General features: G+C 35.2%; 6 protein-coding genes and 1 long non-coding RNA gene across 18 annotated transcripts; 5 read left to right on the top strand and 2 right to left on the bottom strand.

The window, feature by feature from the left end:
• The first annotated feature begins 29,022 nt into the window (after positions 1-29,022).
• Positions 29,023-29,586, top strand: LOC138130287 (chymotrypsin-1-like). Its single transcript, XM_069046722.1, has one exon. It carries the CDS (start codon positions 29,023-29,025, stop codon positions 29,584-29,586), a length of 564 nt encoding a protein of 187 aa, XP_068902823.1.
• Positions 29,587-33,228: 3,642 nt separating this feature from the next.
• Positions 33,229-37,217, top strand: LOC138131717 (chymotrypsin-1-like). Of its 2 annotated transcripts, XM_069048894.1 has the most exons (4): positions 33,232-33,659; positions 33,713-35,008; positions 35,407-35,575; positions 35,632-37,217. In XM_069048894.1, exons 2-4 carry the CDS (start codon positions 34,969-34,971, stop codon positions 36,170-36,172), a joined length of 750 nt encoding a protein of 249 aa, XP_068904995.1. In that variant the 5' UTR covers positions 33,232-33,659; positions 33,713-34,968; the 3' UTR covers positions 36,173-37,217. The 2 variants fall into 2 exon arrangements, with proteins under 2 accessions (XP_068904994.1, XP_068904995.1); XM_069048893.1 differs by lacking the exon at positions 35,632-37,217 and having other exon boundaries at positions 33,229-33,659; positions 33,713-35,519.
• A 2,097-nt stretch (positions 37,218-39,314) lies between these two features.
• Positions 39,315-41,784, top strand: LOC138131538 (chymotrypsin-2-like). Its single transcript, XM_069048600.1, has 3 exons — positions 39,315-39,424; positions 40,888-41,050; positions 41,141-41,784. The coding sequence occupies exons 1-3, from the start codon at positions 39,385-39,387 to the stop codon at positions 41,679-41,681; spliced, it is 744 nt and encodes a 247-aa protein (XP_068904701.1). The 5' UTR covers positions 39,315-39,384; the 3' UTR covers positions 41,682-41,784.
• A 3,841-nt stretch (positions 41,785-45,625) lies between these two features.
• On the bottom strand, positions 45,626-119,174 carry LOC138131299 (trissin receptor-like). Of its 2 annotated transcripts, none has more exons than XM_069048235.1 (8): positions 118,993-119,174; positions 70,818-71,125; positions 65,279-65,423; positions 64,187-64,346; positions 56,100-56,294; positions 55,652-55,789; positions 46,764-47,065; positions 45,626-46,218 (listed from the first exon to the last, which is right to left on the bottom strand). In XM_069048235.1, exons 2-8 carry the CDS (start codon positions 71,014-71,016, stop codon positions 46,035-46,037), a joined length of 1,323 nt encoding a protein of 440 aa, XP_068904336.1. In that variant the 5' UTR covers positions 71,017-71,125; positions 118,993-119,174; the 3' UTR covers positions 45,626-46,034. The 2 variants fall into 2 exon arrangements, with proteins under 2 accessions (XP_068904336.1, XP_068904335.1); XM_069048234.1 differs by lacking the exon at positions 118,993-119,174 and adding an exon at positions 97,930-98,120.
• LOC138131304 (uncharacterized) lies at positions 48,046-50,011 on the top strand. 2 transcript variants are annotated; one of them, XR_011159755.1, is made up of 4 exons: positions 48,046-48,599; positions 48,916-49,243; positions 49,291-49,629; positions 49,686-50,011. It is a non-coding gene; the product is annotated as an uncharacterized lncRNA (long non-coding RNA). The 2 variants fall into 2 exon arrangements; XR_011159754.1 differs by having other exon boundaries at positions 48,052-49,243.
• A 127-nt stretch (positions 119,175-119,301) lies between the features above and the next one.
• On the top strand, positions 119,302-138,632 carry Atg17 (autophagy-related 17). 9 transcript variants are annotated; one of them, XM_069048223.1, is made up of 14 exons: positions 119,304-119,578; positions 119,932-120,050; positions 125,195-125,409; positions 126,737-127,019; positions 127,076-127,286; positions 127,339-127,521; positions 127,572-127,940; positions 127,991-128,445; positions 128,506-128,632; positions 130,010-131,054; positions 131,111-131,403; positions 134,466-134,875; positions 135,375-135,428; positions 135,617-136,452. In XM_069048223.1, the coding sequence occupies exons 2-13, from the start codon at positions 119,983-119,985 to the stop codon at positions 135,397-135,399; spliced, it is 3,684 nt and encodes a 1,227-aa protein (XP_068904324.1). In that variant the 5' UTR covers positions 119,304-119,578; positions 119,932-119,982; the 3' UTR covers positions 135,400-135,428; positions 135,617-136,452. The 9 variants fall into 9 exon arrangements, with proteins under 9 accessions (XP_068904320.1, XP_068904317.1, XP_068904324.1 ...); XM_069048219.1 differs by lacking the exons at positions 135,375-135,428; positions 135,617-136,452 and adding an exon at positions 138,407-138,632 and having other exon boundaries at positions 119,302-119,578; positions 128,506-128,545; XM_069048216.1 differs by lacking the exons at positions 135,375-135,428; positions 135,617-136,452 and adding an exon at positions 138,407-138,632 and having other exon boundaries at positions 119,303-119,578.
• gcm (glial cells missing) lies at positions 136,531-138,349 on the bottom strand. The gene is made up of 4 exons (XM_069046596.1): positions 138,305-138,349; positions 138,121-138,252; positions 137,792-137,817; positions 136,531-137,690 (listed from the first exon to the last, which is right to left on the bottom strand). Exons 1-4 carry the CDS (start codon positions 138,347-138,349, stop codon positions 136,796-136,798), a joined length of 1,098 nt encoding a protein of 365 aa, XP_068902697.1. The 3' UTR covers positions 136,531-136,795.
• Positions 138,633-144,179: the final 5,547 nt, after the last annotated feature.

The raw sequence follows: 144,179 nt of genomic DNA, 5'->3' as shown, positions 1-144,179 counted from the left end.
CGTAGGAAAATGACTTTAAAACTAAATTATATTTATATGAAGGTATTATAGATGCATAAATACTGTTCACCGCCACAAAAATTGGGTATTACTTTTTTGTTAAAATTAATTACCTAGGTACAGCAAGCAAAAAACTATCACTTTAAAAATTAAATTTTGTTCGATGCAGTTCAAATTTAGTATACGTTATGAAATAGTTATAGAGAAATAAAATCCGTAATTAGAATTTAATTAAAATGTTTTGATGTAAAGATATTTGGTTAATTTAATTTGGGTCCTTCTACTTTATAAAAATTTATGGAAGACAAAGTTAAGTTTGTGGGTATTATTCTTGTCCGCAATTTATGGTACGAAGACCATTCAAGAGGGTTCCAGCGGTACCTGCCTGTGTACGGCGTCAAACACACTGCACCCCTCATAAATCTTCGTCTGCAATAAATTTTCATAAAGTAGAACGGCCCAAATTAATTTAACCAAATATCTTTACATCAAAACATTTTAATTAAATTCTAATCACGGATTTTATTGCTCTACCATTTTTTCAAAACGTATACTAAATTTGAACTGCATTGAACAAAATTTAATTTTTAAAGTGATAGTTTTTTGCCTGCTGTACCTAGGTAATTAATTTTAACAAAAAAGTAATACCCAATTTTTGTGGCGGTGAACAGTATTTATGCATCCATAATACCTTCATATAAATATAATTTAGTTTTAAAGTCATTTTCCTACGGGACACAAGTGATGGGACACCCGGTACAGAGTGTCCCCAAAAAAAAAAGACGAGTCCATAACTCCCTTATTTATCGGAGGATTTTAATTATATATACACCAAATTAAATGGTTTTTAATAGGCTACAAAACGGCTTAATAAATTGACGTATAGTTCCAAGGGCTTCAAGACTAAACTGTCAAAATATTTTTTTTCAAATGGGATTACATACTTTTTTTTAGTAATTCTGATAGAGATTTTAATTCTAAAAACAACAATGTATCACAAGTATAACTTGACATAAAAAAAAATAACACTAACTTTTGAAACAAATGACGAGCACCAAGCGAAAAGCTATCAAAATGCATTGCGTTACAATGTAATAACCAAATTAAGGTAGCTAGAAAAACAAATGACAAATAATAATATGTGGGATTGCGCAGATATGCCCCCAATGTTTAGCGCAAAATGGAACATAGACGATAGTAGCGTTTTTTTACATTTTTTTTGTGAATTTTTGGTATTTAAGTGTATACTTGTGATACACTGTTATTTTCAGAATAAAAATCTCTATCAGAATTACTAAAAAAAAATATGTAATCCCATTTGAAATTTTTTTTTTTGACAGTTTACCCTTGAAGTCCATGGGGCTATATTTGAATTTATTAGGCCATTTTGTAGCCTATTAACAATCATTTAATTTGGTGTACAGATAATTAAAATCTTCCGATAAATAACGGAGTTATGGACTCGTCTTCTTTTTTGGGGACACCCTGTATATACAACTATCCATTTTACCCAAGACTGTAAAATCTTGCCTGGCTGAACCGGGGATTTCCGTTAGCGACAAATAATGGTTTTCTTGTTAAAATTACCTGTATTCTGTATTCTAAAAATCTCGATTTTCAAAAATTTAATTTTTTGTTCGACACTGTCAGAATTTGAGAAATTTCTCCTGTGCGAGCGGATTTTGATAAAGGTCACAACTTGTCAAAACGAAATGTCAAGCTAATTTTAAAGATTTTAAGCGATTTTGAGCCTTTAAGGGGCTCGTCGAACAAAAAAACGTTGTATTAAACTACTATTTTACATTATACCGGGTGCCCCAAAATTCACGGAACAGCTTAGCAGTACGTTGTTAAGTAGTCATTAAAATACATATCAGGTAGAAATGTTAAAAAAAAATCAATCTTCTTTTTCCAAGAAGAAATGGACCTATTCGTTACAGTAAATGTGGCAATATTTTTTAATATGTAGTATGTAGTTTATTTAACGAGTTCGTGTGTAAATTGGGCTTTTTTTGGTATGAGTGGGCCCACAATTGAAAAGTTGTGACATTTATCAAAATCCGTTCACACAGGAGAAAATAATTCTCAAACAAAAAAAATATTCTATGTATCCCAATAGTCTGCAAATATTTCATTTATGTTGTATCCATGGCTATGAGAGAGAAAAATCAAAGCCATGTTTCCATACGTTATTTGAGGTAAAACGAACAAAAAATTACTACTTGAAAATGCTGGAAATAATAAAGAAAATAATTGTAAACCTGATTACAGTCGTTCAGAATTATTGCCACTTGCTAGTAAAAGACAAATAGTCGGAATCTTTTTTAATATTTAAAATAAACGATGGGATGTAACATACAGAATAGAAACCGAGAGGACTAATTGATTTCTATTTATTTTATTCGAACAACTTAACAACCACACCTTTCAGCTGAACAAGAAAACAAACAATATCAAAAACAAAACAGCAATAAAACAAACAAAAAAGAATCATCACACAATTAAATCCATGTGATTTCAATTGAATAAATGATTTGTTATCTAACTGCATTTATATTTATTTCATTCATACATAACCAAATTTAGCAATAGCGAAGCATTGCCCGGTGCTAGCAATTTATAAAAAAATACCTAGAGACCAGGCCCGCGCTAAAGGGCAAATCGACGATTTTCGGTAAGGAAAATTTTTCTGCCTGGGAATTCCATTATAAAACAACTTGTCACAGGTAGTTCGGGGAAGGGTTTAGTTACCTACATATTTACAAATTGTTTCTTGTAGTAATTTTAGCTCAGTTCAGTGTGGTTTGCTTTGATGAATAAAATTATGTTTTAAAATCCGCTTTTGGTGCTTTTATTTTCGCTAATAAGAACACAAGTAGTGTAAGATACAAATAAGTTTCATTAAAAAGTAAATGGCACAATTGTTCACTATTTCTGTTGCGTTTCTTTAATATTGATCTTAATCAATTTTCGATCGTTACACATGAATGATCATTACATGGGATAAAATACTCGTAGTTAAAAAATAAATAAGACTTAGATAAAAGCAGACATTCACTATTTTGTAATCGGTATACCAAAATTTACAACTCTGTCATAAAACCCTCGATGGTATGAAAGCTCTCCGTTTACGGCACCTAACAGCTAGAACTTGTTCAAACAGTAAAAGAAACATAAGCCCTGATTAATTTATTATACCTGACGATTATTTCACGATTATTGAGATTCTTATTTACGTCTGAAAATTTTATTTAAAATATGTTTGGCCATTTTAATCTCCCCGCCCCAATGTTGTTTTAGTTTTGTTTAATAAAGATACTTTACCTCTGCAAATTTACCCAGAATTTTCTTAAATATTGTAACGATCTATTTCATTACGTTCATTATTACAATAATTTTGATTTTAGTTACATATTTATTTTTTCTATTAAGCACACCGGTTATTTCGATTGTGTATCATTTTATTGAAGATTCAACTCATCATATTAAAATCAAAAATTTCGTTAACGTCTATCCATCACTGTAACTCTTTCTCTAAAATAAATTGGTGATTATTTTTGAAAGCAAACTCTTTATAGTAACTAATAAATACGTTTCACATTTTTTAAAATCATGCGAATTGTGTCAATTTGTTGTAAAAATGCATAAATCGGGATTGGGAATGGCATCACCTTTGCAAATCAATGCGATGTTCAAGTCAATTGTTATATTACTACTTACTGATAATTATTTTATTTTATTAGCTCTATAATTCAATTTTTTGGAGACATGGTTTCTATTATCTGTTACAAAACTAAAAAAAAAAAACACCAACACTGGATTCTACGTAGAAAATACAACCTACAACGTTGTATGCTTATAGTTGATTTTTGACATAGGGGAAATAGAAATATTTGGTTACAGTGATGTCAATGATACCTTATGAAAACTATAAATAAAAATTCGATTTGTTGTAATCTTGTGTTATTTAAAAGATTTCATTGTTTTTACGGCACTCACTTTTTGACATAATAAACAGATCGATCAAAAGGTCTAGCTGGCATCCTGGTAATATAAAAGTTATCATTTGGACATTTAGGCCCGGTTTATTCACCTTCAAGTAAATTTATCTGGCCAGTAGTTGCTATGATTTAGAATCTGCTATTGGTAGATCCACGGTAATTATCAAATAAAGTTACTTGAAGGTGAATAAACTGGGCCTTAGTGTAATTTTAATTTTACCAACTTAATTCAACAGGTGGTAGTTTTTAAATTTCAGTAGCGCTAATACACATATTTTTATAGTTTTACTAAACGTCGGCCGTTACAAATCACATTTATTGCAATCGAATTAAATCAATAATTTTTAAATATAGAGACAGACAAACTCTAGGGATATCTAAGAAAAGAAACATTTTTAATTCAGAAGCGTCTAAGTAATGACCAAAAATTAATGAAACAACCCTCGTATACCAAACTGTCCGAAATAGTTGCAGGCTAGATTTACGAGTTTATGAGAGGTGATTATTCCCTTGCAGCCGGGTAGGCTCGATTCTTTTGCGGGCGGCTGTACAAAACTACCAAAAATATCAGTGTAATTAGACGTTTATATACATATATTTATATATTTTTACTGTAGTACTTAACAATTACATGAGTTTCATGTAGAAGGTCTTCGCCAAACTTATTAAAAATAAATCATTATAATATTTTTATATTTATTTACTTATTACCGAAATATTAACAAAAGTAAGTCCAATTCATCAAGTTCATGAGTTCCCGTTAATCCAATAAACTAAAGTGACAATTCCACTCAGAAAATTTCAACCAATCAGCTTGTAGTATTTTGAATCATTGGACCAATTAGGAACGAATTACACCGATAATTTAGCATGGTCCTAAAATTATCGAAAAATTATCGCTGTAATCATCTCCACCTTCCAAAAATTATCGCTGTAATTTTCTCCTCCTTCCTCGGATTTTGATAAACTCATTTTTGGTCCACAGTATATTAGGGCATCGTGGATGCTGAGTACTCCAACCTTGCTCTTTTTCGTAAAGGTTCTTTGTTTTCCTGTAAATGATCTCTCTTTTTTGTTTTACTCTGTAAACAAAAAAATCCCATTATAAACCTTAATCTCGTAGTTACTTTCAAAAGTGTGTCCACCAGAAAGAAATGCTCTCGATAGTTACTCTCGAGAGCATTTCTCTCAAGTGGACGCTTAGCTTTATAGAGAAATAAAATCCGTAATTATAATTTAATAAAAATGTTTTATGTAAAGATATTTGGTTAATTTAATTTGGGTCTTTCTACTTTATAAAAATTTATGGAAGACAAAGTTAAGTTTGTGGTTATTATTCTTGTCGGCAATTTATGGTACGAAGACCATTCAAGAGGGTTCCAGCGGTACCTCTCTCTGTACGGCGTCAAACAAACTGCAACCCTTCATAAATCTTCGTCTGCAATAAATTTTCATAAAGTAGAACGGCCCAAATTAATTTAACCAAATATCTTTACATCAAAACATTTTAATTAAATTCTAATCACGGATTTTATGTCTACCATTTTTTCAAAACGTATACTAAATTTGAACTGCATCGAACAAAATTTAATCTTTAAAGTGATAGTTTTTTGCCTGCTGTACCTAGGTAATTAATTTTTTCTACAATCGATGTAGAAAGTAGGTCTTTGCGCTTGCATTTGACAACGCAAAGTTGACGTTTTCCGAGGACTGTCACTTTGTCGCTCACGGGCGACAAAATGTACAAAACGCTCGCTTTCCGAATTTTTTGTTAAAATCAGATGTCCAGTGATTATTGTAACTAGTGACAACGAATAAACAGAAAGAATTGTTGTGTCAGTTGGTGTCGGTGTTTTTTGTGTTTTTACAAAAAATATTGCTCAAAAGCCTGTAGAAGGAAGGGAAACTGTTGAGGAAGCGTTTTCGTGTACACCTCCGGAAATTGTAAGTGCAGCAAAAGACCAGAATGGCAGAATGCACGCTTCCAGAGCATGGATTACTTTTCAAAAGCTGTAATTATTGTAATTTTAATGTCAATATTGGGAATAATTAGTTTCTGATTTTAAGAAGGTATTACATTTATTTGATCCAAATAAATTAATATGTAGTATAGTCCATTTTTTTATTATAGTCCGATGAGCTTAGTCCGAATCAAGAAGTCGACATGACCTGCGTCTGCTTTCGACATTTGACAGCAGTGCATGGTTCTACCAATATTTGAAAATGTATTTAGGCAACAGGAGACAGATATCATTACAAATTTCAATTTTTAAGATTTTGAGGTGTGTTCTTTTGTGCTTTCTTGGTTTTTCTGCAAATTCATTCCGTCGTTTTAATTTTGGCTTTCAAAAAACTGTTCCCTTCAGAAATATTTTGATAACTATTTACCTACATATCAACTAATAGGTCAGATATCTTAAAAATTGTTGAAAACAGCACTAAACAACCACGTTTAGACTGTCTTTCTTTCTTCCTAGATTTTGTTTCGGCAACACCATGAATTAGTTTACTCCCTTACCTGTTAACTTCCAGTCTTGCAAGTTTCCGCGCGATTCCAATATCTGTCCACATGCTTTTCGTTGGCATCATACGGAGAACATTTCAAGCAAAATTATCACAAATAATGTGGTTAAAACGTAATCTAAAAATTTGACGTCGCTAATGTAATAAACGTACAACTCGTGTCTTGCTCGAATCACACATGCTAAAGCGAGATGCATAGTGGGACACGCTTAATACAATACGTACAAGAATTCAATAGTTTGTTTACATTATGTTGAAAAGAGATAGCAATATGGCAGTTGTTCTGCTTTTTAATTGATACATCGGACTATAATTAAAAAATAGACTTTATACAGGGTTATTCACGTAAGATGACGAGCCTGACCAGGTAAAAATGCAACCCAAAAGACTAGTCACAAAGCAATCTCGATCCCTATTACATTATCCGTCATTATCACAATGCGCATAAAACAGACAGCTTTTAATGTCAGCCTAATGAATGTCAAGTTCTGACAGAAAAATACCTCTCTCAGCAAAATATGATTTAATAACAATAATAAGCAATTAAAGTAAGTAAGATCGAAAACCTTTTCAAATCCTAAATATGAACGAAAAATGCAATGACAGACATACCTTTCAAATTAATAGAATACCTACTTGGATTCCTGATTTAATCTTTAAATACCAAAATACAATAAATGCTTTGTAAAGTGCATTTTGGGCTGTATTTATACCTGGTCAGGCTCGTCATCTTACGTGAATCACCCTGTATTTCAGTTATAAGCTAACATTTGTTTTGGAGATATGCTTTACTTGACATAAAAGTCAAGTTATTTCTCAAATAACAATTTTCATTTCCCACAATTTTTTATATCGGGCTTTCAAAATAATGACAATGGAGTTTTCTTTATTATTAAAAAGTGTTTGCTGCAAGTGGGCGTTATCCTTATGCCCGCTTATTATGCCTAAGGCGTAACAAAGTGTTACAGTCGTATATAGTTTGTATCGGAGACATAAATAATAATCAATAATTGACAAGCGAAAAATAAAATATATTATTATTTTCCATATGCTTTTACTTTAAGTGGTTGCTATGCCTATTATGTTAAATATTATTTCTGTTGTGTCAGTTGTTTCGAAATAATGAGGCTGATAGTGTCAAAGTTAACTCCTTTCGTAATAATTACCTGGATCTTATAGACAAAAAGATATATACAGAGTGGCTACGAAAATTGGAGTTACTTTTCTTCACATCGCCAAGAGATGTCGCTGTTTTTACAACAAAAAATTTGAGGATCAAAAAATTATATTTAATTAAATGGCAACATTGAGTCCAATATTTCGTCACTATTTTTAACAATTGTCAATGTCACTGCCAGTTTAAAATTGTGAATTTCAATATTCAGCAGCGAATAAGTGCTTATCATAAAATGGTATGATCCTGCTAAAGCTAAAGAAGGTCGTTTTGGTAGAGCAGCAGCTGTATAAGTGCAGGATCATTAGCGTGCAACATATCCTAATCGGCTACAACCAACATTTAGCTATATTTTTTGAAAGCATAGTTACGTAAAAAAAAAACAATGTTGACAGCAATTCCATTTCATTTCATGGCCAACTGTATCAAAACGCTAGGCGCTTATTACAAAAAATAGCGGGTAATTGGTGCGATTCTGTTTTAAAATTTACCCATATTTAGTTGCTATGATATGAAGCTGTTGATTGGTTTAATCTATGCAAAATCAATATTGTTCAATAACAATATTGCCAAATTTTGAAACAGAATCGCATTAATTGTCTATTACAATACCAATAAAATTAATAAACAATTTGTACAAACATGTCATGTTAAATATTAGATTAAGCTTCTTATATTGTATTGAATTGTATTGTAAGAATCATAGCCTCCAGCTATATTTAACCGGTCGGGCCAGGTAGCCACCCACCCCTACCAGAGACGACTCGCCGGGGTGGCGGGTAGTTCTTAGTCTTGACCAGAAGCTTGTAAACCATAGACAAATTAACCCCTACGTAGGGGTTAATTTGTCTATGTTGTAAACTCTCAGAGAATAAACAGCAGCCCTAACTTGTGTGCTCCACGATCCCTCACGTAGCGCCTATACTAAATACATGGAGTTATTTTTTTCGGAATTTTTCTACAAAATCAACTTTGAAGCAATGCTTGACTTTTTGTTGGTTAGTAGGCACCTAAACGGAGGTCGATAGCATATTATTTTTAAAAAAAGTATAACAATTAATTTGTAATTAAATAAAAACGCGAAATCATTTTTTTCGGATTTTTTTGTCCTGGAACGTTTTTTCGCGGTAAGTAAACACTCATTTGATAGATAATTGAAATACGGAGGTCGATAACATTTTCTTTTTTCGTTTACTGTCGTAGTTTTTTTGTTATTTATAAAAAATAAATCCGAAAATAGGCAACCAAAAGTACTTAATACGACGCGGCCCTTGCCGCTCGGACATGGTTTGTGGCTAGTGAGAGCGACTTACGCAGGTCCTTATAACGCACTAATACTTTTATGACCGAGGGTTCGGTCAGTCCATTGCTTTGGGCCGTCATTTATTACAGGGGGTCTTCAACGCATTTGTGCTCTACAATTTTTGCGATATTATAAAAACAGGTCGCACTGATCAGGATTTTCATTGATTCGCGTGCCATAAATATTATGCGCCATTTTTGATGAAAGAATGAGTGAACATATTTTTGTGCGAGAAATATACAGTGAATTTTTTTATCAATGAACCATAGGGAACAATTTTATTTAATGAAACATTTATAATCTAAATTATAAATTTTAAAGTAAAGAGGTTGACAAATATTTTAGTATTTTAAATGCTCAAACGCCTCAAACTCTTTACCAAAAGCCGCTAAATAGTAACCTAATCGGTCTCCAAATCCGGCGAATAATAATATTTATAAAATTATTACACTGTTTTTCTTTTGATTTTACTATTTTGTCAACTATAGTTGGTTGCAAAAAAAAAACGGAAACTGTCAGAATAAAATTGGCACATTTTTATGGTGCGAAACCTTGCGAGAGAGAGGTTAGAATTATGATCAAAATTCAATGACAATTTTAGAAATTATTTGATAGGTATTGTCAAGTAGACAATTATGTAATTGACAAATGGACAAAACCAAATTGTACCAACTGTATTTCACTATTTCTCAAAACTATTTCCTATCTCTATTAAATGTCAAAGTGAGGTAAATATGAAATAGTTTTGAGAAATAGTGAAATACCATTGACAAAAAAGGAAAACCAAAAGGAAAACACTGTTATATTATAATAAATTAAAATGGTCCAATTATATGAACTCCCAAAATTCATTCAGTTTTATTACTTTCACTTTGAGATAGATAGGAATGTAGGTACTGTTTTTTTTTTTTTTAATTTTAAACCTACCTCTTTTCACCGTTATTACCGTACCGTACAGTTACTTGGGGATGATTAGTGGTCCTAGGTAAGTACCTAGAAGGACCGGGAAAATCCAATAATCCATTTGTTATCGAAAGAGTCAAAATTCCTGGTACACATTATAAAATTTCCAGTACGGACTATCAAGCTGCAAACGTTTGGAACCATCGAAATCAGGTATTATTTACGACATTTGTGTTGGTTCTTGCTGTTATTAAATAAAAACTTTATTAATTATGATTGAATCGTTGTTTGGTCAGAGAATTCAATTTTTTATAGGTAGGTACATAGTTATGACTTATAATAAATTGTTAGGCTTTTTTTAAGATGCTTCTTATAGGTAAATTTCGGCTACTTCTCGAGTCAGTTATTTCGGGCAACATTCCATTCAAATATGTAACATACTCGTATTTCTAAAGTATCTATCATTTTACCGTACCAGTATTTAGAATCATCTTCTTCAATAACACAACACATATTTTAAGTCACATTGTGTAGGTACTATGCCGGCCAAAAAATTTTGGCCGTCATTGTCTGTCAATTCAAAAAAAAAATTGTAATCCGTACTTTATTGTCATCATGATTACCGTCTTGATTATGAACGTTATTTTTTGGGTGGTCAATTTCAAAACTCAAAATTATTTTGTCATTTATACTACACAGAACGTTTACCTCAGGTTATCTATGTACGATTGCTCTAATTTTGTTTTTTCATGTCAGATTTTTGGAATATCTGAGCTTCAAACAGTTTAAATTGATTGTCAAAATGACAAGAATCGAAAGTGGGGTTACGATTCCTAAACGTTTATTTATTTACACTTTACTTGAATGTCAAGAATGTGACGGCCAAAATTTTTTGGCCGCCATAGTACAATAAAATAACATTTTTGGAGATTGCTCATAAGCAGTTGACCTTGAACCTGGTACAGTCGTTGACCAAAATAAAATAGGACAAAGTGTTACCTTAGACAGTTTCACAATTCAAAGATTTGTGTAGTGTAACTGAGACGTATGTGTCTCAGATTACAACTTGATTTGACTTGACAATTGATTTACAAAAAGTTAGGTTGTGTTTTTTCATTTGTCATCTCGTCACTGTCACTATGTTCAATTGAATGATTGTGAGTTTTTAAAATATTGTCGAATGATGACACTTATCAGAATTATTTTTTTATTTTTGACACTTTTGTTTCCTAAGAGATGGATTTCGCAAAAATATCGAATTACACAATCGAAATTTACTTTGTCCTATTTTATTTTGGTCAACGACTGTACATATAATTGTCATTTTCTTTTAATAATATTTTATCATCATCCCTGGGATTCATTTCTAAATATTTAATTTTTTTTCTATTGCCGTTTTGATGTCGGTGTTTCGAGCAGCAAATGGACATTTGATTTCAACAATTGAGTCCAAATCAACCAATCCATCTGGTAATGCCCCCAAAAATGTTTTCTCAATGTCTACAAATAAACCGCACGAACATAGACCCGTTATTTCTTCCAATTTTTGTTTTGCTTTTTCATCGTTGTCAATACCCCATTGCAATGATTCAGGTAATTTTTTAAATTTTGATTTTTCGAGGCGACATAAAATATATTTTATCGTATTTGCAGTGTCCGTGGTAATTTTCATATTTATTATTCTTCCAAAGTTACTAGCAGTTAACCTATTATTTCTTAGCCTCTCTCACTCGTCATTATTGCATTGCCCCATTGTTAAAATTGGAATTGATTCAGAATATAATCTCCAGTGGTTTCTAAGCCAGCCGATTACTGGCAATATCTGGATTCATACGACCATAATGGGCCCTATTAAAATCCTCGAAGATTATCAATATTTTTCTTGTAAATATTCAAGTAACTTCTTAGTGCACAGGACAAAATGCAAAACTTCACGAACAATTGGTAAATGTTTTTTTTTTTACCTACAATATGAAAGATGCAGGTATAATAAGTGAAACGACCCTTCCAAATGTTTACCAAAAATATTGCAGGTAAACAAGAAGGTAGAGAATATCGACATCGACATAGTGTTATTACTTTACTTTACTTACTACAATTTTTTCAGATAACCAACTTATCAACTTTCATGAATTAATTTCTTTTTATTATTTTAATAAAAATAAAAAAATAGATTTTTAACACCTTATCTAAATGAATAAAAATTCGAATTGAGTTAATATTAAAATATTAACAATGCAAAATTATAACTATTTTTTTAGTATTTGGCTGACCTCTTTGATGTCTAGGATCCACTAATTCTGGAAGAAAGTCCCAAAATAAAATGTTTCTAAGTGATTTTCAATTTCCAATTTATCAATTTCATGCCAGAATCTATCGTCCCTTTTAATTATGCAATATCTTAAATCAGAATTGATTTTCTCTTTCGTAGCAGTATATAAACAACGAAGTAACAAATATCACGATTGATGATATTTGTGGTACTCGTACCTAATTATTATAAGGATGTGATGTTTTTAATTTTATACGGTTTTCATGATCCATCGTTAAATAAATCAATTGTTAATTCACGTGTGGAATATGGTCACTTTATTACAAGAATTGCATCCGAATTTATTAATCCATCTCTTTGCTAAAAATGATTTATATTTATCAATAAACATGGTACAACTTTTAACATTCAATCCGATAATATGCTCCAATTTTTCTGTCGCTTTGTTTTGTCACAGAAGTTCGAATGAATGATTTTTCTGAATACAAAATTTCTTTTACCGTATTTGTAGTGTCAGTATTCCGAAATAATGGTTTATGGGGATAACGGGAACGGGTTTATTGGCCGTCGTCTGTGTCGGCATTTCTACCTGACAGAAATGCATGCATTTTGTGACCATAACTTCTGCTCGAAGGCCCCCCGGCAAATTGATTGACACCCGTCAAAATTTACAGAGTATACAACCCACATTCCCCGAAATTGGAATTTTATTTTACTCCACTGGAGCCTTAAATCTAAAACCATCCAGATTAACAGGCATTCTGTAGATCAAACAAGAGATCCTACAGAATCAAATACAATTAAATATTTTAAATATCTTTACTTCCTTGACAAAATTTGGAACTGTAAATATTTATAGTATTGCAATGATTGCAATTATTTAAAAAAAACGAAAGAGAAACAAAATAGTCAGAATAGTGTTGAAATCGCCAGGTATATTCTTATAAAGTAGCTAATTTAAAAAAAAAAAAAAAAAAAAAACATGTAGATAGTGTAGACATTCTATATAAAGAGCCGCACTTTGAAACTTTGTTTAAAGTAGTGCTAATATTGAAGCAATAATGAAGATAGTAGAGTTGCTTTTACCTATGATATTTTTCGGTAAGAATAAATAATTTCTTTTACCTTGTTGTGCAATGGAACTAAACAGTTAAACAGTAATATACAGGGTCGCTAAAAAATATGGATACAGCTAAATATTTTCAGAACGGTTTAGCAGAGCTCGTTGAAATTTGGTACAGAGTTAGAAATACATATATAAATTCTATCATTTGAAATTTTTTCAATTTTTTAACGGCATTTGTTTTCAATATACAAGACTTACTTGATTTTTTTAATGGCACGGGGAGTCAAATTTAACATTTTTAAAAGAGTAATTTTTTGTCATTTGAGTGATGTAACACATGTCTGCATTTATTTTTATTACAAGGTAAAAAAAAAAAAATTATGTATTTTGCGTTGGAACTTTTTATTTTTTTATTAAAATGTATTCTGTTTCGGTTAAATGTCTAATTTTTACACTTATCATTAACTTTTATTTATATTTTGGTCAAAATACAGGCTGCAAAAAACTAACGATAGATAAATACATTTCCGAGACTAACTAAATTTTATATTGTTCAAATTTTATTACTTTGATATTTTTTCATTTTTCAATTAAAATAAGATAGGCATGTGTTACATCACCGAATTCACAAAAAAATATTAAATTTGATCCCCCATGCCATTTAAAAAAATCAAGTAGTCTTGTATTTTCAAAACAAATGACGTTAGAAAATTGAAAAAATCACAGATGATAGAATTTAAATACTTCTAACTGTATGCCAAATTTCAAGAACAGGTTGTTATTAAAAAAGTTAATTACGTTCAATATGGGATAGGCAGCAATAAACATAAAAGTATGAGTTCTAATTTGTTTGTTAGCCATTTGCAATGGTGAGGAGGAAACAAGGATTATTGATGGCGAGGAGCTAGACGATATCAGCGACTATTTGTTTGTGGTAGCTTTGGTAGGTGACCAAGGCATCTATCAATGTGGAGGAACACTGATTGACTCACGGCATGTATTAACGGCAGCTCATTGCATGCCTGGGTTCGTATAATAGTTATTTACATTAGAGTACAGTAGGGGTATTTTACAGCGCGAAAACTAGGTTGTATATTCCCTATTACGATTATAATTATTTATTAGTAAATACAAATTAAAAAAAAACATTAATGGTGAAAATAATAGATGTAAACGTGTTTTCTACACTAAATTAAAGTAAAGTATGAACACATTAATTTTAAAGTAACATTGTAAATTCACCGTAACCGCACTCCCCCAGAAATTTACAATGTCCGTCGGTAAATCGCAACTACCTTAACCTAAATTGAAAGGTAAAGGTGTGTTTTAAGTAGGAAAATCAGTAACATAAAACTGAACATTTTTAGAAACATCCGCAAAGTAGTTGTTGGCAGCAATGACCTGATAAGTAATGGAAAGGATTATTCTGTAAAAAGATCCATATCTCATCCGGATTACTCCCTACGTCCTAAGGTAATCAACGACGTAGCTGTTTTGGTCTTATCGGAAGAGGTGTCAGAGGTAACCAAGTTTCCAAAAAGAGCGAGAGCTCTACTGAACGATTTTGATACGCCTTGCAAATTGCTGGGCAAAGGATACACTGGTTATCCTGAACCTGGTAAACCTTCAAGGAAGCTGAAATTAGCTTACGTCAAACCGGTACCCCGTTCTGAATGTCAAGATGAATGGAGAAAACTACAATCAACTTACGAACTTAAACCGAAGACACTTTGTGCCACCCCCGTCAATGGGAGATCTTGTTTCGGAGACTCGGGAGGTCCATTGTTCTGTAACGAAGAACTAACTGGTGTTGTATCGTTCGGGAGATACTGTGAGAAGAATCCTCCGGTGGTATTCGCAGAAATTTACTATTTCAATGATTGGATTGATTCCGTCATCAACGACAGTTAGGTTTTTCTATTGTTTTTACTTTATTCGTTAAATTCAGATGACAAAGTAATATGTTTTCCTTAAGGTAATTACTTACGTCAAATAAAAAGTAAAAAACGTAATAAAACCGTAATCAATACAACGACTTTTATTATAAGTAATCTTCCCTTTAAGAAACTTCTATAGGTACTCTCAAGTGATAATTTTGTACAAAAACCAAGCAAAAAAAAATATCAAGAAGTTGTTAGAAGTAACAGAACAAGTGTCTTACATTTACTGAGAATTTCATTTTAATTTAATATTAATTTCTATCGAAAAACGTTTAAAGTAAAACGATACACAAGTATTGACAATATCTTGACAGCAGTAGTGTTGTAGACTTGGACTTTATATTTTAAACCTTAAATTAGAACTTTCAACACCAAAGATTTATTTTTCGTTGTTCTTACTCTGTTTTAAAATGTTTGATAATGTATATTATAATGGTCAAAGTTGGCGTTGAAGAGTCGATTGTGAACGCACCACTCGTCAGTCTGCAGAGTAAAAACCAAGGAAGTTAAATCTACCATTTGACCAAATAGAAACGGGACAGAGTTGTACCTTGAATTTTTGAGTGTCTTGGAACAGTCGATTATAGTCCACTACCCATTTTCATATTATGTAATACGTGTTTGGGAAATCAGTTTCTAACGAACAGGCTACGTGAATCAGCCTATGTATTTTAGTTATTAGGTAACATTTGTTTTGGGGACACACTTTATTTGACAAATATGTCTGGTTATTTCTCAAATAAAAATTTTCATTTCCCACATTTTTTAATATCGGGCATTCAAAATTATACCAATAGACTTTTATTTATTGCTAAAAAATGTTTGTTGCAAGCGGGCGTTATCATTATGCCCGCTTATTATGCCTAGGACGTAACAAAATGGTGCAGTCGTAATATGGCGTAGTATGGCGTATGGCAGACATAAATAATCAATAATTGACAAGCGAAAAATAAAATGTATTATTATTTTGCATATGCTTTTACTTTAAGTATTTGCTATGCCATTATGTTAATTATTTCTATTGTGTCAGTTATTTCGAAATAATGAGGATGATAGTGATAAAGTTAACTACTTGGGTAATAATTACCTGGATCTTATAGGTAAAAAGATATTTTCTTCAAACCTTCATAACAAAGATATTTAATGATAAAAAGCTTTATTTTATGCCTTTCTAGAAAATATGTAGTTAAATCAAGCAAAACATTAACTATGTAACTATGTGCAGTGAACGCAAGAAGTTTGGAATAATGTACATTATATGCACATATTATAAGTGCAAACGATTTTAATTATTTTCTACGATGAAGCGTTTAGTTTCTAATTTGCAATTCTCACCCTTTGATTACACATTTAACAAAAATTAATTTGGTGTTTCTCTCAATTTGCTCATATTCCTTACTTCCCTGATTTTAACTGGAATTCCCTAAAATGCCGAACGACTGTTTCATTGCTACGTTTTTCCCCATGAACATTTGTTACCCTTTTGCCTGAGTTTGTCCTATGGACGCGTTCAATTTCAGAGAAGGTCGACAAATTTCATTTGAGTACTAAATCACCACTTAGATTATTGTGCCGACAAACGCATTGAGAAACATAAAATTTTAAACTAACAAAAATTCCGCCCCCAATGAATGGTTGCTAAAGACGTTTTGTTGAAAATACGCTCCCTGGTTTCCGGTAGATCCCTGGAGATGACGGAAAATATTTTGTCATGTCTCCGAATTCTCTACTTGTCGTTGGCGCTTCCTCGAGTTCGAGGGTTGATACTGTCTCTTTTGTTGGGTTGTGGAATGAATCGGACAATGCGTTTGGATAAGAACTGGCAGTGATTTTGATGGGTGGGGTGGGTTTCTTGCGTAAGACAACCCCCTTTGACAATTTGGAGTTCAACAGCTTAGCCCCCTCTTATTGAAGTTGTCTGCGGTTAGTTCGATTTCTCGAATACTCAATAATTGTTTTTTGGAAGTTCTTCAGAACTTCTGTAGGTCGTTTTGACAATATGTCTGGAGTACCGTGTGCGTGGTAAGGCATTTTATTGTAGTTGTCTTTGTGGCTGTCAACTGCGACTTTTCTGATGACGATCACCTCAAGAAATGTTTTCGAAGTTCGCTCGTTCTTTTACTTTTGCCGTTGAAAGGCAGCGTCTTTTGGTTAAATGTAGTTTACTCGCCCCCGTTTTCTTTGTACATTCTTGAGAGCTTTTCGTCCTCTTGGTGGCTTCGCTGTACCGCTGGAATTTCGCTAGTTGAAGGCCCACGTCGTCGACCTCGTGGTTGACTGGCTCGGCTCTTTGAGTTTGAAGTTCTTCTGATGGTAAGCGATCAACCATCCCGTCCTGGTGTTCAATCGTTTCAACTTCCTTTTAAATCCTTCCAACGGTACGGCCTCTCGTAAAACTTAATTAAATAAAACTTAAGTAACAAAACACGACGTAGGATCAATCAATATTTCTTTTCTCCTAATATTTTGTTTCATATCTGAACTTTTACTAAGACATTGTCAAATTGGTAATTTCATCGCATCGACAAGCGCCGTTCACACTAAGTATCAATATCACCTATAATAATAATTTATAATAAATTCTTCCTCTAGGAAACTCAGACATTTTACTTTTGTAGTCAGATACTTTTCATCAGGAGCATTTTGTAGAAATCATACACTTTTCGGTACTTTGTTGGGATTAGATCCTGCATAGAGTTTGTCGCAATCTGCGTCAATTCTGTAGGCGTGCTATGGATTTCGTTTTCAATGACATCGGACATTCTTAAGTTATTCGCTAAATATAACAAAAATTATCAAAACGTGAATAGCAAACAACGATTACATTACAACTCACAACTCTAAACTGTTTATTTCTGAACGGCCATTTTGCTATTTTTGATTTTGACATCTGACATCCATGGACACGCCCAAATGGGCGAACCCTGTTACACCACAGTGAAACCGGTTAAATATTGTGTAATAATTTCGTTATTTTGGTTTTTTAGAGGCTTTTTTTTAATAGGGATAGTTTAATTATTAAATGTTTCATGTAATTGATAATTTTAATTGATAAATAAATCGTGACAACTGCTTCAAATGACCTTACATTTGACTCGATTGAGCCGCCTGTGGAAACTTCTACTCCTTGGACATGATGTAGTTCTGTTCTACTCCGCTTACAAAAAAAGTCACTTCAACCGTTTCAATGGAGATACACAAAGGCGTGATTTTCGACCACTTGAAGATAAAAGATATTATATGCGCCTGAGGAAGTGGTGTTCTTTACCTCTAGAAACTACACTTACGTCACTTTTTGCATAAATAGCTATTTATCCACCTATTAAATAATCCATTCATTATACACATATGTGCGCTAAGTGTTAAATAACGGTATTCATTACTCACGGTCGTGAGTAATGATTTAAATTTACATGGGTTGTGACCAACCACCAGTTGCATTTATAAAACAATCGGTATCCATAAAGTTGCTACCATAGAACTAGTGGAAGTTTATAATTCGCGAGTCTGTTTTTTTTTTTAAATAAGTAGAAAATGAATTCTGACCGTAACAATGATGAAATATCGGGTAACGTCTGTTACAATACCAATTAAATTAATAAACAATAATACCGCAATCTCTATTTAAAAATTTAAAAATTTTGGACTTAGAGAACACATTGGTGATTGAAATTCAAAAAGGTATATTATTATACTCGTGTCATATCGTGAGGAAATTCCTTAACATTGACACAGAACATAAAACACAAAAAAGCCAAAATGTGGAGGCGAGACGCCGGTAATTATGTTGAAAAGCACTGCACTATTACTTGATAGTAGTATTATCCGTACTAGTGTATGTACTCCGGCAAAATTGCCGTGCCGCCGGGTGGAGGTGGGATACGAAAAAAAACAATTAAATATTTTAAATATCTTTACTTCCTTGATAAAATTGGGAACTGTAAATAGTATTCCAATGATAGCAATTATTTAAAAAAAAAACGAAAGAGAAACAAAAAAGTCAGAATAGTGTTAAAATCGCCAGGTAAAGTGGCTAATTTAAATTTAAAAAAAACCGGTAGATAGTAGACCTTCTATATAAAGAGCCGCACTTTGAAACTTTGTTTAAAATAGTGTTAACATTCAAGATTCAAGCAATAATGAAGTAGTAGTGTTGCTTTTATTTATGATATTTTTCGGTAAGAATCACAAATTTCTTTCATCTTGTTGTCCAATGTAACTAAACAGTTAAATAGTAACATATGTAAGTCGTAATCAAAATTGTGCTAGGAGCAGTAACAAAATTGGGGTTTTACCTCCTTTAGTTCTAAATTATTATGTTTAGATTTAGAGTCACTAGTTGTTACGTTGTTAAATTTGTTAATTTAGTCGAAAAGCTCATAGCAAAAATTTGTGGTAAAGTTAACTGAAAAATAGTGTGTATTTATACAACACAGAGATGTTGTGTTAATAACGTTCACTATGGAACAGGCAGCATTGAGTTAGTCAATGGATATGTAATAAACATGATTATTGAGTTAGTTAGTTAGTTAGTGTTAATTTAATAGCAAAGTATGTGTTCTAATTTGTTTGTTAGCCATTTGCAATGGTGAGGAGGAAACAAGGATTGTTGGAGACAAGGAACTAGACAATATCAGTGACTATTTGTTTGTGGTAGCTTTGGTACATACAAGTGGTCAATTTGCATGTGGAGGAACACTGATAAGCCCACGACATGTATTAACGGCAGCTCATTGTTTGCCTGGGTTCGTATAATAGTTATTTATATATTAGAGTACGGTAGGGTTTTTTTACAGCGTGAAAACTAGGTTGTATATTCCCTATGAGGAATATGATTATTTTTATGTATATATACCGGGTGTCCACTCTCAAAGTCGAACATACGCAATTAACACTGTGCATTCAGTTTATAGATATTATGCCATTATTTCGATACATCAATAAAATAAAGAATTAAATTATAATATTATAGTAATTAACAGTTTGAGCAGTTTTTATTATAAATTCTTTGAAAAAATTACAGTGCAGTTCCCACCTTAGTCAATAATAAATCTAAATAATTTTCTGAATTTAAATTTTCCTTTATTTCAAATGTTATTAAAAATCCCAGCCCAGATATGAATTTTTTGAGGATACTGAGTTCTAGTAGGAATATTCACTCGAGGGTTTTTTTGAGCCCAATATCGCATGTTTTGAACATTTGGTTCGTTATTTAGTGTAAAAGTAGATTCGTCTGTGAAGCAAATTGTCGACAGAAAGCGACGATCATTAGCACGCTCCTGTATTTCATAACAGGTTTCACTCTTCCTTTCTTCATCAACAGCAAAAATCTGTTGACTACACTGTGTCTTGTAGGGATGATATTTATACTTCCTGAGGATATTCAGTATCCGCGATTTACATAAACTTACTTCAAGAGAAATTTGTCTTAATCTGTATGGATTAACTATTATTTTTCCGTAAATAATTTTGACAGTAATTTACCCAAATTCGCTGACTTAACCCAACAAATTACTAAATTTTTTGACAAATGCTCTCCAATTTGAAAATCATGGCATGTCATATTTAAAAAAGTTTTAAATTAGAATTTGAAAATAAAAAAAACCTTTAAGCTTATTATTAGTATCATTTCAAGCGTAATAATTTTATCTTGATACCATTACCTTACCAGTAAGTTCAATTGGCGAGCAGGAATTAGCAAAAACGTTCAATACAATGTTAATTGCCTATGTTCGAGTTTAAGAATGCACAGGCTGTATATTAGTCAATAAAAAAAAATATATATGGGAAAAATAATACATAATGTGCCCCAAAATTCGCGGAACTCAATGGAGCAATGTCAACTCATGTTAGAAGATAATGAGAAAAATAATAAAAAAATTCTATAACTCATAGATGTGAAGATATGGGGGCTCAAAAGATGCAGTTTTGATCCCGTTTATTTTAAATATGGCTTTGATTTTTCTCTTTCATTTCCATGGATGCAACAAAAATGAAATATTTGCAGACTATTGGGATGCATACAGGGTCATTATAAATGATTGTCCCATCGCAGTTGGCGTTGAAAACCCACACAAATTTTGGATGTGCCGCAGCCTCACAACGTTAGCCAAACTAGTAAACTTGATTTCCACTACCGCCAGGAGCGCCACCTATCGGCGATACTAGTCTCACTCATTTTATAAGGCTTGCGGCACATTAAACCCTGTCACCAATGCCAACTGCGATGAAACAATCATTTATAATGACCCTGTAGAATGTTTTTAAATGTTGCCGCATTTAGTGTAACGAATAGGTCCATATTTTCTATAAAAAAGAAGATTGATTTTTTTAAACATTTTTATCAGATATTTTAATGATTACTTAACAACATATTGCTAAGTTTGGGGCACTCGGTATACTGCATTCTGAAATTAACATTTTCTGTTAAAATTTGGACTTAATTTTTATGTTATAAATTTTATTACAATTGGTCTTATTTTTTGAAAAACAACTTATTACTGTTTCAAAATGTTGACTTTAGAACAAAGAATTTATTTAATCCAGTGTTAGACTAGATTTTATCACATAATTACAAAATTTAATGAAAAATTTCCCAACACTTGTGAGGTTGAATTATGTATAGAAAACGGTGCAGAGTTAATAGAATAGTTCAATTATAGTTTGATTTTTTCAAAAAACAAGAAAATATTTATTCTGCATTTTCTTTTATTTTAATATTAAGTCTTCCTCTGTGTTGAAAAAGACTTTTTAATAACAGAAATGGGGATTTCAAATAAAGCAAAACATGTTATTCCTCTTGTAACTCAATCCGGGGATATATATATTTACGCGAGCAAGTTATGGAGAGTGTTTTGATTATCAATCTATCACATAAAATTGAACACTTTTAGAATTGTCAAAGTAGTTGTTGGGAGCAATGACCTGATAAGTAACGGAAAGGATTACACTGTAAAACGACTCATATCTCATCCGGATTTCACCCTACGTCCTAAGATAACCAACGACATAGCTGTTATAATCTTATCGTAAGATGTGTCAGAGATAACCGAGTTTCCAAAAAGAGCGACAGCTATACTGGACGATTATGATATTTCTTGTAAAGTGCTGGGGAAAGGATTGACGGCTGGCCATCGTAGACCTTTTAAACCCTCAAAGAAGCTGAAATTAGCTTACGTCAAACCGGGACCCCGTTCTGAATGTCAAGATGAATGGAGAAGAAAAGACCGATCAAGTTTCGTACTTCCACAACACGTACTTTGTGACAGGCCCGTCAATGGGTTGGCTTGTAAGGGAGACTCGGGAGGTCCACTGCTCTGTAACGAAGAACTAACTGGTGTTGTATCGTTCGGGAGATACTGTGATGTTCCTTACGACCCGCCGGAGGTAAACTCAGAAGTCTACTTTTTCAATGATTGGATTGACTCCGTCATCAACAACAATTAGGTTTTTCTGTTGTTTTTATTTTACTCGTTAAATTCAGGTGACAAAGTAATACAGACTGATTCACCTAGCCCGTTCATTAGAAACTTTCTAATTTCCCCAAATCATGTTAATATGAAAATTGGTAGTTGACTATAATCGACTACTCCAGGTTCAAATGAAATATTTTCAAAATGGTGGCACTTCCGGAAATACCGGAAATCGACGCCATCTTTATTTTTTTAAATGGAAAGGCCTCATTTTGACTTTTTGACATTTCGATTCTACGTTAAATTTTGAGTTTAGAACGTCTTTTTTTCAACACTTATCTGTCACCGTTTTTGACCTGTGTCATCTTTTTTGCAAAAAAGCGCGGTTGCAGGGCTTCATTAACAAATTTATAACTCTTGAACCATCGGAAATAAATAATTGATTTTTTTTAGTTGAATTTCTAAAGATCTGGCCTATCTTTTCCGCCATTAGTGAAATTTTTTTTATGTTTCATACGCCTACTGAAATTTTTCAAAATCGATAATTATAAAATGTCATTTTTCATTTTTTTAAATGGCAACCACCATTTGTAACACTAGATGTAAATGTAAAATTTAATTCTAAGCCTACTTTTATTGTGTACCTATGCCTACTCCCAGCCGTTTTACCGTAATTTCAATTTTTTGAGTAAAATATTCTTTTTTTATCAAACAATTGTTTTATTTGAATTTTTATTCAAAAATCACATGCAATAAACAGTAGATAACAACGAAATAATAAAAAATAATCAAATTAACAAAAAAATAGTTTCAATGAAATCATTTACATTAAAATATTTTTTTGTTAATTTGCTTGTTTTTTAGTGTTTTGTTGTTATCTAATATTTATTGCAATACTATTTTTGAATAAAAATTCAAATAAAACAATTGCTTATAAAAAAGAATATTTTATTCAAAAAATTGAAATTACGCCTAAACAGCTGCAAATAGGCATACATAATGTTAATAAAAGTGGCCTTAAAATTTAATTTTACATTTATATCTAGTATCAGAAACGGTCGTTGCCATTTAAAAAAATAAAATTTTTGACATTTTTTGATTATCAATTTTAAAAAATTGCAGTAGGCGTATAAAACATAAAAAAAATGTCGTTCATAGCGCGAAAAAGCGGCTAAATCTTTGGCAGCAAAGTAAAAATAAATTATTTATTTCTGATGGTTCAGGAATTATAAATTTTTTAATGAAGCCCTGCAACCTCACTTTTTTGCAAAAAAGATGACATAGATCAAAAACGATGACAGATAAGTATTGACAAAAAGACGTACTAAATTCAAAAGTTAACTTAGAATCGAAATGTGAAGTCAAAAGGGGGCATTTCTATTTAAAAAAACAAAGATGGCGTCGATTTCCGGTATTTCCGGAAGTGCTGCCATTTTGAAAATATTTCATCTGAACTTGGAGTAGTCGATTATAGTCAACTACCAATTTTCATATTAATATGATTTTGGGAAATCAAGAAGTTTCTAATGAACGGGCTACGTGAATCAGCCTGTATATTTTCCTTAAGGTTAAGGTTAAACGAAATGTAAAAAACCTAATAAAATCGTAATCAATACAACGTCTTTTATTATAAGTGATCTTCCCTTTAAGAAACTTCTATACTTTCAAGTGATAATTTTGTACAAAAACCAAACACAAAAAAATATTATAAAGTTGTTAGAAGTAACACAACAAGTGTCTTACATTTACTGAGAATTTCATTTTAATTTAATATTGATTTATTCTATTTTAGTTAATAATCGTTTTTATACGCCCCCAAATGAGGGTATAAATTGGCCTTTATGGCACAGATCTGTCAAAAATCTGCCAAGCAACGGTTGATTTAATTATTCAAACAATGGTATCAAACATCATTTTATTAAAGAAAATCATACATTATAATTATTATACATATACAGGTCTATCAGAACTGGCGGACTAAAATAATACGGCGAATTCATCAATTTCTGGGAATAATAGAAAAAATGTTCAAAAAATCTATCTTAAACAGTGATTAGGAAAGAACTAATTTAAACTGACCAATCCTGTTGTTGATGTTAACTTACCTATAGATTAGTTTTCCTGCTTTATTTGTAACTACATATGAATGATGCATATGCCTTGTTGGGTATCCGCATTGTTTGTGCAATGACGGACGTTTTTAGGTTATAGTATTTTTCAGGTTATAGTATTTCTGCTAGGACGTTCCCTATTGGGAAAACGAACTGCGTACTCTTGACCAGCAACTGTGGTACTCTCATTACACTGTCCATATAAGACAAGTATATCAAAATATTCTGAAGAATATGGAATGGAGTTTTCTTTATTATTAAAAAGTTTTGCTGCAAGTGGGCGTTATCATTATGCCCGCTTATTATGCCTAGGACGTAACAAAATGGTGCAGTCGTATATGGCTTGTATAGCAGACATAAATAATCAATAATTGACAAGCGAAACATAAAATGTATTATTATTTTGCATATGCTTTTACTTTAAGTATTTGCTATACCATTATGTTAATTATTTCTATTGTGTCAGTTATTTCGAAATAATGAGAATGATGAGAGTGATAAAGTTAACTACTTGGGTAATAATTATCTGGATCTTATAGGTAAAAAGATATCTAATGACAAAAAGCTTTATTTTATGCCTTTCTATAAAATAGTTAAATCAAGCAAAACTTTAACTGTGTTTAATTTAATTATTTTCTACGATGGAGCGTTTAGTTAAATCAAGCAAAACTTTAACTGTGTTTAATTTAATTATTTTCTACCATGGCGCGTTTAGTTTCTAATTTGCAATTCTCGCCCTTTGATTACAATTTTGACAAAAATTAATTTGGTGTTTCTTTTAATTTGATCAAATTCGTTACTTCCCTGATTTTAACTGGAATTCCTTAAAATGTCGAACGAATGTTTTATTGCTACGTTTTTCCCCATGAACACTTGTTACTCTTTTTTATTTTAATTTTTCAGCAGTTACATAAAATTACAATTTTCAAATTTGTGGTTTTCAAATTTTAAGGCACGCACCAGTAATTCGTACAGTGCAGAACAAAATGATCTTCATCTAGTTACACTTGCATTACCGTTGTAAAAATCCCGTTCTACGAAAAAAAGGAATGCAGTACCTCAACCTTAAAATGTACCGGAATATCGAAAATTATCTTGGTCAAAGGTGGTCATGGATTTTCAAATAATTGTCGAAGCTTTGTGTCGAATCATTTTTTGAATGTTAAAATCAATTTTCGAGAGGACTTCCCACACTTTGCAGTAATGCCGAAGGATTTTTGTGCATGCCTTATAAATTGTGTTGGTGTGTTTTACGAAACTGGCTCTGTGACTCATAAAAAAGGTGCTGGTAGACCAATCGTCCGTACGGAAGAAATCGTCACACTAAATACGTTGAGGCAGACGTTTTCCAATCCATGACCACCTTTGACCAAGATAACTTTTGATATTCCGTTATACCGGGACATTTTTTTAACATTGAACATAGCCCATACTGATTCCCTGTGTTCAGTTTTAAAAAACACAGGTCAATGTATGTACATAATCACGTAACCAAGGCTCTGACCAAGGTAACGAAAATAAGTACTTGACAGTTTAACAAAATGGTCAAGTTATTTGAAGAAGAAATACACATAATGCAGTTATTCTATGCCAATCAGAGCATTAGAAATGTGCGTGACATTTCCAATGCAACACATGATAGACCAATTCCATCAATCGGAACAATTTTTAACATTATTTCAAAATCTCTGGTGTTTGGTATAGTTGGTTGCATAGCAACTCACAATGCATTGATCTGTGTTTTTTAAAATTGAACATAGGGAATAAGTATGGACTTTTAGAGACATGCAAGCAACATTTCCTGTATTCTATCCGGAGCGACCAGTTCCAAGTTTGACATGTCAAATATCATACATTGTCATCTTTGGTGTCACCTCGGTTACACTTCCCAGCTATTGCTATTTTGATAAATTCTTTAATTGTTGTTTCCATTATTGTGTACTTCCGGAATATGTTAAAAAACAAAACACATAAGAATTGGGAACCATTTTTAAAACTCTACAACTTTTGTATTTAAAGCTTTGTTCTAAAATAATTAAGGGAGCCAATATCCGAGAATTTTTACTTTTACACGTAAAGTGCCTATGTACCAAAATCCATTCTACACCCGGTATATAATACATATATGTATTTCAAATCCTATTCACAAAGTCAAATTTTGTCCTATTATTTTGCATTTTTACGTAGGTATACAGGGTTATCGCCATCTTTTTTCATATTTAGTGCATTTACGTACTTTGAGGTTTTTATTTGTTGTTTCATACATATGTACTATCTATTTTACATTATCTTGCAATAAAGAAGTACCTAAATATTGAAATGATGATGAATCTATGCTAGAATTTCAAAAAGCGAGTTATTACTATCCTGCCTTCATTTAAATTTATCCTCAAAGTTGACGTTGGAGAGTCGATTGAGAACGCACCACTCGTGTAAAAGCGTAAGATTTAAACAGCTGATCCGTGATACGTTATCCGTATAGTGCGTTCACAATTATTGAGTCTTCAACGCCAATTTTGAGGATTCATTTAAATGAACGCACGATACAAAGGATAACAAATTACATGAATGTTTTATTTCCGACCGAAAAAAAGTGTTCACTTTCCGAATGTGATATAAAAAATGCAACTAAAATTTTTTTAGTAGAAGCAAGCAAGAGATGTACGACAGAAAAATATTTCTATTTGATTTGGAAGGAAATTACGATAAAAATTAGAAACAAATTAGAAAATATACCAAAAAAAAAACCCAAACTTTGGCAATCATCTTAATCTACAGACTTTGAGACTACAGTTTATTTAGCAAAATATTGTGGTCAATTAGTGAAGAGTTGAACAAAGTCGTTTCGAATTGTTGTAATATAATATTCTGATACATGTCACAAAAATATGTATGTTTTATTCAGTTGTTATCATTGCATAATGTCATGCCTTGTTTTAGTACTTTCCTGCATTTAATTTTTTTTAAACGATAAGAAATAAATGGATATTTGCAAAACATTAGAAAAATGTATTTATTTTTACTAAACGTCAATTCAACTAAGAATTTGAGAATGTTTAAATTTGTTTGTTATTTTGACAACCGGTGATAGAAAAAAATATTATGTGCACCTGGGAATGTGGTGTGTTCTTTATCTCTGGAAACTACACTTACGTCCCTTGTTGCATATATAACTATTTCTCCACACCTATTAGATAATCCCTTCATTATACACATATGTGCGCTTACTGTTAAACGGTCGTGAGTAATGACTTATTACTTCATGGGTTGTAGCCAACCGCCAAGCTGCATTTTCAAAATAGTGGAGTGCCCATGAAATTGTAATAAAACAGTACAAAATACGTATGTTATTTTATTAAAAAGAAAGGTTGGTGGAAATTCAGATGATAAAAATAATTAAATTTGCTTCTTTAATACAACTGGAAACTGTAAATACGAATATGTTCGGCAACGTTTGCAATTTCTTTAAAAAACGAAAAGAGACACAAAAAATGATAATACTTTGGAATCGGCGGGAATATGTTCACAAGTATGTAATTTAAATTTAAAATATAAAAACATGTAAATAATATTCATAAATAGTCCTATAAAAGTAATCGTATTTGGAAATGTTGTTCACACTAGTGTAAGCAGTGAAGCAATAATGAAAACAGTGGTGTTGCTTTCAATTCTGTTATTTTTCGGTATGAATCACAATTTTCTTTCATACTGTTGTGCCAAGGAAGTAAACAGTTAAACAATAACATATGTACGATATGTCGCAATCAAAATCGGGCTTTGAGCAATAACATAATTACGAAAAAAGATAGCTCTTTCACTTCTAAGAAATTTCATATAGATTTAGAGGCACTAGTTGTTCAGTTGTTGATTCTTTGTTCATGTCGTCGAAAAGTTTATAGCAAAATCGGATAGCCACCATTTAGAATAGTTAGGCAATGAATGTGTAATAAAAGTATATTATTTAATGAGCGGAATTACTGATTTTGTGTAATTCACCTGTTATCCAACGAAAAACACTTTAATAATTACAGTATTATTTAATATTAGTAGAAAAACATAATTTTTGACTAAGTGTTATTTTAATAGAAAAGTAAGAGTTCTGATTTGTTTATTAGCCATTTGCAATGGTGAGAAGAAAACAAAGATTGTTGGAGGCGAGGAGCTAGACGATATCAGCGACTATTTGTTTGTGGTAGCTTTGGTAAGTGAAAATGACGAGTTTGAATGTGGAGGAACACTGATTGACTCACGACATGTAATAACCGCAGCTCATTGTTCGGTGGGGTTCGTCTAAATTTCAATGCTAAGTTATTGATAATGTTTCAAGGTTGCATTTTTAGAATCAGCAAAGTAGTTGTTGGCAGTAATGACCTGATAAGTGACGGAACGGATTATTCTGTAAAGGATTTCATAAGTCATCCGGATTTCACCGAAACTCCCAGCCCAGCCAACGACATAGCTGTTATGATCTTATCGGAAGATGTGTCAGAGGTGACCGAGTTTCCAAAAAGAGCGTCAGCTGAACTGGACGATTATGACACTTCTTGTAAAGCGCTGGGGAAAGGATTCACTGGTTATCCTGAGCCTGGTAAACCCTCAAAGAAACTGAAATTAGGTTACGTCAAACCGGTACCCCATTCTAAATGTCAAGATGAATGGGAAAAATTTAATTCAAGTTTCAAAGTTGCGGAGAAGACATTTTGTACCTTCAGCGACGATACTGCAACCTGTACGGGAGACTCAGGAGGTCCATTGCTCTGTAACGAAGAATTAACTGGTGTTGTATCCTACGGGAGACCATGTAAAAAAGGAATTCCGGACGTATTCACAGAAGTGTACTTTTTCAATGATTGGATTGATTCCGTCATCAATGACAATTAGGTTTTTCTATTGTTTTTTCTTTACTCGTTAAATTCAGGTGACAAAGTAATATGTTTTCCTTAAGGTTACATTAAATGAAATGTAAAGAACGTAATAAAATCGTAATCAATACAACGACTTTTATTATAAGTGGTCTTCTCTTTAAGGAACTTCTACAGTCTCAAATAATATTTTTGTAGAAAAATCAACGACATTTTTTTTAAATTGCAATAAATAATAGAACAATTGTCTTACAGTTACAGAGAATTTCATTTTAATTTAATATTAACTGAAGATCCCTTTGAACAATTCTTTGACAAGTTGTCACTGATAGCTCAGTCTACTGCGACAGTTGCCTGAGAGATAATTGGGGTTCGTCTTCCATTGGACGGTGGAATGCTTTTGTTTTTCAAAACCTACTTGATCCGAAATTATTTGAAACATACTGTATAAACTGCATCAGCTTAATCAATAAACTGTGGGGTTAGAGTTTACAATATTTAGCAAGATGTGGTGAATTGTCGTGATATAATATTCTGTTATATGTCACAACAATATGTTTTTTCACTTGTTATCACTGCAAAATATTATGCGTTGTTTTAGTACCTACTTTGCTGTATTTTACTTTTTTTAAGTACATATTTACTAAATACACGTCGACACTTTGAAGTTATCTTATTTATTACTCTACACAGTGAACTTTTTTTCTTTTAACCAAACCCGTTTCCCAAGTCAGTAACAACTATTTATGGTACACCCATCTTGTTGTCACCGACGACGGAGAAAATCGTTGCCAAAGCTCCCATGGGAGACAAGTAAAAGAAAAAAGCCATAAGAAATAGAAAAAATAATGTATACACCTGGGGACGTGGTGTATTCAATAATTTCAATACCTCTAGAAACTCGATAATAGTTATTTACGATATGTGTATCGTAATGTGGAATTTTACGATACGCGATGGAGAAATTGTCTAACAAGCCGAAGGCGAGTTGGATAATCCATCAAGTATCGTAACGACACATTACGATACAAATATCGTACAACGTTTTATCTACTTTCATAATTAACACCAATATTTTTGTGTTTAATTAAATTTTTAAAATTGCGTTTATGCAAAAATAATAGGGCGGCTAATCTATCTAATAACCGTGGTTACGAAGTTGTTTACTTTTTTCAAAAGAATTTAGATCAACTTCGGGGTAATGCAGTTCCGATTTTTCATATTTTAAGTGAGTTATCTATTCAGCAGCATAACTCTATTACTAATGATAATGATCGGCTACTCGATTTGGTTCTGTCGAATTTACATTGTAGTGTGACCAGGGGTGAGGAGGGTCTTGTCCCTGAGGATCCTCATCATCCATCTCTTTTGGTATCCATTGACGTTAGAATCAAGATAAGGAAGTTCATTTATGGTGTTGATGATGGTGATAATTTTAATTTTAGGGCAATTGATATGGAGATGGTGCGTAACGAACTTCTTCTTATAGATTGGTCTTTTCTTGAGAGCTATGAGGATGTCGATTTGGCATGTCATGGTTTCTACAATAAGTTATTTGAGCTGTTTGACTTAATTGTTCCAAAGAAAAAAAAACGTAGGCATAATTATCCGCCTTGGTTTTCGTATGAGCTTATTAAGAAAATTAAGTTGAAACACAGAATATTGAAGAAATTTAGGGTATCTGGCAAACTGTGTGATCTGGAGAAATATAGAATGTTACGTCGAGATATTAAAGGTGATATTAAAAGGCAGTATGATCAATACGTTGCTAAAGCTGAGGCTGACATAAAGAGAGATCCTAATAAGTTCTGGCAGTTCGTCAAATTCAAACAGAACGGTACTGGTATTCCTCTTAATATGACTTTTTCTGGAGCGGAAGTTTCTGGCGCTGATGAGATTACGGGAGCTTTTGCTAATTATTTTGAGTCTGCTTATTGCGAAAAAGCTTCAGTCATAGAGTCATCTGTTGAAGAATGGAGTACATCTTGTAATTTCTTCTTAAATGCTGTTAACGAACAAGATGTTTTGAATGCAATATCCAAACTTAAGTTGAAATTCACAGCTGGTCCTGATATGATCCCATCATTTCTAATCCGTGAATGTGTTGAGGTTTTCGTTTCTCCTTTGGTAGTGATTTTCAACTTGTGTTTGAAGACTAATGCGTTTCCTGCAATTTGGAAAACTGCAAGGGTTGTGCCGGTTTTTAAGAAGGGTGATCGCAGTTGCATTGAAAATTATCGGCCTGTTTCGATCTGCAGCAATTTTTCTAAAGTATTTGAATTCATAATATCAGATACCTTGTCTTTTCATTTTAAAAGTTATATCTCAGAGTCACAACATGGCTTTGTGAGAGGTAGGTCAACGATATCCAATTTATGTACTTTCACACAGTATGTAGCTAATTCAATGGATCTGGGCCTCCAAACTGATGTGATATATACTGATTTTTCAAAAGCTTTTGATAGGCTGGACCATGAAATCCTTGTCAGAAAGCTGGAGACATTGGGTTGCTCTTCTAACTTTGTAAATTTTTTGTATTCTTACCTGAGTGGTCGTAAACAGTTTGTTAGTGTTCATGGACACCACTCTAATGTTTTTGATTGCTCCTCTGGTGTGCCTCAAGGATCTATGTTGGGACCGCTACTCTTCAATATTTTTATTAATGACATAATTGAGGATCTTTCAGTATCCTGTTTGCTGTACGCAGATGACATGAAGATTTTTACGTCTATTAAAGAATTTGGTGATTGTGTCAGGTTGCAGGATAATATTGATTTAATCTCCACTTGGTGCATACGAAATAGCCTTCAGTTAAATATAACCAAATGTATTGTAATGACTCTTAGTAATAAAAAACAAAAGATTGAATTTGATTATAATATTGATGGTGCTGTTTTGGAGAGACCTGAATTGGTTTCTGACTTGGGAGTGCTGTTTGATAATAAGCTGTCTTTTACAGGCCACATCAACTCTGTTATAAAAAAATCCTGGAAGACCTATGGCTATATTATTAGGAATACCAGAGATTTCTCTAATATCTCCACATTAATATACTTATTTCAATCATTTGTCAGAAGTAAACTTGAATATGCGTCGATTGTTTGGTTTCCTCATCATGCTGTTCACATTGCTAGTATTGAACATTTGCAGCGTAGATTCTTAAAATACTTGTGTTTCAGAGAGGATGGACGCTATCCTCCTATTGGATATTCACAGACCATTTTATTAGAACGTTTCTCGTTTAAAACCTTATCTGAACGCAATAAATTAATGAATTTATTGTTCTTGTACAAAATCGTTCATAACTTGATTGACTGCTGTTCTCTGCTCAGTCAGATTAATTTTTGTGTTGGTAAGCATTCTATTACTACTCGTAGTAAAAACTTATTCTATTTATCAACTCCGAGAACGGATTTTCTTAAATTTTCTCCTTTGAACAACATGCTCAATATTTCCAACTCTGTCGGTGATCTTGTTGATCTGTTCTCCTGTAGCATTGAAGTGTTAAAATCGTTGGATTTGTCGGATATTTAATTTGTATAGGTCGAATTATACGTGCTCTTTAATTGGGATTTTCCTGTTGAGCATGAAATTAATAATAATAATAATAATAATAATAATAATAATAATAATAATAATAAAAGTGTTCCAATGAAAGCAAGTTGCAGTGTCAGTGCAAAAATGAGTGATTCAGAGGAAAATTTGCCTTCTGACATAGAATTGGCTGCTCAATCTGTTATAGATACATTAATTCCTGCCAAATCCAAAGAGCGGTATGAGATAGTGTACAAATATTTTGAAGAATGGATGGAAATCAAGAAAATTCGTGAAGTCTCTGAAAAGGTGGTCCTTGCCTATTTTGCGGAACAATCAGAGAAGCTAAAACCATCCTCCTTATGGTGCCGGTATTCTATGTTGCGGACGATGGTGTCGATTAAGATAAAGATTGACATTAGTCAATATCATCAGGTTGTGGCTTTCTTGAAGAGGAAATCAGAAGGATACCGACCTAAAAAATCGTGCATTTTTTGCAAAGAGGAGATACACCAATTTCTTAAGGAAATGAATGATAAAGATTTCTTATTTATGAAGGTAAATTGGAGCTGAGATAATAAAAAACAATCTCAAACGTATTATGCTTTCAGGTCGTTTTGATATTTGGAATTTTTGGTGCTTGTCGACGCGAGGAGATCACAAATTTGATGAGACGAGACGTTCAAGATAAAGGAGAATTTATCTGGATCACCTTGCCGAATACAAAAACTAAAATTACACGGGAATTTGCCATAACAGACGGAAATATTCAGGGAATAAGTTGTTTGGATTTATTTCGAAAATATATGGATTTGCGTCCCAGTCAGACCAAGCACGATAGATTTTTTCTTACCTACAGGGGAGGTAAATGTACCCAGCAGCCTGTTGGAGTGAATACAATCGGAGGAATTCCAAAGAAAATCGCTACTGCATTAGGATTATCTGAACCAGCAAACTATACAGGACATTGTTTTCGGAGATCCTCAGCATCATTATTGGCAGATGCAGGGGCAGATATGCATACTCTCAAGCGTCATGGAGGTTGGAAGTCTGACAATGTTGCAGAGGGATATGTTGAAACATCAGTTCAAAATAAGAAAATAATTGCAACGAAAATAATGGGCTCTTCAGATACTCAACAAGTAACGTCATGGTGGAAAAGCCCAGCATTAACTTGGGGACAGCGTCTGGGGACAATATTGAAAATGTCTCAAACTGTGTAATTTATGTTAATAAATAGTTGTAAATTTTGCAAAATTTAGTCTCTTTACTGCACTAGTGCTTTATTACCGCACTAGTGCCGTAAAACTGCCATTACGACACTTAAAAAAATTGTGAAATATGGCACATTACAGTATGAAAGTAGATAATAAAAAATTACACTTACGTTACTTGTTGCATAAATAATTATTTCTCCACACATATTAAATAATCCGTTCATTACGCACATATTTGCTGTTAAATAATTACTCCATGGGTTTATTAAAAAGAAGTAGTAAATGAATTCTGATGATAAGAATGATTAAATTTGAATGTCATAGAAAAAGTACCGTATTCTACTCGCGGTTAATAGCTATTCCAATACCAATTAATAAATTACCAATTAAAAAATTTAATGGTCAATAAATGTCTACATTGTTGATAAATTTGGGAACTGTAATTATCTTCTGTAATGTTTGCAATTTCTTTAAAAAAAAATAATGAGGAACAATAAAATGAGAAGAGTTTTGGAATCGCCGGGTATATTCTTGTAAAGTAAGCAATTTAAATTTAAAATATAGAAACATGCAGATGATAATCTTATCAATAGTACCTATAAAGGGAATCGTATTTTGAAACATTGTTCAAACTAGTGCTTATAGCAATAATGAAGACAGTAGTGTTTCTTTTACCTCTGATATTTTTTGGTAAGGATCACATTTTTTTCATACTGTTGCGTCAAGGAAGTAAATTTATATATGTATTAACATATGTACGATAAGTCGTAAAGAAAATTGTGTTACGAGCAATAACAAAATTGCTACTTTAACTTTTTCACTTTTGAGTTATATCTAGATTTAGAGTCACTAGTTGTTACCTTGTTAAGTTTTTGATGTTGTCGAAATGGTCATAGAAAAAATTTGTAGTTAAGTCAATCGAAAAGATATCGTGTCTTTATAGTACACACAGAAATCAGTTGTTATTGAGAAAGGCTTTCCTATCTAAAATTGCTAATTAGATTTTATATGGGATAGACACCATTCAACATAATTTTGGACTTAGTGTTAATTTAATGGCAAAGTAAAAGTTCTGATTTGTTTATTAGCCATTTGCAATGGTGAGGAGGAAACAAAGATTGTTGGAGGCGAGGAGCTAGACGATATCAGCGATTATTTGTTTGTGGTAGCTTTGGTAGATGAAAATGACGACTTTGCATGTGGAGGAACACTAATTGACTCACGACATGTAATAACCGCAGCTCATTGTTCGGAAGGGTTCGTATAAATTTCAATGCTAAGTTACTGATAGTGTTTCAAGGTTGCATTTTTAGAATCAGCAAAGTAGTTGTTGGCAGTAATGACCTGATAAGTGACGGAACGGATTATTCTGTAAAGGATTTCATAAGTCATCCGGATTTCACCGAAGATCCCAGCCCAGCCAACGACATAGCTGTTATGATCTTATCGGAAGATGTGTCAGAAATAACTGACTTTCCAAAAAGAGCGACTGCTGAACTGGACGATTATGACACTTCTTGTAAAGCGCTGGGGAAAGGATACACAGGTTATCCTGAACCTGGTAAACCTTCAAAGAAGCTGAAATTAGGTTACGTCAAACCGGTACCTCATTCTAAATGTGAAGATGAATGGAAAGAAGCGGAATCAGATTTTGAAGTTGCGGAGAAGACAATTTGTACCTTCAGCAATGATACGGCAGCTTGTTTGGGAGACTCGGGAGGTCCCTTGCTCTGTAACGAAGAACTAACCGGTGTTGTATCGTACGGGAACCCATGTGGAGAAGGAACTCCGGACGTATTCACAGAAGTGTACTTTTTCAATGATTGGATTGATTCCGTAATTAACGACAATTAGGTTTTGCTATTGTTTTTAAATTACTTTCCAACGTCAAGTCTGAAAATGACAATTTTGTAAAATCGTATCAAAATGAAGTCATTTATACAGTAATTTGGCCTGAGGCCTAAAAGAACAACAATTAATTTTAATAGTAATTTTATTTGTTGCGTCATATCGGCAACCAACGACGTAACTCTTGATTTTTGAGAACGAATCGTGTCATTTATTTTTTCAAAGCTTTAAGGTGGATTTAAATTATTTAAAAACAATTATTTTCGGGCGTGAACGGCGATTTTGGTCTTTTGGCGTCTTATAATCCCTCGGCCCTTCGGGCCTCGTGCTTATAATTCCGCCGCGAACCAAAATTGCCTCCTTCACGCCCTTAATATCGAGCGATCAAATTAATTTGTAATCGAGTTATCCATGAATCCGAAATCGTATGTCGTTTCTTGAACAAAAAACACGGCTTAAAACATAGGCTAGATCTGGGCATATCAATAGAAGACATACGGATTCAAATCCATAGATGACTCGATTACAAATTAATTTGATCGCTCTTTACAAAAATATCTATTATTATTAATTTATTGGTACTTCAATGTAAAAAGGGATAATTTATAAACATTTACTTAATGTTGGATAATATGTTTAACTAATTTAAATTTCTTAACCTTCTCAATTAACACAACATAGTAACAACTTGCTTTTCGATAAAATACAATTATATTTTTCATTAAGTGTAAAAGTAATTTCTATTGTTCATTCATTTGAATTTTAAAATGGACGAATTAATTACCTCGTGCTTGACAAAATAGTTCCTTGACACATCCTACATTCAGTAAATTAAGTAAACATAATATTTTTACAAAAAAAGTTCAATAGGTACAGTGGCGGATAAAAAAAAGTAGGACAATGGTTTTTCGCTAATGTAAATTTGCTTGCCCTTTCTATGGTTACTATAAAAATATTTATTTATTTATTATAGTAACCACGATTTACTCAAGTCAATTTTGGCTAAATTTCTTAATAAGACTTGTCCTACTTTTTTTTGTCCGCGACTGTATATTGATAATTTTATGGACATATAAGAATTATGTAATTACATATCAAGTAACATTGACAAAGTGACAAAGAGCATTTTCTTTATCCTCAAATTGTCCCTAAAAACTATAAGAATCCCATTTAATCGGTTTTTTAATGTTTTATTGTCGTCAAAGAATTGGCAAAAGCTGTTTCTTGTTCTAGATATTGCAATAAAGGATGTTCTTTACCAGATATGAACATTTATATTTGGTAATAAAAACATAAAAAAGTAGGTTCTTTGTTGATGCTTTTGCAATGTCTCTGCTTTTATTGCAAAAATTATGCAAGACATGATTTCGCCATTCAATTTTTTGAACGAAGAAATGCTGCCCATGTGTCTTTCCGTGCAAATTTATCTGAAAAATATGTTAACACATGGATGTCCTTACGGAATGCCAACTTGCGTTAACTGTGCACGCACCCGTTGTGCGCCAGTGTAGTAAGGGCTGCATATGTGTTACTGTCATTGGAATCAAAGTGCAATTAAAGATACATATTTGAAATTTCAAACCCAAATCTAGGTCGTTATTACTTGATCTGATGCAAGAAAGTCGCAAAAAATTGTTGCTATTGGCTAAAATTACATCATGAGGTCCTTTTGGAAAGCTCTTTGGTAGTTGAAATAAACGATTTTTTTAACTAACAAGAAAAAAATCAAATTTGTCAATCACTGAGCTAAGTTTCAGTTGCAAATCAAATGATTTGATTTGTTTCTAGCAGCGAGTTTTAATGGCAAGAAGAAACAAGGTTAGATATGTTTATTTTAATATTGGTAATTTTTATAGAAAAAGATTTATCCAATATCCATTTAAAAAATCTTCCTACGGCATAAGTAAATATAATTATTCCCGTAGATACATAATATAGCAAAATTCTCCACAGGAAGTTTGAGATTAAGAGATTCAAGATAAATAGAGAATTTGAGATTCACGGACTAGTAAAATCTGCAAACCCTCACAATTAAAATGTCAATAAAGTAGGTTTAAAAAAAATATTTTTCGATTTTAATCTTCGGCTGTGAAAAAAATTGTATAGGTATGCACCTCAGGAGAGAGTGCTATTATTTTCTCGGTACTTTGTACCTCTGAAATAATCATGCATTTCTCTCCTTCGATGTATAATCTGCTATTAGGTATCTAGGGCATAATGAAGGTGTTTATAGTCGAGGACAATAGTTTACACTTTAAATACGGAAATTGATTGATAACAATTTTGAAAGTAGCTTATATGAAATAAAGTCAAGTCTGCTTTGTTTTGCTTGTAATTAAAAATTGTTTATTGCAAGCGGGCGTTATCAGTATGCTCGCTTATTATGCCCTAGGGCAAAGTGGTGTACTCGCATATAGCTCGTATTACAAACATAAATAATTAATAATTGACAAGCGAAAAATAAAATATATTATTATTTTCCATTATGTTTTTACTTTAAGTATCGGGTGTTTTTTAAATTTCAGCTCGTAGTAGGCGTTGAAGAGTCGATTGTGAACGCACCACTCGTGTAAAACGTAAGATTTAAACATCTGATCCGTGATCCGTAACCTGTATAGTGCGCTCACAATCGACTCTTCAACGCCTACTATGAGGTGAAATTTAAAAAAACACCCGATAGTTGTTATTAAGGCTGGGAATCGTATTCGAATAGCTGATTATGTAAAATTCGAATAATTCGAATATTCGAATATTTTGAATTAGTGTCCATGCAGTTGCAATGAAACAGTACAAAATTCGTACGTATGTTATTTTATTAAAAAGAAAGATTAGTAGAAATTCTGATGGTTAGAATGATTAAATTTGCATGTGTAGTAAAAATATCGGATTCAACATAATTATGCTGGTAAATACCTATCTACATATTACAATACCAAATAAATTAATTGCCCAATTTTAGTTTTTAAATGATCAATAAATATCTTCACTTCTCTTCTACAATTAGTAGCTTTAAGTACGAGTATGTTACGTATTGTTTACAATTTCTTTAAAAAACGAAAGCGAAACAAAAGTTATACTAGTTTTGGAATCGCCGGGTATATACTTGCAAGTAGATAATTTAAATTGAAAGTATAATTACATGTAAATAATAGTCATATAAAAGGAATCGTACTTTGAAACTTTGTTCAAACTAGTGTAGGTACGTTAGTGAACCAATAATGAAGACAGTGGTGGTGCTTTTAACTCTGATATTTTTCGGTAAGAATCACAATTTTCTTTAATATCGTTGTGCCAAGGAAGTAAACAGTTAAATAATAACATACGAGTATGTACGAATATGATATGTGGTAATGAAAATTGTGCTACGAGCAATAACAAAATTTCGAAAAAAAGATAGCTCTTTCAGTTATAAGTTATTTCATCTAGATCTAGAAGCATGCTTATAGCAAAAATTTTTGGTTAAGTAAATAGAAAATATATTGTGTTTTAATAGCACACACGAATTTTGTATCCTTAATAGACAGTTAACATGAGAAAAAGTTGTTATTAAGAAAGACTGTCCAACGAGAAAGAAATGAAAGTTGTGAATCCGGTTGTATATTAGATAGCCACCATTTAGTTAGCCAATGGAAATGTAATAAATATAATTTTTCCACAAAGAATATGTAATTTAGATTGTCACTACAGTTTCAAAATGACATACTTTTAGGCACGAGTTCCTAAAAGTAATGTCATTTTAAACACGAGTGCGTAAAAATAATGTTATGTAATGTAATTTTTCATTCCAAAATAATCCGAATAAACCATGCCACAAAAATTTAAAAGTTTATAGTTTATAATAATCATTATACATATTTAATACGTTTTTTTTTCTGTTTGCACCATATTTGTAATTTGTCGAAAGTTGCTTGATACGCCGATTTTGACATTTCTGGTATAAGGGTATTCATTGGGGCTTCTGCTGAATTTTCAATATCAGAGATCATTTTGGAATCACTCATTTTTCCAAATTATGCGAACAAGCTTTCCGATATTTTTTCGCAAATTATTGTTTATAAACAACAACTCGGGAACAAGATCGATTTTGTTTTACATTTTCATTTATTTTAAAAATTTGGTGAATGTAGAAAGAATCATGTATGAAACAACACGTTGCGAAAAAAGTGTTTTTCTAATTTTGACATATAAAGTGACACTTTTCAAAATTAATTGACGTTGGGAAACGTCACACTTTTCGTAACTGGTTACGAAAAGTAAAATCTTTTCTAACTGGTTAGGAAAAATTTATTGTATCATCAATTTGACACTGTCATATTTTTTGTTTTTAAGCAAAATAACCGTGCCTACTTACCTACTTGATATTTTAACACAATAATAATTTATTATTAATGAAATTCATTACTTCGTTTAACGTTTGAAGAAACTTTTTTTTGTCAAAATTAGAAAAAATCTTGTATGTAACACTTTAGGAAATGCAATTTTGTGTAACTCGTGTGATTTTGCGGGATCTCGCTGCGCTCGTCCCGCAAATATTCCACTCGTTACACAAAATAACGCATTTCCTAACTGGTTACATAAATAGCTATTAGGCGCTTCGGCCTTCGCACTGTTGGTCATTTTCACGTCGCGTGCCTAAAACACTTCCATTTCGCAACTTATTTCACAAATAGCTATTTTAACTAAGACTAATAGAAAAGTAAGAGTTTTGGTTTGTTTATTAGCCAATGGTAAGGAGGAAGCAAGGATTGTTGGAGGCGAGGAGCTAGACGATATCAGCGACTACATGTTTGTGGTAGCTTTGGTATCTAAAAGAGGAGAATTTGCAGGTGGAGGAACACTGATTGACTCACGACATGTAATAACGGCAGCTCATTGTTGGCAGGGGTTGGTATAAATTAATTTACGCGTTAACATTTCACTGTCAGTGCCAAAAATTATGCGACAATTCTGCCATGTAAAATTGAACATTTTTAGAAATGGCAAAGTAGTTGTTGGTAGCAATGACCTGATAAGTAACGGAAAGGAGTATTCTGTGAAACGATTCGTAAGTCATCCGGATTACACCACACATCGTACCATAGCCAACGACATAGCTGTTATTATCTTATCGGAAGACGTGTCAGAAATAACGGAATTCCCAAAAAGACCGACAGCCAAACTGAACGATTATGACACTTCTTGCAAAGTGCTGGGGAAAGGAGTCACTGGTTATCCTGAACCTGGTACACTCTCAAAGAAACTGAAATTGGCGTACGTCAAACCGGTACCCCAATCTGAATGTCGAGATAAATGGAAAGAATGGAGCTCAAGTTTCAAAGTTGACGATAAGACAATTTGTACCTTCAGCGACGATGCGGCAGCTCTTATGGGAGACTCGGGAGGTCCATTACTCTGTGACGATAAACTAACTGGTGTTGTATCGTTCGGGATGCCAAGTGGAGGAGGATATCCGGACGTATTCACAGAAGTGTACTTTTACAATGATTGGATTGATTACGTCATCAAAAACTATTAGATTTTTCTATTGATTTTAGTTTACTCGTTAAATTCAGGCGGCAAATGTTCTGCTTAGGGTAGCGGTAACTAATACGACTTTCACTATAAGTGGTCTTCTATTTGCAGTCTCAAATAACAAATTTGAACAAAAATCTGACCCTAAGGGCCAGTTTACAGAAAGAGAATTACATATTTAATTCGAATTAAATTTTAATGCGCGATTAACCCATGAATCCGAAACTTCCATTGCTTCACTCTGATCACGTGTTCAGTTAATTCGCTTTTGTAAACTGGCCCTTAGAGTATATAAATGTATTCGTGAACCATAATATCTTGACGGTGTCAATAGTGTTGCAGACGTAACTCTTGAAGTTAATTTTTTAGGCACCCGTAATGAAAAAAAAAACTGAAAAAAATACTATAAAAAAGGTCTTAATAAAATTGGATACAAAAGAAATTTGTAATTTTTCCAATAATGTCTTTTGCTTTTTAGTTCGTGTGGTCTATAAAAAAATTATTGTGCACCTTTGCCAAAAAGTACCTTTTGTCCTCGCCTCGACTAAAAAACCCAGATTCAGACGAAAAAATGCACTTTTTAGCCTTGATACACAAATAACTATTCATATATTTCAAATCCTATTCACAAAGTCAATTTTTTTGGGTCTGTAATTATTTTGAATACTTACATACACCTGGTTATCGCCAACTTTTTCCATATTTAGTGTATTTACGTACGTATCATTTGTTGTTTCATGGTATTTATTGTACTATCTATTTTATATTATCTTGCAATAAAAAAGTACATATTTAAATGGAAAAAGTACATATTTAAATGAAAGAAGTAAATATATGTATATTTAAATGAAGATGGACCTATGACGAAATTGCAAAAAACTATTTAGTTTTTACTACAACAGTCTTTGCCAGGTTTCGCAAAATTATTGATTACAACGAATTTCAAATTTGAGAAACGAGTAATACGTCATCGGCCAAAAAAATTAATACATTACTAATGCGGTAGGCAATTTAGATCGTTCGGTTTTTGTTAATTTAAAAACCTGGCGCTATAGAATGTAGTCTACCGCATTTGTAATGTAAATATGTAACTACTTATTTCATGCATTTTCATGCAGTTGTCACTGCATAACATAATGCTTTGTTTTAGTACTTTGCTGTATTTTAATTTTATTTTAATACACTTCTGAAATATTTTTTGTTAATTAAAACGTGCTTCAATAGTGAGTCAGTCTCTTAAATAAAAAAAATACTGTCGATTACTGTCATTTTTTAATTTTTATAATTGAATAACGTTTAAAATTATTCATGTTTTTGGATCAAGTTATGAATGAAACATGTATTACTGGCTGCATTTAAATTTCGTCAGGGTCGGAAAGTTATGTGAATCGGTCTGTATATTGTGTTTTTTAGTAGGTACACACGGATTTGGTGTCATTGATAGAGAGTTAACACAGGAAAAATTTGTTATTAAGAAAGAATTTCCTGTCCAACAAGAGGAAATAAAAATTGTTAAAACGGTTGTACTGTTTTCTCAAAATCGTTGTAGGTCGTAAAATTTTATTGCATATTATGGGCGATTAATGGGCACAATGGTTGGGTTTGAAAAGGTTGGGAAGCGGCGCGCGCCATTTGCCGTACAATGCAAATCTGCAAAATACGAGTACTTAAAATATTGTCTGCTAGCGGTAAACTAGGATTTATAATTCCCTTAGGAATCTCAACAACAATTTCTTCTGCGGCAGGATCCTTGTTCACAATCAACATGCCATATAGCTGGATGTTATGTAACCGAGTATTGTTACTTTATCGCCAGGTTATTATATTTATTTTAAATCTTTAAAAAAATCTGCAAACTGTATCTTTAGGTGTGCCCCGAAGATTGCAGAAATGATTGGAAACACTTGTTTTATTCGTCTTAGAACTGATTTAATAAAACATATTAGTGACTATTTATCGATCGAATTGGGTTTTTATATGTTCAGTAACAATAACATCGTGAAATTGTCTCTTCGGTGAGGGTGACAGAAGCCCTGGATTTATTCGGATTTGAGATGAAGCCGCGATTGAATAAATTCGAAACAAATTTGTGAATGTGAAGCCATTCGATGTATCCGTTACAGATGAAAAGATTGTAACGTATTTCCTGAAGGTTATTAGAGTGGAAATCCTCTTAGACAAAACAGTTCTGATACTGAGACTTTTCTTTTTTAAACATCAAAAAAATTTCATAATTCGATTATTCAGAGAACGATCGGTTCTTGTGCTTTTTACTACATCAATGTGAAAGAATTTAAAAAGAGCAAGTTATACGAAAGAAATAAAAGAGAGTGTTTTGTTTTTAATTGAGCATTTTCAAAACCTTTTATTATTAAAACATATTTAAATATTTTTACGCAGCAAGTACATAAATGTGGTATTCATTATAAAAGATAAGAAAACGTGTAAAAAGTACAAATCATGTGAGATCGTGATAAAGTAAAAAAAAAATACAACTTCCATCGATAATCTTGTTTTGAAATCCAAGCACCTACATAGGTACATACATAAAAAATAAATTGGACCTCTCATTCATACGAATTAGATTCAGCGACAAGTAAATCTTGTTTATAATGTTATGTTTATCAAAAAAAATATGATTCGGTGTTTTTACATTTTTTAATCAAAAATGATGTGAAATGCTATTTCAGCGAGAATGGTAAACGCGTCGGGAATAAAGTAGACTGGATTTATCCGGATTTGAAACAAAGCTCGGCTGCTTTGAAACAGGTAATTTGCCAATGTGAAGCTATTCGTTGTATTCAATACGTTCGAAATTGAAAAGCTGCAAGAATTTTTCGTCGATTCCAGGTCAAGTGGTGTTAAGAAAATATACTATTCTATGTAACGTCACACTCGAGAGCTGCGATCCAGATTTTGTCACGTAATTAAAGAAAAAATGTTGAAACTGTAATGAAAGCTTCCAATTATTTACAGTCAGGGGGATTACATAAAATGTAAAGTTAATTTTGTTAGTTAATCTGGATTAATCTTAAATTAAAATTAATAGTGCTTAAGTAAATTGTAGTTAGTAGAGATTACTTCTAGACATTTATCTGTGAAAATGCAATAACAATCTGTAAGACATTTCGACATTGAGTGGCTGAAAGGAAAGTTGTTTAGAGAAAATTTCGTCAAGTAAATACTAACAACTTTTAGTTTCTAACAGTTAATGGTTATAGGTGTTTAGAGATATATCCGAGAACAGTTTCTTTATTAGTTCAGATGTTAGTTTGAAAACATTTCAAAGTTTATTTTTAAAATTGTCTACACGACAGTTCTTCTGCACGTTTTTAATTAACAAAGAAATTATCTAAAGCTTCTCCTCACTCAGAAACAAACTTGGATCATTAAAGCTTAAATAACTTATAAATAAAAAACTTTAACTTTGGATTTGTAAGGCATGTCTTGGTTTTTTTAAATTTTATTTGAGACGTCATATAAATTTTACACGATTTGTGTTATCAAAGGTAACAGTTTAACGTATTCAGAGCTCTCTCCAATATTTTTGTTCGATACCTCCCTAGAAAGTGAGTCTGTATCCATAGTTACCAGTGGGTGAAGGTTTCTCTTTCGTTCACTTCACTTTCGCTCATCGTTTTTCGCTCACTCTCTTTCACTCACAGGTTTTTTGATTTTTTAGGCAACATTTGGTAACTCGCGGCACTTGCTTCTTCCAAAACATCATCAGGAACATATAACTCTCATCATCGATTTTCACAATTTCCATAACGTGCACGCAACCACTTTATTGACTTTGTTACAGACTTTCTAAGGAGATATCGAACAAAACCAAGTACAGCACTCGAAAGTAAGGCCGCTTTCGGTCACTTGAATTGCATCGCGTGAACGAAAGCTTTGCATTTCTCACTCTTACTGTAAATAACAATTATTTGACAAAAACACGAATTGTTTCTGTATGATTCTTTATTATAAAATACAATTGTTTACAGTCTTTTTGAAACAAGTAGGAAAATACATATTGTTCAGTGTTAAGTATTTACAAATACTAGGCGTTCATTTACGGTTGGACACCGAGTGGTCAAACCTTGCCACTGCGATCGTCAACCGACTTGTGCATCATAACTTGCCACAACAAATCCGCTTGATTGCAAAAATATGCGTTAGTATAAATTCTTAAAGCTCCGTTAACGTATCCAGAGACAAACCGTAACAGATATGGTCTTGACAGCACTATGTTACGTCAAATACGGCGATATTTACACAGTCGTATCTTACATAAGTACAACATAGAAACAATCGTTGTGTGGCTGCCCCTTTAGCTGTATCTAGAACAGTAGAGACAGGAAGCGCAGCCTCATACGTCGTGCGAACATTCCGAACTGTGGTCATTGTTCATAATTGTCACGGTGGTTGCGTTCGCTTTGACCGTGGATCTGGTGGAGGCGTGCCTCTGGATGCCCACGTGCAAGCTGAGGTGGTTTCTGTTGTTCTGCTGTCTCCTTCCCCGGCACGAACACAGCAAGATTTCCCTCATGCCTCTGGAAATAACATCATCAGTGCACGCCCAACATCTGCGCACAGAAATGCGAAAAGGGGGAAAATTATTGCTTAATGTTTGGAGAGAGGGGGCGGGAGAAATTTAATGAGAAATCATCAAGAAATATTACTTAGAGATGTTGCACCTCATTGGGATCGCGATAATGAAATTGAACCAGTTCTTGTCAGTTTTAACACGGAAGAGTTCAGTCAACGACGTGGAAATAAAAACAGATTCGTAGATTGATTCGTACCGACAAAACTGTCAAAATTTTTGAGAGAAATTTCTTGGTAAAATAAATGTTTCTATTGAAAACCCAATTTCAACATCTGCCTCGTTACCAAATAATCTCTGTGTGCAGAGATACTTCCAATATGTGGTCTTAAGCTTTACCTACGCATTGAGCACCCCTTTTTGTTACCCTTTTTGCCAAAGCCTCTCCCGACAAATCCGACCTCCGCCTCTGTATTTTTTATTTTGAACCTTTTCTTCCAATTTCGTTTGTCGCAAGCTCTCGCCCTATTTAAATTGCGGTTTCAATTTTACCTTCTGAAGTTCTTTGAGAGAAACGCGTACAGCAGAGGGTTGACTCCCGAGTTGAAAAACGTCGCCAGGCAGGTCAGCGGGGTGAAGAGGGCGCTGAAGTTGGAATTCCCCTGATAATTGGACGACCAATATTGCCACATTTTTCTCGCATGGAAGGGCAAATTGCACACGGCGAAAGCACAAACGACTATTATAAGCATCTTGATTACGCCCCTTCTTGCCGCCAAGACGTTCTGGCTCGAGTTGGCGTTCGGCATGTTGGTCGAAGAGTTCTGCAGCAGCTTGGCGTCCCCGTTCGTCACCTGAAAAGTGGAGATGAAAGTGGTACTCGATCAATTTTCCCGAGCTTGATTTGTGCGAGGACCGCACGCACCAGGTAACTCGTGACGAGGTCCCCCAAGGGACCAAGGTTACAGCTTTATTTTTAGAGCGAAATAAAGAATTTTATTGTGGCGCACTCTCGTCATCTCGCGACCAGGAAATTTGCAGCAACCGGAAGCCGAGCACGCTCATATTTTCAAAAAATTTAATTCAACTTGAGCGATTAAGTTTGACGTGAGATTTATTAAGGGCATTAACCTCACCTAGCTCCGACCAGAAACAAGAAGAACTTCCAAAGCTCGAAGCTACCGGAAATTGGTTTTCACTGAAGACGTCGACCCCGTCTGTCTTTGCAAGAACTGTGCGTGAAAATTCTGCTTAATTAAACCAGATTCATACAATCAGATCTACCCAATGCTGGCACTAATCTTGGTTTGACTGTGCTTTGAGCTTTTACGATTCAGCAGCGAACCCTTAGATCTGACCCGGAAAGGGTGAATTGAAACCATTTACACATTCCGCAGCATTGATTACTTGTCCAATAACAGTAATAAGATTACGTGTCCACCAAATATGGAGGTTCGGTGTTGGACACGTTCCTGCGATTGGAAGGATATCAGAACATTAAGCTGCACACGTGTAAAAGCCCACCGTGAAAAGTTTTTTATTGCAAGAAAGAATTGAACCGAGGTTGAAAGCAAGAGAGCAATTATCTTTTTTCGTTTGACGTGTGATGTAGCTATGGCAATCTCTAGAATGACTGTTTTGAACAAAGGTGAAAAAAGTTTCAATTTATTATTTGAGAGAAATATAAGATTTCAATAATATCTATCGTACATTCAGCAACATTTTTAACTAAAGTCTGTCTCAATTCTAAATTTCCACCAACACTGCATTCTACGTTGGAAATACAACCAGCAACACTTTGGTGAAAAATGCGTCAGATTGTATTTGTTCCGTTTTTACAACTCAAAATTTTAGAATAAAGCAAAAGAACGAAAACCTTTTTTAAAATGCAGCAAGTAAGTAGGTAGAAAATCAAATTCTAAAAGCAAAATAAATTTATGAACAAATTTTAATGTTTTCGAATCATATTTATAAAATAATTATATTGCCAACTTTGGTTATAAGAATCCCCAATTTAGAAATATTTTTATTTTGCCAACATAATTCAACAGGTAGTGGAAATTTAGAATTGAGACAAACTATAGATACGAAGCTCAAAAATTCAGGCAATTTAGGATGCGTTTTTTCATTGATAGTTAACTTGGTGGTTAGGTAACCATCATTTTGTAATTAACCTTATAGTTAACTATAATCATGTTTTTCATTGCTAAATTAACTTATGGTTGTGTAACCTTTACTTTGTCTATTATTTTCTGCGGTTGGTACACATACGATGACATTTCGCGCTTCCAACGTGGGAAACATAACCTCATAAACAAAAGCCCCGTGGCCGTGTCGTGACTGTCGTGTATAATAAATGTGTTAATAAGTGAGAAAGTGGTGTCCGTGGTGGGTAATCTTGCATTTTACGGTGGCAAATGTGCGCATGCGTAGAAATGTCTACTATATGGCGAAAATGTGTTGCTTCAAATCAAATTGTTGAATCCCAATTAATTTTAAACGCGGCAGTAATTTCTCAATAAAAATTGGGCCCTGTCTAATTTATATTTTGAAAGCAAATTAGCAAATTATACCGTTGACAACAGGGGGTCAGTATATGAAGTTTGCACATGCGCACATTTGCCACCGTAAAATGCAAGATTACCCACAGGGTGTCCTAAAAGGAGGGTCAGGGTGTAGAGATCAAGGGGCTTGTCAATTACAGTTACATAAATAAGGACAACGATAGTGCTTTGCAATGTCTTCTAACAAGAGATCATCAAATTTTGGGTCGGACGAGGTTCAGCTGTTGATAAGTCTAGTAAGATCTTATCAAGACATAATAGAATGTAAAAAAAGTGGCCATATTACTTGGAAAAAGAAAGAAGACACATGGCAAGAAATTGCGAATATTTATAACGCCAGAAGCGGAAGGGAATGCAGATCTGTTGCTGCTCTTAAGCAGAAATACAATAACTTGAAGAAGGGGGCAAAGGAAAGGGCCTCGGCAAGTAAACTAACAAATTCTGAAACAACAACCAGTAAAATTACAGGTAAAATATAACATTATTTATTCTACTGTTATGAATGAATCTTGCAGGAAATGACAATCAGTCTTCAGAAGACAATGGTATTAAATTACTAAATGTTATTTCCGAAAATTCAGACAATGGACAAGACATTAATTGGGAAACTGTTGCAAATGTGTACAATAATCCCCAATCTGATGAAGGAAATGAAAAAAACCCAAGCAATCTGGAGAGGCACTTCAAAGTTTTAAAAAGAGAAACAACAAAAAAACTTGCAAAAAACAAGAAGGAATATGGAATCACAGGGGGAGGAAAGGCTCAACTGGAAGATTTAACAGATTGTGACAAAGTGATCATTGACATGTTGGGGACTCAAATTCATGGATTACCCAGTATATTGGATTGTGATGGTAAAAGTGCATAGTTTAATTGTCATTCTTTAGTATACAGTATATTTGTTTTGTAGAAGAAGCTTTGTCAGATGGTGGCTCAAGGTCAGAGCAAGATGTGTCAACATTTGCACCATCCCAGTTACACAAAAATGTACATGAAGAACCTTCACCAAATTGGTCAACATATGTTCCAGCTCAGTTAAAAACGCCTAAAAATAAGCGTTTGTGCACTCCCAATGAAAATTTGTCAGCTAAACGAACAAGGTTTTCTAGTAAATTGATAAATGAGAAAATTGCATTTGTGCAGCTCCAGAAAGAAAAGTTTCTTGAAGAACATGCGTTAAAAATTGATATTCTTCATTTAAAGAAAAAAATATTATTAAAGCAATTATCTGAATAATGATGTGTATTTATTTTCCAAGTTAATACCTACATATATCTACAGCGTGTTATTGAAATGCGTTAGGAAAATTCAAACGGTGATAGAACTAACTCATCAAAACAAATTACTTTTCTATTTACCATTTTTTCGAAAACTCAAATTTATGCTCGAATTTATTTTCACCGTATTCCGGGTGTCATCGAGTCGTTTATGGATGAGATGGTGAAAGAACGGCTTCGTACGAAAAACGTTAACGCAAAAAAAGTAAATACGGCAAAAACCCAGGCGGATAAGTCTTGCAAAAACGTACTGACACAATTTAGTCACGTCCTTCACCTGCACACGGCCGTGTTTACAATTTATTAGAAAGTGAATTTCCCGTAATTATCGTTAAAAATGGTGCAGTACACTAATCCGGAGTTAACAGACTTGGTGCTCATCTACGGGGAAGCGTTATCAAATGCTGATGCAACCAGGCGTTTGTATGTAGGTACATGAAGAGATTTCCCGGTCGCCAAGTTCCCTGTCCACGTACCTTTGTGAATGCTGTCCAGCATTTAAGGGATTATGGTACTTTTAGTTCTGTCCTGTCGACGAAGAACCAAATGTTAGTTGCCGACGACTTGCATTACGAATTGACGTTTCCAGTTTTACAATTTGGAGAACGCTGCACGAACAAGGATTACATCCTTATCAATATCATCTTCAACGCGTCCAACACTTAAAATCAGAAGATCCACCACGTCGAATTGCATTTTGTCAATGGCTTCTTCAATAGGTCATAATTGACCAGTTTATCGCCAGCTCGTTCACCGGACTTAAGCCCTTGTGACTTTTTTTATGGGGCCATTTAAAACAGATTGTGTATGAGACTCCAGTTGACACCGAGGCAATTCGATAAAATTCTAACATGTTGATGAGAACTCAAGCTTCTGTGGCTCGAAGGGCACACAAGAGCGTGCATAAATTACGGAGGGCGTCATTTCGAATGATTAGTGCCCTTGATCAAGTGTGGTACGTAACTTCAATGTCACTCTCACTTACTACGAATAAAGAATTGGTTTTTGGTTGACTATCTAAGTTTTTATCTTCTTTCGCTTTTAATGCACGCGCGGAGATATTGGCGGGTACTAGAATTTACGATCAAACTAATTAAAATTTTATCTGGGTTTAAAAAGATTTTTCGAAAAAATGGTAAATAGAAAAGTAATTTGTTTTCATGAGTTCTATCACCGTTTAAATTTTCTTAACGCATTTCAATAACATACTGTATAAGTAAGTATAAAAGAATTTTTATTGAAACAATGCTTTACAATCTGGCAAAATAGTTATTAATTAAATTATTTCGTGTGATATGGTTAATACCATTTCGCCGTATATGTATAGGAAAAGGGATTGGAATGTTGTTATTTACTAGTTCTATTGCTCGAGCTTCTTGTCTTGTAACAGGGGGTAATATGTCTCTTTCATCCACAGCCATATTGTGTAATATTGCAGTAGCCACTATTACAGCTTGAATTGTTTCTACTTTCAATTTTAATCCTAAAGCTAATCCTGGAAAACGTTGCTTCCATACCCCATATGAACGTTCAACAACATTTCTTGTCCGAATCAAGGACTCATTGAATAAATTCTCTGCTTGATTATTGACATTTTGTAAAGGAGTAATCAAGTAAGGTTTAATTGGATAACCACTATCACCAACTAAAACTGCGCTGCCGTTATAACCGAATGTACCGGTTTCAAATGATCTGAATACTTTCGAATTTCTAAATATATGGGCATCATGACTGGCACCAGGCCACCTTGCTACAATATTTCGTATTTTCAGATCTGCATCAGCAATGGTTTGCACATTTATTGAAAAAAATTGCTTCCTGTTTCGATATGTTTCAGCATTTGGTCCACCTGGTGATTTTATTCTTACATGACTGCAATCTATAGCCCCTATGCATTTTGGGAATCTCCCAATATTAAAAAATTTTTCTTTGCAAATGCTGATTTCCTCTGCAGTATGTGGCATGTAAATATAATTGGGTCGAAGTGCGGCGATGGCCCAGGACACTCTCTTAATTGTTTTGCTGCAAGTGGACTTATGAACGCCTACAAAATCTCCAGCTGTCCTTAAGAAGCATCCTGTGGCATAGTACCTTAAAGTTAATAGTACTTGATTTTCGGCGCTTAGTGCATCATTCCTGTAAAAATGATGGTGATTATACAGAACTTTAGGTGCCTAATTACCTACTTACAAAAAAAAAAAGAAAAAAAACTGCTAATAGAAAAAAAATAAAAGTTCTTGGATACGTTATTTACCTATCCGTTTGATGTTCAACATCATGCTGTACTTCCTCAACAAGTCTTGTCACAGTTTGTGGAGATAGGCGAAAACGATCTACAAACTCATCGTGGTCCCACATTTCAAAGTGATTTATCCTTTCGCGCACTAGTTTTGGTCTTCTTATTACAAATTCTTCATCACTACTGTACGCGTTTACATCATAATCATCCATTTCTGGTATTTATTAGTGATTAATGTAAAACTAATAATGTTGACGTTTGTCTTAAATTATTAACCATAACTTTAACAAGCACCTATTCCTTTGGTTACAAAAACTTAGAAGTTAACTACAAAGTTGTTGTTAACTATGTATCGAGAAACACTTACAATTTTCTAACCTAAGGTTAACATGTAACCATTAGTTAACTATCGATGAAAAAACGCACCCTTAGTCTTGTTTATTTGCTCTAAAAGTTTATAGCCAGATTTAGACGTTTCTTCTATAGATAGTTCATTTTTCTTCAAACGTCAGTAAAATATGACATTATACTGCTGCTAAAGTGTCACTTCATTGCCATGACATCTGACGAGCTGACGAGCCACAGATAAAGTAATTATCTCCGCTGACGAGCGGCAGATAAAGTAAACTAGCTAAATCATTTGAAATTCCTAACTCAAATTTTAACAAATTCATTTCTGAATCTGACATATTGAAAGTGGTTAAATAAGATTTAATCAAAAAACTTGTACAGTCACGGCCACGGAATTTCGTCAGTTGTTGTCATTCAACTGACATTAGCTGTAAAACAGGTTTTATATATTTCTAACCTCACATTGGAATTTTTGACATAGATGTCAATTTGTCAATAATTTTTATTGTGCGTGACAGAATTTCTGTCACAAAAATTTTGACTGTCAGTCATAATGACAATGAAGCTTAGGTTACACAATTTTTTTCGAATTGACAGTAAAATAACTGACGAATTCCGTGGCCGTAACTGTACTATCAACTAGAAAAAAAAACTGGCACATGGTGTTACTTTAGACACTTCCAAAACTCAATAAAAAATGTGAGTTTTGGAAGTGTCTATAGTAACATACTGTACCAGTTTTTTTGCTAGACGATAGTACATAATTACATCTGAAAAACTAAACCACTCGTTTTCAACTCGTGGTTTACCTGTCTTTTCGCGTGACGTATATGCCTTCTAACGCACTAGTACCATAATGAACTATTATTTATTAATTAATTTTTTTTTTTGTAAATTCCCAAAAGAATTACATTCTATCTTTAAGGAAATGAAATAGATAAACGATTAGACGGTAATTTTTGAATAATTCACAATTTTAAAACCCCCACAAGACCTTTAGATTGTATCTTGCAGTAGTGCTGGAGCAGTAATAGTTTTATCGTTGGTCCAAATGCACGCTTAATCGTTTTACACAAACTTGAAGCACCAGAAGCTTATCTCGTGGTCGGAATAACTTTATTGTTGTGCGGAAAGTTGCCAAATTTCCTTGCAAATTTTTACGAGAAGGATTATCTAGTGGAAGAGATTATGCATGAAATTATTTTCTCAGAGAGGTGTGAAAAATAACAAAGAAACAAAATCAGATCGTATGGAAATTTTAAACAGTTTCGTTTATTTTGTTATCTTAATCCCCGATGGATAAAAATGTATTAACGAGGTAAGTGACCCTTTGAACCGGATTTAACAAAGTTTACACATCAAAAGCTATAGTCTTACCGAAAATACTCAACAAACCGATTAAGCTTTATCTTCCTATATATAGAATAGATTCATCTTCCCATTAAGCTCCAAGCACTCAAGCAGTGTCGAAATACAAGCTTTCTTTGTGTTGTTGAACTTGATTTGCTTGCTCGATCTAGTACACACGATCTAAATTTAGACTTACTTATTAGCTATTAATCGTGATAGAATGGATATAATCGGATTTCCAGTTCTTTGCCACCGGTTTATTAATAATTATTTATTAATAAAGGTATACAGAGCTAATAGTGTAAACTTTCCTTTCAGACGGGTTATTATCCCCTGTACATTCATTATTATTATCCCTCTATTTACCTCATCGATTAATTTCGGTTTTCGATATTACGATAACACAGTTCCGGATTATTTCTCTTTTTATAACCAGCTTATACCAACAACACGCTCTAAAAATAGTTTAACGAATAGTAGCAAAAGCTGTGATTCGCTGTTTGTAACAGAATTTAATTTAGAACATTTTACTTAGCATCAAAAACCTAGTCAAACAACACATAATTGTTGACAAAATAATGACGAAGCTCACCTCTGACCTCACTGGTAAAAAGTCAGAATTTCTTTTGTTCAACGTAACATATTCTGCATTTATTATGTAGTAAATCTTTTATTATAAAACATTTCTTTTGCCGTGGCTTATTTTGATAAAGTAAAAAGCATTTCATTGTCTAAAATTCACAAGAGAATGTTGCATTAGACCTGAACCCGCGAATAAATTGTAAATGAAGGGGTTTGAATCACATTCTCGTATTACTTGGGAGAACCGGTGTCACAGGTCACAAATGTGATCCCCAAAAAGGTATCGAGTATGCCCCAAGCAGTTTTTAATTTTCTTTTTACAATTGCTTCACCATTCCGTTTAGAACTTAGCAAACGAGGTTGATATTGCTGTGTAGGTTATTATCTAAAGTGTCAGTTTAGTAAATCGAGATCATTATTTTTCCGCTTTATTGCCATAGTTTAACGGCGAAACTTGTGCAGTTATCGTGTCCAGTTTCTCACATGTGGTCCAAACTCGAAGCTCTGTCGGGAAAGTAATAAGCAACAATCGAAAATCGTTAAGCTCGAGCTTTCGCTCTTAAATAATGCAGCCTCACTGATTCTGACAGACATTGGGGTTCAATCGACAGTAATAGGCAGACACGTGTATGACACAATGGATCCTAATTTTATTGTACGCTTCGTAAACAAGAGCACAAATCTCGGACACAAATGAAGTTTGGAGAGAAATTGCTTCAGATCTTTTAAAGCGAAAGCTCCGTAATCGAAGAAGTAATTTGCCCTCGGAAAGCTGCACTAATGGAAAAATTGCGAAAATGCGGCCACTTTTTACCAAGAACGACGCTTTTAATTAGACCTAATTGTGCATAACTCTTTGTCCAATTAACGTTGCGTTTAAACTTTTCATAATCCGAGCCTGATTCGCATTCAAGGATAATCGCGTCACGTGCCAAATTATGGAAATTGTTTTTTAATTGGTTTTTATTTACACGGTCCCGGACGTGCGTATAAATCCTGCGTCTTTCGCGTCGCATAAAGCGGAAGTCTCGGGACATGGAAGAATCGCTCGGACAAGAAAAGATTGTCCTGTGTTACCTTTTTATCGATTCGGTAGCGACTGGATTGCCTTTGACACAATCCTTGGTACTGATTGGGGTTTGTGGAGGCATTCAGTTGTTTTTTCAGTTGTTGAGAGCTGTTCCACAGGCAAATCGCGATCCTCGAGTAGAGCAACTGGAAAGACAAAAATCCAATTAAAGCAATCCCGGATATTGGTTTTATGGCAGGGCCGCAGACTGCGATTTATAAAACCAGATCGGGACTAATGAAGAGAGTGAAGCACGTTTTACCACAGTTCCTCCAGCAGGAACAGATCAGTTCTCGAACAAATGTCAGAGCGCGACTGTTAATGGAATCAACAATAGAAGCTCAATTTAGATCAGTCTTGTCTCAAGACGCACAAATTACTACACTGGAGCTTGAAGGAGAGATAATAGATTTCATTTGATTTTTTACAATAACAAAAGGATACAGCAGTACTCACCGACATGATTATTAAGGGGATGTTGTAGAAGAGGACGAAGTGGGTGATGTCGAAGAGCTCCGAGTTGTATTTTCTCCTGTCGAAGGCACAAATCGTCTCGGTGCTGTTCTTCCTCGGCACTGTGATCGCCTTGCCCAAGTAAAACTTCGGCGAGTTGTAAAGGATGCAAGTTACCCAAACTCCGAAAATTATTAGCTGTAACAAAACGTCCCGTCCAGAATACTCATTCGTTTTGCAGGAACACGGTTCGTAATGGGTTAGTTTGCATGAAAAAACCATTTCGACGGAAATGAATGCAAACTTTGGTTAAAATGAATGGCGAAGTGTCGCGTACTCCCAATTTTCAGCTTTAAACAGATGTTTACGTTGCGAAACGAGAAGTGGAGCCAACAGCGTAATAATAAACTAAACTAGAGCTTTGTTTACGGTGAAAATAACAATAGTACTCGTTCGATTTGTTGCGCGGGGGCGGTGTATTAAATTGTAAAGTATCTAAATATCGCGCGTTCAAGCGCAGATTAAATGGAGCATGTTGACAGCTAACCTAAAATTTAGAGCCAAAAATATCTTGCTTTTTTCTTTCTTTGCAATGTTTTAACATTAAAAATAGAATAACGTAACGATTCCTATTCTCGAAGCAAATATCTAAGGGCACCCTTTGCTGAAAACAAACATGTTTAATTATGTCCCGATTAAACATAAACAAATGTCATTCGTGTCAAACGGCGGGAAATTCAAACTTTACACTGTTCTAAACGGTTTAGTTTTTACAGCGCTTACTCAGCCCAGGATTTCATTTGAACGCGCATACCGTTCACGTTGTTTTGGGAGGCCATGATTTATTTTTTTTAACGTTGGACATACTGTACGATTTCCGTCACTAAACTGCCTGACATGCGGAATTTCCCCCGTCGTCTGAGTATTCTTCTATTGCAAACTAGTAAAACTGACAACAATGCACTAGACATTGACGCTATTTATAACCTCAAACTTAGAAAAACATAACCTAATTCAACAGACAGCTTTATTACCAAATTAAATGCACAATTTCCATGATGCCATTGAAATTGGTCGCTGCATTTCAAAGTGGGCCTTTTGCACGAACTGTTTATTTGAATAATGGATGCCACAACGGAATGTGAGGTAATTCATTAATATACCATCTCGACCGATTTACGACGTACAGGAATACATTCCCGGCGACTGTTTTCTCTCGTGTAAACGGAAATCTCACTTTGTGGAAGTGCTGAATTTAAGTTTATTGGTGCACCATCAAAAATAAGCGTCGCCAGTTTTTCACTCCGACATTCATTGATTTCGGCAAAAAAATAAACCGACAATGTTGTTTTAACTCTCAGCAGGAAAAGCTCAAACGTCTTGACGGTGTTAGCGCAAAGTTAAACTTTTTCCCATGCTTGACAAGGCGAAATTTATTCGGCGGTGATTTTTCGTGAGACGCTGAAACTTTGTTCGTTTAATTAAATCTCTGTTTTCAGGTGAGTTGTTGAGAAATGAAACGGATTTATTTGATTCCAGTCAACAAGAAGTGGAAATTAAGAGGATGATTGGTTATTTGACGCTGTGGGTTTATATCGATTTTTCTTCACGTACCTAATTGATGAAACTTGAGTTTACAAGGCTAGTTTACTTCTGGTTAGTTAAGTGACACTGAGATCTTGCAGCTACTGCACAAGTGAGAAATTGAGTGTAAGAATTGGAAAAACGAGCTCGTACAATACGAGAAGGTGAAATATGTTGTCAAACATGAGAAATTTTCTAAAAAACATGACATATTAACAATTAATAATTTGTTAAAAGCTTGAATTATGTCTTCCGTGATTGGTAAATTTTTGACGTAAATTATTATAGGTGTTGGATTTTCTCATGGGCTATGAGAATGCGTAAACGACGAATATTGGTGGCGCTACAAACGAACCGGAAAACATTGTCATTCATTACGTTAGTGTCGTCTCTCTCTCCTCTATTTGCATGTAAAGTAGTCGACGTTTTCAGTTTTCATTTACAGATTTTTCACTGGTTTTTCGCTCCGCCTTCGCGCAGATATTTCCAAGGTCACAGCGCATGAGATAATCCAATATCTCTAAATCTAACTTAACCCCTTCCACGCAACAATTACACCTTCCTAATTTCCAACTTATATCACAATTAGTACACATTTTTTTCTAGAGAAACATGTTTGAACATTAATCTTTGAGCAATATTCTATGAAATTTTTGAATAATAGAACAAAATTAACAATGTTCTATAAAAATATTATTACCCTGTCTGTTACTCTGAATAAACTGCAACGCAACAAAAATAGAATACATTTATAAATTAATAAAACAATTAAATAAGAGGGAAAAATCAAACAAAATTAATGAATGATGAATGTTTAAACCGTAAAAGTATTCAAACAAATATAATTATAATCTGACTGTGTTGGAATTTTATAAAAACACAAAAAATATTATTAATTAGTAGATATTGGCTATAACATTATTTATTCCAGTAAGAATTAAATATCGTCATGACCTGGAAACGGCAATTCACAAGCGTTACTTCTCTTGTAATAAAATTTTGTTAATGAGTCATAATTTATGCTCTTCTAGTTTCAGTAAGATCTTGAGCTCATGAAGCACAACGAAACTCAAAGGATAAGACGGCCCTATTAGTGTGGCGTTAGACTAACTCTTTGACTTCCAGATTTACATATTTTATGTCCGTCTAAGACATCACACATTAATTAACCAACGTGTTAAGCAATTTGTCGCAAGCGAGATGTGTCAATAATGAGCGCACTACACGCTGTTCTCTTAAGCAATGTAGTAATCACGTGTACTCTCGTTGCGAGTCATCTAGAAATCAGACTTCAGTGGCGTAACATTCTGTATTAATAAAAATTTAGGGTTAACGATTTTGACGCTCGTTAAATGATTTTGAAATCACTTTTTTTCACTAATTGTGTAACTTTACTCTCGTGGTTTCTCAACTAGGTATAATTCTACTATAACTGAATCAGGGAAACAAATAATCTACTGAAATACTCGTAAAGATGAGGAACCTTGTTTGCACGGAGAAAATCACGTGATCTTATTACCATAGAGCTTAAGTGAACGAACTGTAGAAACAATTCAACCAAGTCTGTCTAGTTAAAAGCGTCTTGATGCATTATTGTTGCAATTAGTTTAATAGTAGATTATAAAGTCTTGCGTGGTTAAGGCGAAAATACGACCATCTGCTGTTTGCAGCTTAATTGCATATTTAGCAGTTGAGAATGATCTCCGGAGAAGTAATTCGGGCCTTTTAGCTTAGATTTCAAATTCTAACCAAATTTAGTTCCGTCTCTACGACTCGCTTAATATCGCTCGGAGAAATCATGCAATGCCTTCTGAGTTTGTAATTAAAATCTTGCCTGTACAAGTTTCAAGAGTGAATGTTTGCTATTTGTAATTAAACTTGTGTGGAAAATTCGAACGATTCCAGTAGCTGTTGTAGTCAATTGATCTGATAAAAGAAAATTCTTTCTTCCATGAAATGACTCTTGATACAATTTGGCGCTCCTGGATGTGAGCTGAAAAAGTTAAAGCTGATACTGTTTCGGCTGCGAGATATTTAATATCTTGCTGAAACGGAACGCGAGTATTACTTGTCCCAATACAAGTCAAAGATACTCGTATTATTGTTCTTCGTGTACAGTTGCCATTCGTTTTATTTTGTGTATTTGTGCTGATTTACTAAGCAGTAACGCAGAAAGTAATGAGTAGGATGGTTTTTATTTATTAGAGTCTTAATTCCGGAATGACAAAATTTGTTATTTAGAGCGTTATTAAAAATGTAAATTTCGTCACGGAAAGGTTTCGATAAGAAAAAGAGAATTCAACATCGATTACGAAAGGAACGAGTGGTTGGTCGCAGGATTCCTCGAATAGCTCCCCTATTGATTCGAGCATTGTCAAACAGGACATGCTGTTGTCTCAGCATTTATTTAAAGACCGGAGTATTACACGACATTTTTTAGGTACAAATAGAGAAAGAATTCGATGCAAATTTTTATAATGTGAATGTCTGTAGATAGAATGGCTACGTTCGCAATGAGCAGTTTGAGGTTATAACTGGCTAATTATTCAATGAAAGCCGTGATCACACAATGTAATGTCATCAGCCGAAGAGGATCCTTCGACCTGGAACAATCCAAGTCTATTGTAAATATCTTCCGCTCCGATTGACTTCCATGTATAAGCACTATTATGTAAATAACGGATGTATACGTAATACAAATACGATATATCAACAAACATTGTCGAAACTGATCCCAAACAAGCATACAGCTTCTGTTTCCGGATAAAATATTTGGGCTGGATTTAAAGGGGTTCAAGATTTAGAGGATTCAGAAAGATTTTCTTATTTGTAGTTTGAAATGGAAATTGGTAGAAACAAAGTAGGAAAACAATTTTTAAAATTGAAAAGGACGAAGTTATTATTGTAATGAAACAAAGAATGAATGAGAACAAAAAATATTAAAAATAAGAATTCGGAAGAAATAAAAAAGCGTGGTTGGGGCAAAAGAAGAAAAATTAAAGTTGTGGTAAAAATACATACATATAACAGTTTAAAACTTGGAATTTTTGTGAGGAATGAAAAGTAAAGTAAAAACACAACAGATAAAATATGAAGCACAAGACACTGTCACGAAAACTGAGAAAGAAAATATATTGAATGTAAAGAGTTTCAAGAAAACTCATGGTTGGAAGAAAGAAAAAAATGAACTTTAAGGAGTGGGTGGTTGTCAACAAAAAGGACTTTCCAACAAAGAAAACAATTCGGTGAATTTTTAAGATTAAGAATATTGGAAAAGAAAAAATAAACAATAGTAATAATCATTAATCAATCATAATTATAATAAATTATGAATGTATGAAGAAGTTGTAGCCTAATGATTTTATCATAAAAAATCTCGTGCAAAGCATTCAAGAATTCTTCTGAAGTGGATAAAGCAAGTGGCGCTCGTGTAGACAGCTTAACCACAAGAACCCACATCATCACGAGATTTCGGTGTTTCCGACATTGATTTGTTCCTGACCATCAAAACCAGTAGGTACTTTAAAGCACAATAAATCGCTCATTCATCGAGTAGAATGTCTTAAACCCAATTTAAAATTAAGCAAATATTACAATTTGTTAACATTGTTTTGGGGTGTGTGCAAGTAAGTACTCTAGTATGTACTTAGCAAACACAATTTAGCTAATGAACACTTGCCAGGGACGCAGGGCCCTGTATTTCATTGTGTTTACATGTTCTGGATGCTCTAACATTGACATTGAACACTGTATGGTCACCCTGCATGAAAGGAGGAGAGTCGCATTGTTTCACTTAATTATATTCGTCAATACTTTGTAGTAATGTCCGTAATATACAAAGTAAAGTAATTTAAAAAAATAAACACAAAATGGAAACAATTTTTCTCGATTCCAGCGATTATGATAGATCTTTTATTCTTGATTTCATTATTTGATCTAAACTGTTAAACCAAAAATCATCCTAACTGATAATTACAGAGTGTCCTCCCCACTAAAATAGAGGAAAAACTGTTTCTTTCATGTTTTTCCTCTGATTCAATAAAAATTTCGTTAGATTAAATGTATTGTATTCTGCTCCAGCATTCCTCTGTCCCTCTTGGGTTAGAATCCGGCGACTACTATATCTCAAAGAAATTTTACCATCAACGGCACCAAAACGTCACTTATGAACCATATTAATTAACTTCGTAGTAGTTGTTGCTAAATTTTCTATTAGTTATACAGCGTGTCCCAAAACTCCCTCCCCAGAGAAAAAAGGGAGTATTAGGGTAAATGTGATAATCTGAATTTTAAAGAAAAAAAGTCCTATCTCAAGCGATAATCGAGAAAAGACATCCTAAACTTGACCAATCAGAGTTGAGCACCATCAAAATAGGATTTTCCATTGGCGGAATTTTTTGCTGATTGTTGCGATATCAATAATTATTTTTTCTCTCTAGCAACTTGTCCGATTTTTGAGTAATACCTGAGGGCGAGCTTATGGGATTGGTGAAATGGAAAACTTTATAACTCAGTTATGTGAGCTACAGGAAAATGTATTTTAGTCATCTTGGAATCTCTTTTGCTGCTGGCACATGCCTGTTTTTGTGGAGAGACAGTTCTGGGGCAGGCTGCGTATGTACAGTCGCGGACAAAAAAAGTAGGACAAGTCTTATTAAGAAATTTAGCCAGAATTGAGTTGAGTAAATACATATTTTCTTAGTAACCATAGAAAGGGCAAGCAAATTTACATTAGAAAAACATTGTCCTACTTTTTTTTGTCCGCGACTGTATGTTAGCTTCCCAGGCTTGCTTCGCACAATCTGTTACTAAAGATTTAGTTCTTGGAGTGATCCATTTAATGGCATTCGTTTTTACTGGAAGTAATTGTATACTACTGCGAAGCACTATCTTCATTGGATCAGTGAAGTTACGCAACGTTGGATGTGATCAGTGTTTGAATGGGTGGCCATCGGGGACTACACGTTTTATTCTAACACTTGATTTTAGTATTGTCGGAAATCTGAAACTCTCACATAGATGTCGTGTAAAAAGTGGGCGTGTAGCAAAATAAACGTTAAATAAAAAAAAGTGCCCTCAAAGGGATTATTATTACTTGATAGAAATATCCGTAGTGATAAATAAATCCAGCTTCGATGCCGTGCCCCTTTCCAGAATTATGTAAATCAAGTTTTTGATCTTTGCTTTGCCAGATCTTATGCGATTTAAATATACAGGGTGCATCCGAATTCGACCGACAAACTTTCAGGGCAGATTCTACGATCAAAAATAAGCATAAAACTCTTAATACATATGGGGTCAAAAACGCTTAGTCTGCGAGATAATCAACAAAAACGTAAAAACAATTACGATCTGAATTCCTTGGATTTTATGGGGTTATCTGTGCATTGAACAGGGGGGGGGCAAAATTTTGACAATTTTTGTAAATTGTACATAGCTCCTTCTTATTTTTGTAAGTTTCATCAAAAAATTCCACCCGATCCCTTTTGTTGCTGGTAGAACTTTTTAGTCGATTATCTAGCAAACTAAGCATTTTTGACCCCACATGTATTAAGAGTTTTATGCTTATTTTTGATCATAGAATCTGCCCTGAACGTTTGTCGGTCAAATTTGAATACACCCTGTACATATAAATGAGAATAAATGAAGTTGAAGAGCATAAGTAAGTGGCTTAGAGGCCGATTTCAAGTTGACTTGCGACGGTCGCATTTATTGTCATGGTAACGGCGCAAAATTCCAGCTTTGAGAAAGATGACGCATATTGGTAATTAATGTGTAGGACAAAGATAGCTACACATTTGCGCTGCACCACCTACATATTTGCCACCATAACTTGAAATCGGGTCCTTAGAGAGTAGAAAAAAAGAGAAATGCTCTTGCATAACTGTATTTTCACAAACAAAATTTTTCTTTTTGATATTTAGCATATTCATGGCCCTAGATCTGAACTAATCTAAGAAGTATAAAGTAATATAGATTTATGGAGATTACAAAGGTTTGAATTATAGAGATAGGCAATTTTGCCCTTTTTTTGTGGATATAAGTACTTTTGCAACCGCACATTTATAAATGAAAAAAGATATGGATGCTTATTGCTTTTTGTGTTTTAGAATAAATGAAAACGAATGTGCGAACAATACACAATAAGTCTGAAAGCCGTAAAATTTGTGTTTCCATTGTTTCTTTATTAAGCAAACCGGATAAAATACAGGAAGGTTGTATGTTTACAGTAATGAAAATCTTTTACACGTTAACGAATTCCAATAATTAAAATCTCTTTCCCCGCAATCGAGTCATTTCGTGGCAGCATAAACTGCACCAACACATAAAACTACCGTGTTTGTGTAATCTTGTATTTTCATTTTGTTTTCGTTTACATAAAATTACTGGGTTAATGCGGCCGATGCACATCATCTATTTTACGCACTGGCAAATTTAGATGGAGTTTTTCTCGTAGTTAACCCGTTGTGAGCGCCTTCGCACACAACCCGTACAAATTATCTCACCCTCAGCCTCCTGGGGGTCAGAATCTGCTTGCAGGTGATGGGGTAGATAATGGCGAAGTACCTCTCGATGCATATGATGACCAGAATGAAGATGCTCGCCGTGTTGCTCAGCGACTGAATGAACAAGTACATTTTGCAGAGGAATTCGCCCAGCATCCAGCTGGAAAAAATAACGTGACGAAAATAAATCAGAAAGGCGACACCGAATAATAAACGGCGATAAGTGTCACTCGTTAAAGAGGCGGCGCTACACAATCAAAATTTCACCGGGATAATAAGCCCCCCTTCAAAATGGGCCTCGAGAACTCGAGGTGCGAAGTAATTTGTTGATTTGTGATCCCACTCGCTGACGGATCAAAGCGATGTATAAATTTAATGGGATGTTTTAATGCGGCGTTCTCTTCGAGACTCCTTCGAGGAAGCGGAAACGGAAAAATTCATGTTTATGTGACGACGAAAATAATTTTTTTAATAAAACGCCGAGGATTTATAAAATATGATTTACAAAAGACGCCTTCCTCGGTTAATGCTCAAGTCTGTGCCTAATTGGTGCTAAACACTCATCCTTTGATCCTGCAAGGAGCACGCGGATAAAATAAAACGAAACTGCCTGGACGGTATCAGTTTACAAGAGCTAACACCTCAATCTGGGCTGAAATTTTAAATTCGATTATTACGGTCTGCTTTCATTTGATGAGCGAGTCCTGGGAGTCCTTACAACTATCTCAGCGTGATTTACGTTGATAATAAAAAGACACTAACGTGGAGTTATTAACCGAAAGGGTCCTTTAATGTCTGCTCTTCCATTGTTTGCTCGCCAGACAGCCTAATGGGGTATGGGGCCGTGTCAAAAAACTAAAACAACATTTGTACCGATTCTTGTTACAGCTCAAATAAATTTGTCAATGCCGAAGGCACTAGATTCCCGTTCCTGCCCATATTTTGTTGACCCTAATGTCCTTCGATGGTCCCCACTGACGCTTTTTCGCAGCGATTGCGAAAACATTTACAAATCCTTGCCGAGTTCAGCGAAATAAATTTCACTTTTTACGGTCGTCAGGTGAATACATTTCGCAATTGATCGCCCCTTACCTGTCTACTATGTATATCAGCAGATTTTGGTAGACGCAAAAGATTGCGACGCAGAAGTCTGCCACTGCTAAATTGGCCAGAAAGAAGTTGGTGATGGATCGCAGTCGTCGACTCAACGTCACCACCAAAATAACCAGCAGATTTCCTGCAAAAGAATTAACTCAATTAAATTTAAACGAGATGCTGAATGATCGTAACATCTATTGATAAATAAACGAAGATTGTTTGATGTTTTTCTAGATTTCGTGCGCTTGGACTTGGAAAAATGATCAAAGTTCTAAGACGATGACAGCTCTGTTATCCTAATTAGAGTGTAATGCTTCAAACATTGCTCCTTGTGTAACAGGTGGTGACAGGATAATGGATGATTATATTACGATACATCGGGAACTTAACTGATTAAAATGATCAAACACAATGCTCTAACCTCGGGGGTTGTTTATTTTTCATTATTATTTTCTTGCACAAGTTATTATCGACCTTAGAAGTTTGTTTTAGAAGATATTAAGTCTATCAACCTCTCCGACAAGATCCTGTTTATAATGAGATGTTAAATTTCCACAAACTGTTTTGCTACACTTTATGCAGAAATCGTTGTAGCCAACTAAGTTAAGAGGAGAACAGTAACATAAGCCGGTTCATAGCAAGATATAAAATAAATCCTTCAGAGAAACTGTTCGAAAGAGAGTTTTTAAAATCGAGAAAACGGTACTTGTCGGTTGTTCTCTACATGTATTTAATGGACGTTACTGAATTAGAAAGATTAAAATATAAGTATGTACGCAATTCTCGTTGTTTTCTTTAGAAAAATGTTTCGTGACTTGGAAGTATTTTTCAACTTTTAATTTTGCTTCAGCTTTCACCGCGATCATATCATGTCAAGAGTTAAAAAGATATCAATGTACGGGCAGTTATTAAGTAAGGGGTGTCGAAGTTGGCGTTGAAAAGTCGATTGTGAGCGCACCACCGAATTACATATCTGATCAGCTAGTTAAATCTAACCTCACTTTTTGGGTGTTTTTAATCTGCAGTTTGAAAAATCTGTGTTTCTAAGACGAGTGCTGCTTATATAGGGTTATTATAAATGATTGTCCCATCGCAGTTGGCCTTGGTGGCGTAGTTGAATGTGCCGCAAGCCTCATAACATGAGTCAGACTAGTATAGGTGGCGATACTGGCGGTAGTTTTTACCACCGGAAATCTGTCTACTAGTCTGTCATATGTTGCGAGGCTGCGGCACATCCAAAATTTGTGTAGTGTTCAACGCCAACTGCGATGGGACAGTCATTTATAATAAATAACACTGTATATAGCTATATTGTCATATAATAAAAATATCTATACAAAAGACAAAACATAAGGAAGTTTAATTTTTATTTAAATTTGGATAATTGATATTTTCTTTCGGAGAATTCTTCAGCACACTTCTTTTATTCCTTCAATAAAATCCATAATGCTCAATTTTAAATCTACGAGTACTTTGCCGGAACTGATGGAAATCTGAATTTTATTTATGTCCTGCCATCTTTTCTCCATTTTCAATTATTTTTTTTATTACGGAATTATTTTTAGAGGGAGCAATAAAATTCCAATTACAAATATTGAACCAAACTGCCACCTCAAACAATTCTTTTCAGCGAAGAATGAGTGATTTGCCGCCACGCTCGTTTTTCATCTGAAGCCCGGTTTACGCTGTACTGTTGACCACTAACAAGATTTATACCTTTAATATGTCTTACTTTTACTGCTTTAAACATCTGTTCGCAACACTGTTTTGACTTCTTCGAATGAAGGAATGTGGAATTCCACAACATGTGACGCAATAAGACATCTGCAATTAGCCGCAGCAGCCAACCGGAAAATCGATGCAGTTCAATATTTAAACCCATTAATTATTTGAACGCATTAAAGAGCAAACGAACGGCTGTTAAATTGAAGTGAAGTTTATTTGGTATTTTGCTCGACGAGAATCTTGTCTAGAGCTTTTTACGGGCCATCAAGCTCATGTTTTATGAGTTTTAGAACTTGTGCAATAGTTTTCAACACCGTCGTCGCTCGCAGCTGCACGCTTTTTTCTTCTTTCTGTTGTTTATCCGGCAGGAACGTGAGGATTTTTCGCAACACGATATGGAAGTGAGACGCCGTTTCCGCCTGTCGCGGAATAAATCCGGGTCGAAGTTGCGAATTGATATTTTTATAGATCCAAGTCTATAATCTCCTTTTGCCAGAAATATGTGTTTGTGCCGGCAAAGTTTTATTTGTGCACAATTTCAACAATAAAGGAACGGGGTCTGTTCGCTAAATAAATATTAGTCTGGTTTTCGTCCGGATTGCGAACTTTATTCCGGGTCGGGGCAGAATGGATCTCGTCTCATCTGTGAATTTTAACGTTACGTAAAAGTAACGAAATATTCCGTGTTTGCGCATTAGCTAATTCCACACAACGATTCAACAAACGTAAGCTGATAACTCTAATATATATGTTGTCTGACTTGTCCATTTATTATTTTTTGACAGTTATTATTAATATACTAATCTTCTAATAATAGAACTCCGAAGCAATTTTCGCTCGAAGCGAATTTATCATCGTTTTGCCAAATTACATAAGGCACGGATACACTTCTAATACTTTCGAAAATATTCTTGTGTCATTTAGAACGTAATCTCATGGCGATCATTAATAGTTATTTGCGTATCAAGGCCAAAAAGTGCCGAGGCGCAGCCGAGGCTTGAAAACAGGCGTAGACAAAAGGCACTTTTTGACAGAGGTGCACATTAAACTTTTTTGCGACCGCACAAACTACAAAGCAAAAGACGTCATTGGAAAAATTACAAATTTATTTTGTATCCCCCTTTTTCAAACAGATACATTTATTAACATATACATATTAACGATTTTTTTATAGTATTTTTTATCAGCTTGCCAACAAAACTAGAAATTTACTTATCGGTTTTATCGGTCTCGTTGTTAACTTACCAGACCAACAGATGGCCCCACGGTCAGCGTCCGAAAAAGTGCGTCCGAAAAATAGTAACTTTTCGTCCGCTTGTGAGTACGTAAAATTACCGTTTTCATTAAGGACGCCTAAAAATACTTTTCAATTTGTGGTGATATATTGTGACAGTTTTAGTGTGCCGATTTCCGATTCAAATGTATTCGTGTCGTTCAATCTCATTGCAGCAATGGCATCTTTAAATTCATTGTCTACTTTGTTTGCAGAAGTGCCAGGGCCATGTGTCCAATGTATATTTGAATATAAATTTATTGTTCTGCAGTCTTCGTACATTATTAGTTTCACAATGGAATCAACCCTCAATGTTAATATCCAGTGCGGAGGTGTGCAGAATTAATGTCTTCCATTTATTATTTATTGGGAAAAAGAGAGTAGGCGGCAGTCAGTTGATTCCTAATTGATTTTTGGGTCAAATGATGTTTTGCATTCATAAACATGAGATCTATTTAAAGAATGTTCGCTAAGGTGAATCCGATGACGACTGTCTGTTTCTGGCTTTTATTGGATTCTAATCATTATCTACCTACATATATTATAATGGGAATATGATAGCAGTTAGTAGCTTTAATCGTCAGACATGACGTAATTGTTTATTGATTCGTCATTATTGTAAAAATAGATTTGTGACGTCGGATCTTAATGACCACTATTTACCGATGAATTTTTAATTTTGTACTTAACGTCCAGCTCAGTTTTACACCTACTCATGTATCGATCCACACTAAATGTTTCTAAAATATTCTGAAAATGTAATTTTTACACCACCATTAAAAAAATGGTTGTTTTTTAATCAACATCATGTATCTAAAGTGGCCTCAGTTATTTTTCCCCATATAATAATTTTTTCTCTCAAAAAATGTTTTGGCGTCGAGTAGCATCAGAATGCTATGATTATAAATGTCAAAATCGTTAATAATCTATCACTTTATGGCACACGTGCCGTAATGTGCCATAATATGGCCTTGACAACAAAATAAATAAATAAAAATTAATTAACACTGATTCAAATAATAATTTTTTTAATGGAACGAACTTGATAATTTTTAAAATTGAATTCTTTAATGCTTCGTAAATATTCTTTACTTCATGCGATAATAGATTTTTTCAATTGTATGTATAAATGCCAATCGTTTGATTTTCAGAGTATTGTCAAAGTACTTTATTCTTCATATAACAATTATTTTTATATTTCAGTTTTTACCCATCTTGAAGCTAATTCAGTTTTCTTTTGATCTAAATTAATGCATTAAACATTTTGATGAAAGATGTTTTACAGAACGAAAAATCTTTGAAGATCTCATTTATGTTCATGTGGTGTAATTTGAGGTCCAGAATATTTTTCATCACGATTTCAATTTATATTAAAACTTCATTCTTTGCCGTTGATATTTTTCCTGCTTGATAAGAATCTTTTTTTCACTAAAGTAATTATTAAACGTTTCATTTTCAAATAGTTATTTGCATTAGAGTACGGTAGGGATATTTCACAGGTTTCAGGCACGAGGCGAAGCCGAGTCCATGATAGTTTGGAGCACTGTAAAATACCTACCGTATTTGTATTAGACTTTTTTTTTCTTTTGGGCTAAATTAATGTTTCCATTACACATTTTAAGAACAGATGTTTTCTTAGTTTACTTTCCATAATTTGAACGGTATTGAGTTTTTCAGTAACGCTCTGTTGTTTGCTCCCTTACATTTTCCTTCCAACAATTTTAGTAATTGTCAATCATTTAATACTCAAAGCTCGGGTAGATTACGTTTCACAATTTGTAAAGCTCCTATAACTAAATATAAATTCAATTCCATTATGATTTCGTCGTTTCTCCTCCAAAACAATTTCTCCTCGATAAAGCAACATTTCATAAAATAATTTCCTTTTGGTGATTATAAGCAGCACTAATTCTTTACTACAATTGTGGTTGTTAGAACTTGTAATATCAGTTAGGCAGAGTTTGTTATAATTGCCACATTAAAACATGCTCTAGTGCTCATTATTCAATGTCTTAATAAACTGAAGCGGCTATAATGTCACACTCGGCCTAATTATTTTACAGAACTTCTTTGAGACACAATTTGGTGGATGCGCCGGGAGAAACCTTGCGGAAGTAAAGAAAATTACATTTGTATTCATTTCTCTAACAAACTGGAAAATTGTCTCCAATAAAAGTACATGTAACAACTTTGTGCACCACAAGTTGTTTACATTCTAATTTTGACACGATGTGGTAACAGAAAAACAAATTGACGTCCACGCCGCTGTATTAATTAAGCGATATTAAAATAGATGTGATCCTGCTTGACACAAATTAGATTATGCTTTAGTCGGTATCAAAATGCAAACAACACGGTGAAGTTTTCATTATTTATCAGAACGTACCGGAAACGGTTTTATCTCTAATTAAAAATCTGGCAAACACATAACTCCCAATAACCAGAGGAGTTGGATTTTGACTTATCTGATCGCAGTTAATCAGTCGCTTTCATCGAGCTCGTTGAACGCAAAGATATAAGTGTCGACGCACTCACCGAAGAAACATAGACAGAAGACGATGGTGTAGACGGACATGAAGATCACTCTTATGTAAATTTTGTCGTAGATGTAATCCTCTTCGGGATAGAAGTCCGTCTCGTTTTGCAAATTTGTGGCGTTTGTTGTGAGAAAGATGTCGGTCGACATTAAGTCCTCCATGGTGAAGTTAGCACCGTTCTCGTCGAATTCAGTCATGATTGGTTGCAACTTCTTGTCCTTTGAAATTAACTCGGGAAATGCAGACAATGGAAGCGCTTCATGTTGTCGATCTCGACACTCGATCTATTTCGGTTTGCATTTCATTCTGGAAAGCAAATCGAATTACTAGGGGTCGGGTTACACGTGTTAATCAAGCAGAGCAAAAATGGCTTATGCAAAAGGGAGTGTTTAAGGGCTATTTGGCCTAAATAGCCCCAACATGGACTTAAGGTCAATTTTTCATGCGACCAGATCATTTCCAAGATATTTTTACACTACTTTGTAATGAACAATATAATAATAAGAAGAATTAAGATACATAACCTCACTTTCAACATCACTTTAATGGATGTCAAATCACTAACCGCAGTATAGTCAGCGTGTTGCACTAAGAAAATCAGAAAAACCATGGGTGATTACTTCTGAGAAGAACTGTTTTGCGCTGGATAAATAACGCTTGACATCTGTGATTTGCCAGATGATGAAGCTAGGCCATACGTCAACTGAAACAAAAGCCAGCACCAGGTCGCTCGACTACAAAGAATTTTAAACATATTCCAAAAACGAATTCATAGGGCGCTTTGTGCATTGGGCTATGACGTCAAAACAAAATTAAAATTAATTTTATTTTACGAATTGTCCATTCCCGATTATTTTCTGTTTGCATTTTATTCGTACATTTACTCGAAAATTTACTTGCATTTTTTTAATTAAAACCTACAAAAAAACGATAACAAAAATAAAATACGCATCTATCGAGCGTTCAAAAAATTGCTTAATTCTCGAGTCGGAATTATTTTCATCAGATACACCTGATTTGTCAATATTTCCGAAAACAAGACGTTACACTCCATCTCGACCTGTGTATTGCGTTTTGCATATAGATTAAATGCAAATTCCGCGTTACTAAGCCAATACAGACACTTCAATTACAATAAATTTTAGGGGCACTTTATCAGCTACATTAATCGATGAAATAATTAATTTCAAATGAAGTCGGCGGAGTCTTAATTAACTAGAAATTTGCCACCAGCAATTGCAAATAATTTATACAACCGCTGTAACGCTGATGACCGCGTGTTTACATTTAAAAGCTCGTACTCGACCGGAGCTAATCCTGTTAGTTTATCCACTTGCGGATTTTTTATGAAAAAATAATCGAACGCTACAAAAATAGACAGATAATGGCATTCTTTGAAATCTCTAAAGCACACACGCCGTTCTAAATTTAACTCTCCACCCTCGAATACTCATCGCGCAAACTTATTTATCGATGTTTAACTCAAACGGTCTTGTGCAAACACATTTGTTAAATATGAACTCATATTCGCGTAAAACAAAACCAACAACTGATATAATCGCGAAATGAGCTCGTCTGCACATTCGATTTAACCGGAAGCTCAACTTTGAAATTTAGTATTAGCGAGTTTGTTCCAAATTAGAAAATCGGGTCACAACACAGTGTGTCACTATTTCTGAGGCGCTTGGATTTATTGAAAGCTCGCTTTTCCGCAGATAATTTCCTTGAGCCTGCAGTAATTTGATTCGGAAGCGATTGACTGTTGAGGTCAAGTTTTCCAGTAATTGAGCTCTAATTTCCAACTCAATACTCTTTTGTTTATTTAATAATGTTCTTAACAAAACAAACAGTTTTGTTTATGCATCGACCGATTTAGAGCTTTCGGTTTTTTTTTCGGGAGAAGCTCCGGTCGCGTCGGTAAAATAAACCGTCAGCAAACTTCGGAAGAGGAAAAGTTAGTGGACCATCAGCTGTTACCCACCTTTGGGAGAGCTTTATTAGAATGGATAATAGATCCCACTAACGACTTCGAAAGGCATCCGTTCTCATTAGCTTGATGGATGAAAAAATCGGCAATTTGGTCGTTGCGGTGTTGCAACATTTGCGCAATAATGACAAAAAAAATTATCGAGTTTTAATTATTGAAAATAATTCAATCAAATCCGTCTAATGAAATTAACACAGGACATATCTTTCGACGAGTAATCCTCGATGATTGATTGCTGCAAAAATACATAGTCTGACGTCACCATGCAGGCAATTTTTGTGCGTAGGCTTGACACGTTCACATGTTATTGTGTCGTCATAAAGAAGCTTTTCCTGAAGTGTGTCGTTGATGCATTCGTGTGTTTTACAAATATGGTCGTCGGCTCATATTTTCACTCTAGTGAATCAGGAGTGCTGAATAAAGGTATTTTACATGTTTTAGATGAGCGACGTTGACAAATATATCCTTCTATTACGGCGTAACCTCTTTTAAAATGTATAAGCGTTGCCGACTTATGCCGAGCCTGGTCGAGAATAGATAAAGAAGATATTAAAGCGGAAGTCGCGTTATTTTTACAGTGAAAATATTACGAGAACAAATCATACAAAATCCTTACTTTTTTCTCTGTCAAAATTGAAAAAATCTCATTAACTGACTGTAGTCTCGGTTTTATCTTCATGCCGGCCCTGTCTCGAACATTCCAGGTAGGCCTCGGCGCTTCACGGGGTATCTGGTGTTCTCCATTTCTTTATTTAATTGTTTTCTAGTTTTCCATAAAAATCATTAACACAATAAAAATAATCCTCAAGTTTCGTTTTCTTGTTTAAATTATTAATTTCTGATCCTGACCTGTGTTTAAGACTACTCTTTTGCTAAACATAATAATATTTAATATCGTCCTTACATGAAAAATAAAGAACACATTTTCCTTACCTTTCAAACTTTGACCCTGTTAGTTTGTAATTTATTTCCAAGAGCCATTCTCAGAAATTAATTGTGCAATTTTCAGATAATTGAAATTTTAAATAAGCAGCTCACTTTAATTAATTTAATTTCCTCAAGCCTTAAGGTCATTATATTGCGACAATCTGTCGATTCCTATTCTCAATAATTAAATTTGAGCACCACAATGAAATTGAGAACCACAACAGCCGCAAATGTGTACAAGTCGGGGTGCAACTAATCAGAATCAACGTGATTCAGAACAATTTAATGAGAATATGGATATCTTCAACGTTGTTAATTCGCCTCGAGCCTAAACAGAGAAGTTTAGAATTTCCAAGACCGCTAATATTTTACAACAAATAAGTCCTAATGGATCTCAAGAACAACACCAAAAACTTTGATGCCATGTTCTCCAATTAAAAGTTTCTGGAGTCGGCCGATTGGCAATTGGGTAAAACACTTTTTTCCAACAGATGTCCAAATCCATCACGTTAATAATGAAACCTGACAGGGGGCGACACAAGAATTTGCAAAGGCAGTTCAGATTCATTTCCACAATTAAATTGTTGATTTAAATAGGGATGAAAGGTAGAATGCTAAAACGTTAGGCTCCATCACTGAAGTGGAATTTTTTGTCGCTCATAAATACAATGACTGTGGAGGATCTATTCTCTCTGTCACAAGGAATGATAAATGATATGAGAGACATGTCGTGTAAACTTGATAGCTCCACTCCATCGCGTTCGCTTTTTAATTTCCCAGAGCCCCGGAGCTCACAGACCATCAAATTAACGAATTTATCTCAGTTTCAATTAAACCACTTGAAAATTATTTCCATATTTAAATTCGTCGAATAACAGATCAGCATCCGGTGAGAACAACGTTCCAGAAATACTGGAAGATTTGACAAATTTTATTAGGACTGTTTGAGCCCCCTCCACGAGCAGATTTTTGTCTGATGGTTTAATTACGGAGTTCAGAATTGTTTTAACGAAGTAATTTCAGATCGTTAAACATTTTGATTAAAATCCTCGAAGGTGAGTCGGCTCGATTTCTTGGCCGCTACGAGAAACTTGAGGTTGCAAGAATTCAATAACGCCGCAAGATTGCTTTCATATTGTTTGCGTGCGTTACACGTTGTCACTGAAAGTGAATTTTCTTTAATCCGTTTTGGAGTTTCGGCCGGCTTAAAAAAATCATCTGTGACGGCAAAGTCGATTTTTTAGGGCTATGGTCGGCATTTCTTTCAGCCAAAGACGAATCGCTCGCATTTTTTACAAGAGTGCTCTTACAACCCGGATGCTCATTTCCAATAAACCGCAAGCTTGGCTTGTGCATCAAACGACAACAAGAGCTTTCGCATTACCCGAGCAGCCCAATTTGCAAGCTTTGCACCAACTCGCCCATTAAAAAACCTACCGTACAAACTCTCCACAAATTTTAGTTGAGTAATGGGCATAATTTAGATTTAGCGTAATGGCTTCGTCGGTGAGAAATAATGAAACACCTGCGTTCCGCTAATCTGAGATTGGTGGTGAGAAGTGCCTTTCCAATAAAGCGATTGACTGGATTGGATTCTTTACGTGTGTGTTGGAACGGTTCTTACACGTGTGTCACTCGTTTCCTTGAAATTCTGAATAGTTGGGATTTGCTCTGAATCTCCAGGAAAAATTTAATAAAGGAGTTTTTATTAGGTGGGAAATCGGCTGGGATTTTTCTATTTTTCAACCATACGGACCGGCTTAAGGTGAAGACATTGTAATAGGCCGGATAGGTTCCCTAAATTAAACATTTTAATTTTTTCCATAATTTACCTCATGAAATGATGACAATGAAACTAGCTAGCCACAATTCGTATTTAACAGTAATTTAATTAGTCTGTTGGCAAGGCAACGATAATAAAAAACGGTAATTACTAGCTTAATTAATTAAATTAATTAGCCTAATTATATTGTAAGATCACATTGAGCCGGACGGGGCATTATGATACTGACTTATTTTATTACATTATCTAAACAAATATACCGCGAACTTTGATTAATTTTTAAAAAATCTTCATGCTTATTACCTTTTAGTAATAGTTATTGGTATATTAAGGCCGCGGAATCGTTCTTTAACGTACCCAGAGAAAAACTGTCGCCGAGGCCCTTTGTGGCCGAGGCAGAACAATCTCGAGGATGTTACAGGATTTCGCGGCCAAGGTGTATTTTATAAATGAACTTATTTATTTTACTAATTGATTTTCAGCAAGTAAAATTTTCTTTAAACGAAAATACACCAAAAATCATTGATTCAATTCACTTTTTTATTTATAACTTTTGTTTGGACCCCATCAAAGCACGTTTTTCTTGTTAAATGAAATTTATATGAAGCGTGTTCAATTGTTTCATTTACGTAACTCTCCCTGAATGAAACAACGTTAACAAAATGTAATACAACGTAGGATCAATTGGTTTTTCTTTTCCCACACGTTTCTGTTTCGCTTTTCTGCAATAATACCAACCCCGGAGAAAACTAGAAGACCCCAAAGGGCGAAACGTTACAATATCCCAATGGAGAAAAACAAACAAAAGAGTATAAACGTCATAATTGCTGAACCGACTTTTCCGCGGTCAAGGTTACCCGCCAGGATCATGATATAACATCTCTTCATTTGTTCTCATCAAGTGATAGTTTGTCTAAAAAAACAACCCCCGTAGGGTGAAACCTGGAACTTGGAAATAAAAATTAAATTTGACGTTGCCGGAAAAACCTCAACGTCCGCTCTTTGCGCAACTAATCCCTAGATTTGATAGTTTCAATTTGTGAAACTATCCACTGGAAAATTGTTTGCAGCTCCAACACTTCATGGCGTGTTAATAATGAAAAACATTATTTTTATTAAGTTGCGTTCGTATTAAAATGTAAAAAATTCCAGCTTCCAGGCATCATACCGCCGTAGTTTCCCTTAGATCTGAAAGCTCTGGATGGACAAGATGAGAGTTTTGTCACTTACACTAATAAAGCTTGAAAATAATACATCACAAAACCTGCACAAAGCTTGTTGTATCGCTCGTTCAAATGAAATCTTGGGCTGAAAAGGCGTTGGAAACCGTCAATTGTTGTGATTTTTTAAAGCGTAGATGAATTGGAGCATGTTGACAGCTAACCTAAAATTTAGAGCCAAAAAATATTTCTTTTTTTCTTTCTTTGCAATGCTTTACATTAAAAATAGAATAACTTAACGATTCCTGTTCTCAAAGCAAATATCTAAGGGCACCCTTTGCTGAAAACAAACATGTTCAATTATGTCCCGATTAAACATAAACAAATGTCATTCGTGTCAAACGGCGGGAAATTCAAACTTTACACTGTTCTAAACGGTGTAATTTTTCCAACGCTTACTCAGGCCAGAATTTCATTAAAACGCGCGATACTAAAGTCCATTCAAAAATCAAAAAACCACCACCAGTTGGTAAAATTTAAAAAACTCTAGGTAGATATCTTTTCATGCTATGTTGGTAACTATAAATTATGACATTTATTTGATTCAAAATAAAATTCAATTGCTTTGAATTTCGTTCATATTGTTTATTTATTGATTTTTATTATTTTTGCTTAAACATGCCCAGAAAAACAAGACACTTAATATACATTTAACCTCAAAATTACAAGTCTCACCAAATTTTACACTAGACAGCGTAATTATCGAGGAAAATGCGACGTTGGTGGTTTTTGTTTTTTGAATGGACTTTAACTCTTATTTCTGAGCAGCTGCGTTGATTTTTTTTTAATCTTTTACTAACAACAGGAGATAAGCTCGTAAAGCTTATAAATGACCTAAACGCGAATAGCTAATATTAAGATGGCTAGAATATTAGATATTTTATTATGAACGGGGTAGGCAAAAGCAATTTAAATTTAACGATATTAAGATGAGTGTGTGCATGTTAATGAACACTAAATCAAAGTTACGTTCTCCATAGTTTACAAATTTATTGTTGGCAGAAAAGTCGAATCCCTAACCATTCAATCACATTAATAGAGAAACTTTTTAACAAATGCGATAGTTGATATCTTCGCCAGGCGAAGCATTTACATATCTCGTGTCCAGATTTGCAGGAAATAAGTTCTCAACGTAATCCTGTACACGAAAAGGAAAGAAAGGATTTTTTATTGCAATATTGCTTTAAAGAAAAATCATACAGAGGTTTTCAGAAGAGCTGTTATAATGAAAAGAGTCAAGAATGCGGCTCTCAAAGATGCAGTAAATTTATGCGCACCAGAGGGCTAAATGTAATTTAATAAATAGCCTCATTTTGGGCTGTAACACAGAAAGGGTATGTCTGAAGTGAATAAATGGAGGTTGGGTTATCGCTGAATATATAATGGAGTATTTCAGACGTTCTCAAAGAGAAATGATGTCTTTTGCAAAAAAAATTCATTGTGCTTTTCTATTGTTACCCTGAGGAAAAATTAATTAAAATTTTTCAGAGTGGTTAAGTCCAGGCTCTGGACAGTACTTGGAGTTATCAGAGAATTGCATTAATTAAGCTTGTTCCACTCCATCCATTTAGACGCTCGTTAAACTTTGCGAGTGTGGAAGAAGAAAGCTTTCACGAGGGATCGATAACGATGCTCCTTATTGGTTACATCTTCCCCAATTCATATCTAAATTGATCACAAAATATAATTTAGATAGGGCGTGAATTAGTTAAGTGGTTTCGCGTCAAATTGAAGATTCACCTTGACAACGTCAAGATATTCCAGTAACGTATTTACCTTCAATTTAGCTCATTTGTATTTACGACTTGTCACATTTTCTAACTAATTTTCAACACAATATGGCCAACTTGCTTAGATAGAACTTAGAGGAAAGTTTGACACTCTTTAATAACCTACATAAGAAATTCAAATCGGAAACGAGACACGAAAAATGTTTGCACAAATTCTGCGGCGATTTCATTAAAAGGGAAAAGGCGTATATCTCCTACAGGAAAAATAGAGAAGATGTTAATGGCGCACCGCTCTACACCGAAATAAACTTAAAAACATTTTTGGCTGATAGCAGAGTGTGTTTCAAAGGGAATGATGGATCTCTTCCGGGGAGGAATTTGCAGAAGCTGGACCAGCCGGAAACAGGAAACAAGAACATTCTTAATATCAAAGTATCGATTGTTGTGAAATAAAAGTTTCAGTCCGAGGAGACATTTTTTGAATATTATGGAACGCCTAAAAGTTGTGACGAAGGTTTAGTCACACTTTATAAATGTCAATAATTTCCAAATAAGGATTTTATTGAGTTTTGAGTGTCTCTCGTGCCAGCTCGAACGAAACAGAGATTCATGTTTGCCAATTCCGGAACCTTTTTTGATTTACCTTCATTTCTGTGCAAAAATTGCAAACGGCAGGAGACAATTTAAATTTTGATCTGATAACGTAAACACAGCCGGAATTTTAACACCACTTTTCCGAATTGAAATTCGACCGGTTGTTTTTGCTCGCCCTCGGAATTCTAATGGATAATTTCCAAAGGGAAGAGTTCCTAATGCACTCGCTTTTAATTATTTAAATCAAAACTTTTCCCCTCTGCGCCGATAAAATGGCAAAACTTTTGAAAGTGTGTAAACAAAAGGAGGCTTAAAACAGCTCATTTATTTACTGAGGTAATAAAAAATCCAATTAAGGATCGTTTAGTCCCCTCGCCTGTCATTTCTTCCTTACTTCTCTCTTAAAAGAATTGAACGGGAGTCCTGTACAATCAAACACTAGATGATAAATTACCAAATTGAAGTTTTCTGTCACTAGCAACACCGAACTTCTCACTTTAATCAATAAAAATTGTGAAAAACAAAGTTTCACAAGGTCGATACAAAAAAATTCAAAACAATCTTGGCTTTTGAACATTTGGGGATTTGTCAAAATTGTGTTTTTTGGTGGCAATATTAAAATATAAATCATCGAGATTACAACGCGATCTCATATCCAGGATTCTTCTTGACCCAGTTTTCGTGTTTGCTTTTGAATGTTATTGGTTTCAGCTTTTGTGGATATTAATAAATTTTTCTGATACAGAAAACATTTTACGTTTATTTTTCAATCAACGTCTCACTCGATACGGTACATGCTTTTAATATTTCGTCGTAACATGAATGGAAGGCTAAACTCCTTGTTTTTTAAAACTTCCTCCGTCGGAAAATATTTACATAAGTGAATTCACCGATCTAATAAACTTCATTATTCTATAAAAAAAAAAACTTAATGTTTTCAAAGTGTTTTTCCTCAGTATAAGATGTTTTCAAAGAAATTTGGCTTAATTGGGATAAACTTCTTCAAACAGAGCTTTGCGCTTTGCGCAATTATTCTTGAAAGTTTCTACCGCAAAACTTGCAGATCAAAAAAAATCCCAATTCGGTTATCACGTTGTAGATTACTTAACGTGCTCTAGAATAATTTGGTACATTTCGCCAGTTAATTATAACTATCTTATTCACTTGCAACTTGTAAACTACAATATATCATTGCAAGTTTATCTGACAGTTTTAATTAGAAAATTAGTATTTTCGACTTATCTCAATCGCGACGTTTAATTCAATTAATAAAAGTTGGAGTGGAATTTGATCGAACACCTCTGTATTGGTAATGGAAATGGATATTAATGGCACCTTTTATTGTGAACGTGACTGAATTTATTAATTTTAAATCAACTCGAAAATCAGCGCTGTCTGAAATCCCCTTCGGCGCCACTTTGCAAAATTTAAGTTATCCTCGAGAACAACAAAGCATTGCTAACCTTTATTGATCACGTTAATATGATTTAGAGACGCCTCTATCTCTGCATCGGACTGAAATTCCGCTTGATATATTCCGGGGATTATTATCTAGGACGAACGAGTTAGTTAATCTGGCGGATTATGAAATTCAGTTTCAGGACACCGGATTTTCACAATTTTCCGATCAATTGCAATTCTTCTATTTTCATCTTCCTGAATGGTATTTGTTATGAAACTTGTTTGTATTTTTCAGTGTCCGCCAAACTTGAGCTCCTGAACCCATGCCCGGACTCTTTTCAGCCTCCGGTCCGTTAGCGACCTTATCGTGCCTCTTTACATATTCTGTGCTTCATTTGACACCCGTTCCAGGAAATATTGTCAAGGCTTATGGGTCATTTAAGAAATAATGTCGGAAAGAAGAGTCCCATAAATCATGTTTTATCGTATCAGGACATGCAAGCCGGGGCGTCATGTTCTGAGACATAAATTGGCCATAAACTGCCAACGACATCCCATTTGTTTATTAACGCGACCACGTTTGCAACAAATTAGTCACTTTTCGTGTAAGACGTGGGTCACTTTGTATCTCGGAACATAATTTCGGGACTGGTCTTTGGAGAATCATTCCGGGCTTTGCTCCGGGGACGTTCGGAGATTTCTTAGGTGTTTATTTAAAAAAAACTGACCCTTGTCAGTTTTCGCTTGTGGGAATGTTACTTCGTGTTCTGTTGGTGCTCCTTCGTGCCATTGTTGATCACACGCCAATTCGATCCGAACAAATAAAAATTGCGGGGATATCTGTCCCAGACAAGTCGTACCTACTTCAAACAATTGGAAAACAAGGCCGGGATTAAAATAAAAAAGGTGGGCGGTGTGTGTCGCGTACATTTAATTACGTTTAATTAATGAATAAATTTGCGAGGTTCCAATTTTCTGATTTTGTTCATTGACACAATTTACGAACAACCACTTAATTATCGAAGAAATGAAAATGCTGAGCCTACACGTTTCAGAAAATTCTAAAAATAACAACGTCTGAAAATGGGATACGAATTTTACGTATAGTAAAAACGTTTTAGATGTGGATTGTCAAACTAAGGATCGCTTAAAACTTATGATTGAGCTGTACATTAGTGAGAAATCTGTCATAAATTTCAAATGCCATATAAGCGCGTCTATAGTGTGGTCGCTGAACAGATGGAGTAATAAAAAAAGGAATGTGGCGTTAGTTGCGATATACGCCGAATCCTGTTTCATAATGAGGCAGGTTCTTTGCCATTTGTCATTCTCATAAGAATATGATATAGTTGATAAACTGAGAAAAATGTTGCTTTCATTGTCGTGCATATCTTCTCCAAACTTGAACACGTGGTCAAACTGCCGAAACGATGTTAAAATTAATGAGATGCCGTCAAGTAATTTTTGTGGATGTACATCAGGCTTTCAAAAATATGTGCACGTTTTGAATAAGCCAATTGGAAGCTGCTGCTTAAAATACGCGGGCACTAGGGGGCGGTTTTATTACTCCATCTGTTCAGCGACTACACTGTAACGACAAGTCCCCAATCCACGTTACGTCAATACTTTACATCAAAGAAGCTACTATGTGGACGTATTTTTTCTCGAGACAAATAACATGTTTTTTGTAAACATTCTACGCCCTAGAATGCTTTTAGAAAATATTGTTCTTTAAATTACTTGAAATTTGAGTTATTATGAAATTTACGAAATTTTAATGTTCTCTAAATATCATTCATCGACTGCAAAAACTTTGTTTAGTAGGTACAGTTTAGGCCACAAAATAAAAACTTGGGTATATAAACAATTTATTTATTCATTTGGTAAGTTGTTTGGACTTGACGCAAAAATATACTGAGTGAATTTATTTTTATAACAGTTTAATCTCAGGTAGAGATCGTAATTGGGTAGACTCTACCTTTTAAATTAAAATTACATTCTTTCTAGGTTATATTTGTTATTAAGTAGTATTAACAAAGTTAATATTTTTTTAATAACACAACCTTGTGCGCTCCATATTTTTGCTTTAAATTTTCAGAAAAAATATACAATTTAGACAACCTACTATTGGTATTATAAATAGATCATAAATTAAGAAATTATTATTTGTTAAGTAATTTATTAAGTTTTTTTTTTTTGGTTCCAAATTAATCCAAAATTTATTTTGATCCATTTATAATGTTATTGCCTAGAAACATAAACAAAAACCCACCTTGTAAAGATGTAACGAGCGTTCGAAAAATATGTAATCAAATATCTTTTCACTTTCTTTTACAAACGTAGATTCGCTTTTTAGCTGATTGCTTTGATATTTTTTGTAGATACATAATCTCACTTTTAGTTTTCAATTAGTGTACCGCAGAGCTTTAGTATCCAAGGAATTGTAAAAATATCGATACTTCGTGGTGCAGTAGATGTATCGGGTATTCATTTAAATTTCTCCCCAAAGTTGACGTTGAAAAGTGATTGTGAACGCACCACGGAATACAGATCACGGATCAGCTGTTTAAATCTAACCTCACTTTCGGAGTTGTTGTGTTTCTACTCTGCAGACGGACGAGTGGTGCGTTCACAATCGACTCTTCAACGCCAACTTTGAGGATATATTTAAATGAACACCCGATACATAGAATCATCTTGAGAGCAAAGAGATCGCAGTGTAGCTCAAATTATAAAAGAGAAGCCTCAACCGGCGAATTTTTTTCTGTGGTATGTTTTAATTCATCATGCTTTAATGTTACAATCGAAGAGTGAATAATTACAACCTAATTTAGATAAAAAGTTTATGCAAATCAGGCAAATCAGGTCTAAAAATTCCTGAAGAACATTTTAAGCAATTGAAAAAATGAAATATTTCAGAAAAAAAACGGTGAAAAATAAACAAATACTCGGAGAAAAAGCCAAAGATATAGGGCTTCCTACAAAGAAAGAAATGATCACATTGATGAAGCAACAATCACTGGTTTCCATTCTAATGAAATGAAAGGTAAATTCCTTTGTCTCAGTAAATTGGATTCAACCTACATAAACACCTTTCGCCGGCAGATTTCAATTTTATGAGGAGATTTTGGATTGTAGAACATCTCTGAGAAGTGGTTTTAGGTAACTAAACCGTGAAACACTATGTATTTCTTTATGTGTTTTCTAAAGGCCATAAAATGTTAATTCTTTGTTAAACGGCACTCCACTCTAACCATTTTCAATTTTTATTTCAATATTTAAAAAAAATGTAATGATCTTTTTTAATAACTGTATGAACGTAATAGTTATTTATATTACGTATGTGGTAGGCTACATTTTACAGCTCGAGGTTTTTAGTTTGAAACACGACCGCGAAGCGAGCGATGTAAAATGCCTACCGCATTAGTAATGTTGTACATATTAATATTTTTGTCCGAAGACCCTTTACTCGTTTGTAAGCAATAATTTTGCAAAACCTGTCAACAGACTGACATTTAGACTGACATTTGATAAATGAAATGGTAGAAAGTTATTCTATTACACCGATAAATCGTGTTGACTGACATGCTTACAATTTACACCAGAAGATGGCGCCCTCAGACTTCAGGCGAAAACAATGAAATTATGTTCATTTTTGAAAACTGAACGGATTAGTGGTAGCGGTGTCTTGTATTAATATAAACAGTTTTTTTGGAGGTCCCTGAAAACTTAAAATTTTCGTGTTGGTTTACACACTCCATGCGGTAAAGTGACAGATGGTTTGCCTACTGTGTAAAAATCAAGATACCGTAGCTGTCCAAAATGTGTAAACATGTCAATTAGAGTTGAGTGACCTGTTCTTTTGTCATCGACTGGTTAGTCAGACATAAAGTGGAAATTCCCTCAGCAGTTCTACGGAAACTGTTATAAAGGAAACGCAAATATTGTAAAGGAAGACCTAAAAATGAACAGCAAACAGTATTAGAAATACAGTATTGAATATCTTGACATGAATGAGAAAAGTGCTAATTATAATTAAATCTTGTAAAAAATGTACACAAAAGCTATATTCAAAAGTAAAAGCGCCTTTATTCTTCCTCCAACAAATCGATGAGGATTGAAAATTTTAGACCTAGCGTCTACAAACCACACATTCAATTTACTTATTGTACCGAAGAGCAACGCCTGTCAGTATTACTTTTCAGGTGGAGTTTTATTACACAAACGTAAAAATTTCTTATGGGCCACTAAAATGCTTCAAATATGTTCCGACATAAAAAGTTTCCTCGTATGCAACATCCACCGTACAAAAAAACGTGGAAAACGTATCTATATTGTAAGCTGCTTAACATTATTGTTACATACGTTTAAACGATCTGATACCTTATCAACGAGCATTTTATGAATAACGTGATGAATAAACAAAAAAAAAAGATTACTTGCGTAATATGCTAATAACAATATCTGACTCGACACAAATTGCGAATACATTTTTTTTCACGAATTTTGTAAAGTGTTTCTCGTGGTCGGTAGTACTGGCAGTTTTTCAAAGCTTTCACCACATTTGCTTTAAAATATCAGGTAAATATTTGACGATGGCAAAAAACATCAACTGGACTCTACTGGATTCTCCAAAAAATGAACAAGGACGCTTCGGCAAACGAGTTTATAAATCAAATTGAATTCAAATGAGAAAACGGAGAGAACTGATTGCGTTGAAGGAACCAATCGATTTCACACAATAATAAATTTTCATTGTCTGCAACCAGACAGAAGATGCATATTTCAACCGCAAATATTGATCACCATCAATATAAAGTTGAAAAATAGAAAATTCGTGTTTTGTAAGTAATAAGAAACATCCCGCGTTGTTAAAAACGTGTCAGTGCATAATGGAGTTATATACCTCGTACTTTCAAGAAATTTGTTCATTTTCCTGCTGAATGCTCATTCTTAAGCAAAACAACACAACCATCATTCACATCAAATTGGAATTGTCGAGCTCTTTGCAAACATCAACCTAAAAATACACCCGAGTCCTTCCTTAATGCAATAGGAAGTCCTGTTAATAATACACAGCTGACGCAGGAACACTCGATTACATATTTATGAGAGAATTAATTAAAGGATGTTGGCACCCCCAACGGAAGATTAATTCTTGTTCGTTTATAATTCTCTGGTTCAAATTCCTCAATTTTTTATTAAGTAAATCACCACGGCACAATTATCTGTTGCTCCAGACCTCCCGAAAATTCCAAGAATCTACCATAAATATTCCTGTGGTGAGGAAACTTCCAAGCTGGGGGACAATTCCCCTCCATATGGTACAACTTTACGCCTCTCTGCCTTCAAAAGCACAATTGTGGTGAATTAAAATTACAAATTTTTAAATAAAAGTGCTTTCTCCCATTACCATCCTGGACGCGTTTTTTAATGGCGGACGAGTCCGGTGTATTTTCCGGGTTATTGTTTTTGTTTTGTCTTCGGTAATAACTGCCAGTGCGTTTGCTAATTGGGCAACGAGGCTTAAAAATGGAAGCACGTGTAGGCAACCTTCTGGAAAATCGTTGCTTCACTGCGTCGTGAAGAGTGTGAATAAATTCGATGCAAATTAAGTTTTGGCCGTTTCTACGGAAAAAACCCTTACAGTTTAATTTCACTTAGTTTGTAAATGTTGGAAACGGGAAAGCTGAAAAATTTAGTCTGATGAAGTTTGCGCTCAATTGGGCTTTAGGTGAATTGGTGTGGGTAATTTTTGGAGGGCTAACTTGTTCGCGGGAATGTTTTCAAGTAATTTGTTCTTTAAGGGAGGTTGGGAATTAAGTCCATTTCAGTAATTTGCTGCACTCGTTCCACAATTAAACAAATTACTTGAAGAATGGTCTTGCTGTATTGAACATAATTTTCATTTCATTTTTTCTAATGATAATACATTTCATTTCAGAAACATTTTTTCTTGCTTTCATTTCCTTGTCCTTGGCTTGGCGATCATTAGTTTATTACGATACATATGTTGCCAAAAGTGTAAACATCCCTTTACTAGTATTAGTATAGGTGTTGGATTTTCTCATGGGCTATGACTCATATCTGCGCAATTACATTAGTGTCGTCTCTCTTTCTCGTCTATTTGCATAATTAGTCGACGTTTTCAGTTTTCTTTTACAGATGTTTCACTGGTTTATCGCTCCGCCTTTGCGCATATATTTCCAAGGTCACAGCCCATGAGAGAATCCAACACTTCTAATTACGAGAAGAAAATTATGAAATAATTTTAGTTATGAAATTGAGAGAAAAGAGACCGTTTGTGTCGTAAAATCTTCCTAGAATGGTGCACGATAAATAGTATCTCTAATCCTATCGTGAAAACGTCAAAATTTTATAAACTTAATTAAAAGTTTGATGCGTTTTAGTGTATATAACCGTATTAGACTGGGCCTAGAGGAGAGACGGTTTAATTAATCTCTGAGGAAAATTTAATTATTGATGAAAGTTATTCCTGTTGGGTCAGTCCAATTTGGCAGATCTAAATTAAATACTCTCCTATGACTAACGCTGTCGCACAATTCGTCACAAACTCCAAACGTCAAACGTGATATTGTTTATAGTTCCCGCCGTGATTTCAGGTACAATCTCCGATTCCAAACATTCCACTTTATGTTTCGTCGAATAACATTTTAGACGAAACCACAGACATGAAATATAAATATTCTATAACTCCATAAAAAAATTTATTGTGCCGAGGGTTAACCGGAGGAACAGGCAAGTCTTAGTCGTTTCTTCACAAAACGCCAAACTTCCCAAACGTTGAGGACTTGTTTTCACAGATTCAATCGGCAAGAAGAACTTTTCACGAGTCATAAAATGTTTGTCTTAATATGCGAAGTGGTTAACTCAAAGTCGGTAGGGGAGCAGACATTTTTATTAAACTCCGTAGGTAAACAATTATAATTAAATTTAGTCTCGACGGTTTCAACATGCCACTTAATGGTTGCACCACATGCATAAAGTTAGATTAAGGATTATTTCGCGTTTAACGTGTATTAGGATTGTCAACAACGGATTTAATTAATAAACCAGCTCATACTGCTGAAAGACGGTTTGTTAAATGGTTCATTAAATAATTTGCTGTAATTTCGCCAACAGTGGAATTAAATCCACTTGTGGCTTATACGAAAACAATCTCGGACTTCTTTGTTAATTAAAAAATTAATTGGAAAACCAATGAACGGACGAACGAGACCACGTGTTGTATATCCAATTGTCCAAAGAATAAAAATTGTATTAATTTATTTTAGCAAAAATTTGCTCTTAAAATAGAAAAAAAAACTACAAAACGCCTTAATTTCGTTCCAGTTGAACCAATACCAATAACACTAAATATTGATGCTTCATCAGCGTAATGAAATAACTTTGTCTGGCCTTTGTGTGCAATTGATTTTGCTGTCAAAGAATAATAGATGATGCTTTCTTTATCTAACAGGTGTTTTTGTTATTAATAAATATTTACATCATGCATGACTACAATGTATAATTAAATAATTTGTTTTAACAAGATTATCTCTAAATAGTTCTTTTTGCACTTGTTGCGCTTATCTCGAGTGCTCCAAGGGACAACTTCAATGAACAACTTCAACAAATATTTGAAGCAAATTTGTTAATCACCAACAAAAATCGACTTAGCTTTATATAAAAATATAACAAGTGTTCAAAAAGTAACGTGTTTGACGTTGGCTCTGACTTAGTGCTAGCTTGTCGTTACTTGATCTACATAACCTAAAATTAAAGTTACGAAGATACCTGAAACGTCAACTCTGTTGAGATACGTCAAAGAATGCACCAGATGGATTAATTTCTGAACGCAGGTTATATTCTTCTACATTCAGTGAAGTAATCAGTTGTTTGAAAACTTTGGAATTCTTTTCATTTGCGTATCATTTAAAATATAATTACATATTTTGGTAATATTCATAGTTAAAAATTACAAAAAGTATTAGAAATATTTATGGCTGCAAGTTACATAATCAATCCAAGTTGAAACGAGAATTGCGTATTTAGCACCAGAAAAAGAATTAACAACACAATTAAAAAAAACTTAATTACAAGTTGTTCCTTTCTCGAAACAACTGTTTTGTTTGAAGAAACGCCTCCAATTAATTTGATTTGCAGGCTTTCAGCTTCCTGAAAATGTCGCTCAATAATTCACCTCGTACTTGATCAACTTGCACGGCACGTTTAAACCATCATCAGAAATTACTTTTATTACGTGGATTAAAATTACTGCCTAAATTTCTGTGTCCATTTTATATTGCGGATTTGGCTTTCCTGCGGAATAAATAATTGAGATAACGGCGATCCTGCCAAAGCACGCGACGCAAATTGTTACGCTTTAAAGCTGATTTCGCGATATAAAAAACACGTTAGAAAAATTCTCGTCGAGTTAGGGGGAGTTGAAACGTTCTCCTTGACGTCTTCTGCTACGTTCCAGACCACTTGCTTCATATTTCTTTTATTGCTCAACGGACATTAAACCATCAAGTCTGGAATGTCACTTTGTATTTGTCGTTTTTTTGACGAATGTCCAGTAAAATTTTTCTTTTATTTTCAATAACCTACGACTGGATGTTTTTCCCCATTCCAAATGTGTATATCAAGAGCCCTGTGGAATTGCGCGGCTCTACAGTTCTATTGTGTCGAACTAGGTCCAGCCGTTACAGCCGTCAAATCACATGTCACTCAACTGTCAAATGTCAAATTCTTAGTGTCAGTTGTTAGGTCGACGTCTTAGTTATTTTGCTTGTGATTTTCTTCAGTTTCTAATTACTTTCAATCTTACCACAGTCTATTAAAAACCTGTCATAACCTCTGTTTTTCTATTTGGTACCACAATATGCTACAGAACGGTAAATTCAAATATATTAGAATTCCAAAGAACTCTTGATATACGTTCTTTTATAGACATTTGAGCGCTTCCATAACGCAAGTGTCATTTGTCATACCTCGGAAAAACTTCTTCATTCCTTATCGATATCCCGAGGCTCGTTGTAAAATTTTTCTCGCACGTTTCCCACAACTATTTAGCCATTCCACCTAAGCCCAGCTTTTGCTATCGATATCGCATACTCGCTTTTTTTTGGGTTGCGTCGTTTCCGAATAATTCGCTCGTTTATTTATTCATTCGATATTCGGTTCGCTCTGTCTCCATTTCTAATTCGTCAGTATTCATAAACCCACACCAGACAGATATGTGATTTAATTAGACGAGTTAATTGCAGTTGTGATTTCACACTCGATCTTTATCCATTATTTATAAAACAAACATCACGAAATGAAGCGATTGACAGGATTATTAAAAAAATATATCCTGTGGCCACACTGTCAATTAAGACTGATTAACATGTCGGCCTTGCGAAAGATGGAATAAAATATCTTAAAATGATGCGCGTGTTTACCAAAGATGGAGGTCAATTTGTAGCAAACAAAGTAAAAAATTGCTTGACATTTTCAGAGACAATTCTAACTTCAAGGTGTAAAAATGTAAAATTAAAACATCTGTGAACGCGTTTTTTGGACCTCGACCTTTCACATTCAATTTTCACATGTCCCTGTTATTAAAATTTGTTTTGTGAAAAATTGTTTCATGAAGAAGACAAAAACTACACCAATTTATTGCGTATCGTCAATTGGTGTGAAAAAATCAAAGACAGGAATATATTCCGACCGGATAGAATTTTATTTTCTTATTGAGTTTTTGTTATTTAATCAGGTTGGATGAACGTGCGTCGTGAGAGACAAATTGAAATAAACTCTGAAGCCTGACACGTCCCGAAACTTCTTTTTAATTCAGGATAATTTCAGATGACTTATTTCACCGCAAATCTTCTGTCTGTTAGATTATAATTCCATAACTTGGCACAACTTGCTCAAATTATTTCTGAATGTCAGTGAAATAAATTAAGGGTGGCACTGTCCCGAAATGTGGCCACAAAAAACCAACCCTGAGTCATTTTAAAAATTGCTAGAGCTTTTTTTGTTTGGATTATAACTTTTCATGCTGAATTTTCAAGTAAAGCTTAATCTATTTGCGATTTATTGCAAAATAATTGCAATTCATGGAAACATTTTCTAGTTTTGTCAATAGGCTTTGAGTTCCATTGCAATAGGTTTAGAAGGTAGGGACCTCATCGATTTAATTGGGGCTTTGTGCATCTGAAACATTTACTCACTGATAGTTTTACCCCCCAGAAATGAGGGTTGATAGCATGTAATGATAACACAGAGACAGCTCTGTAACTTTAGATAATTAATAGTTCATACTTCATTTAATTAGAACAGGGGCGTGAGAAGGCTTTTGAACTGAATCAAATAGAGCAATTTATATATTTTAATGACAAAAATAGTTGAATTAATAATTTAAAAAATAATAGTTAAATAAAACAAAATCGGTCTATCAGCACAGAAAAAGAATGAAAATAAAAATGACAAAAAACATTACAAGATCTTTTGTCCGTTAGAATAATAAAATATAATAAACCATATTTTGTGATTCTTAATCTTTATTACCTAACAGGATCAATCAACCCCATTACAGGATAATATACATGAAACAAAAATATTCACAGCCTTGACCATAAAAAGAACAAAATAAAACGAATTAAATAGGCAAACAAAATTAAATACATAATCAGTTGAAACTAGTTTACAATAGTTATTTACCTAACGTATGCGGGAAGATAAGTTTCCCGCGTGAGCACTTTGTTTGCATGAACGCAGGGAGACTGCATTAATGCGAACGCGGGAAATTTCTTCCCGCAAAGGTTAACTCAAAAATACAAATTTAAAAAAGAAAATAATTTAACATTAGTAATTTTTATACAATTGGGTTGGTAGCACTTTCCGCGCTGATTACTAGATTATTAAAACTAAAGTGTTGGTGGTATCGGTTCATCTTTGGTCTATTATTTTTCTGAAGAAACGCCCATTTTGTTTAAAGTGAATTGACGTTTCTGTCTGTCTTACGTCATTTAATACCAACCTTACAAAGTAATAGTTTCTGTTGGGAGGTTAAAAAACACCGGCGTGTGGGAAAAAACTACGAGAATAACCGCGAAATACCGATTTTGAGGCTGAGTAAAAAAGTATTAAAAAGAATACTACATCTGATTCTGATATGCAAACTGCTAGAAAAAAATGTTTAGGTGGAAATTTAAAATTTCTAAATGAATTTGAGGGAATTTCAAAATCGTGGTAGCAAGGTAAGAGAGCTGGAATGTACAGAATCATGAGTAAAATGTTGTAGAAGCTGCTAAGCGGAAGTTCACTAGCTTTCGCCTGGTGCAACGAAATTAAATTTAATTGGCACTTAAAATTATGTGGCGTTTAATTAATCTAAAATGCTAACTGCAACCGGTGCAAATAGGAATAATTTGTTAAAACAGTTTTATTTTATTGAGCAGTTAAAAATATGATGCAAATAGTACGCCACTCACTGAACGATTGATTGAAAACAAATACAGAAAACAGGATTTGGTAAACAAGAAAACTAATGTGCAGACAAAAAACTAGAAATAAAAGAAACAAAAAAAAAAGACTTGGAGGAATCAGGAACAATGGGCTTGTGATAGCTAAAGTACTAAATAACTCCATCTATTGTAGTTTCATATTTTGTTGTGCTCTCTTTTGGGTCATTCGACATATTTAAATCCAATGATATTTTTAAAATATCGATTAAGTAGTTTGATTTTTCTGTCGAGAAATCTATATTAAAATCTCCACTCAAAATCTGACTGCTTCTCGCTTGCTCGGCTCCCCCGAGTCTTTCACCTCGGAGCGTGTGACGTGACGCGTGACGGCTAAACTAATTCACTTCCAGGGAATAATGTTGCGCTGGGCCTGAAGAGGTTTTCACTTGCAAAAAAACTCTGAAAAGATAATCAAAAGTGGAGATTTTCTTATTATCGTTAAGGCAACTCTCAGATTTAGTGAGTAAGTAGTTAAAACCCTGTCGACTATATTTTCGCTGAGTTTATCAATACTCGTCCGATCCTCCTATTTTCATCTATTCGATCTGCACCAAGTTTAAATTGAAATTGCAAACTTTTTGTCTGGTTCATTGTTGTACTTTCAGGAATGTAAACGTTCGAGTTTTTAACTACCTAAGGGCACAAAATCCTATTTGAAGCTCGCTTTCGTTTCGTTGTTCCTAATCTAATAAAGTTTCGACCATTGGAAGGCAAATACGACAGTTCGCATTCATCCTGTTACATCACCGTCGATGTTTTGTTTACACTATCTCTACAAAATATTGTTAGTTTCATGACCGATAAACTTCCTGTCTTTATCCGAATTTCGAGGTGAACAAGGCTCGTTACAGTTTGTCCACGACACTTGTTATTAACTCTTGAATTAGACTTCTGTGTTTAACATTTAATTTTACGAGGAAAATTTGTACTTTGCCGAAAATTAACTCTTGTTGTTCTCGAGCCCGGTCTCACGCTAATAATAAAATTGGTATAATTCGTCTATTAATATGCGTTTTATTGGACGAATGTTCTTTTATAATTCTTATCTGGCCAATAAAGTTAGTGAAAATAAATATACCACGAGTCTGCCGCTGTAAAGTTTTATTGCCATTCTTTTTATAAAAAAAAGTATGCCATCATAAATCATTATTATATAAAAATTAAAGCCACAACTAAATACAACATATTTGCATTTTGACGATTTTTTTTTAATCGCCGGCTATCTGGCACGCGATTCACTCGCCAGGGTGACCACAATTAGTGACTCGGAATTAATCCAAAAAATAATGTTTTTGACAACGGCTGACGAATGGGCAATTACCCATCCCAACTAGTGCGTGAAAAGTTTTGCGCGCAATTGTTATCTGATAATTTATGTGGACGCAGAGTAATCTGATAAACAAATTGGCTCAACACTACTGTTGGCCGTGTAAATATTTTTATGAGGACCGATTCCTCTTTATCGGTACATCTGATACTAGTGGTACATCTGTCAGGGAATAACAACTTCGATTCTCTTTAATGGTGATCCATTATATCGATTGGTGACGTTCTAATTCGACTTTGCTTTGCCAGATGGATCTGCTTATCATCAGTCGCGATTTATTACGGGCCCCTAATATAATACGCGAAATTAATTTTTTTTATCGCGAATTTAACGGTTATCGGAACGACGAAAGTGAATTGCAACGCCGGATTATTGGTTTCTTCGCCGATAAAACTTTTCAGATTTAGACGCGTCTTAGCCAGAGCACTGTTCATTTTACTTTAAAGTTTGCGAAATGGCTGCGAACTGCTCAATAAATTGTTTTTACGATATCAAACATTTGTAGATGCGAAAGTAAATATATACAGAGGGGCCGCGAGAAAGTCAGAGTTTTCGTCGTTTCGGGCAAATGCAATTAAGTGAAAACGATAGATAACGTTATTCTTTTAGAGCTTCTGATGGAATAAAGATAAGGTAAAGAGTGAAAAAATGAATTTACAAAATGAAGAAAAAGGGAATTCAGGTATAAAAAGCATTGAGACAATAAAAACAAAGTCGTAAAAGTAAGGTATAATATTGTTTGTGCAGAATAAGAAGAATCAAACAAATTTTAAACAATAATGAAAACACTGAACAAGTGAAAGATCTTTTGTCTTCTTAATTATTGGTTAAAACGTTGTTAAAAGAAAAATTTCTGTAATATTAATATTATCTATAAATATTCTTGTTATTAGTTATCACTAAACCATGATTAGATAGATTAGATAGATTAATTTTTTAAGGAATTAGAAAAGAAAAAATATAGCTGGACAAAATAAAAGTGGCAATGAAATGGAGAAACTTAAAGGAACGAAATAAAAGGTTAAAGAGAGTTAAATTACAAATGTATCTGGAAAAAAACTGGTACTTTTAAGTAAACATGTAGACTAACAGAAAAAATGATATTTATAAATATTTAGATTTTGTAAGCAAAGAATTCTGTGCTTAGAGCCTATCCAGGATGTAAAAAAATAAATAAAAAGATCAAATAGAAATATATTTTAGCTTTCAAAGAAAAAATGAGAATGATAAACAAAAAACCAAATTAAAATAAATATTAAAGTAAAAAAGAAGGAAGTTGAAAATAAACAAAAACAAGATAAGTGAATTATTTCCTTTCTTATCCATATCAAAGGTATTTTTTACACAATTAAAAATAAAATTAAGTTAGTAAAAATTATTCTTTTATTGTCTTTATTGTTTTAACAAATTTTACATCAATTCATATTTAATATCAAAGTTGAACATTGATCAAACCGCTCCGATAGTTGCGAGTTCGTGTAAAATGTGAGCTTTTTTTTCGTTGTTGAAATTGCTCCAATTGAGCTTTCAACTTTAGAATTGGAAAAACTGTAATAATTCAGAACATCAATAAAGCGACCTTTACACTGCCAACATAAAACTCTGATAAAAAGCAATTTTGTTGCATTAATAATGAGGAACTAATTTTAAGGGGTCGAGTTTCGCTAATTTTTTGCGAACTTTTTAATTACAAGACGGGCAAACATCTCTAATTGGTGTAAATTATCCCGGCAGACATTCAAAATGAGGCTGAATAACAAATGGATAATAATTACGGTCGTGTTGCACAGTTGAACAAATCAGCACAATAGTACATTGTGCCTCATTTTTAATTAAAATTTAATAAAACATCGCTTTACATTTCTGTAATGTCGGATTTCAGGAGGAACATGTAAAATGACGCACCTAACCACCAAAGTGTGTCGGCGAAATTTTCATTAAAGGGGAGAAATGAACCGTGACCCCGGAAAAATTAGCAATAACCTGGAACAGAGCAAATAACGAAGAAATTTCAGTCGGAGCTTCCTCCCAAAAAAAATTAATAAAATCAAGAAACGCGATCCTGCCAATGTTCAAAACAAATTTGATTTATAATTAGCTCGTGGGTACCGAGCAACTCCGGTCGAGCTCCGGAGGCGGGTTCGCCCGGATAATTTACGAAATTACTGTTTTCGGTGGCGTTAATTGTTTTTAAATCGTTGTTTGTTCGTCCTGTCGAGTTCTCGAATTGCGTTTTATTTCGTCGCGTTAAGCTAACAAAGCTTTCGCGAAAGCTCTTCATTTACATCTACACTGAGCAGATGAAGTGTCAAGGACAAGAGAACTAGGTCGATTCATCATCACCACTAAACAACGTAGAAAATAATTTCCTCTCAGCGACACATACTTAAGAGCTTTCCGCGAACATCATCAGCTCCAGCGAACCGGTGTGAAAATTGTTTCGGATTCAACAAACAATTGTTATAGTATGAGAACGCCTGAAGGATCAGGATGGCGTGAGCTCCACATAAATTCCACCGTTTTCTCGGTAGGCGAGCAAAATTCATGAGCACTTTCGGTTCGGAACTTTGATATTTTCGATTTTTCTTCCTAACAAACATGTTGCGTATTATTCCAAGCATATTTATTTCCCGGGAAACTAATAAAAACGTAATGAAAGTCGATTTTTCGCGCGCTACATCGCAAATCTCAACTGTTTGTTATTTCAGTTTGGTTATTAAAACTATTTCGACTCCGGCGATGACATATGAATTTCCATAAATCAGACACGAACATGCACACAAACAATAACACGAATTTTCATTGCACTGAAATAATAACTAAATGGGATATTTTTGCTGTTGTGTAAGTGTTACGTTTGATGCGTATTTTTATAAATTTCCAAAGTAAATATACAGCTTCGTGTAAATACCATGCGGGATTTTATTTTTACGCCAAATAAAACTGTAATTACCACTCATTTGTTCACGAAAACTATTTCCCAGCCCAGAATCAATTATTGTCTTTGATTGTTTAAACGCGTGTCTCAGCTAGACCCGTTTTTAGCATCCACTGACGTAAATTACTGTTAACAGGGCATGTGTTCTGGAACTGTTTTAAATTTTTATCCTGAACGTACCTGTTGAAGCCATATTTACCTTGGGAGCTTTAAATAAATAAATTCAATCAGGTATGTGCACTGGCAGCAATACCATTGCCATCTACGCCTTCTGTTGTTTCCACCAGGAGCTATTACAAGAGGTACACACGATAAATAAACTAAACGATGCAAAAAGAATTTTCAAAATCTCCCAAAAGAATCGTTCTGCTCAATATTATTTCGGATAACGAGCTTTGGCCTCAAAATATAAATAAGGGTGGAAGGAAATATAAACATAAAACATAAAAACTCAAGTGGATCCCGAGAGTTTTTATAAAATATAAATAACTCTGATGGAGTGGGAGACACATTTCAATACTGTTTTTTTGGTTTCATTTTTATCGGATTTTTTTCAATTTTTGATGAAAGAGTGGGTGAAAGCTAAGGGAATCAAGCTTTTTGGTCCAGACACCCATTTGCAGTCGACAAGAATGAAACATTAGTGTAAACGACATATACAGCTTCATGTTATGGTGGGAGAGCTTGACAAAAATATCTTGGGGATGAAATGACGTTTCATCCCCTGTCCATTTATCTTTACAGCGGATTAGCGCTTGTGACGCATTAAGGCATCGAAATTTCTCCTGCTGACGTAATTACGCCACCAAATTATCATCTTAGCCGATTAATCTTGAGCGGCACGCGAATACTTCCCGCCACAAAAAATACACAGAGACAAAATTCGGATCCGGGGTCTTAGAGGAGCCGGAGTAAGTCAAATAATCCGGGTTTTTTTTTGTGGGAGCGGGTGGAAAAATTGAAATTCCATATTCGTCGGCGTTTTACCGGGGTTGTTTGTCAAAGCGGAAATAAAATTTCAATCGGAGAAATGCAGATTTTCGAAGAAAGCGAAAGTTGGGGGCCCTGCTAGAATGTAAAATGGTGTCGCATCTTGAGGGTATAAAAAATACCTAATGGCCTAAATAAATTTCAAAGGAGGGTCGGCTCAGAAACAGGAAAAGCAAAACGATATTAACTCTTCTGGGTGTACCCTTCCTGGTCGGGGAAGTTCGTTATTATTATTTTCTTTTCCCGAGATTCTTCTGGCACCGAGACGCACTGTACACGTATCTGGTTAGAGATGGAGGAATTTCACGCATTCTGCCCCCATTATGCTATCGACAATTAACCTTTAGCGAAGCGAGCTCATTGTGCCAGGTCAAGCAGGAGCTGCAGGGGAAAGTGCGAAAAGGATCGGCGGGTTCAAAGCTCGATGGAACTTTGGAGCCAAACAACCCTTGCCAAATTGTAAATTAGATATGTAAATGTTAATTAGCGCGACTGTGGGACTTAATTCCCGGACAAACCGATCCCGAAAAAATTTTATACCTGGAATAACTCATCTCGAATAACTGTGTACACTCCAAACAATAAAACCTGATTAGGAGATAACGCATTTATTTACTGTTACCTTAAATTTAACGCCGATCTGCACCGTCCTAAAAACTTTTTGCCGAGCTTAAAATTAAGCTGTCAGACTTACTTTTTTTTCTGAGATCACGACACTTTGGCACAAAATCACTCTACAAGTAACTTTCTGTGGGCGCGTACTGAATTCGACTGGATTTTTTTGCCGGTCTAATGTACGCAAATCGAGCGCGAAGTTGATGCACAACTACTGACGGTCTTTAGCCAGCAAGGAGCGACGCGCATACTGATAGAGAATACTGCCGTCGCGGCGACCCTTGATATTGATACTAGATACTCGTTACCCCCACTCGTGCAATGGGGTAGAATCACACCGATACCCACTTCCTAATTTTATCAGGAATGCATTTGACCAGTTCGGATGCACACAGGGGACGTATTAGTTTTCACGTTCTCGTCCTGATCCTAGATTTTCTCTCGGACTGCATATTCAATTCAAATGCGGAATTTTCAGCTGCTGCAGGAATTTAAATTCATTGCATTTGTGTTTCGCCGCTTCCCGGAAAACTGTCACGCCACCGACTTGTGTTCATTCAAAACAAATATCTGGAAAAAAATTATAATTATTATTAAGAAAAATTGTAAAAATATTATTTAGATTAGTGAGGGGATTTTGAAAAAAATATAAGATTTGAATTATGCTCATCCCGAAGATATGGCGCAGCTGCTGTTAAGGGATATTGCAGCACGTTTAAGAAATAATGGTACTATATCTTTGTGAACAGAATGATAAAAGCAGCAATTCTACATTTCGATTATACATATTTAACTTAAAAAAAATGTTTTCTATTATTTATGCATTATTATTAAATAGTGAAGGTTGTTCAATTAGTGACAAAATTTTATCAACACAGCTTTATTGGAATAAATTAACACTGGTATTTACAATTTTTCTAGTGCTTAAACAAATATAAGATCATGTTTTGTTTTATTAAAACCCAAATGATAATTTTCTGCACGGAAAAAGTTTGCCAACTACGAATTAAGATAAGATATAAGAAAAGTGCGGGAAGACGATGTTCCCGCATGAGCGCATTTTTTTAAAGCATGAGCGACGAAGGAGCGAGTGCCTTTAATTAATGCGCGAATGAACGGAAAAGATGTCTTCACACAAGTGGCTCGTACAATATTTTTTGTACGAACATTAAATTAAAAATGTTTTAATACATTAAACATAAACGAACATAAAACCAACTAGGCAGTGACTTTTGGTTATTAGAAACAATTGCTTTACTTGACATTTCAATTTTTGCAATAATTTGTGAGTTTTGTTCGAAGATATTTGTGCAATATCCACCAATGAGTGATATTAGTGATATTTCTTGTACTGCTCCCGAGATTGGGGAAGCCGCAAATGTGGCCATACAAAATTTACTGCCAACAAAATCAAGAAAACATTATGAGGTCGTTTATGAAAAATTCGTACAGTGGTGTAAAGACAAAAATATCAAAAATTATACTGAAAATTGTTTGTTGGCATATTTTCAAGGCTTTTCTCACAAAAAGTCATTATGAAAATCCAGGGAAGTTGTATTTTATGAACTAAATTTTATTATTATCAAGACCGATTTTTTTTGAAAGCCTGAAAGGGCCAGTGTTTTTTGCAAGTTTTACATTCGAGTCGATCGGGAAAAGCTCGTTGCTGATTGAGCGTTGGATGTTGGAAGCGTCACTTCCAAGGCTGTCAGTACAAAATAGTTCTTTTAATGTGAAGGCCGCGAAATCATTCTTTAACGTACCGAGAAAAAAATTGTCGGCGAGGCCGCTTGCGGCCGAGGCAGAACAATCTCGAGGACGTTAAAGATTTCGGGCCAAGGTGTACACAATTTTTCGAAAATTTTTAATTATTATAAAACGAACAGGCAAAATTTACTTCACAAGATCTACTAAAAATTCTGAAAACATTATTATCTTATCGGTAATGTTTAGGTTTAGATGCTATAAAAATAATTATAATTTTATTATTAAATGGTTACTAACGAGAGAACATTTTTTATTTGTTTCATTTATACCAGCTGAAAATATGACCTGCATTTGTAAAAGAGTGAAAAAACATAAGCGCAACCTGTTGATCACAATTTTCTTGAACAGTCGTTATAATTTAACTGGGCAGATCAATACGACAAAAGACGAGCCTAAATGTTAAAAAACACAGTCTATTACAAAAAGGTAGATAAATATTTGAACTGATTGTCATATCTTGTTTCCTGCGTGTTCTAAATTTATCGTTATAAAAGAAAAACATTTTGCACAGTTAAAATCTTTATATAGACGTTCTCTGAATTTCTTCAGTACTAATTGATAATCAATAAGTTCCCTTTTAAATTTAACGTTGTAGAAATCTGCACAGCTGTCAGTAACCTTTTGTTGGAGCTAATTATATTCAGGCTATATTTCACAAATTGTCGATTTATTATTGTGGCTTTAATGCACATAGTGCATTCCCCTAAACGGAAAATCCACTTATTTATTAAAAAAATGCAACGATAAATTTTAAACAAAGGATAAAAGAAATTTCCAAAATTACTGTTGTTCAGTGCTTCGCAAAATTTTAATCAGCAACTAACGAATTTAAAATCACTTGAGAAAGAGAATACATTCAATCAATAAATTAAAAACAAATCCGACTTTCTTTCAATCTCGATGGATCTTCAAAGATTTATTTATATTTCATTTTGGTCATCAATTACGGTAGTCTGAAAAATGACGGAAATATTTCATCCCGGAATAATATTCAATTCGAACCCTTATTGAATAATTCCATATATTTGTGAGCATCTTTTTGGTCATTGAACAAAATTCATGCATACAAATGCATTCCTCCTCGGAATGCCGCTCGCATTAGGTACAACATATTAAATTCGTCGCCGTCCATTCCACCAGAAGCTCCCCGACAAGAAGATTACCAGAGGGCGGTTCGATGTTGTCGCACCAAAGAAGTTCAAGCTTGAAAGAACACACGCGAAAACAAATGTGATTCATAGCCGAAAGCTCTCCTTTACAATAGGAAATTCGTACCGCCGCTAAGCTTTCATAAAAGGATCGGCTTGAAAAGCTGACTCGATGCTTATTTGATAAAATTTTATTCTCCCACGCATTAAAATGTTTGCAGCGGGAAGATCCCTACTAAGAACTGAATTACACCGTTTCAACTTTTTATTGAATCCCGTCCGCGAAAAGGAAAACAAAAAAGTCATGATTAGGATTTATTTTACATTTCATTTATGTTTCATGTTCCAGATGGCAACGCTTAATTAAACGGAGATGATAAGTCTCGGCGAGATATATTTAGTGAAATGGAACCATCTGATTCGTTGAATTTTATCAACTTGGTAAACTCTCACTAAAGTTTGGATTTTCTGAGTCGCTAAATTCATATCCGTTGCAGAAATTCAGCTGAATGGGCTGGGCCTGGAACAGTTTCGATGCAATTTCTAGATGCGATACTATTGTGGGAATAATAAATAGCCATTTGCTTGAGCCGAGGGTTTGCACAAATCTGAATGCGCTGAAATTTTAATTGGGTTTTAGCAAACGCCGCTGATGGAGGCAGTGCTTTTAGTTTTTTAATACCACCACTTAACATTCAGTGGTATTGATCTCAAGAAACGAAACCCGGGCAAAAAATTTAGCAAAAATTTAAAAAAAAAATGTTTTTATACATTAATGAAACAAAATACTAAATCATTCCTAAAAACGAAAATAAAAATGCAGAAAGAGTAATGTTACTGTTTAATTTTTCAAATTTACATATCTCAGGTGTGTGAGAGTTGTTGATGGACCATAAACTTTTACAAGATTTTTTTATACAAGCTCGAGGGCAAGCTTTAGAGTGTTATAGTTCACGTCGTTCAGATGATTAATGATGAAATATTGAAGGCAAAAGTACGCCGTGCGACATTTACGAGAGAAAAACTTTAAGAAAATGTTGAAAAAGATAAAATGTGTGCTGCTGTGAACAAGAAAATACTGCTATCATCCAGAATACATTTGTTTTGTTTTTTTGTAAATGATATCTGTGAAGCTTTTATCTGCACGACCAACCACAATTAATACAAACCGCCATTCCATTATCAATATTTATTCGGTGAAGTTTAAGACGATATGGAGAAAAGCGCGAAATTTACGAGACCCTCAGGAAGATATAAATAACCCTCCATTCAGGAAGACTAGTCAAGATGCACAGGCTTCCACGGCACGTCTTAGACAAGCAAATATTTGTGAGATCAATTGGGGTGAGTGCCTCCTTTATTTTTTTCTCTTTTGTCTTATTTGAACCTATCTCGCTGTGTTGCCACCACAATTGTGGTTAACCCAATAAAATGTAATCTACCCAACAAAATGTGGCGCATTTTAATAGATACCATCTATACAGATTTATACGTGTACGTTTCGGTATTTTCATTGCCAGTTATGTTCGCGTTAACTCTGAAACACGAGTCTTAATACCATTCAAAGGAATAGTATCAGATTAGTGTCCTGATGGATGTTTGTACGATTTATCGAGTTTTTATTGATGTATTGGAACTGCAATAAATATCCAGTATTGTACCCGGCGCCTCCACCATTATTGATCACCTTGACTTGTATTGCACGCGAATTACCCTATAAAATTTGTATGGACGTCGTCAACAGCCAAGTGAAAGTAGTTGATTTATCACACCGTAAAGTGTGCTTCTTGATAAAGCCACTAAAGATTCAGAAGGAGATTGCACTCTTCCCCAGCACACAGAAATAATCTAATTATTTACCGGGCAAAAGCTGAGCTTCGAAACATTTTTACAGTTGCAACAATGCGACAAATGTCGAGTATGTGCTCCGACTCCGATAAATAATCTTGAAAAAATTGTAAGTTCGTTCAGAAATTCAGGTTTCATGATTTTACCACGAATTTTATGTTGTTACCGAATTGAGATAAATGTCCACAAGACACGATCACTTTCAATAAAAGTTATAACCGAAATAAACCTACATTAATAATAACAGAGTGCAAAATAATTACAACGATAAAATCACACTTTAGCTGTGAGCACTTTCGTGCCAAAAATGAAATTTGTAAGGTACCTATTATTATGCAACAGTTAAGGCATAGAATTGCATGTTCCTTGTCCAAGCTGTCATCCAGGATTATCACGATAAGCAATACAAGCCTAAGAATGTTTAATCGTTCCTCCTGGTTTGTTTACTGTTTGCAAAACGGATATTGTGCAAAGATTACATTTTTTTCTCAAACACCATGAGAAACTTAATAAATGCTGCGCAGTCTTTTCGGAGCTTATCAAAGAACAAAATATTGTTTGCGAGTGTAAACAATAAGCGACTCCCGCTCTTTATCAGCCAATATTCAGCCTATTATAATAATTAAATAAATGTGTGTTTCACTAATCCGGCTCTGTAAATACGAGACAATGAGCAATAAGTTATTTTCCGATGTTGCCTAGAGTGGACACGTGATGAGCGGAAAGTTTGACATTTTTCGGCGGGAATTAATGCGAGAAGCTTGCCAGGATAAACCGCAACATCCCTTTCAACAACGCTGAAACAAAATTTCGTCCGCTTTCGAAAACCCAAATAAATTAAATTACCCTCTTTACAGGGTTAAAGATTGTAGTTTTCCTGTATTTGTTTGGGTAAGTAAGTTTCGCTGTCGATTGTCTCCCACGGGATTGGCAAAAATTCTTGCTGACAAGCGTCGTTATCGGGGTTGATCAAGTCGTTGTCTTGTTTAAATATTTCCCCTAAGTTGCGAACTATTCAGCCTTTTCTCGAAGTTGCCCTAAGACTTTGATAAAGTGACTGTCTAATGAAATTTATTGATTTTAATCAACATCCCATTAATCAAGGCACCAGCACGCTTTTTGCGCGATTTGATAGTCTTATGACTTTTGAAGGGTGACTCTTTTCTTCACCAACAAATGTAGATTGCGCTTTAAATGTATCAGCCACGACATCAAAAGCGATGATTGCACTCCGCTTCCAGTTAAATTTTAGGTATTTGCGGCTGAAAGGTTCCGGTGTCGTGGAACCGCATTTTGCGTTCCGGTGAAAATTGTACCAATTCTGCTTTAGTTTCGGCGGACAAATTGAAATTTTAATTTGGAGCAAACAAAATTGAAAGCGCTTGTTAGTAGGTCAAACACTTCTTCCGAATTTTATTCAACATTAGCTTCGCAACTGTTACAAAAAATATTGACAACTATTGCAAATTTGTGACAAAGATTCGAATTTCATGCGCTCCAATATCTTCGTATTAAGCGCGTGACAGACTTATCGCCCGATTTAAATTTTAATAAAAAGCCTTTAGAGCCGTCAGCTTGCATTAATTTTACAAACAAGATAACTCCACTCATGTGTCGAACAATTTTACAACCCTTTTTTCTACATTTACTGTCAACCCTAAACTCCCAACTTATTGTGTCTTTAACAGGCTGAAAGTGTTTGCGTTTATTTTTATACCTCCAAGCTATTGATACACTTTATCTTGGACTTAGTAAAAGCGTTGAATTTTGAGACTTATCTCTCGGCTACAGTCGTATTTTATATCGGTTTTCCTTTTATTGAGGAGTCAAACCAGGAACGACTACAACGGTTTTGAACTTTGAGCATCGCACAGCGCTTAAGACTTTCAATTGAAATTCGTGTCTTTACGATTTCTTTCAGAAACATGAGCAAACTACAGAATCGATACATGTCCAATTATGAACACCGGACCAGCTCTCACACTTGAGGAAAACTTTTTGCAATAAATAAAGCTAACAAAGTTGCGTCGTAAATTTTTGTGGCGGCAGATGCAGTTATTAAAACTGTTTCGTTTTCCATTAGTATCAGATCTTTTTCATTAAGGATTATCTAAGGCCTGTTAGTGAAGCCAGACGATGCGAGTCGAGATTTGATGAGTAATTGTCTGATGAGTCAATTTCCCACACAACTCCTTTCACTGGACAATTTGTACTTCCTCACGCAAATTCCTTAACGAAACAACAAACCTTGCCTGCTCAGCTGAGAAAATTGAAAGTAAAGTACAAAGCTCAAAAACACAAGACATCAAATATAAACAATTACTTAACAAAAATGGAATGTCAATGTTTCCAAATCTCCTTTTACGGTAACTTCGTAGCGGTAACGAGTTTTTGATGAAAATTTGTCTAATTTAAATTATAATTGAGATATTATTTACTGAAGTTCACAAATACCGAGGTAGAGGTCAACGACTTGGGAAAAATTCGATACGAATGTAAATGGCAATTCCTTCATTCTTCAATTTTTATTGGAGAGATATTTACCTTTATGTAAAAAGCATCACAAGAGCGGCTTAAAAAAATATTCGAGACCATTTCCGTTTATTCGACTTTCCACTTCTTGTTTTTTCCCACTTGTTGATGGTGGCTAAACAGCGATTGTTGAAATAACAATTCGTCTTTTTAAAATACCTAATTTATTCCCATTTGTGCGTGATTGTCCCAAAGGCACAATGAAAGTCGAATAATTCGGTATTTCATTATCAGGCTTCATTCAATAAGCTTGACGTTGATGAATACACCAGACAAATCCAGAGTTTCAATCAAAATTTCCGAACTTATTAATCAATATTTTTAATAAAAGTGTTAATTTCTGATTATTACCAAAGCTGAAGAAGACGGTCATGAAGCAATTACCGAAAATAAAAAAACTCTATTAAATCGGTAGATCAAAGCTGATGAAATTTCCAGTTGGTTGCTTAAATTTCATTTCATACCAGTAATTATTCTAACATCGAGAACTCGTGAAGAGGCTCTCGTTACAAAAAACAGAAGCAAATTACACTGGATCGGTTAAAAAAATTGAATAGAGCCCAACTTGTGTGAATGAAATTATTCTATTAGACCCCTCCGACATTAAGTTTGTTTTAGTAAAGCAACTTCATTATTACATTTTACTCCTACTCATAATTACTACTTACACACAAAGGGGCAAAAGTTATGCCTAAGTTGCCGCCTCATTGTTTTCAAGCCACTTAACGACCCTGGATCACCTGCTTCAAAACTCAAACATAATCTAGATAAGCTGAAGCGTTAAAACGACTTCTTGTTTAATTTTCAGTAATGGTTTTGACAACACAAAAAAACGAGATTACATCTTTTCCGAATTGGAAGCTCTACCGGCAATAAAATTTGTGAAAGCTTGCTTGTTCAAGTCGGAGTAAAAGCTACGCATTACAAATTACTAACAAACCGTGGGTGAAGTTTCGATTGGGTTTGCCGAAATGCTTTCTTCCGTGTTTTCGGTTAAATCGGGTCAAAATTGTTGTGTTAATTGCGCAGCACCCTTCGTTCGCTAAAACAATAAGCGCGGTAATTGAAAGCTTCAGCTAAAAACTAGCTTGGCGAGAATACAAGTGGCCAATTATGTACAGGGTAATCATCGCAAGTAGGCGATGGTGACGTAGTTGAATGTGACGCAAGCTTCATAACATGAGTGAGACTAGTATCGCCGATAGGTGGCGCTCCTGGCGGTAGTGGAAATCTGTCTACTAGTCTAACATTGCGAGGCTAGCGGCACATCCAAAATTTGTATGGGTTTTCAACGACAACTGCGATGTGACAATCATTTATAATAACCCTGTGCATATTGGTCGCTGTAATGTCAATAATATAGGCTCAGTAGTTACAATTTGTTTTAAATTCTAACCCGACCACCAAGTTTCATGATAAATAATAAAAAACTATTAAATTGCTCTCTTCAAGCCGCGGAATTCACTAGAATATAATTTGCCACAAAATCGAATTATTTACTAATATCCGTTTACAAGTTTACTATAAATGCTGAGCGTCATTTCCAAGTAGTAATTCACTAGGATTTAATTTGTACGCAATATTAATCCCTTGAATTATTAATTGGTGAATCGGGATAAATTTAATAACAGATACACAAAACACAAATGTTTATCACAACAGCACTGATTGTTATTTAATTGAACACGATAAGCTTGTATAACCCGGCGCATCCACCATTTTTGCCACAACAAATACTTCTGTTGGGCATTTTTTGGTAAAAACTTTATTTATATAACGATAAAATCTTAATTGTATCCTCTTCCGTATCACAGTAACATCGTTAATTTGATAGAAAAACGAAGCTTTTGTGTTCGATGGCTTAAGATACAGAAAAACCCTTGGGAATCTCAGACCAAAGATTAAACCCACAAATAGGCTCCTCTAAGCTACTTGTGAAAACTTATCTAAATAGATTCAACACGCCCAATAAACCTCCCTCCACTTAAGATAAGATCTACTTACACTAAAAAGAAACCATTGATGTGGGAAAAATACATAAGACTTCCTCAGGCTGTATTCCTTCACAATAAAATAAAACAATTGTGTCGGCGAGGTATGAGACAAAGAATCACATTATCACCTTTTGTTCGGGAGATTTTAGCCTTTTACAAGAGGTGCAAGATAATATCTTATTACCCAAGTCTCGTAGCCACACAAATTGTTATAGAAGATACAATTGGAAAATTAGAAGTTTGAAGTAGTGCCATCGGAAATTCTATTTCCGTAGTTGCAATTTTGCATCTCACGTAGGAAAATAAAACGTTTGCAGCAATTCAAGACTTGGCAATGCTTCAGTAAGGGTTGAAAGTTATGTTTTGCATACTTTAATAAAACGGTCATTTTTTCCGCTTAAGTGTTCTGCAGATGAATACATCATCTCAATTGAGCTTTCGAGAGTTGCAGGAACATCTACGTAAACTTCTTGTTACGTAAGCTGTAAAAATGTAATAGATATTCCAGTTGAATTTTATAGATAGCCTTCAAAGTGTAAAGACCAAAGTATCGGGTGTTCATTTAAATTTATCCTCAAAGTTGGCGTTAAAGAGTCGATTGTGAACGCACCACGGGTTAAGGATCACGGATCAGCTGTTTAAATCTAACCTCCCTTTTGCGTTGTTTGTGTTTTTACTCTGCAGGCGGACGAGTGGTGTGTTCACAATCGACTCTTCAACGCCAACTTTAAATGAACACCCGACATAACGTTTAAGGTTATTTATTTCGCTCAAATGTTTCATGTATTATGCTTCTTGACTAAAATGAATGAAATAATTGGAAGAGTCGCTACGCTAATAAAACTGAAAGTGAGGGTTGTTTATTTAAAAAATCTCATCGACGTCAATTTATCTCGAAAATAAAAAATATGTATTTTGTTATTTTAATATTACTTATCCACGTTTTTAAGTTCGCTTTTACGATCCACTTTTTTTATTAGGAAGTAATGTACATAAAATATACATCAAGAAAATTACATAGGGATTCAGTTGGTATTTCAAGCGCAAAATACACATATTCCAAATATGTACCAATTTCTCTTTAAACACATTCGTTAAAGAAAACTAGTAAGAGAGGGCTAGGAAATGGGAACCTGAATGCGATATTTTCTTATTCATTTTTTACGTTCAAAATCATTTCAGAACGTAGTTCGGATTTCAACAGGAATTGTTCAGATTTTCCAACTGTCTGAGAATTCCAAGTGGGCTGATTTCAAATTTGCAGAAACGAGTTAATAAATATATTTTATTTAATAACATTCCCGACATTATTAACAATTTTTAGGAACAACATTCAGGTTTCAACGTATAGGATTTTTACACAAAAAGTATTTTATAAATTTTACAAAACGAAAGTAAAAAGTGAACCTCAATTATTGCCACAGAGCTAATCTCTTAGTCGTAATTCGAAAAGTTTGTTTATTTGCAAATATCTCTTTAATTTCCCTTTACGGCCAACAGCCAGAAAACATTTCAGGATTGGAATACAGTTTTATCATAATTATTCAGCTGCGGGAAGTGTCACTCAAATAAATAAAATTTATTACGAGTGGCTTAACAGTAAATACCGTTTACAAGAGAGATTTCTCTTCTTCATTTTGAATAATAGTTGGAACTAAATTTGCAAGCGTCAGATTTATCAGATGAGGCATTTGTTGAGATTTCAGCTTGTCGTAAATGCAGAGATTTGACAAAATTCTCACCTTACCAACGAATTAGAATCACGAATTATGCGAAATGCTGTTAGTCATTGAATAGCTCTACAATTAATTAAAATAATTAGTCCAGATTTCATTAAGGTGTTAAATGAGGCCCTCGCGCGGGTTTCCCTGAGTGGTAAATCAATTATTTGTGAACAGATTATGAAAGTTTAATGCAAATATGTTTACTCGAATTTTGTTGTGCTCCAGGCATTAGGTAATAAAACTGATGAAACATTGTCGAAGGAAAGTTCACCAAACACGGGGCTACATACGAAAGCTGTATGTAAATTTTTGTTTGCACATTTAGGGCTTGAAGCTGGATATACCGAGTGATAAACGACCCAAGTCGATAATAACAGGCAGGATATTAATAACTGCGGTGGTGTTCCGGCTTACCAATCACATTGTCGGAATTATTTATTTCGCTTTTAGGAAGAGAGATAATAAATTACGAGCGGATATGAAGGATTTTGTCCAGATTTTTAAAATTTATGAAGATAATTAACGGTCATTTTCATCGTGAACATTTTTAATTATTGAGAAGACAAAGCGGCGGCATCACAATAGTAATAATTTACGCCGGCGGTGTCTGAAAGTGATCTCCTTTCGCTTGATTGGACGACACTGAAGGATGGATTTCTCCCCCAATTTAATATCCATTTCAACTTCAAATAGGGGTATTTTCTTTCTATTTGCATTTCCTCGAGGTGACGTATTAACACACTATGTTTGATAAATTGGCCATTTGTACGCGACAGTAACGCGTAGTCAATGTTAATTAATAATTAACTTGCTGTAGGAGTAAAATTAGATGAAGTGAACGAAAGTCGTTATTTGAAATTAATTCGATATTGCGGGATTAATTCAATTTACCGAATGCTTTTATTCGATTAAGAAATTGGAACAGTCGGAAAAATCGTCTTAAAATCATCTGTTTAAGGCTCCCTGAACAAACTTAAAGAAGCACTTTTGGCTTCAGACAACAAAAGGGAGAAATTTGATTTGGAAAGAGTTGTCTGTAATTGCCCAGATTACAAAAAAATTAATAAAATATCTACAAATGAAGCCATTCTATTCAAGGAAAACATTGAAATGAAATTTTGTTTTTTTTTTATCAATAGTTACAAACTGTCGGTTCAACTGCTGTCTTGAAAGACGACTGGTGCTTGAAATGAAAAGAAAAGAGGAGAAAACAAAAATACAAGTATAAAAAATATCAGTAAAAATCAACGAATTGAAACGAATAAAAAAATTCCTCAACTCCTTTTAAGTAATACATTCATTAAATATGCGTTTCCATTAAGTAATGTTATTACTATTTATTGCCCACGGTCGTGAGAAATCATAAAACTTCATTTGCAACAGTTTCCAGTAGTAAAGTTGCTACGATGCAGCGCAATACACATGTTGCATAATTATTTTTAAATGTAACAACTCGTGGATCTGCATTCCTCAATTACTATTTAAAAGAAGTAATAAATTAATTTTAATGCACGATGAAGAATTATGAAATTTGTTCGTGGTCGAAAAAATCTTATATTCTACTCGCGTGTAATGGCAGTTACCTACCCGCCCCTCCTCGTGCCGTAAGCTGCAGTCTCGTGAGTAATAGCTCATTACAGGCTTGTTGAATAATATATAATTTTACCTTGCAGCATATTATTCGCAGTGATGAAAATTGTAAACAAATAAACAGGGCTTATTTTTCATAATAAATTTATGTGTTTAGTTACATTTTCTGTTGTTCAAATATGTTTTTTGATGTTTTTAATTTTACGTAGATATTATTTCTTATTACAACTTTGTATATATCTTATTATATTTGACGTCTTATGTGTACGTAAACTAGGCTGCGTATAATTATTTACAGCAGACGGGACGGTTCTACGTATAATATTCAGTAAACTAGTATCTGTTTTTGATTTATCATATTATTGATAATATTAAACAAGATATTATCGTCAGGTTTAGCGTTGAGATCAGCATAACATTCAAAACTTATATCGAATATGACTCTCTTGTTGCCTCCCTTTATGGTAAAAGGGAATAAAGAAACTTTGCAGTAGCAAAAGAAATGAAATTTTTTTACATGTCTCTTGACTCATCACTAATGTAAATATTTTTATTTCCTGAAGTCTCTTTACTTTCAACCTATAGCCATTTCAGACCGATTGGAATGGAGGAAATATAAACATTTGTAGTACATCCGAAACTACAGTTTTCAGGATATTTTCGTGTCCAGAAACTAAGTTCACTGACTGTAGTCGGTGCGGCGACTCAATGGAGTAATAAACTGGCGTGATGTTCACGTGATTTTCGGGGGATGGTTTCCTATTGGTGCAGCTCAATGCACGCAGCCAAAATCCCTATTCATTCTAAAAGTGGGTTTAAATTACCCGCACAAAACTCAAATATTGCGAGGCAGTGTAAATCAGGCTTTCCATGACGTCGCTAGAAACTATCACGTGAAGACCTCGTGACTACTCCACTGGTTCGTCGCATCAACTATAGCTAATAATACAGCATTTTTATTAAATTTCTAAATCTAAAAACTGAAATCTAATACTCTCGTATTTTCACGTTGTGTAAGCTTGTCAGCGTCGACAATTTTAAACCTACACCTACGCACGTAGGCCAGGCTAAAATTAATAAGTTTACAGAAATGTCTCCGTGTAAGTTACTTTGACCAGAATTGTTTGTGTCACAAAACTATATAAAGTTAATTAATTGCATAGGGTAAACCACAAAACTTTAGAGACTGGGGTGTGTCGTATACATAGGTTTAGGGCAAGGACGACAATTCTTGTTGGTGATTAACAAATTGCGTATTTTGACACTTTGACACATTTTACTGTTCTTACAAATGGCTGCGGCCATTCCTTATCAATGGACGCTTAAAAATTATATGGTCGCTATTGATTTTGAATCCTTTGATGCGTAAATACGGAAGATAATTCATGCAGATCATACCGTATTAATTATTTGCAAGACGCCGAGTAAATCACGTTTCGAGGCTCACGTATAGCCTCAATCAGAACTAAAACAGGAAATGTGAAGTTTCCTGAAAGAAATTACCTGAGATCTCCATTACCGATGTGGCCACCACGCAAAATCTCGATTCGATTTATTCAGAGCTTGGGAGATTTTTCAAGAATAAAAAGCCGCAAGACGGCTACGAACAAAAGTAATGGAACCCAAGGAAATGGATATTACTTCCAGCATACTAATCGCGGAATTCTCACGGTGCATCGGTCTTTAATTGAAACGCGAACTTGTCCAATATTTCGCTCCAGACCTCGCAACCCTCCACCACGTTTATCTTCATTTGGGAACACGTGGAATTTGCGTAGCGGCGAATTTAAAGCACGACACCCACATATTTCAGATTGTCTAAGTTCGCGTTACAAAAATCCGTTCCGGGGACCCGGAATATGTTTCCACCGATGGAAAAGTTTATAAATATACAAACAGATTGTGAGTTAGAGGAGATCTCGTTCTCGTCCCTTTTTCGCCGGATTACCGCAACTTCTTTTCGATGCGGGAAAAAGTTCGCGAAAATGGTCCCGTCTAATTGTATCACTGAGCATTAAATCCTCTCGAGATCGGTTTACATTAACTCGGTGCGAGTGCGATTTTACCGCGTGGATTTTATTGAGGGTTCGATTCGAGGCGGAGTGACTGAATCCGGAATCAAATTTACTGAATGGAGCCGATGTTATAGGTTTTAATTGTTGTATACTTTTGCTCCAAATTGATTCTGCCGGTGTTCTGTTTTTGGATAACTTCATCAAACTGTTCTCAGCTGTTTTTGTTTCGGAAACAAGGAACCAGTCAATTAACTCAAAAAAAGGCACGAAGCGATTATTTGGTTCTAACTAACTTCGAATCCGTCCCAAATGTGTTCATTGTGTTGGGATTAAAACTCAAATATTTCATTTGAAAGGAACAGAATGTGATCTAAAAATACGGAGAGAAAAAACTAGTCAGTTAACATAAATTAAAGCGGATAAAAAATAACTCACGATATCGATCCCTTTTTGGAAACACCGATGTAAAATAAATGAGCGATAAAACATTCTAATTATTTCAAATCACGATGTTCATTAAAGAACTGTGGTCTTAAAAGTCTACAGAAAAATTCATAAATTTATGAATGCCAAAATGTAGGTATTATTTTATCTTTCAATAGTTCTTTCATTGATTAAAATTAACACACGTATTTCAGATACACCCTGTATGTAGTGTGAATAGTTTTTTTTATTTTTCACTTTAGTATAATTGCATGATAACTCCTAGGATACGAAATACGTAAACATGTCCATAACAACCGGGGAATAATAACAGGGCCTAATAAGAATAAGCGGGCGTAATAAGAATAACCGGGTGTAATGAATTCATAACGCCCTCATCAATTCATCATTTTTTTTTTTTAAGAACACGTATAGTGAAAAATAAAATCTTGTATGCACCACGGCGTCACCGAATGATTACGCCCATCGAACGATATCCATCTCTCGGGCTAAAGCCCTCGAGCTGGATTCATCGTTCTCCGGGCGTAATCATCGTTGTAACGCCCTTGGTGCATAAATAGCTATTGTCAATATTACCATATAATTCATAATGCCCTGGAGTATTATATACTTTGCATCCAAGTTATTAATAAACCATAATGCACCAGCAAGATGCAAAAGACCTTACAGTTTTTATAAGTGCACTGGAAGGTTCGCAGCGCTCTCCGGTTATTAAAAGTATACTTTGTGATATTTTATTAGAGCAAAAAGGCCATTAAAACTACACTTGACTTTGATTTACGTCTGCATAAAGTGCACACCTACACTAAGTGGGTTTAAAAATGTTGATTTACGTACACAAAGCCTCGAACGTACTTAACGTCTATCTGATAAATTATGTTGTTAAAGCACCGTAAACATATGAACATAATTGCTTTATGGCTGTATAAAACACCGCCGAAATAATATAAAATGAATTGTTAAATCCAGGAAAAGAATAAATTTGCATAGTTTTCCGGAGCTTTCGCCCCGTTTCGTTAGCGAGAGTTTAAAAGCAGATGCGTTTAATTACAATTTTTATGCTGCTTTACGTGCTCCAAGTGAAAATGTGATTCCTCGTACAGATAAAAGCTGATGAATTTCCTTTACAACAGACCGCGATCGTTTCTTCTTTCTCATGTAAATTTTTATTAAAAACTCGAATTAATAACTGCTTCAGTCTTGATAAGTGAAGGTTTGGAGAGCTTTTAAAATGCAATAAAAAAGATCTTATGTGTCTGAAGGAAGTTTGACCATCTGGATGCATAAGGGGAAGTTCTATATCCTGTCGTTGATGGAGCAACATTAATGCTGTGAAAGTTCTTTCCAGGGATTTGATCTTTATTTATAGGACCATTTTTCCTCCTTGTTCGATTTCTGTCGCTTTTAGTTTGACCGTGACCACCTCCATCCATTTCTGGCAAATGTCAAACGAGCAAAGCAACTGCACTATTACGAAATCTCAACCGAGATTGTTAAATTTGCAGACACGTCAAATTCAAGAATTTAATCATGCCACGACTGATGTTTTCTCGTTTACGATCTTATCTTTGTTACACTCTTTCCGAAAAAATACAACATGTAAGTGGCTAATTAGGCTCCGGGACGTCTGATCGTTCATGTCTGAACAAGAGTTATTAAGATGTATTTACCTAATTACGGTGGAAAAATGAAAGCAGCAGAAATAAAAAGTTTTGCTTTCAAAGAAATCAAAGGGAGCCGGTCTCTCGTTTGTTGGTTCGGATCAAATAACGTTAAACACTCATCAAACAAAGCTTTTTATCCATTTTTTCAATAAAAAATCTCAATTTAGTATTATCGACGCAAAGGTTTCCGCTTGAGGTTGTGTCACCGTTGCTTGTAACAAATAACGTCGCCATTCAAAAAAGCTGTTCAATGACTAGTCAGCTCATTTCACCGATCAGATTAATTTATTTTTAACTGCCACCTGAAGATCACACTCGTTTTGACGGAAAACATCATCATTCCAAAAAAAGGACTCGGTTTCCAGGCAGGAATTACATATTTTTTCTAATTTAGTTAATATCTATTCACTTTGATTGTGACCACAACGAAAAACATAGTAGGCGCTGTTTAGCTGTGTGCTGCATACGTTTTACACTAAATATTTGTGTGGTGTGAACATGATGTGAAAATGTCAGAATTGTCAAAATTTGACCATGGTAGTAAAGCAATGATTTTAATGTATTTATCAATATTAATAACGGAAATCAATATTTGAAGTAGGAGAAACTAAAAACGTCTGTCTGATTCTGTGATCACGTCTGTTGAAAAGTGGAGTTATATCCAGATACAGATTATTTAACGTAAAAACTTCGAAATCACCTCATGCAATCCTCGATATTAATGAAGAACGAAGGAAATGGTCATTTGGCAGTAAGACAAACGCGAAAAATGCCTGGGGATTACCTACTAAAGGTAATCACTAATCAGAACTTTCAATTAGCATTGATTAATACAAATATTTTCAGATAAAAACTAATCAGACAGAAAGTTCAAAAAAATGATTTAAAGGGGATGAAAAGGCAGAAGGTATCAAACTACAACACTTACTAGCCAAAATGTACAACAAAAAAGCACAAATAGAGTTAACTTTATTTGTTATGTTCGTCTTTGTGAGTTGGCGTTGGCTTCAATAAGTCAATATGAACCGTTTGGTCCCAACTTTGAGAAGACGACGTGGCATTTTCTTTTTGAATTCTAAAATTTTGTACCAAAACTCAATTTTATAGATATGCGCACAGTGTACGTCGAAAAACGTTTGCGCAAGTCGTTCTCCGTTCTGTCTTCTGTGAGCGTGACGTTTCTGTCAAAATGGCGCCTCCGAGAGTTGCCAACTGCGACTGGATTTAGTGTTATCTAAAATTCCCTATCAATAACCTAGCAACTGAAAAGTTCCTAGGGAGTGGTCACAATCAAAATGAATAGATTATACGAAAAGCAACCATTGTGATATGTCATTTTAGTTGTCAAACGTGCTCATTTAATAACTAGTGAAAAAAAGTGACAAGTGTTAAAAGGTGACATTATATTATCACTAGTGTTAAAAAGTGACATTATTATCCCGGAAAATTATTGAAATAGCAGATTTAGACGGGATTTTAATCAAAATGTGTGCTTTTCGTAACTAAATTAGAAAAAATCTTCTATTAAACACGTAGCAAAATGGCTATTTTTTGCATACGACATGTTGGACCACTCGTTGACACTCGTGGTCCAATTGTCATGTCTAGTGAAAAAACTCGTTGCATAAATAGCTATATCATCACGATTATTTCTCAAATAACGATAGTTCCTTTGATGCACAATTTTTATATTATCATTTATTTTTTATTTTGCCACCTTTTACACCCCCATCGGCATTGAAATTTGTACATAGGCACGACATTACGTTAGTTTTATTATTGTATTATTATTTGTTAAATATTTCAAATTATATCATACTCGTATATTTCACCTACTGCAATTCCTTTGAAATTTTAGCAAAATTCTCGGTAATGGACAACCCCGAGTCGCAGGTACCGAACCAGATGGGCATTTGCAAATTTGTATTTTGTGAGCCACCACCAAGGCCATCAGTACCATCTCGGCCACAGTCGTTGTACTGACTTCCCCAACCCAACTTTTCTTGAAAAAGAAGTTAATCACGTAAGACCGGGCACCTGCGGACAGGTTAGTATTTTACTATTAATACATTTTCAACATAAATTCGTGTTGTTCGTCGTTTTCGATTCAAAATTCAGTGGATAATCAAGGCTAATCCGAAACGAATGCCTTTACGCCTGAGGCGAAAAACATGGCGGACCCGACCGAGAAGTTGCGAATTAACGAGATTCAGATATTTTTAAATTTAATAACGAGGGTTGACAGTGTGAAAAATTGCTTGTTCCAGTTCTTGTAAATAAAATCATCTCCAGAGTACAAATCAAATATTTGACTCTCCGTTACAATTAATCTTTATCTTTGGTATTAATTAAATCACTACTCCATTGCAAGTGTTTCCAATTTCTGAAAGTTTGATGAAAAATGATTTTATTATTCATGGATCAGTACCTACCAATAAATTTGTACCATAATAATTAAATAATTATTGTTTCATCAAAATGCAGACTAGAAAATTATTACAACGAGAACTAATCCAGATTTTTATGACGTGGTTTGTACAGAATAAAAGAGCTTTCAGACGCGTGTAAAAAAGGGATCAATATTGAGTTTAATGATTTGGAATTGATGTAGAGACGAACAATCTTGAACACCAACAATAACGAAGCAAAAACAGAGGGCAGAAAATAACAAGTTTTTAATTTTTCTTTTTTACATCAACTGTCTGAAATTAACTACAACAAAAAAATCAGTCCTTGCAATATTCACGTCAAGTTTCTGACGAATTTTTAATTTTCCCATCGATGCTTTTAATAAAAGAAGGCAGCCTGTTTCGTACAAACACGTCTAACACTGTAAATATCAGACTTGTTTACACACGTTTTTACGCTAACCGTTGACAATTACCCATATTTTCACTGCGTTATTGCTTATGTTTATGGATCATAAAAAAAATGTAATCGTTCTCGCCTAAATAGCTTGTTTACTGTGACTGACATATTTCGGTAGTTATTCTAATTTGACATCAGTCGATACTTTGACGAACTCTTCTAGCTAAGTTAAAAACTTGACGAAAAACTGCAAATTTGCCAGTCACTTAGGCATAATTCGCAGAAAAGTAAAGCAGCAAGCAACTTGTTGAATAATGTCCCTCAGGAACAACCGCTTCCTTCTGGTTTATTATCTCTAGATCGGACTTTTTCCAAATTATCTTGCGGAATATAATTGTTGTCGACGAAAAACTTCACACAATCAGGAGGAATCTCTCAAATTTGAGTTTAATTAAGGCTGCAGTGTTGGTGGGTCTTGTTTTGCAAATTACTTAAAGCTTTAATGAGACGCTCTTGCTTTTTGTTGAAGTTGTTGAAAAGGGTCGTTCCTCGTGCACAAGAAATTTGGATAATTTCGGAGAGACATCTGTGCGGCGGTATCAGAACTAATTCAACCACCGGTTTCTAAGTGCATAATACCTACTGCACTTGCACCCAGAAAAACAAAGAAACATTAATTTTGAACGAGACAGGTCAGTGAATTTTCTCTTCCATTTTTTCGGTAAGGTATGAAAGTGAGCAATTCGTGATTATGACTGTTTTAAATGAATCCATAAATCAATCAATGCAAATTAAAAATGGCTTCCTCCTTTGACGTCTGCAACGCCACCAACAAAAATCCAAACTAGAATATTTGAAATTAGGAAATCGAATTCATTAATAACTGATTAATGGTAACTATTTAAAGTTTTTGGAACATGCAGAATGGCATTTTCCGCAAAAACACATAAATTTGATCAGATTTCGTTATTTATCAGAAGGATTTTTGTTCAACATTTATTTATTGAATTGAATGAGTAGGTAGTGCAGAACAAATTTGAGAAATAACAAATTCTGACTAGAAAAGCCTCCAAAATTTCATATAAATTGTAATTGTAAAATAAATTTATACAGGGTTATTATAAATGTTTCTAACATCGTAGGTGGCTGTGCGCTTTATTTAGGTGCGCCGCTATGCCAACTACGATGTTAGAAACATTTATAATAACCCTGTGCAAACATTTGTGTCGCATTTGAAAAGTAGGTAATTCCACAAAAGAAAAATACCACTAATCCAGTTGATGTAATTTGAAATGTAAATGTAAATTAAATGTATTGAAGTAGTTCAATAATTTAATTCACTTGACACGAAAAGAACACAGGCGGAGCTATAATTTACATAATTATAACATGCGCTCCTCGTCACGTGACATGTTCTTTTCGCTTTTGTAAAAAATCAAAACGCACTGAACCGCGTTTACTCATTACGACAAGAAAGTTATCTTGTGCAGCTGCATTAATTTGCAGGTGTCGCTAAATTGGAGCGCTCTAATAAATGATCTTGTTATTGCTGTCCTTCTCTGTGGATCCCAATCATTAACAAAGTAGGCTGTGAAAATGCATTGTTACCTCTCCCTGAACGGTCCCCATTTTCGTACATATCGCATTCCATCGTTATTTTTCACCGATACATTCGTTCCCATACTGTGAAGAGGAGGACCACTCGTGGAAGAAATCGCTTCTGATTGATTAATTATTCAAAAACACTGCGCGGCGCAAACAGGAAACAGAGTACAGCACCGGTTAATAGTGACAGTCGAGACCTGCGTTGGTACGAGAAAAATTCTGTAACGCGGTCGCGAGCGCGTCGACAGATGTCGCGGGAGGTCAAAGCTGCGAATTGTATGTAGAGGTCGCTGGGGTAGATTCAAACGAGTTCGTCAGGAAGTGTCCTTGGTTTTTAATGAATTGCACATCGTACACGAGTTTGGAAAACAGTTCGGACTTCCTAGTCAGCTGATGGTCAAATTGCGTTTTGGCCAAAATGTGTGATAGCGGTCACAGACAATCCGTCGAGATAGTGTAACGCTACGTTAAAATGCTAGTGAAAAATTACAGTGTTTGTCAATATCAGCTGTGAAAATGTCAGATAGCTGTTCGGCCAGCTATGGACAAGAAAATCGTTGGGAAATCGTCGTAAATTCCATGTCTGCACGTACGTATCCAAAGGCAAAGCGTAAACTCGCGTTGCGCCCGCAAAACAACAAATCCTCCACTCGGGACCCCACCGTGCAGCTTTCCACCAAAATCTCTTTGTTTACCTATTTGCGAATGTAAACATGCATCATTGATGATAATGACGTTTTGTTGGCTTTATTTATAACTGTGACTGTTTTATAATGCACCTATTGTAGGTGTCGGACCCGTCTGCTATCGCCGCTCCACGGCCCGTTCCCCGTAAACAATCCAATTCACCCCATCGACCTCCAATAATACGCTCCAGCGATAACACTATCAATAGCCAAAACACACACTCTAGGCAAACACTCAACTGCGTCTTTGTTGCAGGTATTTCTAATTTTGGATTTTTTTCGAAGCCTGTTCCTAAATTGCCTTAAAATGCTGTTCGTATTCCAAGTGGACACAGGGCGAATGATGACTTTCGATATGAGCCTCGCTCTAGAAAGGTCAGTACTAAAACACTCCATCCGCAGCAGAGAACATAGGTTATGTTTACATCCCTCTGAAGGAATCCTGGCTGGATCACAGCCCCACAAACTGTTACTTGAACTGGTGCAGACAAAGAGTCCTGAATCGGTTATTTATACGCTATTTTTCGATTAATGTCGTTTACACCGGTTATTTATAGTATGATTAACATTTGCATGCTTTTTAGCAGGGATAAACCTGTTCAAGAAAGTTAAACATGCAATTTATCACGTCGTCCCGCATATCAATGCAACAAACGACGATTATCATAAGCCACATTGGCAGCCTGTAATGGTATTAATGCCACCAGCAGGTGCATCTTCAATGTGGATCCTAGTTCATAGCGTTCGCAAGTCATTTTTGTGGCACGACGTTTTGTGAGTCACCTGTTCATTATTTTATCGCGATGAATATGTTCGCATGAAGCAGACAGTTTTTCCAATGGAAGAGTAATTTAATTGCACGCGTCAAGCTCGTGCCGTTGGCATGAATCTAGCAGGATTGATAAAGACGAAATGCACAAATTAGTAGGAGTTGGGGCACGTGCCTGGCGCTTTCTGGATATCGCCGTGACGCAACTCCTCCCCGGTTCATATTTTAGGAGCCATCTGCCAACAAAGATGGATCGACGTCCTCGTCAATAAAATACGGAGGGTGGCTTTTATATTATTTATGAAAACAACTGTGACGGGCTCGTTGTTTTTGAGTCGGGCCCGCGGTGAATCAATCATTGGGTCGGGAGGGACGGTCGGATTGTTCGAATGATGATAATGCAGTTTAATTAATCGAGATTGGGTGTCGTTACAGGTGAACGTTCGAATTTTTTGGTCATTACGCTCGTGTTTACATCGACGTTTTATTGAAGGATAAACTTGAATTGTTGCCAATTTCCCATAAAAAAATACTACAACGCGTATTAGATTTTACAAAAGGTACGGCGACGCTTCAAATTGGCAATCTCGCGGTCGTCGACCTTGTCAGTGAATAACTCATAATTGCGCCAGTCAATTTGGTATTTTTATTCGAACGCGGAACACGTAACGAAAAAGAAGTAAAGCGAACTGGACCGTCTTTTCGTTCGGCAACAAGCGCCTCCACTGTTTACATCGTCCCGAAAAGGAAAGCGCTTTCGGTAGCCGAATACCCGGAACTCGTCCGGAATTGGGGCTTCCTGGCAGTCCAGCTTTCAGGTGGCAGGTTTCGTGTTGCGTCGTGCCCACGCGACCTTATCGAAGTATCGGTGCATTTATGCGGTTCATTATGCTCGTACGGTGATAAGCGCGATTTAATAGGATCTGTCAATAGTTAATTGTTTATTCGAAATTATCGTTAATCGCCGTTCTAGTTGTACGAATTTATGACCTGAATTTTTTCGATGGAGAAAAAATGTAAATGGGTTTGGCGATAGTAGTCCCTTGTTGGTGTTTACACAGCGATAACGCTTCTTCGCCGTTGCAACTTACAACCTCGATTTGCTTTCGCTGCGATCAATTTATTTGCATTAATTATGAACCGTTTTGTAATTTCCAATATTACCGGAAAATCGTAAACGTTCGCCGAGGAATATAATTACTGTAAAGAAATCAACTGTTACAAGGTCAATTAAGCACAATGCAATCGTAAAAATGGAATTGAATTATTTAGTTTACTTTTGTAACGACGACTCAAGTGAGCGAAAGGAGTCGTCAAAGGGAAAATGGGACGCGCGTCGAGGAAATTTGCGCTGGTTTAGATAACGCCTTGCAAATGGAAGAATCTATTGGCGATCTATTATTGTTCATGATTTCACCAAAGTCTAAAATTATTGTTTATTGCCTCTTTACCTTAATGAGATTTTTACGATGACTGTTTGATTAAAAAATTTTCAATTGCCAGATAATATTGATTAGAAACGCTTCTATAATAGGAATGACAATTGAATATTTCAGATGAATCAACTCTTTACGATTTATATTCTGTGCCTTTTATGTAAAATTTTAAGTGCGATGCTCAAGTTCTAGCAAATTTGGAACATTTTGTTTTTATGCTTAGTGGGTTGAGTCATAAATAAGTTCCACTGGAGTGCATCGATTTTTTTTAGATTACGAAAATATTTACAGTTGATTTTAATTCAGAGTAGATTCATAATTCTTGTTAACGAAACAAAATCAGGAATACGTATTTAGTTGTGAAGAATTTTTGAACGAACTCATAATGAAACTCCCGGCGAAGATCCGTTGGGGCAAAGTCTGGCGGATATGGTGGATACAGCAGCACAAGCAGCAATAACTCCTGTATTATTTTTCCTTTACGTGATCGTGCGTTCTTAGGGCCCGATTTCAAGTCATGGTCGCAAATAGGTGGTGCAGCGCAAATGTGTAGCTATCTTTGTCCTACACATTAATTACCAATATGCGTCATCTTTCTCAAACTTGCAATTTTGCGCCGTACAAGTTGCGACCGTCGCAGATCAACTTGAAATCGCGTTCTCCAAATTTGCGAGTTCAAAAAGCCGTTCTCAAACGTTTGCTGTTGTTGTTGTCTACAGCTGTTCAACCTAGAGTTCAAATGCAAACAGTTTGTGGCAGTTTAACAGCCAAAAATAAATAATTATCTTTTAATCTCGCCAGAAACAATGCAAGTTTACTTATGCTAAAATTTAGCTTCGGTCGAGACTGATTGTCACGTCATTGTTTTTTTTGATACGATGTTATCATACGTGACCCGTTTTTCATCTTCCTTTATCTATTTTTCCAAATCTTTTTTTTTGTGCCAAGAAAGGAAACTGGTTGTCACAGCTATTCTCGATTTGTTCTCCAAATCAATGCGCACCCTCCCAAACCTAACGTGATAATTTTTCTTGGGTGTTGTAAGTGCGTCATTAGTGCTTGATTGGGACGCATAAACCTTCTCCTATGTCTTTCTAGTGTTTGTGTGTGGCTTTTGTTCCATAACAGTCTTGAAAAGATCACCCCCGACTTGACCTTAGTTCGTCTGTCAGTATCGTAATTGCAAACGAATTTTTTTAATTGATCTGTCAAGACATCTAGACGGTGTACGTTACACATTTTTGCGATCGTCGTCATTGCATTGTGCTTTGTTTACATCCTTGAATAAATTTTTTGCAAAACTACTTAATATTTCCAATTTAAACTCCCCCAAAGACACTACTACCCATTTGATAACCCCACAGAAGCAGGTGGAGGAAATTAATTACGAATTTATGATGAGAAGACTGACCCGTTGTTCATTCAATACTTCGGTACTTATGACTCATCCCAACTCGTCGATTGTAATATTGTGAAACACTTTTTTTAACATTTTTATTTTTGCTTTTCAAAATTCAGTATTCAGTTACGTATCCAGTGCAATCATTTATCAAAATAAAAATTCAATTCTCTCTCGGTTACTTCCGAAACTTTAAAAAACTCGGGAACAAAAAGAAATGAAATCGAGGAAGGTGACAAGTAAGCATTGTAAGGCTGATGTCCTATTAATTCTACTTCTGACACTTGTAAAAAGTGTCCTGTGTGGTGTTGCATAATAATTGTGCAAAACTGTTTACCGTTAGGACACTGTAAACTGCAATTTCCAAACACTTTTAGGGGACACATTGGTGTAAACCATCCTCGTAAGAATTACGTATGTAGGTGTGTCTTCTATAATTTTTTTGCAGTAACGGCAGGAAATGGTCTTCAGACAAATCGTCTCTAAGTGAAAGTCTTGCAAACTTAATTTTGTTCACAAACTGGGAGTCTTTCGATGCATAGGTTCGGTGTGAGAGAACTTTTATCACAATAAATCACAGCTCGTCAAATTTATTTTCAGCATGCTACATGTATTTTAAAAATGTGCAGTAAAACTAAACAGTCATTTTTATTGCAACTATCAATATACAAAACAATAAGGATTTATTTCTGTTTAATTCGATGAGTCCAATTGACATATTAGTTGCAGAAAATTTGGCTGCACCTACGTGCATCCTTGAGCGTATCACACAAACGCGACTTTGTCAGATTTTGTCGGCTCGATTCTAATTTAGAAAACTGATGCAATATTCATAAGAAATTGTTCGTTGACCGTACCGTTAATATCCAATCAATTGCAATAAATAACTAATCATCGTCACAGAACAAAAACCGTTGGGTTTTTGCTGCACCGACTTGCGTTGTAAAGTACCCCGTTAAGGCAATTTGGCGTGTTTAATTTTTTTTGAATGTTGTTAAACGTAAAACGACCGCTGGGACAATGGTTATTATGAAAAGCAAACTTGATGAAGTAATCTTTTCAGAATGAAGTGATAATAAAAATGAGAGGTCTTTGTACAGTAAGCTTTCAAAATGTGTAATAAAGTGCATGTCGGACAAGCAGAAGCTGGCATGTTACAACATGTTTTAGAGATAAATATCGTAAAATACGTTTTGCTGCCGCGATAGAGATCGTTGTGGTTTAACATTAGAGATCGAACGTGTAATTTATGTCCGATAATTTTGTCGGGGCATTCAGACCTGTGTTTAGTCGGTGAAAGATGCAAATCAAACTGTTGCTTTCTTTTAGTGTTGAGATTGAACAGAAGTTTTCGACGTAACCGCGAGTCGTAAATATTCGCAAAGAAATCGGCTATTACGAGGCTAATTAAACACGACGCAATGTTTATGAAATTAAAACAGACTTATTATCATGAATTTGCAATATGTTGTGGTGGTGGTGCGTTTCGTGAATTCGTCCGAGCGCAACCTTCGTTCTGCACACAATGTTATCCATCGAAAATCTCGGCACAAATCCAAATCGTATGATAATTTGAGTGGTGCAAGTTCGGTCGATTTTGTTGTTGGTTTTTTTCGGCCGCTTTCTACCCGAACAACATTTAGCAACACTTGTTGCACCAGCCAATGAGAAGTAAGGTTGAATTTAATTGCGATCTGGTCTATATCGTCGTGTTGCGTTAGTTCACGCATCGGAACTGGCAAGGTTTCTCTGAAATAAAAGAATAGATCAAATAAGCCGGCGACTAAGTGTATCGTCCTTGAGAATAGCAAATTTACACGATGTAAACCAGTTGATTGTGTTTATTTTCCACGTTAGACGACGGGTCTGGGCGTGGGCGGATCCAATAAATAAAAATGTCTCTCTCGTTTTTCAGCGTGCAAAATTTGAAAGCGCACGTGGAACACACCCTGCGGATTCCCGTCGACAAGCAGGTGCTCCTGGTCAGCGGGGGCGAACACTTGCGCGCCGACGACAGGGTCTGCTCCTATCCGGCCGGGACCGACACGAATCCCATTTTTCTTTTCAGCAAGGACGTCATCGCCTCCGAACAGCCGCCCGCAGCCAGCGTAGACCAAGGAACGGAACTCGGTAACTAGTTTTGAGGCGAATTTAATCCGAAGAAAAAAATTGACAAAGTTGTTCCCCGTGGCAGATGAGGTTGCAGGTCTTGGTCACGACGTTGAAATTTAATCAAAATTGTTTTTTGTTTTGGAAGATGTGATTCGTTGTGAATTGTAGAATTGTGGGATTTTTTTAAAGAATCTAAAATTGCCAGTATTGATTCGATAAGATCTTTGATAACATCAATCTAAAGTACAGCTTTATGTATTTAGGAGAGTACCAAATTTTACCGCCGCAGATAAAAAAAAATATATTTTTTTTAATGTGTAAGATGTAGTCAATACAAATCCTAGAGTTTTTGTTTGGGACTGATTATGTTTTAAATGTGACATGTTTTCATTTTACCGCCACAAAAATACTTGTTATCTTTGCTAAATGTATGTAAAAATAAAATTATTTTTCTGATTGTAAGGTATACAATGCAGGTGGACATACTTATTACACAATATTTGACAACTCTTACAAGATTTTAATCTGGCTAAAAACTTTTGAATGTTGAATTATACTTTCCTTGAATGTCGTGTCTTCAAGGCTAATTAACTAGAGTGGTGAAATAAATAATCTTCAAAATTTTGTTGCAAATTTGTTTTATTACATTTTGTTTCCATTGCTCATAAAATTTATAGTTTACGCATCTCCTGATTCGTAGACACAAAATAGTAAAAAATTGTTGGCACATAACAACAAAATCTAAAAATAAAATTTTAACATTTCACATGTTTGTCATTTTAATAAAAACATGAAAAACTGTTTTTTGTTTTGAAACGCATAGATAAAGCAGAATTGTGCGTAGCTCAAAAATTTCCTTTTACTGGAAAGGTAAACGTTTTTAAAAAGTGTGAAAATAATTAACAGCGAAATAAACCACTAATAATGTCAACAGTAATGAGAATTTAGGTTTATTCATCCGTTAATTTAGAATGTAAATATTTTGAGTTACAATCTCCCTAGTGAGTGAATAATTTCTGTCAATTTTTCCGAGCCCACGAATGTTTGTGGTGTTGTGAAAATAAGCACGAGTCGCAGACGACAACAACAAGAACAGCAGTGTAAAACCAGGGAAAATTTAGAGAAACTAATTCCCAATGACGTGGTAGATTTTACGAGAAAATCGCAACGTCAAAGCAGCAGCATTGTTCGAGTTTTCCTCGTAACAGTGAAAAAAATGCCCACTTACAACCCTCGTTTTTAGTATTTTGGTAAATGTTTCGCGAACACTTTTGTCAAAACTTTTTTTTGTTTGGATAATTTGGCCGACACGGTATTTTCTCGTGTTATAAAATCCCTTCCGCAGATTTAAGAAGTAAAGTGCAAGAGTCCTCCGAATGGCCATCCACGTACAACACAGTGATAAAGAGGACGCATCTGGCGCGGTTATTTTGCGAAACTGCCAAGGAACAAATGAGAATATGCGAAAAGTTAGTTCACGAACAACATCTACAGCAGCAAGGATGGGCCGCGGTCGTGGCAAACCTGGAAGACTTAAGTTTGGCTCTGAAAGTCCGCTGGAACCACTATCAGGAGGCTTTCAACGAATACATAGCGAAGCGTACTACATATTTAGATTTTTTGAACCAGTGAGTAGCTTATCTAAATCGCCCCGACACTACCTCGTTAATTTATCGGTTTGCAGTTTTAAAGATGATCTCCTCGTTTTACAAAAAATTCCTGTGTTACCTGCCCTTATAGAATCGCAAAAATTACTAGTACCTGAAGACGATGATTTCTCTGCGGAGGCCCAATCGGAGAGTGTCAAAGGCGAAGTGACGCTGTTGGAGTGGATATCGCAGAGGGATGATTTTATGGATTATTTATTTGACGTTTGTGCAAAAGGACTGGCGCAGGTCGGTACCAACAAACTCGCAATTTTCCCGTAAACAGTGTCGACGGTTTCAGACGGACGAGAAGGAGTTCGACTCGTTACGGGAGGAAGTCGAGACCAAACTGACAATGACGGAGGACACGACGATGAAAGAAATCAAAGGCATGGGCGATCGACTTTTCGGCTTGGAGAAATTGATGAAAGACGTGAAGGATGTGGTCGGGGTTCAGGGGAAACTAGCTGAGTCGTTCCAAAGGGTACAACAGTTTAGAACCAAAAACCACCAATTTAAAAAAATAACTTTTAGTTGTTGCAGAATCAGAACCGAGCCAGCCAGTTCAAGGAGGCGTCGGTGTTGCCCGACCTGTGCAACACCCACCAACAGCAGTTGAAGGTCTTGCTGGAGAATCACGAACGCGTGCGCAACATAACGCAACGTTGCGTCCTGTCGAAAAACGAACTCAGCACCAACTTGTACCACAGACTCAAATGGATTGTGTTCATGGAAGACACTTTATGCGAACTCGACAATAAGCTAGTTTTTTATTTCCAAAGTCTCTTAAATCTACAAAGGCAATTGGAAATTTTGCAACAAGTACACACAGCACCAGCGATTTATCTCTCCACGATCGTCGAAGTTGTCAGGAGGAGGAGGGTCTCACAGGCTTTTTTATTGGTGGGTTCGTTCATGAGAGGGTGGTTTTTCGTTTAATTGTTTTTTTGTAGTGGGCGTCTGACGTAGCTTGCCATTTATTAACTATTTACAATGAGGAAATTGCCAGGCGGAAAGACTTCCAAGCTCAGATCGAGGGTCACTTTCTTAGTTCTTTGTTTCCCGGAATGGACGATTTACCGCCGAGTTTTGGCACGCAAGCGCCATCCATATTCGACTCTAGTTTACCAAAACTGTCCGAAGAGGACGTGGTGACGTTGAAAAACGAATTGCCCGATCTGGCGGACATTCTGGATGTGCCTGACACTTCCGCCATCACGAATTATTTCATGCTGAAAGACGCTAAAGACGAACTAGATAAGACTGTAAACAAGTCGGACGTAGATAAACTAGTTGAAGGGGTCGAGGAGGGCGGTAGTAATCTGGACCAGAACTTGTTGAAAACTGTGGAAAACGAGCCTCCGCAAACGACAAGCCACGGTCTTCCGCATTTGAAAGATTTGGACAGGTGAGAAATAGCGTTTCGAGTTGGATCGTAACTTTTCGATTTGACTGTTTGTGATTTTAGAGGTTGCGAATCCGAGACGGACACTGAAGAGTTTGAAAAGGTGGGTCAGAGTCCTTTCGACTTACATTTTGATAAAGGAATCCCGTCCCCGCGGCCCGGCACTCAAGACGCCTCCACTCTAACAGAGGTTGGTGAGCGAAATCCTCTACCGCCTAAAAAACCACCCCGTACCTTCCAAAAACCTCCCCACATTCAGACCCAAGACGATACTAACACGATAACCAATTCCGCCCTCCAACGTACTCTGAGCATCAGCGGGAGCCAGAGCAACACCGAAAGCTTCACTAACCTCAAAAATCCCTCACTCGAATCCATAGACGAGCTGTCGTCATTGAAAAACTTCAGCTCGAACACGGAGAGCTGTTTCAATTCGCATCACCAACAGATGCAGGGCTTTAACTCGACACTTCTATTTCGATCCAAATCGATCTCCCCTCACACACCGCAAAGCCCAAAAGATATCCAAGGAGAATCACCCAATTCACCCGTCATGGGCCACCAACAAACCGATTTCGTTAACGATGAGTTTTATATTGACGAAAGTCTGCCGTCGAGCTTGAGTATCGAAACTGGACAGAGCCAAGGCGAATTCGTTAAGCAGCTCGATACTGCAAATAATGTTGTGGCCTTGTTGCAGGTACTTACAAAGAAACTAGTTGATTGTATAATAATGAGCATTTTTTTCTATTTTTGTTTTCTTTAATTTTATCATTCCGTTAATGTTCTTTCTGTTCTCTGCTCTACTTCTCTCAATTTTTTTTTACAATCACTCGACACCCCCCTCCCTAGACGTACCTGCATGCACTTACTCTTTCTTTTCTAGGCATTTTTTTCGCCCTCTGTTACGAATTGGGTAGATAAAAATTCGATTGCAAAAGAGAATGGATATTCTTGGAATAAAATTATTTTTTCTTCGCGAAACTGCAAACGTAAACGTAGCCTCCTATTTATTATGACCGTTAAAAAATTCTTTTTCAAATTATTTATCCCTGCCCTGTGGATTTCACTTGTAAAAACTCTTGATGTACAATTTTTTATCTAGCCTTGAAAGTTTTTATGAAGTATGGCATAAACAGTATTTTATTTCATTTAAACGAAGCATTTATTGAATAATAAAATTTGGGGTCTTTTTGTGGTAAAAATGTGGATCAGATGTCCCAAATTTTGTGTCAAACAAAACGAAAATTTGGTGTTTTTTATTTTCGTAATCTAGAAACCAGTGAAAAATTCAAATGTATTACTTCAACAGGGACGACAAAAAACAATTAAGTTATATCAATGGACAGTCTTAAATCGTCTGTCGGAATAAAAATATAAAATACACGTTCTTTGCGAATTAGGTATGATTGTCGAGAATCTGTCATTCTCCTTTGCAACAATTTTGCATTAGTCAGTTGGTGGTCCAAAAATCCCCAAACCCTTCCTTACATTACATGTGTGCATGTCCCTAGAACACAGAATATCGCTAGTTTAGCTTAACTCTACGATCCCGTATTAATTTTAGGACAATTTGCAAATCTCGAGGTCGGAATACGAGAGACTGAAGATGCTTCTTGTTACACTGTCCCATCTGGGACGACAAGCTTACAACCAGTTAAGATCTGAATTGACAGAAGCCAAGAATCACCTGTTGAGAGAGAAGGTTTTGGTGGAGGAGGCGTGTTGCAGTCTAGGTACAAATATCAACGATCTGCTTGAAGAGAGAGAAATCAGGGAGCGAGAACTTATCCAACGATTAACAGTAGACCACGAATTGGAGATTAGTGACTTCAGGAAAATAGCGCAGAGTAAGAATGAAGAAATGAAGGGGTTGCGGGATGAGAACTCGACGTTGAGTACGCAACTAAAGAAAGTTACGGAGGAGAATTCGCAGTTGAAGCAGAAACTGGATGAAATTAGTGAGGAGAATATCAGGGCAGGGGAAGAGATGAAGAAGAGGGTTGACGATTTGTTAGCGGAGAAGGAGAAGAGCATCAAGGATATCACGGAGAGATTGAAAAACGACCACCGGGGGGAGATAGAGAGTATCAGGGCACGGTTCAAATTGATGACTATGGAGAGGAGTCCGTCGGAGAACAGCTTAGAGAAGATCGAACGCGGAGATTATCCCAGTATTACGAATCACGAGACGCTTTTGATGCAAATGACGGAGAACTTCGAGTCGGAGAAAGAAGTGGCGGTCAGCGACGCCGTCAACAAGGAGAGTCAGAGGTGGCAGAAAATCGTGGAAGAGAAAGTGAAACAGATGGAGCAGGATTTCCAAGAGCAGAAGACCTTCATCCTCCAAGACGTGCAAGCCAAGTTCCTTCAAGACCAAGAGAAGCAAATGGAGATGCTGCGAGAACAGATCAACAACTTGAACCGGGAGTGCATCAAACACAAGAACACAATACAGCAACTGACCGAAGACAAGTCCGACAACGATCTCAACGAATCCCTGAAGAGGATCGCGGAGTTGGAGAGAGACAAGGCGGCCCTCAAGGCAGAACTGGAAAAGTATAAAGCTTCAGAAGCGACCGGAATGGCAGCTTCGGTTGCTGTGTGCGAAGGTGCGTGCGTTTTGAACGTCGGTTTGAATTTTTTTTTATGACTTTGTCCGGTGCAGGTGCGGCCACTTCCGACGCAGCGACCAGTCCGCTCAAGTCGAGAAAGCGCAGCGAAATGTCATGGTCGAGACCGGGCAAGTTGAACATCGACTCGTGCAAAGCCGGCGATTTGGTGTTGGTGGTGTGGGACATGACTCATCAGAATTTCAAGATACTTCAGGAGAGTGGGTCTTTGTATTTCCTCAACGCCGACTGTTTAGAATCTCTAGGTTTGAAAGTCGCAGACGGACAACCCAACAAGCTTTACTGTTACGCCGAAGTAGTAGAAAAGGAGTACTGCCATGCTAGAAAGGTGAGGCGGCGAGCAATAGGTCGAGATAATTGAAGTGGAAGCATGTAGGGGTTTGCAGTAATTGGTATCGTTCGAGTATTTTTTTTATGCGAAAAGAGATCAAGTGGAACGTAGAGTCGATAGTGAAGGGGGACGAAGAATGATACTATTTTTAACGTAAAAGTAACGCGTAGTTACGTTGTAGTAAACAGTCGTACGACAGCAATAATCTTTAAAAATTCGCTCCACGTGGTGTGAAGTAAACAAATATTGTTACCAAGGACGGAAACGGAATAATCAAAGTTGATCAAGAGATTTTTCGGTTATAAAACATTTATTGCGGCTTTGAGTTGTTGCGTGGAAATGTGACCATGCAAAAAAGTAATTATAAATTTTTATATTAGCAAAAGATGACAGGAAGTATAAAAAAATTTATGAGTAATTGACGTTTAGTTTGTTACGGCGAACGTTGCACTGAAAATAACAAGAACTATATTTTTTGCGTTGCAAAATGTTTGTTTTAAAACTACAGTCGCGAGCAATAAATTTTGGTCGTCAATGTCATTGTTTGACACTAATTATCATCATGTTCCCTTTGTCAAATTATATGGATGACATTTTATTAGCAGTGAAAATTTTTACTTTGTGACAATAGCAACAAGTATGTACCTATTTTCTATTTACATTTTATAAAATATTTTTAATGTAACAGTTGTTGAATGACAGGTGTTATCATGCAAATAAATCAAATGACTAGCTTCTGTCTGCAAATTAAACGTTATTAAGTGTAATATCACAGCGATAGTGTTTCCAGAAAAAGATAAGGTGGAAAATTATAATTCCGATGTCGTTTTAGTATTGATTCTGGGAAAAATAAATAAACATGATAACAAAATAATTATGCCACGTGGAGTCAGTAAAGAGTTGCCATTTCGTCTAGCATGTACTACATGTGCAAGAGATGAATGATAAAAAAAATAATCTTTGTTTATATAACCTACTTTTTTGGTATTTCATAAAGATAAAATTGAAGTAAGAAACACACAAAAACTTAAACCCACTCTAATTCTCAATATTTGATAACAATATAAACAATAAGATTATCGTTGAAGGTTAACTACAAAAATAATATATTTTTTTATGCTAACGGATCCAATTAATTCGTTATTTATGTCCGAATTAATTTGAAGCGTTTTTCTCGATTTGTGATTTGAACATAGCCTAAAATTTAACGAGATTTATTCATTGCTCTGCAATATTATGGGTTAGATGCATAAATACTGAAGATTTTTCCAAAATGCCGAAATTTTGTTGACCTTGTTTGTTTGTTCATCTCTTGGCATCATAACTTCGGGACGATTTTTTTTTAAACTACCGTCACCACATTAACTAATCTGTTACGACACCAAGGCCGTACACGCAAAAAAAATTGCAATCAAAATATTTGTTTCGTTTACCCACCTCAAAACGTTATACAGTGCATTTTTTTTAACTGTTGCCATAGGGAATTGCATGGTAAAACTTGTACCCCCTGTTAACTTTTGTTCTGATGAAAATATTCAAACCATTTTTGGAACAAAGTTGGAAGATTTTTTAAACTACCGGATAGTTTACAATTCAATATCCTAAACTGTCGAAAAAGTTGTGAAAAAATATTTTAAAGCGCGCCGGAATAATAGTACGTCGAGCGGCCGCCAGAATAGCGTCCCTATCGGCTCAACCTGACCAAATTCCATTCCAGTGCGACATTTACAAAATAGTCGAAGAAAAACATTTCGAACAATTCCTTTGATAATTTCTGTTAATGTGTTGAATTATTTGTGCGTTAACGTTTTTACGTTTTGTTTTTTTTATAAAGAAATTTAATCATAGCCACCAGAAGATCTCGCTATTTATTTTTTAAATGAAACTGACAAAAATCAAAAGTGGGGATAGGCAGTTGCTGGTTGAGCCGACAAGGACGCTATTCTGGCGGCCGCTCGACGGACTATTATTCCGGCGTGGTACAAATATTTTTTCACAACTTTTTCGACAGTTTAGGATATTGAATTGTAATCTATCCGATAGTTTAAAAAATCTTTCAACTTTGTTCCAAAAATGGTTTGAATATTTTCATCAGAACAAAAGTTAACAGGGGGTATAAGTTTTACCATGCAATTCCCTATGGCAACAGTTAAAAAAAATGCACTGTATTTACAAAAGTGTTTATTTAAAGATCCAATAATCTAGAAACGCACAATATTCAAGACGAGGGCATTTTGTTTAATAATGTCTCCAAAAGAAGCGAGCTAAGGGAAATAATAAATTAAAAATTCGGGGTTACAAAACACCCTACTACTCAGGGAAAAAAGTAGCGTGCGATCGAAAAAAAATTATATTTATAAATCGAGTAAGCCATAATTATCATGGTTTAGTTGGCAGCGTCGGTTTAAATACACATTGCTATATTTAACAACCGTTATGTTTCTCCTTTAAAAGTTAGAGAACTTAAATATGTTTCTGATACAAACAGTATTTAAACTAGGGCTACCAACGGAATCATGATAGTCGTGGCTTACTCCATTTTTTCTTCGATCGCACGGTATTATGCATGCAGTATATTCCTCGTACTTATTAATTTGTTTTATTAATAATTTTTAATAAGAATTAGGATTATTGCTTCCTCGAAACGTGTTTAATGAGGTGGGACATCTGGTGTGGGATTCAATTAAGTTGTTATATTTTTGTTACGTAATTTATGTCTTATTAATTGTTTGTGTTATGTTTTTAACAACACGTGGAGCTCATCCCACACACCATATGCATACAAATAAGGTATTTCATGTAGGTGAGGGCCATTTATAATTTGCGTCGATTCAAAATTACGTTCAGACACGTTTTATGTAAAAAACGCTGCACCCTGATCATCATTTGACATCAAAAAATCGAACATTACCGCTGCGAACCCCTAATCCGAGGTCACGAACAGGGGGCTTGATTAACCGGCAAGCATGCATACGTCGTCACCAGAGGGCGTTGGCTTACTAACCCAAATCGTCCATGTTTCCCTTCAGTTATTGAAAATCTTTGAAATTCTTTTCTAGGACGAAAACTTTAGTGTCGTTTTTCAGCCTGTCAACCGATTCAGGGTGCCTCAAGGTACCAAGTTTTTCCGCGTGAAAGTGAAAGCGCCTTCCGCGACGAAGGAGGTGCCGCCGTCGTCATCGACCGCTCCACCGGCGAGCGGGTCGCACCCGGGCCACATGTCACAGAGTCAGACGACGGCGTCGCCAGCCGTGGACGTCGTCCTGACCTCGGCCCCGTCACATTCTTTGCCTTCCAGTCCGTCGAAGAGCAGCAACTGGGACAGGTCGGAGTCGCAAGAACCGCCCATTCCCGAGGAGAAGGGCGAAGACTCGGCGACGTCGCAAGACGAAAGGAGAGATGAGGATGTGGAAAAGGGGACGGAGTTGACGGAGAACTTTAACGTCGAAAATCAATCCAGTATTGATCGGTAGGTTTCATTGGCTAATCACGATTAGGCGATCTTTCCGAATGATAGGTAGTTTAATTTCTATTTCAGTTAGTGTAGTTTAAGATTTTTTTTATTGTACATAATTCACTTACATATGAGATACTGACGAATTGTGAGATTAAAGTTACGTTTTTTTATGGTGTGATTTTTTTGGATTGTAACCATATCAAAATTTGGAGAGTCGTAAGCAGGACAATTGTCTCAATCGTAGTGCGATTGTTTTCGATTTTCGATCACGGTAAAATGTTCCTTACTTTAATCACAGAAAATTTCGTATAGGACGGTAGAAGCGATTGTTTCAGTTGAAATAGGCAGCTGTAGGACCATATGTACTAAAGTAAAAGTTAACGTGTCGGACAAGTCCTAGTGCAGCCTGAAACACGCGTCGGAATCAGGCGTGTCTCAGGTTGCGCTCGTACTTGACTCGTAGATCTAAGTCTTACGGAACAAGTTTGTAAATAGGCTGTATTTCTTGCAGATCGCAAATTTGTGTAGTAGTATAGTAGTCCCAGGTATACTTCATAGGTGGTAGGTAAGGCAAAACCGAGTGGCTTTTAATGTGTCATCTTTTAAAAAACGCATCGTGTACAGATGCTGTGTTCATTTAATTATAATTAATCTAGATCGACTCTGAAGTTGTTTTACTAACAGTCATAGAGAACTAACAGTATTCAAAATTCCATCTCGCCATTGGTTTAATTTGGGTTTAAATTATTGCAGGATTGAAGAGATTAGCTGCTTACTGCTCTCCCCAGAAAGTAAGAATTTTCCTTAATTTGTGTAAGCCGTAGTAATGAATTATTTTATGTGATATTTTAATATTGTAAATAAAGCATTAGTCCATCACAACTATATAATATATATGTGATTCTGTGGTTGTTTAAGTAAAAATGGGTATTGGTTCAGGTTACCGTTATATGTTTGTAAGATTTTCATTTCCTTAAATTATCAAAGACACAAAAATGTATTGGTGACAGAATATTTGTCTTATTGCATCGCTGACATTTCCTCTTTTCATTCACTTCTTTCCGACTTTCGAGATATGATAAATATTCTGTCTTTGTATTATGGCCTTACGGATTATTGAATCAAAATATAATAGATATTACTTTCAAACATAGAACATAGTCTCTAGTTTTGATATTTATAAATAATTTATTTAACCATATATCCATCTCACTACTTTTTAAGAAATTTCAATCGCATAAATTGATAGAATAAGTAATTCCTAGCAAATTATTACAATCATAGAGTTGTACCCATTCATTTGTTCTTGAGTTGTTACGATTAGTGAGTTTCTAGACTTTTTTCGCTATTATTATTTTGTGGTGTGATCAAACGCAAGAACGAGTATTGAAATTTTTATATTAATTGAAAAAATCCAATAAAAAAAAATCGATTACGGATTTGTTTCTATTTAGGATTTCGTTCATAAACTAGAATAGTGTATGTGTTTTTAAGCTTTATAAGTGATTTCTGAACATTAGTAAAGTTAACGTAACATTTACAAATTTTTTATAAGGAACGCAGTGTGCAATAAATATATCTAAACTCCAGCGCGTCTCGTTTTAATTGTCACGACACGGCCGCGCAGCATCTTTTATCATTAAGTGATAAAATTACCATCAAAACGCGGTAAGCCGTAAAGATTTAATGGTATATTAAACGGTTACGGTGCATCATCCATGTTTATCCGGCGCCACCTGCCGACCAACAACTCAACCTCCACCTGTCAAAATTTTTTGAATCTCGGGGGCTATATCACAAATCTATTCTTTTATTATTTATACATAGTATATACAATGTGTACAACAATAATTATACTCTAACGTAATGAAGATCATTGAAAGCGTCTAGTGTACAAGGCACTCAAAACGTGAATACTGTCCATCGGCGTGGTTACTGGTGCGTGATCAAATCAAAATTGTCGTGGCTGTAGTGCAGATTACTCGCACCTGGTGCACAATTGTTAATTCGAAAATCGAGGTCACCGAACATGGCACTGTCGTTGATTTTATTGCCGTCGTAGACCGACAGAAAATTGTTGTACTCGGCGTACTGCCCCAGATCTATGTACTTCTCTTGGTAGTTGGACTTGTAGCCCTTGCCGTTCTGGAAGCCGTCGAAATTCTGCAAGCTCTCGTCGAAGTAGACCTTATTGTCGGCGATGATCTCGAAATTCCCCTGGTTCTTGTAGTCGGCGTCGAGCATCGCCGTCTGTTGGAAGTAATTCTGCGCCGATTTCTGCACCCCGTAGTTCAGCTCGTCGATTTTCGCCCCCTCCATGTACTGGTTCTGGGCGGAAGGAACTAGATTGTTGTTGAGACCTAGGTGGGTGTTGTCCGGCGATTGACTTAGATTGAACCGACTGCTGCCGCTGTTGTTGCTGTCGTCGTTGATCATGGTGGTCATGTTCTGGCTCCAGTACTCCTCCGACTTGAACTCCCTGTGGATGGTGCCGCTGCCCAAGTCGAGCAGCGTCGAGGGGGACCTGTTGAGGTCGTGCTGCGAGCCCGCGACGAAGTCGGGCTTGATGGGCTGGTCCAGCTGGAAGATCTCCTCGGGCTGGAAGAGGTCGGCGGGGATGTTGGTGAAGTCGTACTGGTTGAGGCCGGCGACGTCGGGGTAGGACTGTGCCTGCGCGGGCTCCTGCGTCCAGTACGAGTCGAGGACTTGCGGCTGCTGGTAGGAGGGCGAATGGGGGTTGTATTGTTGGAGAGTCGTGGGCAGGACGGGCTGGTAATTACAAATACACTCGAAAGGCGGACACGAACAATAACCTAGAACGGAATCGCTTTAATCAACTTTCTTTCAATTACACCGTCTTCACCTTTGTCTTGGTCGGCGATCAGGGGCGGAGGGTTGAGGGTCCGCGAGGTCATCTCGCGACACTGCCGTTTGGGCTCGCGCAGCGACATCAGCTGCAACAAGATCGCAGTCGTCCATAAATTGCGTCTCGAAACGTACCCAAAGGGTCCGATAATGAGAGGTTTGTCTAGCGCGTGATTAAGCATCGCCAATCACCAATATTTCGATACAAATAGAGTCGACTGATAAATCGACCACACGTATGTAATTACATGGTCGACGATTTAAGCAGACCGGTAATTAATGCTAGTAATCCGGCATTGACAGAAACATATGTCTTCTTCGCTTTACATACCAATTTAATTAAATATACATTTCCGTCCATGCACGCATCTGTGATGATGTCATCATCGTACCTTATTTCCGAGCGCCGCCTCTTTGGCCAAAAGCACCGCCAGCCCCCGCACCCTCCTTCCGCTACCCAGACTCCTGCGCGCCTCCGACGTGCTCTTGGCCTCTGGCCGGGGATGATCGTGCACTCCCTTAGCCTGGAAGAAGATGGCGTGGTCGGTGTGCCTCCAGAAGTGCGTCACTGGGTACCCGCAGTGGCCCCGACAGGCCAGGATCTCCAGCCTCCCGGTGCATTGCCGATTAGGACACGGTTTACCTGTTGAACACTCACACTACAATCGGGTTTTCTAGGGGTGCACCAGTACCTTGCTGCTTCTTCCGGGCCTTGTCGCAGATGGCGGGCCGCAAGTGGACCCGCTCGCCGGTGGGCAGGGTGCAGCGCACCGAGCAGACCAGCACCCCCAGACAGCTCTTCTTCAGGATGTGGACGTTGTGGTTGTTGGTGTTGCGCATGGCCCAGCCCGAGGAGTGCCTCTTGGCGTCCTCGTTGTCGGCGCGGTAGACCAGGCGGCAGTGGCCGTCGGCCCACTCGGAGAAGGCGTCGAACTCGTTGATGCGCGGAACGGCGCTGTCGTTGATGTCCCAGTCGGAGGAAGAGGAGCTAGAGTAGACCCGGCAAGACATGCCCGGGGACGACGGGGTATGCCTGCAAGTCGCACGCTTTATCTAGCGTCGAAGTCTCGCCAAATTGAAAAGGTAATTGGGGGGTTGGCGATCTGATCAGAGCTAGGATTTGTGCGGAGGGACGGGATCTAGTGTGGGATTTTAATAATAAGTAGATAATGAACGCGCAGCCCACACGATCTTTGGACTGTAAAATTAAAGCGTGTAAAATCAACTAGTAATAAATTTAATCTCACTAAGTTATCGACTTCTTGGGGAATCGGTCGTAAAGTAGCCTCAGGGCTCCGGTTATTAAACAATCGTAATTTACCGTTGTCAATGGGACGGTAATTATCATGTTCGATTAATTATAAGATATCTGATTTTACACTCGTAAATTATTCACTAGTCAGGACTAGGACTGCACCGGACTGGATATACGAGTCCACTTTGCGCCACAACCTATTTCTCTTATCTGTCTAGAAAGAAAGATTTTTCCATCTACGAAACTAGTTGTGGCTCTTCATTATTCAACAATCACTTTCAGTTGGCAATCTCGACTCGCGATTTCAACAGTTTACAATCAGGACGATCTAGGATCTACACGTTAACGAGTACTTACAGGATTACCATAATATCTTCTATGGGCGTCGAGAAAGATCCAAAACTGGCGAGAGCGCGCCACCAAAAATCTTCATGGACAAAGAGTCCTTTCACACTTCCGTCGAATTGTCAGTTCGTCGCGATTCGACCGTGCAAAGCACACCCTGTCGTTAGAAAGGCGTAAGGACGACTGATCCTGAAAACGCATGTTCAACCCTGGCAATAGAAAGCCACACCCTCTATCCCTTCCAGCCGCTTCTAACGCTTAGACGGCCAATAGGAGGGCCGTCTATTCCAGGATACACCTTCTGGTTTTCGGTATCTAACACCTGACTCCGGTGCGTAGGATGATTGGCGGACGGCTTAATGAAAGTGGGTGTAGCGTGAAATATTCAAGCGCCGGACCTACTCCTGAATTGGCATTTTTCAGGATCAATCGAATCGGAATGGTCGCCTCGACGAACATGGTTCGGTGCGTTGCGAGCAGGTGGCGGCATCGCAATAATGTGAATTTAATAACAATGGCAGAAAAACATTGGGTGTTTACGGCAAAAATTCTTTAATGTCATGAAATTGTACGGCGGGAAGTGATGGCAAAGATCCAGATTTAATAGCTCCGGCTGAAATAATCATCCTCGGTGGTGTATTTGTTGTGGTACATATTTTAACCAGGAGCTTGGGCGGGATCTTAATTGCCATTTTAATTAATATATTTAAATTCCTAACAGGTCTGGGTTGCGCCGGAAAAAAACCCACTGACATACATAATTAAGATAAAAAGATTTCATCTGCGTCTTCCTAATGAAGGAAATTGTTAAATTCGCTACGTATTAAAAATAAAAGTGGTCGTCAGGTCGAGTCGCTCCACCTGCTAATTACCAGGAAAAAATCACTGTGGAAGACATCATTGATTCAAAAGTGGTATGTGTGTACATTTGCGACCGGTTAGTTTGCTTAAATTAATACCATCGAGTACCACCGGTGACTGAAAACTGGAGGAACGCTATCAAAAAGCAATAGACTTCACTAAGCAAGCCAACACTAATTGCAGATATTTTCGCTTAATGGACTTAAATGGGTGCCTTATTATAACTTGTAGAATAATTTAATTAAGGATGCAGCTAATGGTATCAAAATTTTATTCGATTGCTATTCATGCGTGTAGCAATTTGCTTGTTTTTCCCTGTTTTCAAATCGATTAAACGAATCAGCTTAATGCGGGAGGATCGGCAAATTGCTCAACTGCAAGCTCGTAAACTATTAGCTTTATTGCAAATTGGTGTTTACCTTATTGGTCGTTAAAATTTTTCTTCAAAAGTAACACGACTTTTTTGCCATCTCGAAATTGTTTAATTAAACGCTTCTGATATTTACGGTAATGAGTTCATTACTGTGTTAGAGAAAACGTCGCCTCTCATTAAATCAACACACTTTTGTCTTTTCTAGAAAAATTTTAATCAAACTGTGAACGCATAAAACTCTTCCTCTTGCCGATATGTTTTATTTATTGATAATGCGCATTGCCATAAAGAGGAGAGCGGTTCCTTACAATGTCCAAAAGTAGTAAATACCAATAAGCCGTTTAATGCAGATATGTAGTTGCTATAAAATTCTTATTATTTAAATTGTCCACGGCAAGAAATAAGAAAAGAAAAATTAGCGACTGGACTGGAGTTATGAATAAAATTTGAATTCTGGAGTGAAACCACCGGATCCGGTTGCCGATAATTAGTGAAGAAGATACAAGTGAGAAGATCCAAGAAAAGAAACGAATGGACTTGGCACCGGTTTTTCTTCGTTTTCTTTAAAAAGCATCAATTTGGCGTGATTTGGATTTACAGAGTCAGCCGATAATTTTTGCCTCCGGGTGTGGACGTTTTGTTGCAACAAGAAGTAGAGCCAGAAGTGATAAAGCGGTCACACGTGTATAATTACACATTACAAACCTGCGAATTAAATAGACCAAGCCGGTAATTACTAATGCCAAGAATACATAATATGTAATGTTGACACAAACATAAATAATTAAAATTTTTCCGATCCAGAAGCAACAAGCCAACGAGGCGAAATAACGAGATAAAATCTGATCAGAGAACCTGTCACCTCTAGCTAGTTTTTGAATTCTCATGGACACTGACACCGCTCTGGCGCATAAGTATCAAGAATGCATTTAAACTTGTTCCCACAACTAATTTAATAACAAATTAACTTATTTAAAGTGTCATGTTGCTTTCCTCGCTTACAACTGGAATTTGCATCCACTTGTCACTGTTTGCACAGTGGGCGCTCAGTAATGATAATTGAACTCACTAATGCACATGTCTAATGTATGTATCAGTTGAAGAATACTTAATGATTGATACAATGTAAGAGGTAAATATCTGACGACAAATTGTGAAAAAAGCTAAAAGCGGAGAGGATCCAATTTTGAGAAAGCGCGAGTGTTGAGTCTTTTAATGCATTGTGTGGCACTTTAGGAACAAATTTAGTTCTAAATTATAGCTTTTGGTGCGAGTGAAGTGAAATAATAAGAAATAAATTAAAAAATTACATTTGAGCCATCATTCTGGGTGAATTCGTTTTGTTTTTCAGATACTTTGCAGCGTTTTTTGTTTTTTGCGATAATTGATAAGTAAGTGGTGTTGGAAAAAATTTAAAACAAGTTTGTCGACTTCAGGATTTGTGAGAATTAAAGAAAAAATGAGCAGGATTCTTAGCTCATGCTTTTAATCGGTCTCAATTTACAAGCGGATTGCATACGCTTTTGTTTTGGTAATTTTATCAAAAATATCTTCCTGCTAGTTACATGCATTTTATTCGAAGTTTTAATACATAATGATTAAGAATTATTATCAAATCCATATAAATATGTATTTTTCACTATCTGTACTGAATGTAACAGAGGATAGGTAGGTATTCTAAGTCCAGATATTTAAAAAAAAATCTGATATAACTTTTTCTTAAAGAACGGGGTTTTGAATTAGTATATTAAAGAACGAGTTTTATAAGGGTTGATTTGGCGCACGAGTCCCAAGTGTAGAAAACGACCCGTAGGGGAGTTTTGTATGGGACGAGTGCGCCAATGCCCTTATAAAACGAGTTTTTTATGTTATTTTTTAGAATTTGCACCCTTGCTTTAATTTAAAAAAAAAATGAAATTTTCAAATTCTAGGGAATTTTGTATTAATTGGTAATTCAAGGTAACGGATGCAACTACATCTGCAACATATGTTAAAAAGTAGAGTTTGAACATTAATATTGGAAGTTTTTTGGTGTAAATGACAATAATACACTGAAATATTCATAAAAATTTTCTACGAGTGCTTTAAGAGATAGCTATAAACGACTCCAAATTGAATACAATAATAGACCTATTAGAGACGCAGATTCTAAAATAGTTATTTATGATATAAGTGTTAAAAGTAAGATTTTATTTTGAGAGAAGTGAAGATTTCGGAACGAGCGCAGCGAATATCATACACTATTTTTTCTACAAACAGTACAAACACCATTAAAAATTCTTAAAAAATGAGGTTACTTTAAAAATATAATTGAAAGCAGGACGCAGAAGAGCATTGAGTCATGGAGTGTTGCCTGTTTTCAACACCGTCCCTCGATTGTAAGTAGGTAGAGCTTATTATTCTGGTATTCATGGGTCTTTCTGTGCTGCTCTGTCAAAACGTCATTGTGACAAACGACTTGTCATTACTTTTAACACTAGTGGAAAAAAACTTAATTTTTAATGGATGTACGCCGTGTTAAAAATTGACTTTTTACCTACTAGTGTTTGTAGAAAAAATTATTTAAATCATATAAAAAACGAATAAGAAAAGAGCGAGTTTAACAATTTAAACAATATGTGTGGCTGCAATAAGTGATGTAATTTTTTTTAGTTTTAAACGGTTTACTTTTTGAAAACAAAAAATCACAATTTTTTCATTGAATAAAATAAATTATGTCTCGTAATAATAATAATAGTAATACATAATAGGTAAATTTCTAAAAAATTCATCTGTAAATTTCTATAAAGTTTAGTTAATCCTCTAGAATTTTATAATGATACATTTTTATTTTATACCGAAGATTTTTTGCAGGTTTATTTATTTAAAAAAAACAAGCAGCTATGAAATACCAGATAAGTGAGTTTTTAATAAAATAAGCTCGTAAATATTGAACTGTGTAGTTATAGAAACCAGTTTTTATTATGAGATGATTAATTATTTCTATTACGATATGAATTGAAAGTACAAAATGTCTATAAAAGAACGTATGTATATCAAGAGTGGAGTTCAAATATATTATATGTAATTTTTTCCGCTCTGTAGCAAAAACAGAAGTTATGTAAATCCATTAATGACAGGTTTTTAATAAATACGGTTGTACGATGAAAAGTAATTAGAATATCAAAAAACCGAACAAAATCACAAGCAAAACAACTGAGAGGCCGATTTCAAATTGACTTGAGACGGTCGCACTTGTTGTTGTCATGGTAACGGAGCAAGAGAGAAAGATAAGGCATATTGGTAATTAATGTGTAGGATAAAGATAGCTACACATTTGCGCTGCACCACCTATTTGCCACCATGACTTGAAATCGGGCCCTAATAAGACGTCGAGCTCACAACTGACGCTAAGATTCAATAATTTTACATTTGATTGTTGGCATCTGCTTTGACGGCTTCACGGCTTGCCATAGTTCGACACAATAAAGTTATAGAGCCATCACAATTCCACAAGACTCTTGATATACCTACGTTCTTTTATAACCACTGCAGTTTTAATAATTTTTATTTGTGAAATTGTTAAAAAAAATTAGTTCTTCGTTCAAAAATAAAGAGGAAAATTGTAATGTCTAAAA

The sequence above is a fragment of the Tenebrio molitor genome, chromosome 5 (assembly GCF_963966145.1).
Source record: "Tenebrio molitor chromosome 5, icTenMoli1.1, whole genome shotgun sequence".
Taxonomy (NCBI): domain Eukaryota; kingdom Metazoa; phylum Arthropoda; class Insecta; order Coleoptera; family Tenebrionidae; genus Tenebrio; species Tenebrio molitor.
This window is presented reverse-complemented; position numbering and strand designations above follow the sequence as displayed.

What these genes read in the sequence shown, in the direction of transcription:
- gcm (XM_069046596.1), bottom strand. Translation starts at nt 138,349, where the DNA reads ATGCACCGGGAGGCTGGAGATCCTGGCCTGTCGGGGCCACTGCGG. An exon ending in AGGCGGCGCTCGGAAATAAG is followed by an intron (nt 137,818 to 138,120) that starts GTACGATGATGA and finishes ATCTTGTTGCAG; the next exon opens with CTGATGTCGCTGCGCGAGCC. An exon ending in TCGCTGCGCGAGCCCAAACG is followed by an intron (nt 137,691 to 137,791) that starts GCAGTGTCGCGA and finishes AGTTGATTAAAG; the next exon opens with CGATTCCGTTCTAGGTTATT.
- LOC138131299 (XM_069048235.1), bottom strand. Translation starts at nt 71,016, where the DNA reads ATGACTGAATTCGACGAGAACGGTGCTAACTTCACCATGGAGGACTTA. An exon ending in CTTCTGTCTATGTTTCTTCG is followed by an intron (nt 65,424 to 70,817) that starts GTGAGTGCGTCG and finishes ATTCTTTTGCAG; the next exon opens with GAAATCTGCTGGTTATTTTG. An exon ending in TCCCCTTAATAATCATGTCG is followed by an intron (nt 55,790 to 56,099) that starts GTGAGTACTGCT and finishes TTGTCTTTCCAG; the next exon opens with TTGCTCTACTCGAGGATCGC.
- LOC138131538 (XM_069048600.1), top strand. Translation starts at nt 39,385, where the DNA reads ATGAAGACAGTGGTGGTGCTTTTAACTCTGATATTTTTCG. An exon ending in TTTAACTCTGATATTTTTCG is followed by an intron (nt 39,425 to 40,887) that starts GTAAGAATCACA and finishes TTTGTTTATTAG; the next exon opens with CCAATGGTAAGGAGGAAGCA. An exon ending in GCAGCTCATTGTTGGCAGGG is followed by an intron (nt 41,051 to 41,140) that starts GTTGGTATAAAT and finishes GAACATTTTTAG; the next exon opens with AAATGGCAAAGTAGTTGTTG.
- LOC138131717 (XM_069048893.1), top strand. Translation starts at nt 33,249, where the DNA reads ATGAGTGATTCAGAGGAAAATTTGCCTTCTGACATAGAATTGGCTGCT. An exon ending in AAGATTTCTTATTTATGAAG is followed by an intron (nt 33,660 to 33,712) that starts GTAAATTGGAGC and finishes TTATGCTTTCAG; the next exon opens with GTCGTTTTGATATTTGGAAT.
- Atg17 (XM_069048216.1), top strand. Translation starts at nt 119,983, where the DNA reads ATGCTGTTCGTATTCCAAGTGGACACAGGGCGAATGATGACTTTCGAT. An exon ending in ATGAGCCTCGCTCTAGAAAG is followed by an intron (nt 120,051 to 125,194) that starts GTCAGTACTAAA and finishes CTCGTTTTTCAG; the next exon opens with CGTGCAAAATTTGAAAGCGC. An exon ending in ACGCCTCCACTCTAACAGAG is followed by an intron (nt 128,633 to 130,009) that starts GTTGGTGAGCGA and finishes TATTAATTTTAG; the next exon opens with GACAATTTGCAAATCTCGAG.
- LOC138130287 (XM_069046722.1), top strand. Translation starts at nt 29,023, where the DNA reads ATGTTTCAAGGTTGCATTTTTAGAATCAGCAAAGTAGTTGTTGGCAGT.